This window comes from Meles meles, chromosome 3 (genome assembly GCF_922984935.1).
Source record: "Meles meles chromosome 3, mMelMel3.1 paternal haplotype, whole genome shotgun sequence".
NCBI lineage: Eukaryota > Metazoa > Chordata > Mammalia > Carnivora > Mustelidae > Meles > Meles meles.
The window spans coordinates 105,561,216-105,705,394 of NC_060068.1; the positions used below are offsets into that span (position 1 = coordinate 105,561,216).

The 144,179-nt window shown below is 43.6% G+C and overlaps 2 protein-coding genes, 2 long non-coding RNA genes and 1 pseudogene across 4 annotated transcripts in view; 2 read left to right on the plus strand and 3 right to left on the minus strand.

Annotated features, from left to right (window-relative positions):
• Positions 1-2,099: 2,099 nt before the first annotated feature.
• On the plus strand, positions 2,100-70,739 carry PFDN1 (prefoldin subunit 1). The gene is made up of 4 exons (XM_045999382.1): positions 2,100-2,209; positions 4,915-5,081; positions 35,879-35,963; positions 70,317-70,739. The coding sequence occupies exons 1-4, from the start codon at positions 2,177-2,179 to the stop codon at positions 70,398-70,400; spliced, it is 369 nt and encodes a 122-aa protein (XP_045855338.1). The 5' UTR covers positions 2,100-2,176; the 3' UTR covers positions 70,401-70,739.
• LOC123938219 (meiotic nuclear division protein 1 homolog) lies at positions 29,788-30,575 on the minus strand. Its single transcript, XM_045999381.1, has one exon. It carries the CDS (start codon positions 30,533-30,535, stop codon positions 29,918-29,920), a length of 618 nt encoding a protein of 205 aa, XP_045855337.1. The 5' UTR covers positions 30,536-30,575; the 3' UTR covers positions 29,788-29,917.
• Positions 70,740-71,962: 1,223 nt separating the features above from the next.
• Positions 71,963-84,070, minus strand: LOC123938222. The gene is made up of 2 exons (XR_006817693.1): positions 83,012-84,070; positions 71,963-72,445 (listed from the first exon to the last, which is right to left on the minus strand). It is a non-coding gene; the product is annotated as an uncharacterized LOC123938222 (long non-coding RNA).
• Positions 84,071-87,044: 2,974 nt separating this feature from the next.
• Positions 87,045-88,600, plus strand: LOC123938220 (annotated as a pseudogene).
• A 44,633-nt stretch (positions 88,601-133,233) lies between these two features.
• Positions 133,234-144,179, minus strand: part of LOC123937862 — a 26,651-nt gene continuing 15,705 nt past the window's right edge. Inside the window, exons 4-5 of the long non-coding RNA XR_006817632.1 lie at positions 139,582-139,653; positions 133,234-134,265 (exon numbers count right to left, since the gene is read on the minus strand). This is a non-coding gene — a long non-coding RNA (uncharacterized LOC123937862). The remainder of the gene's footprint in view (positions 134,266-139,581; positions 139,654-144,179) is intronic.

A 144,179-nucleotide genomic window follows, 5' to 3' on the forward strand; every position in this document is an offset into this window, starting at 1 on the left:
TAACTATAATGAAGTTCTAAGAAGATCCCCGAGGAGAATTAGGCCTTTCTTTTCTTTGCCAAATTAGAGAGAAATGATTAGTTTTCTTCTGAAGAATTCATTCTTACTGAGTGTTTATTTTGTATTTATTCCCTGTGAGGTACTGTGATTGGTACTCTGGGTATAAGAGGAAGAACTATTATTCCATATTTCCAGAAACTTAGAGTTAATAAGAATTTTCTGTGTGTGTGTGGGGTACACCTGGGTGGCTCAGTTGGTTAAGCGTCTGCTTTCAGTTTAGGTTATGATCCCAGGGTCCTGAGACAGAGTCCTACATCAGGCTCCTTCCTCAGCAAGGAGGCTGCTTCTCTCTTTGCCTGCCAATCCCCCTGCTTGTGCTCTCCCTCTCCCTGACAAATAAGTACGTAAAATATTAAAAAAAGAACTTGAAAAGAATTCTTTTTTAAAGATAGGAAGTATCATGTACCTGAGAAAGGAACAGATGTAGTTCTGAAGAGAGTTTAGAGGAAAGATTATTTTTGGTATGTGTGATGAATGATACAAGAAACAAAAAAGATGGGGTGCCTGGGTGGCTCAGTGGGTTAAAGCCTCTGCCTTTGGCTCAGGTCACGATCCCAGAGTCCTGGGATCGAGCCCCACGTTGGGCCCTCTGCTCGGCAGGGAGCCTGCTTCCTCCTCTCTCTCTGCCTGCCTCTCTGCCTACTTGTGATCGCTGTCTGTCAAATAAATAAATAAAATCTTAAAAAAAAAAAAAGAAACAAAAAAGATAATGGGAGAGGTGGCCTGCTTCCTAGACCTTGAAAGACAAACATAATGCTAAGCACATCACCTTAACTATAACTACTGAGTACCTACTGTGAGCATGATGCTCTGTTTGGAGCTTTTCCTGGTTTATTTATTCCCTAAAATAACCCTGTGAGGTCAATGTTGTTACTCTCAAAATAAATGAGGATGCAAACTCTACTGTCATACAGCTACTGAAGTAGAACCAGACAAGCAAGAGCGAACTTTGAATCCGGATCTGGTTGGCTTCAAATTCCCTGTCCTTTCCGCTCTCTACCAAGTTTTTAGAGTAGGTAAAACATCGATTTCTTCCTTTTCTTAAAGTCTAATTACCATTCATCTTCTGGTTTAAATGCCAGGTCTTTTATGGCAGATTCTGAAAATGTGGTCTGCAGGTGGACTTGTATCATGTCATAAAGGAAGTTGGGAAGACACAAACTTCTGGGCCCCAATTTCAGAGATTTCTCCGTACTTAAGTCTGGGATGAGGACCAGAAATTCTATATTATTATTCTATTTCTTCAAAATATTATTTGAGAGAGAAAGCATGAGGCGGGAGAGGGACAGAGGCAGAGTCCAAAGCAGACTCCCTGATGAGTCGGGAACCCAACCCGGGGCTCAATCCCAAGACCCCTGAGATCACCACCCAAGCAGAAACCAAGAGTCACGACCTTTAAGCAACTGCCATCCGGGCACCCCAGAGATTCTGCATTGGTTTAGTAAATTTGGCCTCTTGAGAACCACTGTGTCTAGAAGGTCTTCCAAGAGATTTCGGTAGAAATAAATTCTTTGGAAGAACACTTCCACTAAAACTGCTGGATTTCTCTGTACTGGCATGCCTGAAGCTGAGGCTTGTTCTTCCCCGAGAGCACAGGGACCAGCTGAAGTTACGAACACCTGAAGAGGTTTGGGCCCGATGCACATTCAACTCTATTCACCGGGCACTAACGAAGCTATTTGTCAAAGCGTTTAAAACCACGCTGAGAGGGGCGCCTGGGTGGCTCAGTGGGTTAAAGCCTCTGCCTTTGGCTCAGGTCATGATCCTAGGGTTCTGGGATTGAGCCCCGCACCGGGCTCTCTGCTTGGCAGGGAGCCTGCTTCCTCGTCTCTCTCTCTGCCTGCCTCTCTGCCTACTTGTAATTTCTGTCTTTCAAATAAATAAATAAAAAATCTAAAAAAAAAAAACCACACACACCACGCTGAGAATCTGCGTGCCAAGCCTGATAGATCATGCGAGGAAGACGTAATCTGTATCCGTAATACTTCCAGAAGCCCAGCCAGCCCGACTCGTGCGCTGGCGCAGAGGAAGGGGGACAGTCGAACTGCCAAGGCGCGCCCCTCCTCCACCTCTTTCTGGTTTTATCCTACTGCGCAGGCGCACCGAGTGAACCAAGATGGCGGCTCCCGTGGATCTGGAGTTAAAGAAGGTAAAAGAGGGTCCTGAGCCGCCACAGGCTTCTCTTTGGGAAGCTAAGGGGATTGTGGATAAGAATATCGAATGAGACTGAAGTCCTGAGGAAGGCAAGAGGCCCCAGGGAACTGGGGAGTAATTTCCCAGAGTCCTGAGGCGGGACCAGGTCTCCTTAGGTTGGCGTGGGGGGCGAGCAACACTTTCTGGGTAAGAGCCGGTTGGGCTGGTCTGGTTAAGTCTGGCGGGTCAATACTGCCCTGTCTTCTCGTTCCGAGCTCCAGAGCCGTTTCGTTGTGTGGAGGCTTCGTTTCATAGTAAGGCCTGAAGTAAGCGTTTCATATTCGAGCCCCTGCGGACCGCTTGCCTGAGCTGAGGCGTCTGTAATTCTAAATCCTCCTTTGCTTTAAAAATTCCCAAGTCCACTCTGTGATTTTACGCCACTTTCTCGATCCCATGCTTTGAAAGGTCGCAGTATCTACATGAAGTTCAAAGTGAGTTTCATAGCAATGTTAGTATCAGGGCTTTAACTCCTAGCCCTAGGCCCCCCACCCCCTTCCCCTTTTCTTGAAGGACTTGTCAAAAAAACCCCAAACAGGTCCGTAAAATTTTCCAAATAAAATCGGTATCAGAAGGAATTGGGCTTCTCTCTTCAAACAGTTGCTTACAAATGTGCTGTTAGTCAAAAACGTATTCGCCATCTAAGTTTTGTCAGGGTAAGGATCCTGGACTTAGTCTACTTTAAACCTGTACTTTTTCTAGAAAAGGAAACTGAGTTCCAGAGAAGATTTAGTCAAAAGTTGGAGCTAGAAACCACTATTCTCTACTTTCTCCGCCCCTTTTGATTATTAGTTTACGTTCTTCAGAAGAGCAAGTTTTATGCCTTAATACTTCTGGTCAAGCTTTGCATATGAAATAGGACAGCTGAGCGAGTTGTTGCTCCTAATAAATGAAGCTATTTGTTATTGCCCTGAGGATATATGTATGTTTAATTGCTCTTTGTCTTCTTTTGAAACTTGTAAATTTAGTCTTTAAGGTGATGTTTTCTAATGCTGCAATATTTCAGCTTGAACACTGTACCAGCTTCCTTAGCAAAGTGTGTACAGGTCAGGTAATTTTACATGCAAAACAATTCATTTTAAGAATTCTTAACCAATTCTAAAAATTTACCTTTTTTTTCTGTTAAGAGTTGAGATGTAAGTCAGGGTTTAGTAAAAGAGCTAACAATAAAGTACAACTGTGAATGGTCCTATCTCCCAGTATTTGAATTTGTTATTAAGAAACCCCTGGACAATTGGGGAGGGTATGCGCTATCGTGAGTGCTGTGAAGTGTGTAAACCTGGCGATTCATGGACCTGTACACCTGGGATAAAAAATATATGTTTACTAAAAAATAAGAAATAAAGAAACCCCTGGACAATGAATGCAAACTAAGAAAATGACTGGAAACTTAAATTGGGTAGTTTTGACAGCTAGTTAAATTAACTAAAAAAGAAACTTCTTGTTTAAAGGTTTTATCTTCTAGTATTTTTTTTTTTTTTAAAGATTTTATTTATTTATTGAGCAGAGATCACAAGTAGGAAGAGAAGCAGGCAGTTCTCCCTGTTGAGCAGAGAGCCCGATGTGGGGCTCGATCCCAGGACCCTGGGATCATGACCCGAGCAGAAGGCAGAGGCTTTAACCCGCTGAGCCACCCAGGCGCCTCCTCTTCTAGTATCTTTATAAGGTCTTTTGTTGTTGTTCTTGTTGTTGTTGGAGACTAATAGGAAATTTCAGGCACCTGCCTCCCCAAATCAGTTTCGGAAACCTACTAGTAGGGGAGAACAAAGTCGGAAAAATGTTTAGTAGCCTTTGCCATGTATTGCTGTCACAAATATTATTATTAAGGCATAAATTTGACAGCATCTGAAAATCATTCCAGGCACTTAAACAAGAGTATCCAAAAACTGTTTATCTTTGAGTTAAGTGCACACGAGGGTCAAATTTGGCTTGGTATGTGTATATGAAGATCATGATACAGTTCTTCTCCTGATGCTTTGAAATTTTTTTGTTTTTTTTAAATCTTTTTCTCAAAAAATATTTGTAGTCTGAATTTACGGTAGGCAGTAGAATAGAAACATCCTGAACCAGGGGTCAGAAGAAATGGATATAAGTACCACCTAATAGTTGTTCAGCCCTGTGCAAGTCACTTTTATCTGTTTAACAAATTTAGTTACTTTAACTTGTAAAGAGTTGAAACTTCCATCCCTAACTCATAGGATTATTGAGAAGAGTAAATGAGATATTATTGTATTCCTTAATGTTCTCATATTAGTATTCCCTTGTTAGTATTTCAAATAAATGTGGGAAAGTGTTTTGAAACCTAGTCGTGTAACACAAATGAAGTGAGTTACATTTGTGGTTCTTGTTTTGAATTTCTGGGTTTCATACTCTGACTCTCCCATTTATTGTTTTTTATTACTCCTTGGATACCTGCTTTTTCATATATTATTTAATATGCATTTGTTATGCTTCAAGTAGACTGCATCTTTTGAGAACAGGTTAGGTTCATTATTTAGTATGGTGTCTTGATTATTTAGAATTATATTGACTTTTACTGATGTTTGTGTCGGTAAATTTAACAACTTTGTCTCTGGTTAGCATGCTTTATTTTCATGTGTTTGAATTTGACTTGTGTTTCCTGTACATGTTTCACCCTTTAAATCAAGGACTTGTTTTTATTAGGCCTTCACAGAGCTTCAAGCCAAAGTAATTGACACTCAACAGAAGGTGAAGCTTGCAGACATACAGATCGAACAGCTAAACAGAACGAAAAAGCATGCACATCTTACAGATACAGAGATTATGACTTTGGTAGATGAGACTAACATGTATGAAGGTGTAGGAAGAATGTAAGTAAAATATATCCTTAAGGGGCTTATTGTGGGAGGGTTTTTGTCTAGAATTGTTCATTTCAAAACTTGGGTTAAAGTATCATAGTAGTTGTAAGGATCATCTAGTCAATACCTCTTAAAAAATGCTAGCTGAACTCCAGGTAGATGTGTTTAATTTTAGACTTTGAAGTACGTTTCTTAAATATTTTCCTGTTCTTCTCTCTATGATCAGGTAGGGACTTAAGTGTGTAACTTCAATGACAAAAATATGATTTGTCATGAAAAGATGTTTATAGTAATTTTGTGTGTTCAGATTTATTTAAGTAGTTGTAGTTTTAACTTCCCTATCCTATCTGATTTATTAGGAGTCATACAAATCCTTCATCTTTTACATGTTTGACTGTTGTAAAATAAACTCATCCTAAAAAAAATAAACTCATCCTATCATACATGAGAAATCAAGTAAACCAATTTACCTTTTGCTTGTTCTAGTTGTTATTATCATTAGCCACCCACACTGCACTTTTTTTAAGAAATATAGTACCCTTGTGAGGGAGAATAGGCTTCGCCTTCTCTAGGCAGCAAATAAGGAATGGAAAAGCCCCTAACTACAGGTCACATTCCATTACAATGAGCTAAAAGGGGAAGACTGATTTTTTTGTTTGTTTGTTTTAAGTGGGGGAGGTACAAGAGGGTTTTTCTGGAATTTGGTCTTTGAATATTATTTAGTAAGTGGACCGTTACTTCAAGTTTGGAGATCTTTTAGTTGAATGGAATTTGACCTCAGTCTTAGGATGACTTGTTTTGTGATTGATTTGAAGGAAGCATAACATGTGTAACATTTAGTAATGGCTTTGGAATGACATCATGAGAAGTGGGCCCTGCTCATGACTAGCTACTCCATTTCTTTCTGGAAAAGAGATAGATTATGATAAACTTAATGTGACTTGTTTTCTCAGGATAAACAATATATCACAAATAAATTTTATCTCTATAGTTCATATTTTTCATTTTAGCTTATTTTTAGAGGAAGAGAGTCCCACTTTGAGGGTTTGCTTACTGGGACATGAAAGAGCTGGAATAGTAACAAAGTAGAACCCTTAACTATCTATGTAGTATGAGGTGCATTGTTGGCATTCACTACAGGGTAATTTTATCCTTAATGTGAATACCTTTAGGTGTTACAACAGTTATGCTAGCTTTTCCAGCATGCTTGTTAACATGTTGCACCTGGATTTCATGTCACAGCATTAGCCTTTGCAACAGTTAAAGAATCTCTTTCCAAAAATAGAAAAACTTTTTGATTGTCTTTGGCCTTTTGAGCTATAATGAAGTTAGTTTTAATCAAAATAATTTACTAAACATTGTGCAGAAGTGCTAGTGTAGTTGCTTTTTTTGCATACTGCCCTAAGTGCTACAAATAGGTTGTATTCCATGCGAAGAAGTCTAGAATTAAAAGACTAGGATATGATTCCTTAACAGTACAACAGCAGTAGTATTTCTGGAAGATTTATTTCATGTAAAAGAAATACATAGTTTTAAATGTTTGGATAAAGTGGAACCTACATAGTTGCAAACTTTGGCTTTCAATTTGATTTTTATGCTTTTTGCATCCCACTGGGGTACAAATTAGACTCTGCATTTAAGGGGCATTTAAGGTGAATAGTGTTTGTTGTTTGGCTAGAGTATTAGTGCCCTCCGGAAGAAAAGACTTGCTGAGTATTAGTCTGAGTATTAGTCTGGTCATGAAGATGGATGTTCTTCTTGATGCTAAACCTGAAATAACTGAATTTATAGTCTTGAGTAATCTTGAGTATCATTGTGATTCACTTCTTTAGTTCCAGTCTTTATCTTAATTTTAATTTGTCCCTTCCTTTTTGAGTATTATTTGGGAATTGTAATTAGAATACTAATTTTTCTCAAGCTTTTGTTTTAAAACCATGAATTATAAAAGCCCAAACACTCCATTTTTGTTTTAGAATCTGCAGTAGATTTGTGCCATCACTGAAATTCAGGCCTCATCATATCTTGCCTGGATTATTGCAATAGTATCTTAATTGTTCTTTCTGTCTTTATTCTGTCTGTCCAGATACAGTGTTCATACTTCTGCCAGAATTGATCACATCTGTATTTTTCATAAAATTCTTTGATCGTTGTCCACAGGATAAAATCTGTACTTATCTTAGCATTCATGTTCATTGATAATCTGTCCTTAATGTATCCCCCTATCCTCAAGTCCTGCCACCTTCTGTTCCCACGCTCAGAATAGCACATAAATTTCACGTCATGGACTTAACTTCTTGCATTGATTTTGGGTTATCTGTTGAGAAGGAGTTTGAGTTTCATGTGGGCTTTAAACATGTTATAGTTGATTAGTAATGGCTATCATGGGTGAAGGTAGAAGAGTAGTAAGTAGCACACGTTCCAGAAATGGTTGTCCATTTTGTCACAGGGCTTTGTCACACACGTTTTTGTGCTTTCTTGCGTTTGCTCATTCTGTCCTTGGCCTAAAGTATTCCCTTTCTCTTGTGGAATTCTTATCCTTCGAGACATAGCTTATCTTCTCTGAGTTTTTCTGTCCTCCGTGGCAGACTTATTCACACTTTTCTGGGTGATATGAGAGCTTTTGTTCCTGTGACTAGTACAGCAGAGACAGAGAGAGATGATTGATTTCAAAGTGGGTCATTTTCCTCAACTAGATTGTCAGCTCTGTGAGACCATATACAGATTTATGTTTGTTTCCTCAGTTCTCACCATAATGTCTGGCACAAAATAGGTGTTAAATGTGTTTTGATTTGAAATGAATAGGATTCTTTCTCTTGCCTAAAATAACTGCATTTTCTTTTATTTCTTTAGAAAGAAAATATGTTTGGAAAGTTGGACAGTTAAGAATTAGATTTTCTTCTGTTTTAAAATATTCCAGCAGAGGTGAAATTGTAAAAGTAATGTATTTTGATTAAGGTCAGAGGAGTTGTTTTTGACCAAGATTATGTTCTCTGATTGGACAGGATTAATTCTTTATTAAATCTACTGAGAGGGGCACCTGGGTGGCTCAGTGGGTTAAAGCCTCTGCTTTCGGCTCAGGTCATGATCCCAGGGTTCTGGGATCGAGCCCCGCATTGGGCTCTCTGCTCCGCGGAGAGCCTGCTTCCTCCTCTCTCTCTGACTGTCTCCCTGCCTACTTGTGATTTCTGTCTGTCAGATAAATAAATAAAATCTTTTAAAAAAAAAATCTACTGAGAAAGTTGACTAATTCTAAATGCCAACCATTTGCAGAGATGTTCATTCAGAATTGACAGAATAGAGGAACCTAAGCCTTTAGAATTATGCAGAGGGCAGTATAATCCTTAAAGTATAAAGGCTATTCTATGCAGAATAATATCAATATAATAGTATTTCTTTTATCTTTCTCATTTTCATATAGGATAGAAATCAGATTTTCCTTTACAGGGTATGGATTTAGTTTAACAAATCTTGCCAACCCAGATGTCTTTCAAATCACAAGTATGGAGAAATTTTGGTAGCGTTAAATACCTCTAAAGCTATAGTCCATCCAGTCACTTGGCGTGTTTCCAGCACATTTTAGTTCTCTTACTTCATATTCTTTGGAGAGGCTGTTATGTAGCCTGATACTACTACCACCAATTTCTAGTTTGGCTACTTAAGCTGTTTGTGAGCTGACCTCACCATACTGCTTTGAGAACTATGATGAAAGTTACAACTGTGGAATGATCTGTCTGAATAGTTGCAAGTGTTTGTCTTTGCATCTTTCTAGCATGCAAGGAGGGAATAGACATAGTCCTCAAATACTACATGAATGTTTCTTGTATCTTTTTTTTTTTTCCTGAATAAGAACCAGTTTATAATGGTTTATGGGGGTTTTCTTCCCTTTTACTTTGCACACTAGAAAATAAGAGTGTTTTTTAAAAATAAGAATTACATTTGAAAGTGCATGTAAAGGACATTTAACCATGCTGGTATTTGAAAGGACCATAATTAGAATAAATGTCAGACTTACTTTTATTAACAGTAGGTATGATCCTGACCCTGATGTCAGGTTTATTATTCTGTAATTTTAATGTCCTTTTACTGGAGCATTACATAAACTTTTTTTCCAAAAGGGAAAAATTAAGCTTTTAATTTTTTTAATATGGAAGGAACTTGAGTAGATTAGCCTTTGAGAAGAATGATTAGTGCCTTTTTAAAACTTGAACCTAACTAAAAATAACTTTGTACCATATTTAAACCAATTTAGGGGTATGCCACCATTCTGTGGGTATTTTTTACATTTAAGGAACTAAGAATGAACAATGGTATAAATCTACCAACTAGATAAGTGTCTAGCAATGCAGAAATTGCTGTTTGGGAGCAGTGTTGCTATTTCTACTTGTTGAAGTAATCTGATGGTTGATCTCCAATGGTTGAAAGATCCAGAAATGTAAAACCTAAGATAAATGTGGCACAGGTAGAAAGTAAAAACAGTAGATATATTCCTGATAGGTATCAAATTAACATCAGCAACAAAAATCTAAACGGTTGAGCAATTTTTCAACTATTTAGGATGTAGTAATCTGAAGTCTCCATGACAACTTGTTTGAAATGCCCTTTGTTTAGAATACTGTGTTGCTTTTGTTGTGATTTTAATTGTTAGTTTGGATATTGACCTGTAATCTGAAGCCAAGTTGAAATATTTGCTTTTTCTGTGTTTTGTTATGTTAAATATTAATAGAAAGGGACATAGTCATGGTGCCTCAAGTTTTGCAACAATTTTATGATTTCGTGTAGCTGTAGAGTTAGTATTCCAGTCAATTTGGGGTAATTTTAAAGTTGACAAAATAGTTGTACTAGATTAGGAAATAAACCACAAATCTTGGTGCAGTAAATATTGTTGATGTTATAGTAAAAATTTTTAGGTATTGTTCTTATTGGAATCGAGTTTGGATATTTTATTTAGTGCTTGCTGTAAGAAAAAAATGCACATTACTTTTGTGGTGAGAGCACACTGCAGATACAAAATTATCAGCGCCTTGTATACTCTCTTTAAAGGTAGTAATATGTATTTTAGAAAAAAATGAAGCAAAGATAACTAAAGAGTTCTAATTACCTTTGAAAATTATTTTGTTTTTTTAGATTTCATTTTAAAGGAGGAGGAGTTCTTAATATTGAACTGTTTTACTAATAGAATGTGACCCACCCTTTTTGTGTTTTTATATGGAGCCATTTAAAGTCCTGACTTACATTGCTCAGAGTTCTAAAGGGAAAAAAACCAACTTTTCTGTTGTGCAGGGAAAAATGACTTCAGTCTTGTTGATGCTGAGTATGTATATGACCCCAGATGGGCACACTCTCCTCTTTCACAGATGTGGTACTCTAGGGAGAGGAGATTTTTGAGTAATATTCTTAATTTCCTTAAGTTGTCAGTGATTTAAAAACTCAAGTGTTGATAATAACTGCTGTATGGCTATGTAGAATGACATCACTGTTTTTGTGCCAGGGGAAGTTAAACATTTGCGTAGGAATTACATAGCTATATTTTTTTCTTTTTAGAGGAATATTTTAAATAATTCTTTCCCTTCTTCCCCTCCCAAGTCCTCCAGAATCCAGGCTGTCTCACTGAAACACAGGAAATTAGTTTTAAAAATTGTTGTGCTAATTAGGAGTTTATTGTAAAAAAGGAAAAGAAGTCTGTTATACTTACCTTGGGATGTAGAAACATGCTAAAATAAAATTTTTATTTAATGTGTCCTTGTAGGGTTACTTATTTTAGGCTGGAACTTGATTTAAAAATGTAAATGTAATTGATTCATTTGGTTACTTGGAGGACTTGGCTTTTGCATTTCCTGACATCAAAAGGCCTGACCTTTTTTTTTTTTTTTTTTTTTAACTGGCAAAGGATTAAACAAGACCTGCTTTTGTTGCATGAAAGTAGCAATTACTCAGCAACACTAGAGGATACTATAGTGTATTCCAGCTGGTGATGAGGATTGATTTAGTAAACTGAGGGAAGGGTGAAAAGTACCATTACCTTGTTGTTCCTATGTAAATAAAAATTAAGGTAGCATTAACCTTGAACTATGTTACTTTGTCATTGGGGAATTGTTTGCTGCAACTGACTTCAGCTGAATTTCTCTGAAATGAAAGACAATCAATCAGTTTTAAGCTGTACCAAGAATTTTCTGATTTTAGCTGCCACTTATCTCATAATGGCAAATTTAGGAACAACTTGCTATCTAATCTTTTTGAGAGAGGACTGAAATGGTTGTGTCAAGGAACATAATCTGCTTACTGAAACATCCAAAAGGAGCTCAGAAAAAATAATGACCTAGAAGAGGAAAGTCAGTCTGTGTATGTGAACATACACTTGATAGTAACTTCTTAGTATTCTTTCTTATTCCTTGTATCAAGAATTGCTGTGAGCTACAAATACCCTTTGCCCAGAAGGAATGATTAGGATTGCAGTTTGTTGCATGCACCATTAGTGCATGTGGTTTTGTGAAGAATGTGTGCTCAATTTATTTTTAGCATTTAAGTTCAAATAGACATGTCTGAGGGAATGTTCACTTATTGTACCGGCCAGGAACTCTCATTACTATCTCTTGTTTTGAGGAAGGTCAGCTACCTTGAAATGGACCAGATTATTTGGAAGACACTGTTCCCCTGGCTTTGAAGAGGACTTGAAATGTTCTAATATCAAAATTTGCACAGCAGCAAGAGCCCAGTATTAAAAATATATCTTTAAATAAGAGCATGACTGCCCTAAACTGAGCCTTTTACATTGTTTGGCTCAGGGTAAAAAGATCTGAATCACAATATACATCCTGTATGTGTGTTTGACGGAGTCTTGCATTTGTGCCAAAATATATTTATATTCCTCTGACTTTCTGCTTTTGTACCAGGAGTCTTCTGTTCTGTTTATGTCCTTCAGTACTCACTGGTTAGTAATTTTTAATATCCAGTGGTTATATTTTGGTGTTACATTTTAACCTTCTAGTAAAATAAAGATCACATCTTGGAAAAAGTTGTAGCAAATCTTGATGATTATATGTGGATATGTTTGGGGTTTGAGGCTAGAATAAAAGTGGTAAACATCAGAGGTGATTATTTACCAGAATACTTAGAATACCAAATAGTGACCAAAAATAAACATCATGTTTAAAATAGATTAACATACTACTGCTTCCATTTTAGGAGTGATAGTTTGATTTAAAAATACACAGTGATTTCTAATTAGTACAAATTGAACCTAGCAGTGTGTGAGTTACTCATCTAGAAGAGATATTTATGTGGACCTGGGTTCCTGAAGGGACATTGTTCCTCTAATTTAATTCCAGTGAATTCTCAGTCCTCATTTAATTTGACCTATCAGTAGCGTTTATTCCCGATGGTCTTGCTTCCCTTGTTGAAGCCTTTTCTTCCTTTGGCTTCTAGGATATCACCTCTTGGTTTTCCTTTTATTTTACCGGCCATTCCTTCTCATTCTCCTTTACTGTTTCTTTTTCTTTCCCATTTCCAAATTTTTTTTTTTTTTAAGATTTTATTTATTTATTTTGACAGAGAGAGAGAGAGAGAGAGAGAGCAGGAACAGAAGCAGGGGGAGTGGAAGAGGGAGAAGCAGGCTTCCTGCTGAGCAGGGAGCCTCATGCTGGGCTTGATGCTGGGCTCTATCCCAGGACCCTGGGAAGATGACCTGAGCTGAAGACAGACTTAAGGACTGAGTCACCCAGGCACCTCCCATCCCCCCATTTCCAAATTTTAAAGATTTTTATTTTATTTATTTGACAGAGAGAGAGATCACAAGTAGGCAGAGAGGTAGGCAGAGAGAGAGAGAGAGAGAGAGAGAGAGGGGAGGAAGCAGGCTCCCTGCGGAGCAGAGAGCCCGACGTGGGGCTCGATCCCAGGACCCTGAGATCATGACCTGAGCCGAAGGCAGCAGCTTAATCCACTGAGCCACCTAGGCGCCCCCCATTTCCAAATTTTAGATTGCACTTAGGCTCAGCTTTTTAAAGATTTTATTTATTTATTTGACAGACAGAGATCTCAAGTAGGCAGAGAGGCAGGCAGAGAGAGAGGAGGAAGCAGGCTCCCTGCGGAGCAGAGAGCCGGATGCGGGGCTTGATCTCAGGACTCTGGGATCATGACCAGAGCCGAAGGCAGAGGCTTTAACCCACTGTGCCACCCAGGTGCCCCAGGCTCAGCTTTTTAAATTTCTTTTCTCTTGTCTATACTCAGTCTCTTAGTAATCTCATCTAGGCTTATCTCTTTAAGTGCCTTTTTATATGCTGGCAACTCCCAGATTTTTATCTTTAGCTTAGACCCCTTCCCTGAACTCCAAACTTGTATATCCACCTGCCTCCTTTATTCTCCATTTGATGGTCTAATAAGCATCTTGAAATTAACTTGACCAAAATAAAATTCTCGTTCACGAGTAAACCAGTTCCTCCCTACAGTCTTCTTCATTTCAGTAGATGGCTTTCGGTCCTTGCACATCTTATAGTCATCCTTGACTCCTCTCTTTCAGTCTGACACTCAGTCCATTAGCAAAGACTATCTTTAATTTTGGTCTAGAACCTGACATTTCTATTTACTACTACCCTGATCTCAGCTACCATCATATTGCAGAGCTTCCTATCTGGACTCCCTGCTTTCATCCTTACCAAGTTTTCTCAACTGAGTGCCCAGAGTGATCCTTTCAAAACATGTTTGATCACTGTAGTCAGAACCTTCAGTTGATTATTACTGAAAAAGAAGGGCTCTACAGTTGCTGATCTCTCTGTCTGGAGTTGCCTTCTTCAATATGTCTCCTGTACACCTTTCTCTTCCTTGAGGCCTTTATTAAAAAGGCCTATATAACCATCCTATTTAAAATTGTGCACTTACTTTGACCCCCAGTCTCTTGCCTCTTGTACTCTCCTTTGTTGTCTATTTTTCTCTATAGCATGCATAACCATCTGGCATACCATAGTACTAATTATCCATTTTTCTTAAGTAAACTTTATTGAAATATAACATATACAGTAAGATACACTCATTTTTAAGAATATAGTTAGATGAATTTTGACAACTGTAACTATCACTCCAGTCATAATAGAACATTTTTGTCAAAAATTCCTTCTTCTCCCAAGTCATTTCTTCCCTCCCCCAAGTTCTCTAGCCAGTTGATAACCTGATTTATATCAATGTAGATTAATTTTGCATATTTTAGAACTTCATATGGAATGTATGTGTGTTTGTGTGTATAATCATTATAGAATGTACTCCTTTGCATCGTTTCTTTCATTAAGGCCAGTGCTTCTGAGATTTATCAGTGTTGTGTGTTATCAGGCTTCCAATGCTGAGCTGCATTTTTACTTCTTTACTCTTGCCTCTGCCCTCTTTGTGCTTGCCAGCTTTATATTCCAGGTTGGCTGTAGGAGTTCCAAATACCTCATTCAGATGTAACAACATCTGGAGGTAGAAAGTACCATGTTTTCTATGTCACATTTGTAGGAGCAAAGAAATCTTTCCCAGAAATCTTCAGAAGGGCCACCTCTCACATTTCATGACAAGAACTGAACCACGTGCTTGGGCTTAAATTTTGGGGGATGGGACTGCCATGATTGGGTAAGACCAATCAAGATTCACTCCAGGATTCACTTCCCTGAGTCACTTGGGGCAGTTGAGGGTCTCTGAACAAAATTTGGGTTCTATCAGCAAAGAAGAAGAATGGATATTGGGTAGCCAACCAGTAGTTTCTACTAAAATCATCAACAAGTGTCTTTACAGTGACCAACAGTGGAGGGCTAGCTATATGAAAACTGTTGGTAATATATGTAGGATGAATTAGGGAGAGTTTAATCAGGGAATACAGAAGGAAGCTATTGATATAATTCAGGAGTGTAATGATAAGGGCATAAGTTAAGGTGGCAGAAGTGGATGGAGAGGAAAAGAATCAGTATGAAAGAAAATGATGAGTCAGTGATATATTGGGAATATAGAAGGTACAAGGAAGATACATATTTGCAGGTTTGAGACTTAGGTGAGTGGACAAGTGGTGGTGATAGCCAGAGTTGAAATGGGGAAACTGCTTTTAGGGAATATTGGTATGGGTAGGTAAAAGGAGTTTAATTTGGGACATGTTGAGCTTGAGATGTGGAACATACAATTAGAAATGACAGATGATGCAGAGTGATGGGAGTGATTTTATTTTGCAGGCCATTAGCCAAGTTGAAGCCTTGAAAATAAATGAGTTCTTGGAGGGACTTTGGGTAGAGATTGCTTAGTAGATAGCCTTCCATAATGCTTAAATACTGGTCCTGGAAGAGAAAAGGAAAGGGGTGTGTGTGTATTTAGGAATATAGCAGTTGATGAGGGGAACACAGTATAGTACTAAGATGTAGCAGCATCTCTCAGAGTTAGATTTGAGCATACTGTATTCTGCAGATGCTTTTGTCTAAGGTATGGCAGGTCTGGGTGCTCTATTTCTGGATTATAATCTGAAACTATGTTATTTTGTTGCTCAAATAGTTCCACTTTGACATTGGTTCTTTTAGGTTGTCTCCAACTTGTCCCCAACCTTTTATTTGTTTCTTTTAGAGGGAGAGAGTGAGCGAGCACGTGCACACACAAATGCTTGGTAGGGGGAAGGGCAGAGGAAGAGGGAAAGAATCTTAAGCAAACTCCACACCTGATGGGATCTCATGACCCATGAAATCATGACCTGAGCTGAAATCAAGGGTCAGATCCTTAACCAACTGAGATATGCAAGGATTTAAGGATGAATAATACTGTCTATATATACCACATTTTCATTATCCATCCATTAATGGACACAGGTTGCTTCCATGTCCTGGCTAATGTAAATAGTGGTACAGTGAGCATGGATTGGATATCTTTTCAAATTAGTGTTTTCATTTTCTTTGGACAAATACCCAGAGCTAGAATTGTTGGATCATATGGTAGTTCTATTTTTACTTTTTGAGGAACCTCCATAATATTTTTTATAGTGTTTACAGCAATTTATATTTCCATCTGTAGTGCCCAAGGCTTCCCTTTTCTCCTTGTCTTTGCCAACACTTGCTATTTTGTGTGTTTTGGTAATAGCCATTCTCATAGATTTGTGGTGATACCTCATTGTGGTTTGATTTACATTTCTCTAATGATTAGTGATGTTGAGTACCTTTTCATATACATGTTGGCCATCTCTCTGTCTTTGGAAAAATGTATATCTAGATCCTCTGCCCATTGTTAAATGAGGGTTATTTTCTTTTTTTGTTATGTTGTGAGAGTTCTTTTTTATCTATTTTGGGTATTAACACCCTATCATATATTTGATTTGCAAGTATTTTCTCCCACTTGAAAGTTGCCTTTTCATTTATTTTCTTGGCCGCATAGAAGCTTTCTGGTTTGACGTAGTCCCCCTTACATATTTTTGCATTTGTTGCCCAAGTTTTCTTCTGGGAGTTTTATGGTTCAGATCTTAAGTTCAAGTCTTTAATCCATTTTGAATTGATTTTTTGTGCATACTGTAAGATAGTGTTACAGTTTAATTCTTTTCATATGGCTGTCCAGTTTTCCCAACACCATTTATTGAAAAGACTGTCATTTCCTCATTGTATATTCTTGGTTCCCTTGTTGTAAATCAATTGAGCGTGTATATGTAGGTTTATTTCTGAGGTTTCTATTTTGTTTTGTTGATCTGTATCTGCTTTTAGGCTAGTACTGTATTTGATTGCTATAGGTTTGTAATATAGTTTAAAATTAGGAAGCATGACACCTCCCCCTTTGTTAGATTGCTTTGGATATTTGGGATCTTTGATGGTTGTAGACAACTTTTAGGATTGTTTGTTGCAGTTCTGTGAAAAATGCCATCAGAATTTTGATGGGGAATGCATTAAATCTGTAGATTGCTTTGGGTAGGGTGGACATTTTAACAATATTTGTTCTTCTGGTTCATGAGCATGGACTATATTTCCATTTGTATTGTCTTCAGTTTCTTTTTTTTTTTTTTTTTTAAGATTTTATTTATTTATTTGACAGAGAGAGATCACAAGTAGACAGAGAGGCAGGCAGAGAGAGAGAGAGGGAAGCAGGCTCCCTGCTGAGCAGAGAACCCGATGCGGGACTCGATCCCAGGACCCTGAGATCATGACCTGAGTCGAAGGCAGCGGCTTAACCCACTGAGCCACCCAGGCGCCCTGTCTTCAGTTTCTTTGATCAGTGTTTTATAGTTTTCAGAGTACAGGTTTTTCATCTCCTTGGTTAAGTTTATTCCTAGGTATTTTATTATTTTTGGGGCAATTATTAATGGGATTGTGTCTTAACATCTCTTTCTGCTACTTCATTATTAGTGTATAGATAAGCAACAGATTTCTGTACACTGATTTTGGAGTTATTTATTTTTGTTTTTTCTTTTTTTATGTTGGTTTTGTGACCTGTAGCCTTACAGAAGTCATTTGTTCTAATAGTTGTTTGGTAGAGTCTTTAGGGTTTTCTGTTTATAGTATTACATCATTTACAAATAGTGAAAGTTTTACTTTTTCCTTACTGATTTGGATGCCTTTTATTTCTTTCTTTTGTCTGATTGCTGTGGCTAGAACTTCCAGTACTCTGTTAAATAAAAGTGGTGAGAGTGGACATTCTTGTCTTGTTTATTTAAGGGAAATCTCTCCATTTTTCACCACTGAGTATGATGTTAGCTGTGGGTTTTTGATATATCGCCTTTATTTTGTTGAGGTATGTTCCCTCTAAGCCTACTTTGTTTCAAGGTTTGCATCATGGATGTGTGTATGTGTGTGTGTGTGTTTTAAGATTTTAATTTATTTGAGAGAGAGAGAGAGAGAGCGAGAACAAGCAGGGGGAGTGGGAGAGGAAGAAGCAGGCCTCTCGCTGAGCAGTGGGGCTCAGTCTCAGGAGATCATGACCAGAGCTGAAGGCAGATGCTTAATGACTGAGCCACCCAGGTGCCCTGTGACTGTATTTTACCCTTCGTCAGATGCTTTTTCTACATATATTGAATGATCATATGGTTCTTATCCTTTCTTTTATTGTTAATGTGATGTATCACAGTGATTTGCAAATATTGAACCACTCTTGCATCCTGGGATAAATCTGACTTGATCATGGTGACTGATTTTTAAAAAAATTAATGTTGGATTTGATTTGCTAATATTTTATTGAGGATTTTTGCATTGATGTTCATGAGAGATGGTGGCCTATAATTCCCTTTTTTTGTAGTTTCTTTATCTAGTTTTGGTATGGGGGTAATGCTGATCCCAGAATGAATTTGGAAGTTTCCCTTCCTTTTATGTTTTTTGGAATAGATTCTTCTTTAACTGTTGGGAAGAATTCACCTATGAAGTTGTCCGGTCATGGACTTGTTTGTTGGGATTTTTTTGATTTTTGATTCAATTTCATTGCTGGTAATTGGTCTGTTCAAATTTTCTGTTTCTTCCTAATACAGTTTTGGGAGGTTATATGTTTTTAGATGTTTATCCTTTTCTTTTAGGTTGTCCCATTTGTTGGCTTATAATTTCTCATATCATTCTCTTATAATCCTTTGTCTTTCTGTAGAGTTGGTTGTTATTTCTCCTTTTCCATTTCTGATTTTATTTGAGTCTTTTCTCTCTCTCTTATTTATTTATTTACCTTTTTTTTAATGAGTCTGGCTAAAGGGTTTTTTTTTCCCTTAAGATTTTTATTTATTTGAGAGAGATAAATTCCTTTAACTTTTGTGTGTCCAGGAAACTCCTCCTTATCTTTCCTTCTATTCTGGGAAATTCTTTATCTCTCTTCTTGGGATAGAGAAAAACCTGGTTGCAGGTTTTTTTCTTTCAGCGTTTTGAATATATCGTTCCACTCCCTTCTGGCCTGCCAAGTTTCTGCTGAAAAGTCAGTTAATAGTCTTACAGGTTTTTCCTTGTTTGTAACTGTTTTGTCTTGATGATTTTAAAATTTTCTCTTTATCACTACTTTTTGCCATTTTATTATTTTTTTTATTATTTACTTATTTATTTATTTTTACTTTTTGCCATTTTAATTACTTGTGTCTTTGTGCAGACCTCCTTGGGTTGCTTTTGTTGGGGGCTCTCTGTGCCTTCTGGATCTGGATTTCTGTTTTCTTCCCCAGACTGGGGAAGCTTTCAACTATTTCTTCAAATAAATTTTCTGCCCCCTTTTCTCTCTCTCCTTCTGGGATCCTTATAATGTCAATGTTATTATATTTGATGGTGTCACTGGGTTCCCAAAGTCTTAATTTATTATTGTTATTTTTTTCTTCCCTGTTCAGCTTGATTGCTTTCCATTACTCTGCTTCCAGATCGCTGATTCCTTCTTCTGTTTCCTCTAGTCTACTATTTATTCTGTCTGGTTTGTTTTTAATTTCAGTTATTGAATTCTTCATCTCTGGTTAATTTTACATTTTCTTTCTCTTTGTTGAGGGTGTCTCCACTCTTTTCTCCATGGAGTGTCTTTCTAACCATTACTTTAAGTTCTCCATCAGACATATTACTTACCTCCATTTCATTTAGCTCTCTTGCTGTGATGCTGTCCTGTTCTTTGATTTGGGACATACTCCCTTGTCTCCTCACTTTGTCTAACTCTTCTATGTCTGTTTCTGTATGTTAGGAAAGTCAGCTATTTCTCCTGTTCTTGAAAGTAGTGACCTGATGAAGAATAGGTCCTGTAGTGTCCTGCAGTGCAGTGTTCCCTTTTCAGCAGTCCTGGCCCTTAGGGGTGTCTCCTATGTGTGTTGTGTGTGCCCTACTGTTGTGTCCGATCTGTGTTTGCCTTCAGTCTAGTCATCTTTAATAGTTCTCTTTGCCCCTTGTGGGCAGGGTTTGGCCCCTGTGTTGTTAATGGGCTGGTTTGGGTCCACTTTGTGCTTGAGTTGAGTCAGACCAGGTTTTTGCCAGAGATGCGGTAGCACTGAACTTCAGGGTACTCTCCCTGTGTTGTCCCCTGAGAAACTTTTGTTGCTGGAAAGGACCTGCAGTTAGACCCAGTGTCTGCCCCCCGTTGGGGCTGTAGTTGTAGTGGTGTGTGGGGTTATCTTCCCTTCTCCCTGGGAAAGGAGTCGTTTTGAAGTGGTGCTGGCCCCTCTTGGGACTGCTTGCAAACTACCAGGTTTCTGACACTGCTTTAGAGGGCTCTGAACAAGGGCATATGGGAGGGAGCATGTTAGCAGCAGAACATGGAGTGGGGTTCACGGTGCCAGCATGGTCTGTGCTGTGTCCCTGCAGCCTCCTGGGAAAACTCTTGCTGAGACCTGCTAGGTTGGAGGGGGCAGAACTGCAGAGGTACCTGTGGATTGGGACACTGTTAGCAAGCAAGATGGGGAGTATAGGTGCTGTGCTGGTTCCCATAGGTGTATCTGTGCTGTAGGGTGGAGAAGATAAGTGGTATCTGCCGGGTCTTTAGTTCCCAAAGATCCCAGCCCTTCCTGTACAGACTCTGAGATTAGTCAGTAAATCTTCCCATATACCCCAGGTGTTTTTCAAACTGCTGCTTCTGTGCTCTATCTCAGCAGGAATGTTTCTTGTTCTCTTTCTCTCTTTTTTAAAGGTTTATTTATTTGAGAGAGAGTGTGTGTACACATGTATTTCGGGGGAGGGTGAGGGGCAGAGGGAGAAAATCTTCAAGCAGACTCCCCACTGAGTGTGAAGCCTGATGCGGGACTTGATCCCACAACCCAGGAGCTCATGACCTGAGCCTAAATCAAGATGATGCTAAATCGCTTGAGCCACCTAGGCATCCCTGTTGTGTTGTCTCTTTAAGGACAGGGCCTGTACCCTCCCCACTCTCCTAGAGCAGAGCTTCCTAATTATGAATATTCCAGGTGTTAATCCCTACTGATTGTTAGGCTCCTCTGGTTTCCTAAGCCAAATGTTATGGGGGATCTGTCTTCCCCATGTGGGTCCCTTGTGCCTGGGTTAGCTGGTTTGGGGATCTGGTCATCTCTCCTCTCTGCATATGCCAGTCCCTCCCTCCCACAGTCAGTCTTTGGGATCCCTTTGGCTTTCCACTCTTCCTATATTCTTTGATGTGGCGCCTTCTCTACATTTAGATGTGGAGAGTCTTTTCTGCCAGTCTTCAGGTTATTTTCTGGGTCATTTATGCTGATATGGGTGTTATCTAGTTGTTCTCTGGGATGAAGTGAGTTTAGGATTCTCCTATTCCATCATCTTTCCTGGAAATCTCCCCAGTCCCCCCCTTGTAATGTATGTTGAATTTGGTTTGCTAAGATTTTGTTGGGCATTTTTGTTTCTATGTTCATCAGTATATCGGCCTGTAATTTTCTTTTCTTTTGGTGTCTTTATCTGGTTTTGGTATTAGGGTAATGCTAGCCCCCTAAACTGAATGTGAGAGTGTTTCCTCCTATTTTTTTTGGAAGAGTTGAGTTGAGAAGGGTTGATATTAATTCTTATTTGAATGTTTGGTGGAATTTATCAGTGAAGTCATCTGGTTCTGGACTTTAACCCTTTGGGAGATTTTTGATGACTCCGTCTCTGTAGTAATTGGTCTGTTCAGATTTTGTATATATTTATGATTCAGTCTTGGTAGATTGTATGTTTTTAGGAATTTATCCATTTCCTCTAGGTTAACCAGTTTGTTGCCGTAAAATTGTTCAGTCTTTTATGACCTTCTGTATGTGTGGTATCATTTTTTTTTTTAAAGATTTTATTTATTTATTTGACAGACAGAGATCACAAGTAGGCAGAGAGACAGGGAGAGAGAGAAGAGGAAGCAGGCTTGATGCTGAGCAGAGAGCCCGATGCAGGGCTCGATCCCTGGACCCTGGGATCATGACCTGAGCCGAAGGCAGAGGCTTTAATCCACTGAGCCACCCAGGCACCCCTGTGTGGTATCATTTTTTAAAAATACTTTACTTATTTTAGAGTGAGCATGAGTGCATGAGGGAGGGTGGAGAGAGGTAGAGGGAGAGAGAGAAGCAGACTCCCCACTGAGCAGGGAGCCCAATGTGGTACTGGATCCCAGGACCCCATGAGTTTCTGTGCTATCAATTGTAACATTTCTTTCATTTCTGATGTTGCGTCATCTCCTTTTTTTTTTGTCTTAGTGACTCTAGCTGCGGGATTGTCTATTTTGTTTATCTTTTCAAAGAACCAGCTCTTAATTTCATTGATCTTTCTATTGTCTTTTTACTCTCATGCTCTCTCCTCTAACATTGTTATTTCCTCCTTTTGCCTAACTGAGCCTTGTTTTGTCTTTTTTTTTTTAACCCTAGTTCCTTGAGGTATAAAGTTAGGTTGTTTATTTGAGATTTTTCTTCCTGTAAATTTTGCTATTTTGCCTTTCCAGTTTCATTTATCTCAAAGTATTTTTTTAATTTCTCTTTTGATTTCTTCATTGTTGCATTGCTTGCTTAGTGACATGTTGCTTAGTCTCTACATATTTGTGAATTTTCCAGTTTTTTTAACATGTAATTAATTTCTAGTTTCATGAAAATATGCTTATATGATTTCAGTTCTCAAATTTATTAAAATTTGTTTGTAGCCCAACCTATGATCTACTTGGGAAATGTTTCATACGCACTTGAGAAGAGTGTGTATTCTGTTGATTTGGGATGGAATGTTCTGTAAATATCTGTTAAGTCTGTTTGGTGTTAAATGTGTCACAAAGGCTGATGTTTCCTTAGTGATTCTCTGTCCGTTGATGGAAGTGGGGGCATTAAAGTGCCCTGCTATTACTGTATTGCTGCCTGTTTCTCCCTTTGGATTTGTTAATATTTGCTTTAATTATTTATTTTTAAAGATTAAAAAATTTTTTTTAAGTTAACTCTATATCCAACGTGAGATCTAGAGTTGCATGCTCTTCTGACTGAGTCAGCCAGGTGCCCTGCCTTGCTTTATATTTAGGTGCTCCTGTGGTTGGCATGTAAATATTTACAAATGTTGTATCATCTTTATTGGATTGGATTAACTCCTTTATCAGTATGTAGTGCCCTATTTTGTCTGTTATTACAGTCTTTGTTTTAAAGTCTATTTTGTTGGATACAGGTATTCCTGCTCCAGCTTTCTTGTGGTTTCTATTTGCATTGAATCTCTTTTTCTATCCTTTCACTTAAAGTTTGTGTATGTCTTCACATCTAAAGGGAGTATCTTGTAGGCAGTAGGTGGATGAGTCATGTGTGTGATTTATTATTTCATGCTGTCTTTTGACTTGAGAATTTAGCCCACTAACATTTAAAGTAATTGTTGATAGATTTGTGCTTATAACCATTTTTTAAATTGTTTTCTGGATGTTTTTGTGGTTCTTATTAGTTCCTTGCTTCTCTTGATCTTTTCCTTTCTGGTTTGATGAGTTTTTTTAGTGGTATGCTTATATTTCTTTCTCTTTATTTTTTGTGAATTTACAAGAGATTTTTTCTTTGTGGTTACTGTGAGGCTTACATACAATGACTTGTCTAAAATGATGTCTTTTAAGTTGATAACAACTTAAGTTTGACCCCATTGTAAAGCTTAACATTGTTAATCCTGTCCCATCACGTTTTATGTTTGACTTCACATTTTACATCTTTTTTTTAAAATGTAGGAATATTTGTTTATTTTTAGATTGTAATTCCAGTATAGTTAAGATACAGTGTTATAGTAGTGTCATGTATACAAAATAGTGGTTCAACAATTCTGTACATTATCATGCAGTGCTCATCATGACAAGTGTCTCCTTAATCCCCATCATCTGTTTGAGCCATCCTCCTCACACCCCCTCCACCACGCCCCAACCATCACCTTGTTCTCTATAGTTAAGTTTCTTGATTTGTCTCTTTTTTTCATTTGCTCATTTATTGTGTTTCTTAAATTCCACGTATGAGTGAAATCATATGGTAATATTTTACATCTTTTAAAAAATTTTATTTAAATTCAACTAATTAACTGTATTAGTTTCAGAGGTAGAGTTCAGTGATTCATCAGTTGTCTGTAAAGTTGGTGCTCATTATATCATGTGTCCTCCTTAATGCCCATCACCCAGTTAACCCAGTCTGCCCCACCACTCTCCTCCTCTCCAGCATCCCTCAGTTTATTTCCTATAGTTAAGAGTTTCTTATGGTTTATCTCCCTCTCTGATTTCATCTTATTTTATTTCTCCCCTCCGTTCCCCTATGAGCCTCTGTTTTTTTTTCTTAAATTCCACATATGCTCAAAATCATATAATTGTCTTTCTCTGATTGACTTATTTTGCTTAACATAATACCCTCTAGTTCCATCCACATCCATTTTCCATCTTTTGATCTTGTGTATCCCTTAACTAATTATTGTACTTGTAATTATTTTTTTAGTTCTTTTTAAAAAAGATTTTCTTTATTTGAAAGAGAGCGAGAAAGTACTAGTGGTGGGAGGGGCAAAGGGAGAGGGAGAAGCAGATTTCCCTGCTGAGCAGGGTGCTCAACACGGGGCTTAATCCCAGGACCGTGAAATCATCATCTGAGCTGAAAGCAGCTGCTTAATTAACTGAGCCACCCAGGCACCCCTAGTTCTTTAACTTTCACAATTTGTTCTTTTTGTTCAGTTATTCTTGATAAGTATCTGATTTTATTTCATAATTTAAAAAAATGGATGTTCTTTAGTTACTTTTAAACTCTTAAGTGTACGTATGTTAATGTCATTCTAGGGTTAACCTATTTCCATTTTGTTACAAATAAAACCATTTCCTGACTTTTTTTTTCTTTTTAAAAAAGATTTATTTATTTATTTTTGGGGGGGCAATGTGGAGGGGCAGAGGAAGAGAGAAACTCAAGCAAACTCTGCACTGAGCACAGAGCCTGACACATGTCTAGATCCCACAACTCTTGAGATCATGATCTGAGCTGAAACCAAGAGTCAATTCTTTTTTTTTTTTTTTTTTAATATTTTATTTATTTATTTGACAGATAGAGATCACAAGTAGGGAGAGAGGCAGGCATAGAGAGAGAGAGAGGAGGAAGCAGGCTCCCTGCCAAGCAGAGAGCCCGATGCGGGGCTCGATCCCAGGACCCCGGGACCATGACCTGAGCCGAAGGCAGAGGCTTCAACCCACTGAGCCACCCAGGCGCCCCCCAAGAGTCAATTCTTAATCACCTGAACCATCTAGGTCCCCCAGACTTCCCCTTTTTCATCATACAGTTCTCGATCTTTTGACAAACATACATGGTTGTGTAATTATTATTATTATTATTATTTTTTTAAAGATTTTATTCATTTATTTGACAGAGAGAGATCACAAGTAGACAGAGAGGCAGGCAGAGAGAGAGAGAGAGGGAAGCAGGCTCCCTGCTGAGCAGAGAGCCCGATGCGGGACTCGATCCCAGGACCCTGAGATCATGACCCGAGCCGAAGGCAGCGGCTTAACCCACTGAGCCACCCAGGCGCCCCATGGTTGTGTAATTAACACCACAGTCTGGTTTTAAATATTTATATCTCCTCAAAACATTTCTTAGTCATTCTTCTCTTTTTACTCTTACCTCCCTATTAACTATTGGTTTATTTTTTTCACTTATTTTCCCTTTTTAGAATGTCATGTAAATGGAAGCATACTGTATATAACTGTTTGTGTCTGTTGCCTTTGACTTGGTGTAATTTTGAGATCTTGATGTTTTTAGGTGTGTATCAATAGTTCTTTTTATTGCTGAATAGCATTTCGTTGTATGGCTGCACCACATTTTCTTTGTTCACTAGTCGATGGACATCCAGTTTTGGGCAGTTATGAATACAGTAGTCCTAAATATTTGTGTACAGTTTTGTTGTGTTTTTGCAGACTATGTTTTTATTTTTCTCATATAAATTTAGGAATGGGATTGCTGGGTTCAACGGTGACTGATTGCTTAAGTTTATAAGAAACCTGCCAACTCTCTTCCAAAGTGGCTGTACCATTTTATAATATATACATATATATGTATAATATGATTGTGTTTGCCTTCTCAGCATTATATTATTTGTCTTATTTTATTTTAAGTATTCCTTATTTCATCTTGATCACCCAGTGTGGGGCTTGAACTCATGAACCTGAAATCAAGAGTCACATGCTCTTCTGACTGAGCCAGCCAGGTACCCCTCAGCGTTATGTTTTAAGGTTAATCCATGTTGTAGTATGTATCAGTCAGTACTTTATTCCTTTTCATTGCTGAGTAATATACCATTGTAGGACATTACCACTTTGTATTTATCCATTCATTGGTTGATGGACAGTTCAGTTGTTCCCACTTTTTGACTATCATGAATAATCTGCTTTGAATATTTGTGTGTGTGTGTTCATTTCTCTTGGCTGTATTCCTAGAAGTTAAATAGCTGTGTCATAATCAACTCTATGTTTAACATTTTGAGGAACTGCCCGAATGTTTTCCATAGCAGCTATGCTATTTTACATATCCACCAGTAATGTATGAGGGTTCCGTTTTCTCTATATCCTATCCAACATTTGTTATTTTCTTCATTATTTACATCCCAGTGGATGTGATCATGCTTTTACTTTTAACCTATATATGTGTTTTTATTTTAGGTAGATTTATTGGTGATTGTGTAGTTAGGTCATGATACTTAATCCAGTCTGATAATTTGTGCCTTCTAATTAGGGTGTTCAGATCATTTATTTTTTAAGTAATTGTTGTTGTGGTTGGATTGAAATCTACCACTCTGCTACTTGTTTTCTTTTTGTTTCATTTGTTCTTTATTCCTTTTCATTTTTTTCTGCCTTTTACGTTATATATATATTTTATATGTATATATTTATATACTTTATAAATATATATTTTAAATGTATATATAAATGTATCCTATTTTTTGTTTTTTAATAGTTTTTTCTTTCTCTTTGATTAGTTTTTATTTATATATATATTTAAGATTTACTTATCTCAGAGAGGGAACATGTGTGGCAGGGAGGAGCAGAGGGAGAAGGAGAAAGAGAAACTCAAGCAGATTCTGCACTGAGCAGAAAGCACAAAGCCCAACATGGGGCTCAATTTCATGACCCTGAGATCATAACCTGAGCTGAAACAAGAGTTAGACGCTTAACAAACTGTGCCACCTAGGCACTCTGCTTTTAGATAATTTCTTTATGGTCCTATTTTATCTTCATTTTTGGCTTATGAGTCTTTAGTTTTAAAAAAAAAAACAGTGATTTTCCTGTTTTTACAACATTTTTTTTTACAATCTACCTTTAAGTACTATTATATTGCTTCATCTTTAATATTATATTTCAAATCCCTTCCCTCATTCCTTTTTTTTTTCTTTTTACTGTTACACCTTTTACGTGTTATAGTTTGTTTGTTTTTTTTTTAAAGATTTTACTTATTTCTTAGAGAAAGCGAGAGTATGCACAAGCAGGAGAGCAGCAGGCAGAGGGAGAAGCAGACTCCCCACTGAGCAAGGAGCCCAATGCGGGACTTGATCCCAGGACCTTGGGATCATGACCTGAGCCAAAGGCAGACACTTAACCAAATGAGCTACCCAGGTTCCCCTATAGATTGCTTTAGATCAGGAGTTGGCAAGCTTGTTTTGTAATGGGCCAGACACTAAATATTTTTGACTTTGTTGGCCATATGATATCTATCACAACAGTCTCTTCTTAACTCTGCCTTTGTTGTGAGAATATCCATAGACATTATAAAAGCAAATGTGCCTGGATTGGACTGCTAGCCATAGTTTGCCAATCTCTGCATTAGACTGTCACCTGTCTTTTAAAATTATTAACAATAGGGGAGCCTGGGTGGCTCAGTTGGTTGAGCATCTGACTCTTGTTTTAGGTTCAGGTCGTGATCTCAGAATCATGGAATCAAACCCCACACTGGGCTCATGCTCAGCATGGAATCTGTTTGGCCCTCTTCCTCTGCTCTCTCCCTGCTTGTGCTCTCTCTCCCTCTTTCTCTCTCAAGTAAATAAATAAAATCTTTTTAAAGTGACAATAAAAAAAAGTCTCTTATATTCATTTTAATTTATACTGTCTCCAGTGCTTTTCATTTCTTTGTAAGTTGCATTGTTATCCTCCTTCTGCTAAAGAACTAATTTTAACACTTTTTACGGTCTATATTTGTCAAAATAAATTGCCTCAGCTTTTTTTTTTTCCTTCATTTTTTTAAAGTATTTTAAAAAATTATTTCTGATAGAGTGTGCATGAGTGGGGAGAGGGATAGAGGGTGCTAAAGAATCCTCAAGCAGACTCCCCACTGAGCGTGGAGACTGACGTAGGGTTTGATCCCAGTACCCTGGGATCATGACCTGAGCCAGAATCTAGAGTCACATACTTAACTGACCTGAGCTGAAGGCAGAGGCTTTAACCCACTGAGCCACCCAGGCGCCCCTCCTTCATTTTTGAAAGATATTTTCACTTTGTATGTACTTCTGGGGCAATAACCTTTTCCTTTCAGTACTTTGAAAATGTCAGTCCATTGTCTACTGCCATATATAATTTGTGATGAGAAGTTTGTTGTGCCTCTTTGTTTTTCTGAACATAATCTGTCATTTCTCTGGCTGCCTGTAAGATTTTCTGTTTATCTTTGAGTTTCAGTAGTTTGATTATGCTACCTGTTTACATCTTTTGTTTTGTTTTGTTTTGCTTGGGTTTCTCCAGGTGTCTTGGAACTGTGATTTGGTGGGGTTTTTTTTTTTTTTTTTTTAATTTGTTTTAGGAAATTCTTGTTCATTATTTCTTAAGGTGTTTCTTCTGCTTCACTCTTTCCTTTGTATCTCTAATTACACATTTGTTAGACTGCTCAATATTGTTTCTTAGGTCTTGCATGCTGTTTCCTTTTTTGTTGTTGTTTATTTTTTTAATAGTTTTTTCCCTTAGTTTGATTAATTTTTATTAACCCATCATCAAGTTTACTTGAACTTTGTCATCCACCTAATTAGGAACACTGTAAATAAAAGCCTGTGCTGGAGATTTTCTAAACCATACAGTAGGCCGAATTTGGACCATAACCCATGAGAAGGCCAGTTATGATTACACATTCTTTGATTCTTTTTTTAAGTTAAGATTTTTAAAAAAATATTTTTAGGAAATGTAGGATTACTTTTAGTGAGACTTCAGCAGCTCATAGCACTGCTCAACAAAGCTTTATAAGTTGTTAATTATTTAATGTTATGTCTTCTTACTTTTAGAAATAGTTCGCAATCTGCCTGATTTGCTTTTTGTTATCTACTTACAAAAATAAAAATAGCAGAGCCCTTATATTCCAGTAAGAACTGATACCTGAAACTAATATAATGTTACATGTTGGCTGTATCTCACTTAAAAAAAGATACCCAAGTTTTTGGGTGTTTTTGTTTTTGTTTTTTTTTGTGTTTTTTTTTTGAGTAAAAATGAAAATTTTTTTAATGTCATGCTTAACTATTTTTAAAAAAAATTGAACTCCTAGCTTTTGTCTTGAAAAGTTATTTACAAAAAAAAAAAAAAAAGAAGGGGCGCCTGGGTGGCTCAGTGGGTTAAGCCGCTGCCTTCGGCTCAGGTCATGATCTCAGGGTCCTGGGATCGAGTCCCGCATCGGGCTCTCTGCTCAGCGGGGAGCCTGCTTCCCTCTCTCTCTCTCTCTGCCTGCCTCTCTGCCTTGTTGTGATTTCTCTCTGTCAAATAAATAAATAAAATCTTAAAAAAAAAAAAAAGAAAAGTTATTTACATTCTGAGAATTAAAATGTGAAGATTACACTCTTCCTACATAACTGGTATATCTTTAGTCAAATTTTAAAAAAATTCCATTTCACTGTATATTTCATTTTTTTCTTGTGTTGAATTTTAAAAATACTTTTATTTTTTTTTCCACTTTGTACTTTATTTAAAATTAATTAAATGATAAACACAATTATAGGTAAATGGCAACTCGGTACATTTGAATAACATTTTAAAAATTACATATTCACAAGTACACAGATCCTTTACCAACGTCGAATATTTTAGTCTATGTAGTCAAAATCTTCTGGAATTCCAAAGTTTTTATCAATTTTATTTTCTTCGAAACCAAATTTTCTTTTGGCCCAAGATTTTGTTGCAAATATATTATCAGTCCATCTGTTAGCAGCTTCTTTGGCTATCTTATTTGCTTGACGTATTTCTTCCACAACTTGCGGGTCACATTCCTTGTATTTTTCTACTTCTGCCTTTAGCTGTTCCCTTTGGTCTCGAAGTGAAGAAAGCTCTTTTGCTAGCATGGTTCGCTCTTCTGTTTCATGTCGGCCAATTTTAGCTTTCTCAATGCTTTTCTGTAGATTTGTGTGCTTCTGGTTTCCCTCAGATACCTGAGATTCCAGAATCTCCAACTTGCGTTTCCTTGCATGAAGAGCTTTACTTGGAAAAGCCCAGTAATAATTAGACGTTCCAATCCTCTCACAGTCAACCATACCATCATCAACCAAGCTTTGAAGGACTTCTTTCACTGACATAGCAGTAATGCCTTTCTCTTTGGGAGCAATCTTCTCCATGTCTTTTAATTGAAATACATCTTTCGTCTCAAAAAATATTTCCATCATGCGGGTTCTCTTCTCCTCTGCACTTAGTCCTTTTTTCTTTGACATGGCGCGGGCGGCGGGTCTTCCCAATACTTTTATTTTTTAATTGAATTGTGATCACCAGTGGGATGAGGCAAAGAAGCAAGATAGACTCACTCATTTTGTTTTTATTAAAGATTTTATTTATTTATTTGACAGAGACATAGCACAGGCAGGCAGAGCAGCAGGTAGAGGGTGAGGGAGAAGTAGGCTCTCCACCAAGCAGGGAGCCCAATGTAGGGCTTGATCACAGGATTCTGGGATCATGACCAAGCTGAAGGCAGCTGCTTAACTGACTGAGCCACCTGGTGCCTCTGTTTTAAGTAGGCTCCACACTCAGCATGGAGCCCAACATGGGGCTTGAACTTAAAACCCTGAGATCAAGACCTGAGCTTGAGATCAAGAGTCAGATGCTTAAACCAAATGAGCCACCCAGGTGTCCCAAGATAGACTCATTCTTATATATATATTTTTTAAGATTTTATTTATTTATTTGACAGAGAGCACAAGTAAGCAGAGCAGCAGGCAGAGGGAGAGAGAGAAGCAGGCTCTCTGCTGAGCAGGGAGCCGGATGTGGGGCTCCATCCCAGAACCCTGGAATCACCACCTGAGCCAAAGGCAGCCGCTTAACCAAGTGAGCCACCCAGGCACCCCTTTTCATTCTTTACTGTGCCACTTAATTTGTGAATGCCCTAAATACCATATGTTTTCCGATATCCTCCAAAAGTTTCTCACCCAGGGGCGCCTGGGTGAATCAGTCGTTGGATGTCTGCCTTCGGCTCAGGTCATGATCCCAGGGTCCTGGGATTGAGCCCTCATTGGGCTCCCTGCTCAGTGGGGAGCCTGGTTCTCCCTCTCCTACTCCCCATGCTTGTATTCCCTCTCTCACTGTCTCTCTCTCTTTGTCAAATAAATAAATAATAAATAAAAAGTAAATAAAAGTTTCTCACCCATATAAACTACATTATCATAAGCATATTATTATTGTGTCTAAATACTCTGTGTCCAGGTGAGCATACCCAAAAGACAACACTGTCACTCATCTTGGCTTGTATTTTGGGTAGGCAAACAACATTCTTAATTCATGCTGAGTTGTAAGAAAGTGGAAGTCACGGGCACCTGGGTGGCTTAGTTGGTTAAGCGACTGCCTTCAGCTTAGGTCATGATCCTGGAGTCCCGGGATTGAGTCCCGCATCAGGCTCCCAGCTCCATGGGGAGTTTGCTTCTCCCTCTGACCTTCTCTCCTCTCATGCTCTCTCTCACTCTCTCTCAAATAAATCTTAAAAAAAAAAAAAAGAAGAAGAAGAAGTCATATACCAACCTACTGGACAGCTCAGAACATAACCTCTGACATTTCTCAGGAAGCAAACAGAAAAGCAGTCGTAAAAATTATGTATTTTTAAAAAATGTGTATTTCAGGTGGCTTTATTCTAAATAAATTAGGAATTAAATAGGAGGCTACTTCGGTTTGGAAGTTGACAGTGCAGGGCCACATAGCATTGGTTTCCAGTGTAAAGGCCTTTTATAAAGCAGTGACTCTAGTCTAGAATAAATCCTGAATATTGTAAGCACATTCTTTGCATGTTATTTGTCATATAAAAATAACTTTCCTCTTCACAGTTTATTTTTCCTTTGTGGCACATTTTGAACTGCAGAATCCTTTATCTACCATTTGGCTTTCCATAAGCTATCAGGCAGGATCTCTGTGAGAGTCTCTACTTTGAGAAACTATGTGCCTAATATTTATTTATGATATGTGACTCATTATTACATTATTATGTGTTTTCAGAATAGTGTCTGATAATTCAGTGCCTTTTAACAATAGACAAAATGTTTCTAAAGACTTTTTCCAGAAATTCAGATGTTTCTTGGGGTGCTTCCCAATCTTCATTGGATTTATGGTTGGTGTTTTTTCAAAAATAAAGGACTAAACTAAAATTTCCATAAGTTTTTTTTTTTGTTTGTTTGAATTTTACAGTGTAACTAGTCATTGAGGTAAACATTTGTGTCTACTCAATACTCATCCTTGTTTAAAATTTTTGTGACTGAGATGTCTTTAGGTTTATAGTAAATTGGCTAGCTTCAGTGACATCTCTCTGGCCTTTGAAGTTGGCAGAGTCCATTATAGCTACCTAAGGGTTGTGTGGCTATGGAAAAACATGTTTTTGTTGTTGAGTGTTCTTGCTTTCTAGTAATTTTATTTTCTGCTCAAGGGATTTAATATCTGTTCAGATACTTTATTTTTAAAGACCGCATAAGTAATGACTTGATCTCTAATCTTAGCTTTGAAAATTTCCCAGACACTAATAAAGGTAATGTCTGATGACCTATTACATGAAAATACTACTCACTGGCCAGCAATCAGTGCTATTTAAAAATGTGTATTTTATTCTGAAAATTATTTCTATGGCTAAAAGGCCTTGTTAGTAGAATTGTGCATCTAATAACATAATTTGGTGACTTTGGGCCTAGATTTATAGTAACTTTTTACATGGTATCACTGAGACTTAGTATAGTTTGCTCTTCAAAAACTACTTAATTCTTTTTTTTCTTTTTTTAAGATTTTATTTATTTATTTGAGAGAGAGAGAGAGCGAGCATGAGCAGTGTGAGAGGCAGAGGGAGAGGAGAAGCAGACTCCCCACTTAGTGAGGAGTCCAGCATGGGGTTTGATCCCAGGACCTGGAGATCATGACCTGAGCTGAAGGCAGCTGCTTAACTGACTGAGCCACTCAGGCTCCCCTGTACTAAATAGTTCTGAGAAAAATATTCAATAAATCATAGTCTTACCAGAAACAGCACCTGTCTCTTGGACTAATAAGAATTTTTGGTCACAAAATGTTCTATAGTAATCCTTATTTTGCACGAATATGCACTATCTTGGCAGTGGCTATATGAGTAAGATTTTAACGAAGGATCAACTTACTGCTGAAGACCAGGGTTATCAGTTAAATCTTGTGGACTGTCCACATAAGGACTTTAACAAGGTTGATTATTAGTGGAGTGAAGAGAACTTTACTGGGTTGTATTATATATGACAGGGTATATTCATAAAGAAGAGGAACAGTTTTCTCCCACTGGTCTGGACAAAGCTGGAGTGCCATTTGTGGTCTGTCTTTACTTGTTTTATATCTATAATAACAGATACTCTTGGTAAAAACCCATCCTAGGCACAGTGATGGTTTTTTGTTTGTTTGGCTTTGTGTTGTTTTTGTTTTTTTTTTTTTGTTTGTGTTTTTGTGTTGTTTTTGTGTTGTTTGTGTTTGGTAGAGAAAACTGCATATTGCTACCTTGATATGTTTTCTTATTTGGCATTCTGTTAAAGGGAGATATACAGGTCAGTGAAACAGAATAGAGAGCCCAGAAGTAAACCCATGCATATATAGTCAATTTATGACAAAGGAGACAAGGATGTACAGTAGGGAAAGGGTAGTCTCTTCAGTAAATGGTGCTGGGAAACTGGACCACAATCTTACTTCATATTCAAAAATTAACTTAAAGTGCCTTAAAAACTTGAATGTAAGACTTTAAGCCTAAAACTCCTATAAGAAAATATAGGTGGTAAGCTCCTTGTGTTAGTCTTAGTGAGGTTTTTTGTTTTGTTTTTGTTTTTGTTGATTGCATCTAACTACCAAAGCAGGGGTAATAAAAGCAAAAATAAATGAGTGGGACTACATCAAACTAAAAAGCTTCTGTACAGCAAAGGAAACTGTCAACATAATGAAGAGGTAAACTGCTAAATGGGACAAGATATTTGCAAATCATATGTCTGATAGGGGTTACTGTCTAAAATATTACAAAAAACTCATACACCTCAACAACAATAACAAAAAACAATCCAGTTAAAAATTTGGCAGAGGATATGAATAGATGTTTTTCCAAAGAAGACATACAGATGGCCAACACAACGATAAAACACATACCTGCCCCCTTCACATGCGCATAGGAATAGTACTCAGCCATAAAAATTAATTAAATATTGGCATTTATGACAAAATAGATGTAGCTAGAAGGTATCAGTCTAAGTGAAAGAAGTCAGAGAAAGACAAATACCAAGTGATTTCTCTATCAGTGGAGTCTAAAAAAACAGAACAAAGAAAACAAAACCCAGACTCATAGATGCAGAGTTTAGGGCTGGGGAGCGGTTGGGGTGCAAAAATTGGTCAAGGGGATTAAAAGGTTCAAATTTCCAGTTACAAAATAACTTCAGTCTTGGGGATATAATGTACGGCATGGGGAATTCAGTCAATAATATTATATTAACTTTATATGGTTAGAGATGATAACTAGACTTACTGTGGTAATCAGTTTGTAGTATATACAAATATTGAATCACTGTGTTGTACACGTGAGACTAATAGAATATTATTTGTCAACTGTACTTCAATAAAATCAACAACAAAAAGAAATGAAGTTTAGTTCTTTGTTGCTAAACTCTAAGTTATAAAAGTGAAGAAACTATCTGCCTAATTAATTTCAGCCTTTAATGGAAATGTGTTATAGCCTAGTTGGACACTTGATTCCAGTACAAGGGAAATAACTTCACTGACTTTTTTGAGGATAGAAAATAGTTTATTCTTCCTTTCTCTACAGCAAAAATCATGAACGTACGCTCACAAAATGTATTCAGTGTTAATTTTTAAAGTTTCTGCATATTTCCACTCTCATCAGTTGTAAATAATGTATCTGACTATAAAATGGAAAAAGTTGAAATTTTCCACTTGTGCATTTTGAGCTTCTCAGAGGTATTATAAACTCTGGAAATAATAATAAAAGATACTAGGCTTTATACAGTGCTTTTTGTTTGAGGAACTCCTATAAACACTAATGCATTGATCCTAACACAGTACTTGATTGTGACTTTAAAAGGTCATGAGTTAGTGCTGTTACAAAAAAAAGTTTAAAAAGATTGGAGGGGGAGCTCTAACTTATAAATATTATTTAAAAAATATCTAGATAAAAGTTGATCTAGACAATAGAAAAAATAAAAATTAAGGGAGATTTTTATTTAACTTTTTTCTTAGTCTGTGATAGATTTTTATCCCTTGAATTTTTTTCATTTATTTATGAATCTTAAAGTCTGATTCCTTCTTAGAGTAGTAAGCAGAATTGTCTTTTAAACTTTTAGTTCTTCTCAGCCAAGGCTTAAACCTGTGATGGTTTTCTGAGTTTGTCACATTAACATAGCAATGCATTTTATTGGTCCTGAATTAGGAGATCATTGTTTTAATTTTCTTAGTTTAATATGTAATTAATTAATATTTAATTAATTAATTAATATTAAATTAATATTTAATATGGTATGTAGCTGTTGATTTTGATGATTATGGTGGTCATGTGGCTTAATACTCAACTTTTTTGTGTTTTGTAGGTTTATTCTTCAGTCCAAGGAGGTAATTCACAGTCAACTGTTAGAGAAACAGAAAATCGCAGAGGAAAAAATTAAAGAATTAGAGGTAAGTTTTAAGTGAATATTGACAGTAAATTTTAAGAAAAAGCTAATTATCTCACTATGTGATGTTAAGTGAAAACGTATGCCTGCCAAAGTCATGTAACATTGTTTTCATTTTTTCAAATTGTGTTAGAATAATAAATCAATCATATTCATGGCAGTGTGTAAGATTCCACCCCTCTCCTTGCAAAGGAAAGGAAAAAGGAGGGAAGGAAGGAAGAAAACAGAATAGTCTCTTGGAAATTTAGAGAGTTTTGAAGATGGGATGCTATTAATCTGAATGTATTTTCTTGATTGCCTTCAAAAGAAAATGTCTGTTTTTATAAAAACAAAGCAGGGGTGCCTGGGCATCTCAGTAAGTTGGGTGTCCAACTCTTGGTTTTGGCTTGGGTTGTGGTCTCAGGATTGTGAGATTGAGCCCCTCATTGCGCTCCCTCCTCAGCACACAGTGTGCTTAGGTTTCTGTCTCCTTTTGCCCCTCCCATTTGTTCTCTCTCACTCCTGCTCTCTCAGTAAAAATAGAAAAATCTTAAAAAAAAAAAAAAGTGGGAGGGCACCTGGGTGGCTCAGTCGTTAAGTGTCTGCCTTCGGCTCAGGTCATGATCCCAGGATCCTGGGATTGAGCCCCGCAATGGACTCCGTGCTCCGTGGGAGGCCTGCTTCTTCCTCTCACACTCCCTCTGCTTGTGTTCCCTCTCTTGCTGTCTTTCTGTCAAATAAATAAAATCTTAAAAAAAGGAAAAAGGAAAACACACAATATATGTTTAAACACCACATATTGTGGTGTGTTGGCAAGAGAGTGGGTAATGATAATAGTATTTAAAGGGTCTTGATGTTTGTCTCTTACGTACTGTAATTCGTTTAACGTAGATAGGTATAACTATCTGAAGGATGGTGCTGCAATGAGGAAAACAGTTTCTCTCTCTCTCTTTTTTTTTTTTTTTTTTGCTAGGGAAAAAGGTGATGACAGAGTAACTTAGTAAATTCTTGGATAATTGGAATTTATTACATTTTCCGTATACATTAAGACCTTTGATGAGATACTCTTCTTGGGCTTGAGTAGAAGGTCCATCCTATAGATAGTAAAAGTTGGCCTGGGCAAAAGACTGGTTGTTATTTCTTTGGGGCCAAGATTTCCTGAAATGGGGGTGGTTGCAATGACTTCATAGGTCACTTTATCTAATTTGTGTGAGTACTGTTTGAGGCAGTAGTTCAGAATCTGACTCAGCCCTCTACGGAATTGGTGAGACACCCCCTGTATCCTCCCGGGGATTTCTTAGGGGCACCAACTTGGCATGGCCTGACTGTGTAGTGTCTTAGGTTACTTAGGTTTATTTTTATTTGACTACTGACCATAATTTAAACAAATTTGATAATAGATTTGTAGCTTAGAAAGGTGTATGTAAAAACAAAACAAGCATACAAACAAAAAACAAAAAAAGAAAAACTTAACTTTTAGTGACCAGGTTGTTATTGTGTCCTATTTTATCATTCTTGTTAGCCAAACTGTTCTAGATTGAATTTTATATCTTCTACTGTTCTCAAACAAAGTAACTTTTTTTTTTAAAAAGATTTTATTTGTTTATTTGACAGAGATCACAAGTAGGCAGAGAGGCAGGCAGAGAGAGAGAAGGAAGCAGGCTCCCTGCTGAGCAGAGAGCCCATTGTGGGTCTTGATCCCAGGACCCTGGGATCATGACCTGAGCTGAAGGCAGAGGCTTTAACCCATTGAGCCACTCAGGCACCCTCAAACAAAGTAACTTAAAAAAACTCGAGGGGCACCTGGGTGGCTCAGTGGTTTAGGCCTCTGCCTTCAGTTCAGGTCATGATCTCAGGGTCCTGGGATCGAACCCCGCATTGGGCTCTCTGCTCAGCGGGGAGCCTGCTTCCTCCTCTCTCTCTGCCTGCCTACTTGTGATCTCTGTCTGTCAAATAAATAAATAAAAATCTTTAAAAAAAAAACAACTCGAAATAAAACTATTTCATGTAGATAAATGAAAACCTGTTTTTGCAGCTGTAGGTAAATACATCTGAAAATTATCCTGATGAATAAGTAATGAGATGTAAAGTACTGTGTATATGATTCTGTTTTTATGAAAACACAGAAAGTAAGAGCTCTATATAAACATTCAAAATGATATGTCAGGGGGGCGCCTGAATGGCTCAGTCTGTTAAGCATCTGCCTTCAGCTCAGGTCATGATCCCAGTTCTGGAATCGAGGCCCTCGTTGGGCTCCTGAGGAGGGAGCCTGCTTTTCCCTCTCCCTCTGGTGTTCCCCCTGCTTGTGCTTTCTCTCTCTCTCTGTCAAATAAATAAAATCTTTAAAAAAAAAAAAAGATATTACATTAACCCTGGTTACCCTAGGGAAATTAGGTGGGATATGGGCATTAAATTATTTTTTTTTCTTATAATCTTTGCATTGGATAAATTATAGCAAGCACGTGTTAACTTTTATAATTGAAAAGAATATTACGGTAAAATTGCCACAGATGATGATTTTAGCATACTGTTCAGTTTTGATGAATATTAGGATTTTTTTTTTTTAAAGTAAGCTTGAAGTCACGATCCTGACATCAAGACCTGAGCTGAGATCAAGTGTTGGACGATTAACCAACTGAGCCTCTCAGACACTCCAGGAAATTTTTTTCCCAAGTTACCTTTATTTTTGGAGTTTCTCAAATATTGGTAGAATATCCTGAATCTGCCAGATAATAGAAATAGATTAGCTGGCTTGTTGGTACTATTTGAAATGCTAATTGCAGCTACAAAAACCTTGCACAGTTAAACTTCATCTCCTTTCCTAGAACATCTCATTGTGTTTTTTTCTTTTTAATCTTTTATTTTACATGTTTTTTAATATGACAAAAGCATTATAGTGGGTACTGTTAAAAAAAAGAAAAATAGCCAATAAATATAGCATGATTAAATGAAGAGAGTGTTTTCCCCTCTTCTCTGCACATCCCCAGATGTCAGCTCTACAGTTTGGTGTATATCATTCCAAACTATTTTATAAACACATTCATACACATGTATATACTTTTTTTTTTAAAGATTTTATTTATTTATTTGACAGACAGAGATCACAAGTAGGCAGAGAGGCAGGCAGAGAGAGAGGGAGCAGGGTAGAAGCAGGCTCCCCGCTGAGCAGAGAGCCCGATATGGGACTCGATCCCAGGATCCTGGGATCATGACCTGAGCCGAAGGCAGTGGCTTAACCCACTGAGCCACCCAGGCGCCCGTATATACTTTTTTAAAAAGAACTTTATTGTTTAAAAATATTTTTATTTGTTAGAGGGAGAGAGGGAGAGAGAGGCAGGCAGAGGGAGAAGCAGGCTCCCCACTGAGCCAAGGAGCCCAGTGCAGGACTCCATCCCTGGGATCATGACCTGAGCCAAAGGCAGACACTTAACCAACTGAGACACCCAGGTGTCCCTATACTTTTTTTTCTTTTTAAGATTTTATTTATTTATTTGACAGACAGAGATCACAAGTAGGCAGAGAGGCAGGCAGCGGGAGAGGGGGAAGCAAGCTCCCTACTGAGCAGAGAGCCCGATGTGGGGCTCGCATGACCTGAGCTGAAGGCAGAGGCTTTAACCCACTGAGCCACCCAGGCTCCCTGCTATACTTTTTTTTAAATAAAGAGGAATTATGCTGTATACACTGGTTTTCATCATTTGACAGTTTATCTTTCCACTTCTAGTTTATATTTTGCACTTTCTTGTTTTCTACTTCTCTTATCGTTGTAGGTTACTCAGTATTTAATCAATTGCATGATCCCTATCTCTGCATTTAGTATACTTTTCAATACTGCCCTAATATGTATTTTTAGTAGTATCTCCCACTACACCCTCTCTTCTCTCTCCTTCAGTAATCTTGTACTTTCCACTGCCATACTCTTATAGTTTTGTTACCTCAGCCTGAAATGTATGCATGTACACTAGCCCACATGTGCACTGATGCACACATACATTGTTAATTGTAGTATTCAGATTCTCTGTGTTTCTTACTGATTTTTTTTCTGATTATTCAGTTAATTAATGAGAGATATGTCAAATCTCCATTGTGATACATACCAGTTTCTCCATCTTTTAGCTTAGTGGGCACTGGTGTTTAGAGATCACTCTCTGTGTAGTTAAGTGCTCATTAAAATAATAATGTTTGGAGGATAGGGTTCATTTTGCTTTATATATTTGGGAGTTTCTCAGGTCTTTTAAAGATAATATTCCACTGACTTCTGGCTTCTGTTGTTGCTGTTGAGAAGTCATCTGTCAACTTAATTGTTATTCCTTTGTCTTTTTTCTCTGGTTACTGTTATGTATTTATTTAAAAGATTTATTTATTTCAGAGAGCCTGCACACGAGTTGGGGCGTGGAGTAGAGGAAGAGGAAGAGAGAGAATCCTCAGACACCCCGTTGAGCGAGGAGCCAGACATGGGGCTAGATCCCAGGACCCCGAGATAGTGACCTGAGCCAAAACCAAGAGTTAGCTGCCCAACTGGCTGATCGACACAGGCACCCCTCTGGTTACTTTCTTTCTTTCTTTTCTTTTTTTTTTTTTCCTAATATTTTATTTCTTTATTTGAGAGAGAGAGAGATAGTGAGAGAGAATATGAACGGGGGTAGGGAGAGGGAGAAGCAGGCTTCTTGCTGAGCAGGGACTCTGATGTGGTGTTTGATTTCAGGACCCTGGGACCATGACCTAAGCCAAAGGCAGATGCCTAACTGACAGAGCCATCCAGGTGCTCCCACTCTGATTGTTGTTAATATTCTCTTTGTCTTTCATGCTTTGTGGTTCCTTTGGGATATGTTTAGGTGTGGAGTTAGTCTTTTTATTATTTTCTTTTCTTTTTTTTTTTTTTAAGATTTTTATTTATTTATCTGACAGAGTGAGAGAGCACTAGCAGGGAGGACAATAGGGAGAGAGAGGGAGAAGCAGACTCCCTGCCTAAGCAGGGAGCCAGATGCGGGTTTCGATCCCAGGACCATGGGATCATGATCTGAGCCAAAGGCAGATGCCTAACCATCTGAACCACCCAGGCGCCCCATACTCATATTTTCTTAATCCTACTTGGTTTAAGTTGGGTTTCCTGAATCTGAGGATTAAGATCTTCCATCAGCTCTGGAAAATTCTTTTTTTTTTTTCTTTTTAAAGATTGTATTTTGTTTCTTAGAGACAGAGCAGGAACTGGGGGAAGGAGCTGAGGGGGAGGGAGAAGCAGACTCCTCACCGAGTAGGGAGCCCAGTGTTGGGCTCCATGCCAGGACATTGGGATCATGACCTTATCTGAAGGTAGAAACTTAACCGACTGAGCCACCCGACCTCTCAGTTCTGGAAAATTCTTTTATTTCTGAATATTACTTCTTCCCTATTTTCTCTATTAAGTGGTATTTCCTTCTGGAATTCCCCCTCCCCCCACCTTTAAAGTAGCTGTTTCTACCATCGGCAGTCACATCTTTTTGTTATTGTTGTTAAAGATTTTATTTTTTTATTTGACAGAGAAAGAGCACAAGCAGGGGGAGCAGCAGGCAGAGGGAGAGGGAGAAGCAGGCTTCCCACTGAGCAGGGGGGCTGACATGGAGCTCAATCCCAGGACCTGGGATCATGACCTGACATGTAGGCAGCCTCTTAACGGACTGAGCCACCCAGGCACCCCTGCAATAGCATCTTAACTGGCTGTTTTTGTTTTTTCTTTTTCACATCTCTGGTTTCCCCCCCAATCAGTTCTTTTAATGTATTTAAGCTAGAATATCCTTTGTTACATATTAGAAAATCTGGTCCTATTATGCCTCTGTGTAAAACCCATCATTTTTCTTGGGTAAAGTTCAGACTTGTTAACATACCTTCAAGGCTTTTTGTGAAATGACTCCTGTCTATTTCTCTCATCTCCCTTATTTCCTTTGCCTTCTTTTCTTTATTTTTTAAAGATTTTATTTGTTTGAGAGAAACTGAAACAGATAGTGAGAGAGCATGAGTGGGGAGGAGAGAGAGGAGCAGCCTCCCGACGAGTGGGGAGCACAAGGTGGGGCTCGATCCCAAGATCCTCAGATCATGACCTGAGCTGAGGGCAAATGCTTAACGAGCTAAGCCACCCAGGCACCCCTCTTTGCTGCCTTTTACCTTTTATACTCCAGCTTTCAGAAATAATTCTGTTTTTAGAACTTGCCGTGCTTTCTTTTTTTCTATTAGATCTTTGGAAAAAATAATTTCCTCCCCTGGGGAACTTTCTCCTCCTGCAGTTATTAGTGGTTCCATATATTAATACTCAAGATCTTGGTTTAGGGCTACTTCTAGGAAGCATTCTCTGATTCCTCAGTCTTAAATCAGGTCCTTTTTCCTTGTTCTCTCTAATGATTTTATCAGTTTCATACCACAGTGTGGTAATTTGACCATATATACTATCACCACTTGAGGTAATTACAAATAGGGTTTCCTCGGGGCATCTGGGTGACTCAGTTGGTGAAGTGGCTGCTTTGGGCGCAGGTGGTGATCTCAAGGTCCTGGGATCGAGTCCTGTGTTGGTCTCCCTACTGAGTGAGGAGTCTGCTTCTCCCTTTGCCCCTCCCCATTGCTTGCTCTCTCTCTCTCTCCTCTGTCTCTTTCTCTTTCAGGTACTAATACCCTGCCTTCATGTTCCCTTGATATAGGGAATATATTACTTACTGCAAGGGTAAAGGCAATTACTAGCTAATTGGGAAGGTAGTCTTACTGTCTTTTCTGTCTTTTTCTTCTTAACACTCCTGGGTTTACAAAATACTACCCAAATGTTGGGTTATTCTTTGGACTGTAGTCATTTTACTGGGATTGATGAGAAAATATTTTCATTAACAGATTCACAGTACAATAGTGTTGTTTAGATTTTTATCTGTCCTTTATAAAGATGGTAAATCAGATTCTTGGAGGAACGAACACCATTTCATCCTAATGGTAGTTAGTATAGACCAATGATGCTGATCCTGTTTAAGAGAAAATATAAAATGGGGTGCCTGAGTGGCTCAGTGGGTTAAGCTTCTACCTTCCGCTCAGGTCGTGGTCTCGGGGTCCTGGGATCTCGCCCCGCATTGGGCGCTCTGCTCAGCAGGGAGCCTGCTTCCCGCTCTGCCTCTGCCTGCCTCTGCCTACTTGTGATCTCTCTCTCTGTCAAATAAATAAATAAAATCTTAAAAAGAGAGAGAAAATATAAAATGATGGCTTTAGTATGATAGAGTAACCATGTTATTTATGTCTGTTTTTTAACAATTGTGATAATTTTTGGAGGGGACCTGAGTGGCTCATTCGGTTAAGCATCTGCCTTTGGCTCAGGTCATGATCCTGGAGTCCTGGAATTGAGCCCCGCACTGGGCTCCCCGCTCAGCGGGAAGTCAGCTTCTCCCTCTTTGCTTGTGTTCCCTCTTTCACTATCTCTCTCTCTCTGTCAAATAAATAAATAAAATCTTAAAAAAAATTCTGGTAATTTTTAAATAAAATAGCTGAGAGAGTGTTATATGATACATAATACAGTATATGTTGTTTGAAAAGTACAAAAGCTTAATTTCTTAAATGACATGAGTATAATTGGGATTTGGAATCATGACTATGAGGTGTTTTTTTTTTTAATATTTTATTTATTTATTTGACAGAGCAAGATCACAAGTAGAGAGGCAGGCAGAGAGAGAGGGGGAAGCAGGCTCCCTGCCAAGCAGAGAGCCCGATGCAGGGCTTGATCCCAGGACCCTGAGACCATGACCCGAGCTGAAGGCAGAGAGGCTTAACCCACTGAGCCACCCAGGTGCCCCCATGACTATGAGTCTTACCTGCTTTTTTTTTTTTAAGATTTTAAAATTACTTTTAAGTAATCTTTACACCCATGCAGGGCTTGAACTTACAACCCTAAGATCAAGAGTTGCACACTCCACCGACTGAGTCAGCCAGGCACCTCTCATTTGTCTTTGTAAAAATAATTTTATTTTTGAAATGTACAACATTGCTACAGTGGGAATATAGGAATTGTTTTTTGTTATTTTTGTTTTGAGAAAATTCAATTTTAGTTAAAGTTGAGTTATAACATTATTGATTGAGGAAATGTGTTCTAAAGAGTGAAAAAAAATACTTGCTATATATTTTGCTCAATTTTTTTTGAAGTAAGAAGGGTATAATTTATGGAGTTTTTTTTGCTTTTAAAAAAAAATTGGATTCAGCTTTCAGATGAGCCTAGAGCTCAATTTCTGACTCTCTTGCCTTATGAATCTCAACGTTTTGGAATCCTTGAAATAACTGTAAGCTTTTAGTGATGTGTTTGAACACATTTTGAACACCCAAGTTCGTGCTTAGGTTCGCTCCCTTGTTCCAGGTGAGGGGCAGTTATTGTTTGAGCCGATCTGCATTTAGTCTAAAGTCCCCATTAGCTTTTAGACACCCATGTACTGGTTGACCACTTCCTCTCCTTTATCTTTGATGTGGTCACCACACCTTCCACTACCCTGGTTAACTTAGCAGTGACATAATAAAAATAAGAGTAAGGAAACCCAGGACATTCTGGCCTGCATAATGCTGCTTCTGACGCAAAATATTATAATCTCAGGGTTGTGAAATAGCTTTGCAGCCCATGTTGTAAATAAAATCTAAGAAATGTAAAAGTCCCAACTCTTGCACAAAAAATGACAATTTTGGTCAGATAGTGGTTCCTGAAACAAGAAGGAAGAATAGTGGCAAGGGAACTGGTAAGAGGTGCTTGTGACATTCTGCAGTTGGCTGAGTTTTGAGACTGATGAGAAAATGTTTTGGAGGAGTTCCCATGATTGAGGAAGTTTTACTCTGCCTATTGAAGATCATTTTTTCCAAAGCATGGGTGGTAACTGGTAGGCACTTGGCTGGATGTCCATGTTTTGCCCTGAGTACTTCATTTTTGAGGTGGCACCATTGTGGAAATTATGGGAACCCCTCTTTGGAGGTGATGTCAGGTGGACACTATTACATGATAGATAGTGATTCTGTTATATGTTTCAAGAGAAGGGCAGGTGAGAGAAGAGCCAGTGATGCGATTTTTAAAAATACATTAAACAAGAATTATACTCAGTGCTGGCATAGCTCAAAATTTAAGAAATTAGTCATTTATTTTGTAGTGAAATTCAGCATTTAAAATAGAAAAAGGGGTGCCTGGGTGGCTCAGTGGGTTAAAGCCTCTGCTTTCTGCCCAGGTCATGATCCCAGGGTCCTGGGATCAGGCTCTCTGCTCAGCGGGGAAACCTGCTTTCCCCCTCTCTCTCTGCGTGCCTCTCTGCCTACTTGTGATCTCTGTCTGTCGAATAAATAAATAAAATCTTAAAAAAAAAAACACCTTAAAATACATAGAGCTTAATACAGTTGACATGCATCAGGCTCTCCCACTCTTTTCTTCCCTTAATCATAGTGACATTCCTGCCCCTTCCCATAGCTACAATCCTAATTTTTGTGATAGGTATTAACTTTTTCCTTTAAGTTTTCATTTAAATTCCATTTAGTTAACATATAGTGTACTGGTGCAGCTGCTTGGCCCAGTCGGTTAAGCGTCTGCCTTTGGCTCAGGTCATGATACCAGGGTCCTGGGATCGAGCCGCACGTTGAGCCCCATGTTGTACTCCCTGCTCAGTGGGGAGTTTGCTTTGTCCCTCTCCCTGCTCATGCTTTCTCTCTCTTTCTCAAATAAATGAAATCCTCAAACCGCATCCCCCCAAACCCAAACAAATCATACAGTATACCCTTAGTTTCAGATGTGCCATATTGTGATTCAGCACTTCCATACATGACAGGTGCTCATCACAGGTGTACTCCCTAATCCCCATCACGGCTTAACGCATCCCTTCACCCACCTCCCTCCTGGTAACAATCAGTTTGTTTTTTGTTTTTTTTTTTTTTAAGATTTTATTTATTTATTTGACAGAGAGAGATCACAAGTAGGCAGAGAGGCAGGCAGAGAGAGAGGAGGAAGCAGGCTCCCCACGGAGCAGAGAGCCTGATGCGGGGCTCGATCCCAGGACCCTGAGATCATGACCTGAGCCGAAGGCAGCGGCTTAATCCACTGAGCCACCCAGGCGCCCCAATCAGTTTGTTCTTTATAAATAAGAGTCTGCTTCTTGGTTTGCCTTTTTCTTTCTTTTCCTTTTGGCTATTTGTTTTTTTCCTTAAATTCCACATGTGAGTGAAATCATATGGTATTGTTTTTCTCTGACCGACTTATTTTGCCAGCATAATAGTGTCTAGCTCCATTCATGTCATTGGAAATGGCAACATTTCATTTTTTTTAAATGGCTGAATAATATATACCATATCTTTATCCATTCATCAGTTGGTGGACATTTGGGCTGTTTCCATAGCTTGGCTTTTGTAGGTAATGCTGCTGTAAGTATCAGGGCGCATGTATCCCTTTGAATTAGTATTGTTTTTGTTCTTTGGGTAAATACTTAGTTGAGTGATTGCTGAATTGTAGTTTTATTTTTAACTTTCTGAGGCATCTCTATATTGTTTTCCAGCGTAACTGCACCAGTTTGCATTCCCGCTATCATTGCATGAGGGTTCTTATTTCTTTGCATCCTTGCCAACACCTGTTGTTTCTTGTATTTTTGATTTTAGTCATTTTGACAGGTGTGAGGTGATCTCTCATTGTATTTGATTTGCATTTCCCTGATGAGCGATGTTGAGCCCTTTTTAGTATGTCTGTTAGATGTCTGTATGTCTTTTTTGGAAATATGTCTATTTATGTCTTCTGCCTGTTTTTTAATTGGATTGTTCATTTTTGGGGTGTTGAGTTTAACAAGTTCTTGATATATTTTATTTTATTTTAGAGAGGGGGAGAGAGTATGTGCCTGAGCAGAGCCTGGGGCAGAGAGAGAGAATCCCAAGCAGACTCCCTGCTAAGCATGGAGTACAGTGCTGGACTCAGTCTCAGGACCCCAAGATCATGACCTGAGCTGAAATCAAGAGTCAGGTGCTTAAGTGGGTGAGCCACGCAGGTGCCCTGGCTGCCTTTTACTTCTGTTGATAGATTCCTTCTCTGTGGAGAAGCTTTTTATTTTGATGTAGTCCCAATAGTTTATTTTTGCTTTTTCCCCCTTGCCTCAGGAGTTATAATCTAGAAAGAAGTTGCTATGTCTGATGTCAAACAAGTTACTGCCTTTGTTCTCGTCTAGGACTTTTATGGTTTCAGGTCTCACCTTTTGGTGTTTAGTTCATTTTGAATTTATTTTTGTATATAGTATAAGAAAGTGGTCTAGTTTGTCTTTTGCTTGTAGCTATCTAGTTTTCCCAGCACCATTTTTTGAATAGAAAGTCTCTTCCCATTACGTATTCTTTCCTGCTTGTTGGAGATTAATTGGCCATATAATTAAGGGTTCATTTCTCAGTTTTCTGTTGTGTTCCATTGATGTGTGTGCCTGTTTTTGTGTTAGTACCATATTGTCTTGATGACTACAGCTATGTAGTATAACATGAAGTCTGGAGTTGTGATGCCTCCAGCTTTGCTTTTCTTTTCTTTCATTTTTTTTTTTTAAAGATTTTATTTATTTATTTGACAGAGATGACAAGCACACAGAGAGGCAGGCAGAGTGGGGGGGGAGCAGGCTCCCCACTGAGCAGAGAGCCCAACGTGGGGCTCGATCCCAGGACCCTGAGATCATGACCTGAGCCAAAGGCAGAGGCTTAACCCACTAGGCCACCCAGGCACCCTTGCTTTTCTTTTTTAAGATTGCTTTGGCTATTTGGGGTCTTTTGTGGTTCCATACAAATTTTAGGATTGTTTGTTCTAGCCCTGTGAAAAATGTTGTTAGTGTTTTGATAGGGATTGTATGAATGTGTAGATTGCTTTGAGTAGTATGGACATTTTAACAATATTCTTGCATCCATGAGCATGGAATGTCTTTCCGTTTCTTGTGTCATCTTTAATTTCTTTCATCAGTGTTAAGATTTCAGAGTACAGGTCTTGTACCTCTTTGGTTAGGTTTATTCCTAGGTATCTTACTGCTTTTTGGTGCAATTGTATTCTTTTCCTTTTTCCTTTTTTAAAATTTTACCACCTATTTATACCTCCTCCCCAAACAGTGTATTTTACTTTCGTTTGTTCTTGCACTTTATATGAACAAAATCACTGTATATGTATTTTTTGCCTCCTTTTGATCACCGTTGTGTTTGTGAGGTATGTCTGTGTTACTCGAGATTGTGATTTGTTCATTTTCATTGCTGTATGGTATTCCGTTATGTAGAGTTACCACAATTTATCTTCATAGACAGTCCATTTTTATTCTTAACAAGTCAAGATGTTTAATAGAATGTACAATATATCTTTAGTCATTTGCTGAAGGGAGCTCTTTTTCAGAGACCTCTGCTGCTCTGACCCATGACTTTGAGTACTAAAGTATAAAATGTCTGTACTCTAAAAATGAGCTTGATGGTGTCCCACCTCCAGCTAGGTCACTAGACCCTCTTGAGTGGCATTTTGTTGTTAAAAAAAAAAAAATTGCAAGTTAGTAAATTCATTTCTGTTCCATGTTTTGATTTGGAGAGTCCTGAGTGATGTTTCTCTTCAAAGTCCCTTACTTTGGGATTTCAGATATGAATACTTATCTCTTTATAGAATTCATTTGCATTCTCAACATTTATAAAAATGGATGTTTGTTTTAAAATAGTTCTTAGTTATTTAAGACTTAAATCTAAAAGAGCCTGATGGTTGGAAGCCCTAAAGTTTGTAGTGAACTATATATATTTTCTCTGTTCTGGTGTCTTAAGGCTTAATGTATCTGCATAATCTTCCTCTTTGGCTTTTGGAGAAAGACGAGTCTGAAAAAGCCCAATATGCTCTTTTTCTGGTTGAGTATTCTTTGTTGGTTATTATCAATATTTTCAGTGCCTCTGTCAGTGTATATGTTTTGTTATGATCCAAGTTCTAATATTTACCCAATGTAAACTGTGATGTATTTCACTTCCTTATTAGAAATATTTCAGTTCAGGGATGCCTGGCTGTCTCAGTCAGTATAACATGTGACTCTTTATTTTGGGGTTGTCAGTTTGAGTCCTACATTGGGGATAGAGTTTACTTAACAAATGATATTTCAGCTCTGGTGAGAACTCAGGCGGATCCTTTTCAAATAGATTTGCCCTGTTAACTAGACAGTCTTCCTTATTTGTAAAATATATATTACAAATATTTTACACATAATACCCCTCTGATTTCATCTGTTGACTGATATGTGTCTTCATTTTATAGTTAAGGTGAAAGAAGGATTTGCATTCCAGTTAGACTTGAGTTAAGCTTTCTGCATCTTCAGTCTATTAATTCTTTATTCTAGAATGCATTCCCAGGGTTCCTTGATTTCCTTCTTAGAATATTTGTCTATATCCACACCAGACTATCCCTTTAAGTGCTTCAGAGGGTTGTTGACTGACCTCAAGTTTCACTGCTTTGTATTTTTTGTCATCTGACTTTTCTTTGTGCCTAACTATGATTATTTGTTTTTATCCTCCTCCCTCCCATGCATGAGAGTTCTTGCAGTCACTTTCAGCCTGTCTAGAGAATGATTTCTTTTATGAGGTAGACTTTGAATTTCCTTTCATGTTACTGCATGCCTCCCTGCTCTTGTATCTAGATGGTAATGGGAAGTTAATCAGTATATTTTCTTTACTCTAGATTCTGACTGTGGTCAGTCCTTACAAGCACAGGTCTTCCCTAACCCGAAGTAATAGATACTGGCCAGAGGAAGTGAGTTGCTCGAAACTCAGTGTGTGGACAGGCCACACCTGTATTAATGAGCACACTCTGCATGTCAGCTCAAAAGAACAAGATCCATACTGATATTTGAACCATAAATAGAGATCTCCAAGTCTACTAGATTTACAACAGAGCATTCATTACCCTAGATTCCTAATTTAAATACCTTCTACTGAGTTAGGAGTTCTGAATTCTACCCCTTGCTGTACTCTAAGCTTCTGTGTCCTCATCTGTAAAATGAGAGGTTGGATTAGAAGATATCTATGGGCAGTTCTGTTAAATTTATTTTTATAAAATTGGTATTCTTCTGAATTGACATTTGAGGAGCAAAAATGCCCTCTTAAAAGAAAGATGGAAGGAGGCAAAACAAAACAAAAACCAGTTTCCTTTCATGTCCAGATTTAGTTTAAAAAGTTAACAGGAATCCTTTTCTTTGAAAGTAAAATAAAAGTAGTTTTCTGCTCATAGCTTTGCCATTTAAAATGTAGTAAAAGGTAACAACATTTCTTTTGATATCTTTTTAGTAGTTGCTTAAATTACTGAAATCATAGTAATTGCTTGTGATAGCTTAAGGTATATATTGGGCATTACCTGTTTTAGAGATACTTTTGGATGGAGCTGTATTATTAATCCCACATATGTAAGTTAAATAACAGACCCAGGAAGACATCATTTTATTCATTTGTAGAGCTTTATTCTATACTGTCTTATAAAATACATCATACTTAGAATAGTGGCAAAAAATGTTCAGAAAGTGTTCATAAATCATAAATTCCTGAACATACATGGACATTTTATCTTACTAAACAATAAAAAAAGTATTTTTATGAATTTTAATCTGCTGATGCAGATAGTTCTACTACATTATCCCTTTTGTTTTTTCATTTTTTTCTGAGAATTTTTAGTACATTATTTCGTTTATAAATAGAGTGGCTGTGGGCGGTGCTTTCTTCCTAATTTTGATTAATTAGAGGAGTTTCTCCTACCTCACTTAAGCTTATTTCAATTCTTTCACCTGTCACCAGCGTAATAAAAATATTTGAATTCCATCACTATTCATGAAGCCATTCTTTTGGGTACATAATTATCTTGTGAGGGAATTCTTCCAAAATGGACACAGATGCTTTTTACTCCTAACTTTTATGTAAAACAACTTAGTTCATTTTATTCTGCTTTTGTTTTTAAGAAAACACATGTGAGAGTGGAACAGTCCTCCAGATCAGGAAGCATTATCGGTTTCCACTGATGTTTTATATGGACTCTGTTTTTATGTGAGACTCTAAAAGCTCAAACTCTGCATGATGCTATAAAGACATGGAAAATGATTCTTTCTTAGGGTTGGAGGAAGTGATGACTAGTGTTTTTTTGCTGGTAGTATCTGATAATCCCCCCTCCCTTTAGCTATTCTAGGCATGTTTAGTTGTCAGGCGTTGTCGGACTAAATTGCTAAAAATAATAAATAAGGGGGAGGCTGTTCTAAGGCCAGCTCTTGCTGCTGTCTGTAATCTGTTTAATTTAGTTCTTAGGGAGAAAGGGCAAAAGGAACATGGTGCCATTCTCACTGAATGGATTTTTTGTTTGAAGTGCTGACAAGAACATTGTTTGAGCTCTCCTTTTTCCTAAGCCCCAGTGGACTCACGCACCCACATCCACTTGCAGAGTAGAGCCAGTGCTGGGGAACTCAGAGCATGCTCCAGTCAGTAGTTATGCGAGAGGTTAATAACCAGGTGATTGTGGTTTTTTGCTAGTCTTTTAATGTGGCTTTTGGCAGTGGAAATGCACAGTTTGTGTATGAGAGAGGGTGAGAAGGAGAGAATGGTGATTACAGATGGGGGAATGAGTGTGAGAATAAAGAAATCTTTCTGTTCAGTCCTGTTCCCTAACTCATTGTTCAGAGAGTCAGGTTGTTTGATGAAATTACCACATGGTTGAGCCCGGTATACCTGTGTAATTTTAACCCACAATGCTAGCATGAAGTTCTACTTGGATTTGGCTCTTGACCTCTCTTTGCTTTCAGTTTTTTCTAATAATAGAAATACCTTTCCATAAGGTAGACATAGCAATGTACTTGTTTGTAAAGCTGTTGATCACAAAGGAATGATTTATTTACATGCCTTTCCTGTCCCTTGCTATGTATTTGCCAGTGGTGGACCAAAGTTTCAGTTATATTGTGGTACTCTGCAGTTTATGTGGACCCACCTGAGGGATTATTGATTTGTATATTCTTGGGTTGCTTACTGATCTCTGTATCTGAAGTTGTATCCAAAATCCCTTCCTTTGTATAATTTTTTGTTTTTTGGGGGGTGGGGGAAGGTGGTCTGAACCTGACCACTTTTTAAGCACCAAAGAAAGAAATGGATTGGTTTTATTATTTGGGGGGAAATGTCTTGGGGAAGCCTCTATTAATGTTGAGCTTTAGGTGTTTACCTAAAGCTTTGGGATCTGAGCACTTGGACACTGCAGGCTTTGGGAATGCTTTCTTTTGGACATTTCTTAAGTCACCAACCTGCCCTACTTTCTAACTTAATGAAATCATGATTTTAACTGAACTAAAGGTTCTCAAATACATAATTTAGAACACAGTCTTCAGGATTATCTGGGATCTGTATATATGATAAAGTCTTGTGATTCATGTAGAATGACATATCTGGCAGTGCTTTAAATATTTTAAAGTGGTTCAAAATAGATAAAATTTGTGGTTGAGTTTAATCAGCTCCAGAAATTTATAAGGAAAAACTTCACTTTTTGTTCAGAACCTGGGCTTTCTTTGGAGTTCAAATTCAGAGCCTTCATTAATGCATACTCTCTGTTTTCTTTAGGTAAATGGTAAAGAAAAATAAAAGAGAAAGAAGGAGCTTCTAATTGAAGCCTTAAACTGGATCCCAGTTTCAAACTCAACTATAAAATACCGATTGCCATAAACTTTTAAACTTAGATACTTTTAATATCAGAGGCTGAACTTTTTCACTTAAAACTGATTCCTTTGGGAGGACTAAACAATTCCTAGATTTATAACATAAGACTTTGGCCAGTAACAGTTGTTAGACCAGAAGACGTATACGTGTATTTTTAAAAAGGCATTATTAAATGTTTGCTGTGTGTCTGAATTACACACAGTACTTTGGGATATGTCTGTGGAGGCTTTTTGTTCTTTCTTTCATACATTAAGAAACATATAGTCTGTTGTATTTGCTATATGCCAAGTGGTGGTATATGCGATGAAGGCAGAATTAGCAAAGACCCTGATGGGCATGGAGCTTATATTCTGATGAATGGGGGGGGGGGGGCAAGAGATAGTAATATAATTTATAAATGCTAAAAAGAAAAATAACTTGGAGTAAGGAGACAGAGAATGATGGGAATGTTTTATATAGTGTTGACAGGGGAGGTTTTTCTTATAAGGTGATGTTGAGCAGTACTTGGAACAAGCTGCATGTACATCTGGGAGAAGAGGACTCCAAGCAGAGGGGCTAGGAAATATAAAAACCTGAAGGTGAAAGTGTAATTGACCAGTTGGAAGAACAGCAAGGAGGCCAGTTCAGCTAGAGTACTGAGTGAGGTAGAGAATACTAGGTGAAGAAATCAGGGAAGGGTCTAGGAGTAGATTATTTTATAGGGCTTGCAGGCCATATTAAGGATTTTGGATTATGCTCTGGAATTGGGAATTTGGGAATGGTTTTGAACAGATGAACTAGATGATCTGATTTCTTTTTTTTTTTTTTTAAGATTTTATTTATTTATTTGACAGAGAGAGATCACAAGTAGATAGAGAGGCAGGCAGAGAGAGAGAGAGGGAAGCAAGCAGGCTCCCTGCTGAGCAGAGAGCCGGATGCGGAACTCGATCCCAGGACCCTGAGATCATGACCAGACTGGGTACTATATTGTAGATTAGGTTAGGGGTGGCTGGGTAGCTCAGTCAGTTAAGTGTCCACCTCATGATTTAGGCTTAGGTCATGATCTCATGGCCCTGGAATTGAGACCTATGTCAGGCTCTCTTCTCAGTGGGGAATCTGATTGAGATTCTCTCTCTCCCTCTGCCTGCCCCCCCCCCCCAATAAAGAAATAAATATTCTTTAAAAAAGGTAATGGATTATAGGGGACAAGGATGTAAGCATGGAGATCTGTTAGGAGGCTGTTGCATTATCCAAGTGAGAGACTGATGGTGGCTTGGACTAGGGCAGTGCCAGTGGAGGTGGTCAGACTCTGGAAGTATTTGAAGGTACAGCCAAAGACAGTTGGGTGTAGGGATGAAAGAAAGGCCAAAATTTTGGCCCCTCCTTCCTCCCATGTGTATCATTCATTCTCCTCTTGGAGAGATCTGGAAGGGGTTCATGGGAGAGGGGTCATTTCATGTGGACCTTGACAGTCAAAATTTTGCTTGCTTAGGGCCGGGGCAGGGGAGAGAACATTTCAGATCAAAGAAATAGTGGCGATAGATGTCTGGAAGTGGAGTGGTAAAGGAGGTTGGGGTGAGAAATGAAGCTAGAGAGATCTGAGAGAAAAGAGTTAAGGCTAAAATGAATGAAACCCGCATCATTTCCACTCGCTTTGTAGAAGTATTACTTGTTTTGCGCAAGTTATTATTCCCAGTACCGATGCTATTTATTTCGTTTGTTTCCAGACAGCATTCCATGTATACTAGGCTCCACAGAGATTCCACATGTTTAAGGGAACACATGTGCTGTTGGTAATTCATTGGTCAGTTTCTCCTAGTTGATCTTCAAGTTTCAAAAGTAATTTTAAAAGCAAATTGAAAGTTTGGTTTGTGATACCCAAGTGGAGATATTGAATAGACAGTTGGATACATGAATCTGGCCCTCCAGGCTAGTGAAATACAGTTGAGAATTATATATAAATTGTCAGTTTATAGGTGTCATTTAAAGTTAATAGAACTGGATTAGGTCCACTAAGGAGAAAAAGGTAGCTAGAGAAATAATGAACGAGAGTCATGCAGCAGGATGTATAAAGCTCTTTCCAGAGATGTGGACAGTGTGTAGTGTGAGTCCAGAGACCTAAGTGAATGTCTATATGGGCAAGTCTGTGCTAAGGGGCTACTCCCTTCTTGGTGAGGAGGCTGTTCATGCCCTTGGTTTTGTGGTAGCAGCTGGAGCTGTCAACTTAATTAGACTTGAGTTGCAAATGCTAGTACTAACCCTGGAGCTAGGCATGCCTGATCTGCTGAGGGAAACAGGTTTGTTCCCTCGGGGAGGGGTTGCCGAAGGTAGAGGCTGACATCAGGTGAGGCTCAGAACTGAGCCCTCTGTCCGTGGGACTGTACTTAAGGGAGTGGTTGAACACAGTTCATTTAGAGCACAGGAGATAAGTAGCCCTGCTATGCATCTGTGGTATCCTGAGTCATAGTTGAGGGAGGTGGATTTACTTACATGGGTACTTACATGGGTGAAAGCAAACATGCCTACTAGTTTTGAACTAGTTTTGGAGGTTAAAAGTTTCCTAAGGGGATTTTACAATAAATCGTACTTTCCCCGTACACGCTGTCACATATGCACACACTTAAATATGTGCACTTTCCTAACCTCTTTCAGTATGTACTAAGAAAAGCTTTAACCATTATTTTTTTAGTTCATCTTGAAGATTTTTAGCGAGTAGTAGGTATTGCTTTTCTTTGCTCGGATATGGTAGCATAATGCCTTGGCATAATAATTAAGAATATGAACTCCGAAATAATGAATATGAATAAGAACTCCAGCCCTGCTGCTTACTACACATTGGGTAAATTACTTAGTGTCTATAAGCCTAAATCCACTCTTCTATAAAATGGCAACAACAATAGTGTTGATGGAGAAGGACAATAAATAATCTCTTTATTATCTGCCTAAGTATGGAACCAACTGAAAAGCAGATTGAGATAAAAAATTTTATATATTTTCCCTTTATTAGTTAAAAATGGCTTGAAGAATGTGGCTTCAGTGTGCAGCGATAACAGTGGTTTCTGAAACTGACCCAGAATTAGGCATATTGATGAGCCTAATTTACCCAGCACATCTCTCCAAGTGTAGGACAACCACATGTCTCTTTCTGCAGAGGCACACTGATACTGTCAGACGAAGAAAATGTGTACCTTTTGCAAGCAGGCACATCCTGGCAAGTCAGGAGCTGAGCAATATTGTTTTTTCCCAAACATACCAATCAGAAAAACCACTAGTCTTCCTGAGAGTAGATTGAGGTCAGGCCTATAGCTGATGAATACTGGAAGTGAGGAGGATAAGCATTTCTCCCTTAAAGAATACTACCTTTTTAAAATTTTTTTTAAAAATTTTTGTAACTTCTGTACCCATTGTGGGGCTTGAACTCATGACCCTGAGATCAAGAGTCTCATGTTCTACGAACAGAGCCAGCCAGATGCTCCCCCCACCAGATACCTACCTTTTAACATAATACATGTAAATCACTTGAATTGTGCCTGTAAATAATAAAGATTTGTTGTTTGCATGTGGTGGATGCTTAGGAGCTACTTAATGATTAAGATCATTGCCACCACCGGGGCGCCTGGGTGGCTCAGTGGTTTAAGCCGCTGCCTTCGGCTCAGGTCATGATCTCAGGGTCCTGGGATCGAGCCCCACATCGGGCTCTCTGCTCCGCAGGGAGCCTGCTTCCTCCTCTCTCTCTGCCTGCCTCTCTGCCTACTTGTGATCTCTCTCTCTGTCAAATAAATAAATAAAAAAAAAAAAAAAAAAAAAGATCATTGCCACCAAATGTTTATAAGATAAAGGTTTTTTTTTAATTTTGAAAAAAAAAATTGAAGTTACACAAATACACAAGGTTAACTTAACAAGCACCTGTGTACTCAGTAATCAGAATTAACAAATGTTAGCATTTTGTAATATTTACTTTTTCATTATTTTATAAAAATAAAACAGTACTAATGAAATTGAAATCTCCTTTGTAACTTCCCTTCCAAGCCTACCTCAATTTTATTCCCAATCACTAGAAGCAACTACTATCAGGTTTTTGGTGTGTAATCTTTCCATTCCATGTTTTATGGCATCTTATATTTAACAAGTGACATCATATTGTTTGTATCTGTCAGTAACTTTTTTTTTTTTTTTTTTTTTTTTGAGCTCTACCCACACGTAGTTCACTCATTTAAACTGCTCTAGGGTATTCCATAAGAACATAAAACTTTCTGTATTTTATGCAGAGGACCTATTATCTATACCTTCAGTTTATACCATGTGCGTGTGTCAAAAGAGCCCAGTGATTTCTTCCATGTGTAGCATAAATATAGTCATTGGCAGGGCTAGTTGATGGGCTCAAGGATGCAAGTTCCAGTAGGTTAGTGATGTTTGCTGCTCTTACTTCGTAACAGCCATGGATTCTGTGGTGAAGCCATCTCATAAATTTCATGGCCTCTGCCCATTCTTAAAAATTAAAAAAAAAAATTTAAAGCTTTTATTCATTTTCATGACAGCGAGAGAGGGAACATAAGCATGGGGAGTGGGAGAGGGAGGAGACCCCCTGCTAAGCAAGGAGCTCCACATGGGGCCCGATGCCAGGACCCTAGGACCATGACCTGAGTTAAAGACAGACATCTAACGACTGGGCCACCCAGGCAACCCGTCTGCATGTGTTTTAAAAATGGAGATCAAGTATCCTTTTTAGAGCCAGAACCAGAATCGGTCAGGGAAAGAGAGGAAGCTGAGTGGGAACCCAGGTTTCTAGATTCCAACCGTGATACTCACCTTTACTCTGAAAGAAATGGGGGTTCCCGTACTACAGTTGGATATTCCTAGTAGCTGGGCCTTCTAAAAAGTTAGTGGTCCTTTACTTAGGAAATCTTAAACCCGCTCAACACCATTTCTTTGAGTTAAAAGATTTTAAGTGGTTTCTAAGTGACCTAGCATCTGGAAATTGAAGAAAGGGCAAAGTGAATACCACCCCTTGAATCATGTTTGCAAAGAGAAGTGTGCCAAGTGCTCTTTTACTGTTCCAGTGTCATTATAAATTTAATTGGGGTTATGTCACCTACTTAGATCAGAGCTAATAGCATATTAAACTCCATTCTGTTTGTATGAGTTCCATGGTAACTTGGGTGTGTGTAGAGTTGGGACAAGTGGCAGCTGTGACGTCTGGTCTGTAGAGTCATTTCATCATGGTATGAGCTTCTGGATCACCCCGGATGGAGAAGTGTCACTGGGTGATGTGAGCTGACCTGCTGGTGCCCTTCAGAACACGGTGAGCAATGTGAGCAAAGAGCCTAGTTTGCTTGACTGACCTAGAGGTTTAGCTTGGAGTTTGAGAACAGTAGTAATTCCTCCTTTTGTTTTCCTTAATGAAAGGAAAGCCAGTTTTTGGGAAAAGCTTTATAAATAACTCTTTGATACTGGAGTGTATTTGTAGTTCTCCAGTTCTGCCCTCTGCTGACCTAGACAAATCAGCAGAGGAGGTGCCCATGAGTCATGAATCTGTGCTTGTGGTGGCTTTTAGCTCTTGTTTTCACTGTCTCCCGTTCCTTTCACGGGTTTCCGGTTGCCGTATCTCTATTTTTTTAGTTGTATAAATATGTTCCTCGATTGGAAAGTAGTAATGTGATCACATAGAAATTTCCTTACCCTTGTTTGTTCATTGGCTCTCAGAGTACCTAATTAACTCATTAATCTAAATGTGTAGTGCTTACACTGATAACATTAAAGTTAGTTTTCAGAAATTAATACGCCACTTTATTTTACCTTGGTCAGTTTGTGTGTAATTTTCTGAGTTTTTGAGTGGAGCAAAGACTGATTTGCTTTGAAAATAATTCATTTGGAACTTGCCTGGCCATGCCTGTTTTTAACATTTAGTTATTTTATTTTTAAAGATTTTATTTACTTATTGACAGATCACAATTAGAGAGGCAGGCAGAGAGAGAGGAAAGGAAGCAGGCTCCCTGCTGAGCAGAGAGCCTGATGCAGGGCTCTATCCGAGGACCCTGGGATCATGACCTGAGCGGAAGGCAGAGGCTTTAACCCACTGAGCCACCCAGGCACCCCAAATTTAGTTATTTTAGAGAGAGAGAGGGCATGAGCAGGAGGGGCAGAGGGAGAGGGAGAAAGAATCTCAGGCAGACTCTGTGCTGAGTGCAGAGCCCAACACTGGGCTCTATACGGGGCTGGATCTCACGACCTGAGCTGAAACCAAAAGTAGATGCTTAACTGACTGTGCCACTCAGGTGCCCCACCAAGCCTGTTTTTAAACACAGGGCTTTCGTGTTCTGTCTTTTCTCCTTGGGGTGCAGCATTTTGAGAAGACTAGGAATTCTTTTTTATTTGTAATTGAGGTGAAGTTTATGTAACATAAAATTCGTAGTGTTGTGTAGCCATCTCCACTGTCTGATTCTAGAACACTTTCATCCCCCCCCCCAAAAGAAACCCTTATACATTAAGTAGTCACTGGCCATTTCCCCTCTCTCCCAGCACCAGGTGGTCTTTACTTTGTTGTCTGTTTGTATAGTTTTGCCTGTTCTGATGTTCATATAAATGGATCATACAGCGTGTGGATTTTAGTATCTGGCTTCTCTCACTTAGCTCCATCTTCTCAAGGTTCATTCATGTTGTAGCATGCATCAGAACTCCATTCATTTTTATGGCTGAACAGTATTCCCTTGAATGGTAGATCACATTTTCTCAATTGATGGATATTTGGGTTGTTTGCAGTTTTTAGCTATTATGAATAATGCTGTTACGAACATATAGTTCAAAACCAAAAGTGTTTGGACACCTGTTTTGATTTCTCTTGAGTATATACACAGGAGTGGAATTGCTGGGTCATGTGGCAGTTTTATCTTTTAACTTCTTAAGTAACTGCCAGACTTTTCCACAGCAGCTGCATCATTTTACATTCCCACCAGCAATATATGAGTTCTTTTTTTTTCTTTTGTTAAGATTTTATTTATTTATTTGACAGAGAGACAGCTGGAGAGGGAACAAAAGCAGAGGGAGTGGAAGAGGGAGAAGCAGGCTTCCTGCTGAGCAGGGAGCCCGTTGTGGGGCTCCATCCCAGGACCCCGGGATCATGACCTGAGCTGAAGGCAGATGCTTAACGACTGAGCCACCCAGGCGCCCCAGTATATGGGAGTTCTAATATCTCCACGTCTTTGCGGACACTTATTTTCTGGTTTTGATAATATATAATCATCCTGGTGGGTAGAAAGTGTTATCTCATTGTGCTTTAAAAAAACTGCCGGGGGTGGGTATTTATTTGAGAGAGAACTCATGTGCAAGCGAGGGTGGAGTGGGGTGGAGTAGAGGGTAAGGGGGCCGGGGAAAGAATCTCTGGCAGACTCTGGCACTTGTCCTGTGTGCTGAGCTCATGAGGGGATGATCTCAAGAGCCAGGATCATGACCTGAGACCAAGAGTTGGACACTCAACCAATCCAGCCACCCAGGCGCCCCTCGTGGTGGTTTTTATTTGCATTTCACTAAGGACTAAAATTGTTGAACATCTTTTTGTGTGCTTATTGGACATCCCATATCTTTTTTGGAGAAATGTCTATTCAAGTCCTTTTCCCATCTTTTTTAATCGTATTCTTCATCTTTTGTTATTGAGTTCTAAGGAAATTGAAATTCTTGATTTGCCTGGATCAAGAGTAGTATTTAAGTGACTTCAGGTGCTTGCCTCATGTACCTCCCTCCTAGTCCTGTGCTCACAGTTGAGTCAGGCGCACCTCCACTTCCAAGAATGTGAGGTGTTGCCTTACCTCCTCTTTGAGAAGGCACACCCTTTTCCACCTAGCCCTTTATCATGCCTGCGGGCCAAACTCCACAGTACACACTATTGATTGGATTCTCTAGCTCTTATAAGACTAGAACAAACCAAAGACACATAGTAAAACTTTATTTGCTCAGTTGGAAGACTTGTAGAGACAGTATTTGGCCAAGAGAGTCATAGAGGTATAAGAAGATTGTAACAGATTTCTCTGCTTTATAAGTGTCTGCCTTTGGCTCAGTTTATGATCCTGGAGTCCTAGGATCAGCCCCTTGTCCAGCTCCAGGCAGGGAGCCTGCTTCTCCCTCTGCCCCACCCTTCCCATACCCCCACCTTTGTGCTCTCTCTCTCACGCATGCTGTCTCTCAAATAAATAAAATCTTTTAAAAAATAAGCAAAATAGTAATTGGAGATTGGAGACATCTGGGGTGCAAATGAGAGGTAAGGAGTGGAGAGGGAGCTACTAAAAACAATTGGTTTAAGAAATCATGCTAAGAAGGGAAGGAGAGAAGGGGGAGTACCTGCAGGGAATGTGAGGACATGAAAGTTTTTTGGTCTTTTTTTTTTTTAAGATTTTATTTATTTATTTGACAGACCGAGATCACAAGTAGGCAGAGAGGCAGGCAGAGAGAGAGGAGGAAGGAGGCTCCCCGCTGAGCAGAGAGGCCGATGCAGGGCTGGATCCCAGAACCTTGGAATCACGACCTGAGCTGAAGGCAGAGGCTTTAACTCACTGAGCCACCCAGGTGCCCCACGAAAGGGATTTTTAAATGATTTGCCTCAACAAGAAAGATTTTATAGAGAAAGAGAAATTGAAAATTAGAAAAAAAGACAAAGGCTGACTGCAACAGTGAAAGTTTGAGAGGGTGAGTGGAGATGGAATCAGTGCCCAAGTTGAAGGGCTGTGTTTTGACAGAAGCAGAGACACTATCCATTTTAACACTAGAGAGAAAAGAGTATCTGCATAGGTGTGGGTCAGGTAATGGATGTGGTAGTGGGTAGAAGAGGCAGTTCTCATGAGATTGCTTGTATTTTCTCAGTGACCTGAGGAGAGGGGAGGAGAGAGTATAGGAGATTTGAGACCAGATAAAATATGAAATAGTTATTTTGGAGAACACACAAGTGAACTTATTAAAGAAGTTTAATAGAATACTAGGGCAATGTTGAGTGCCGGTTTGAGATCTATGGTCCTGAATTTAAAGTGAAACCATTCCATACATTTAAGTGTTCTTCTCTAACAACATTTAGGTACAGACATGGAGTAGGCAGGTGGTTGGGTTTAACTTGGGTTGGCATTTTTGCTAGCCAAGTGCAACAGAGGGAGAATAGGGCAAAGAAGAAAAGGATATTTTTAAGGGATTAATACATAAAGGATGGACTGTGGAAGCCCAGCCAGGTAGGATGGATAGGAGGGGAAGGCCATGGAAGCAAGCATAATGTATAATGAACAACGTGTCATTAAGGGGCACCTGAGTGGCTCAGTCAGCTAAGCGTCTGCCTTCGGCTCAGGTCATGGTCTCTGTGTCCTGGGATTGAGTCCCATGTTGGCCTCCTTTCTCAGTGGAGGTCTGCTTATCTCTCTCTCTCTCTCTTTCTCTCTCTCCTCCCCCGCCCTGTCTGTGCTCTCTTTCTCTCTCTAGCTCTCATTCTATCTCAAATGAATGAATAACAAAATCTTAAAAAAAAAAAAAAAAGAAACTCTGTCATCGAGATGAGGTTGAAGAAGTGCTAGAGTTGAGAGTTGTCAGGTAAAGCAACCTGAAAAATATGCAGTGGTGGTGACCCTGGGATTTCAGAGGTGGCGCATTTGGTGGTATTGACATGGTGCCTCAGGTGTGACTGTGGGTGCGTGGCTGAAGTGGGGTGAAATAAAAATGGTGAGGGGAGGGAACATCATGGTATTGAAAGGATCATCTACATTCTTTTTTTTTTTTTTTTTTAACACTTCATTTATTTATTTGACAGAGAGATCACAAGCAGGCAGAGAGGCAGGCAGAGAGAGAGGGAGAAACAGGCTCCCCAGTGGGCAGAGAGCCCGATGCGGGGCCCGATCCCAGGACCCTGAGATCATGACCTGAGCCGAAGGCAGAGGCTTAAACCACTGAGCCACCCAGGTGCACCAGGATCATCTACATTCTTGTTGGAGTCACCTTGAGCGGTGCAGCTGTGGTGGAGAGAGGACAGTGAGCTATCAGTGAATGAGGGACAGGACTCGGGATATTGTAGATTGTGGCAGCAGGAGGAGGAGAGCTGCTAAGGCATGATGCCACAAACTTCAAGGACCAGAGTTTTGGAGGGAAAGAGAGAAAATGGTTTGGCACTGGGCTGAATGAACGAATGGAAGAAGGATGGGTGGAAATTTGGGCTTTTATTAGGCAGCTTTCATTAAAAGTTAAAAATTTCTGAAATCTCTGCCTGCTAGAATCGGTTCTTTCAAGACTCTCCTTTTTTTTAAGAACAGAGGTGGACAGACTATGTATCCTGCTGGCTAGACCCACCTTGCTGCTTGTTTTCGTGTCGACATAGCTATCCCTGTTCATTTACACCTCCATTAGTTTACACATTGTCTGCGGCAGCTTTTATGCTATCATGGCAAGCTTGAGTAGTTGACAGAGACATCCCCACAAAGCCTAAGATATTGACTGGCCCTTTATAGAAAAAAATCCAGTTTGCCAATTCTCACTTTTGAACATTGGTTCTCAAAAAGTGTGCCTCAGAATCACCTCGAGGGCTGTGAAAACACAGATTGCTAGGCCCCATCCCTAGAATTTCTGATTCAGTGGGTCTGAGTTGAGGCCTGAGATTATGCTTTTCTCACAAGTTCCCAGGAATTGCTGATACTGAAAAAAATTCCAGGAGCCACGTTTTAAGAGCCATTGCTTTAGATATTTAAGGCAGTGGTCAAGTTCTTTCTCCTCGTAATCTTTTCTGAGCCACATATTTCTACCCACTTCAGCTGCTTATCACTTGACATGATTTACTGGCTGGTCTCATCCTTTTTAAGCCTGGTGGCCCAAAATGTAATGATGTAGCCTACTCAGTGCCATTTGCCTTGGAACACCTGTCCCTTCTGCTGGCTCTGCACTTACCTGGAGTTTTCTACTTACTTTCCTGGATTGTCTGACGGGCTGGGCTTTTTCTGGGACTTAAATGGAGCTCACGTGTTAGGGAGGGTGACACTGGTATTGGTCACCCAAACCCTAGGGGGACTAAGCAGAGGAAGTAGGAATCCTTCTCTCCCCACCCCCTCCCCCAGTGTATTTCTGCCACAAGGTGTTGAGTCGTGTCGAGGTTTTTCTTGGGCAGACTGAGCATGCTGTCACAGGTGGGTTTTGGGAGTCTGATCCTACTTGGTAGTGGTGTCAGAGTCTGTTTGCAGGTAAGAGAACACCTAGGAGAAAAATAAGGTCAGTGTCCAGTGAAACCAAAACCACATCTTTTAGCAGAGGAATTTTTGAAAGCAGTTTCTTAAAGTTGCAGAGACAGTAACTCCTTATATTTCTCTTAGATTCTCCTGTTCCATGCCTAAAACTACTTTCTCATTCTTTGAGCTTATCTCCCAGCCTTGTGTTATAGTTCACAAGTTCCTTTATTGCCTAGTTGTATCTTTTTTTTTTTTTTTAAAGATTTTTATTTATTTGACAGAGAGAGAGAGCACAAGCAGGGGGAGCCATCAAGGGAGAGGGAGAAGCAGGCTCCCTGCTGAGCTGGGAGCCTCACTCTAGGCTTGATCCCAGAACCCCAGGACCACGACCTGAGCTAAAGGCAGATGCTTAACCATTTGAGCTACCCAGGTGCCCCGCCTAGTTGTATCCTTTTTTTTTTTTTTTTAAGATTTTATTTATTTATTTGACAGAGAGAAATCACAAGAGAGTCAGGCAGAGAGAGAGGAAAGGAAGCAGGCTCTCTGCTGAGAGAGAGCCCGATGTGGGACTCGATCCCAGGACCCTGAGATCATGACCTGAGCTGAAGGCAGTGGCTCAACCCACTGAGCCACCCAGGTGCCCCCCTAGTTGTATCCTTAATGGTGAAGTCGATGCCCCCTGATGAGTTCCCAAGTAGCCGTGTGTCTGTGGATCAGTCTCTTAGCTTTCGGTTCCCGGTCAGGCGTGGCCTGTCTTTCCTGCCCCTGGTGAGTGCCTCATCCTTCTACTTGCACTTTCAGAGCTCTGCACTGCTTCTGCTTGCTACGGTTCTGCCATCTTGGTCTTATTTCCCTTCCTCAGTTCTCTGATTGTGACCCCTCGTTGCCTTTCTTACTTTCTCTTCCTCCTTTTTCTCTGTGCCTTCATCACATTTTACCCCCATCTGCTAAGACATGCCTTCTCCGCCTTCAGTGAATTCTTGGCCTCTTGCTAAACTTCCCCAGTGTGGGCATCTGGCATCCTCTGGCCATTTTTGAGTTCTGCAAACTGAGAGAGCATGAGAATCAGTGTGGCTCTGGGTTTTTAATTTGGGAGCCAAGGCAGCGACAGTGAGAAGGTGGCCTTTACTTCACATGTTCTGATTAATAGTAGAGCTTGAAGTTGGCAGTGGTCAGCAGAAGTTAGCAGCCATGGATTCAGCATAAGGGAGAAGTGTGTGGCCAGGATAGGTCAAAGTTGGGATCTGAAACATGGGACTCAGCAGAAGGTCTCTGAGCATAGATCTCACAGAACATCAAGGGCAGAAAGGAATCAAGATGCCCATTTCTGCTACCCCTGTAGCCTGGATTGGAGGCATGGGACAAGCCAGAAATTCTTCTTCTTTTTTTTTTTTTTTTTAATTTTTTTTTTTTTTAAGCATTTTACCTATTTATTTGACAGAGGGAGAAAGATCACAAGTAGGCAGAGAGGCAGACAGAGAGAGAGGGGGAAGCAGGCTCCCTGCCGAGCAGAGAGCCCGATGCGGGGCTCGATCCCAGAACTCTGGGACCATGACCTGAGCCAAAGGCAGAGGCTTAACCCACTGAGCCACCCAGGCGCCCCCAGAAATTCTTCTTTTATCCACTGGGTCTCCTCATCCCTTCCCCCAGCTCTGTTTTACCTGTCTTACTTGTGTTTGAGACAAGAGTTCATTTGAAGAAAAAGCTCTGTGTCTAAAGAATAATAATGGGAGAGTGAGGATACTGGTATTGTCCAAATCCTCATTTTACTAATGGGGAAATAGAGGATGAGAGAGGAAAACTATTTTCTATACTCTAAGAAACGGCAAACAGGAAAAATAAGCGAGAAAGAGAAGGAAACAAAGGCCCTAAGGAAAAAAGTCTATACAGATATCATCACAAGATGAATTACCTCAGCGGTCTGTTTGAGAGATTATGTCATGTCAGAAAAGTTCTAGAGGCTTGAGCCTCTTTCCTTCATGGGAGGTCGTAAAGGGAACACTGGCCCCTCAGCCTGACTCCCAGAGAGAACCTCAGGCTGATGAGCAATAACTACAGCAATGCCCTTTCGCTGGCCGTGCTGAGCCCCACAGGAAATCTCAGCATTTCACTCCAGAACAAGGCCCACAGGAATGTCGCTGCACCCAGAGCTCTGTGGTTTGATTTCACTGGAGAATTTCCTAGGGGAAAGCTTCCTGAAGGACATTGTTCAGCAAGACAGAAAAATGCTGCAGTGAGGCCAGCAAATGCGTTCCTGGGACTCCTGCTGGAAGGTGTTGGTTTGACAGTCCTGGAGTTTACACAGCAGTCATAATCCCCTTGTAGCTCACAGCAGTCAGTCCTGGCCAATCTCTGAGCATTTTCTCAAGGATTTCCCACTCCAGGACGTGGGAAATTGGGATAGTTTGTTTTACAGTTTTATAAGTTGATCTAATAAAGGGCTTGACCCTTAGGGCCTGTTCTGTTTGTGGAAGCAAGCCTCTGATTTTCTGAGGGACATCACATCAGTAAGGATTGAGTTTTAGACCCATGTTTACCTGGAGCAGAGGTTAGGAGGCATTGCCCCAAACTGCAAATCATCTTGAAGGAGATGGTCATTTTTTGTCTTTGCGTGCTCTGTTGGTGTTATTCATTCATGTTGTGAGGGGAACTAAAAGCAGTGTGGATACAAGTACAGCAGTTAAGTCATTTCCCATCACAAAAGCACTTTATTGAACAGGTATTGAGTTCCTCTCCTGTCCAGCTATTTTTCTAGACACGGGGGTATTAGCAAACAGAACAGAGTCTTGTCCTTGAGGACTTTTCTTTTTTGTAAGGGAAGAAGGCCTGATGTTGCTGCTCTCAGTGCTGGCCGATGTGGTGCAGGCACACTGTGGGGAGAAGAGGGAGCACAGAGCTTCTGGGTATTAAAGGCTTTTCCCAGTGAGGTGGCATTTGAGAAAGGTCTGAAGGAAGTAAGGGAGCTAGTACTGTGGATATGTGAAGGAGAGAGTTCCTAACAGAGCCAAAGGGCAGAACCCAGGCAGGAGCCTGGCTGCTGGGTTGGTGGGGTGGGGAGGTGTGGGGGAGGAGCAGTGCAGAGTTGGAGGTGCAGGCCAGTGTGGCCAGAGCTGAGTGGTTGAGAGGGAGTTGAGGTCAGAGTCTGCTGAGAATGAGACTAAACATGGCTTTGCAAAAAGACTTTTTGCCTTTCATTTTGAAACTGGAAGCCACTGGAGGGTTTTAAGTGTTCACAGAGAACCCTGAGCACTGCTTGGAGAAGAAATTAATGGGGATCAAAGGGCAGAAGATAGACCACTTAGGAGGCTGTACATTAAGGGCAGATTCTGGATACCTTTTGAGGTAGTGCTCATAGGATTTGTTGGTTGATTGGATGTCAGATATGAAAGAAGAAAGATTCAAAGATGACACCAAAGGTTTTGAGCATTTGCAAGAATGGAGTTGTCATTTACAGAAATGGGGAAGACGGGTCTACAGAATTTCTGATTTGACTAGTAGTTCTAGGAAGAAAGTGTGGAAATAGAAGAAAAAAATTTGATTTAATCATTGGTTCCTTAATTTTCTACATCTTGACAATCTTGTTTGTATTTGGATCACTTCTAGCACAGTTTTCTTGGGAAAAGTACAGGTTCCAGTGTACTAACTTAATAGGGATCCTTAGCCAGACCTCTATGATTCAGTGTGGTCAGAAGCTGTGGCTACAGAAGAAATTTGGGGTAGATTGTGTCTCTGGGACATCCCTCATTTCATGGCTTCCTAGGCCTGCATAACAAATTACTATAAACTGGTTGGTTTTAAACAACAGAAAATTATCCTCTCAAGCTGTGGATGCTAGAAGTCCAAAATCAAGGTGTCATGGGGCCACGCTACCTCTGAAGCCTCTGGGGCAAAAAATCCTTCCGTTTCCTCTTCCTGGCTTCTGATGGTTGCTGACCATTCTTGGCTTTCATTTGCTTGTAGATGCATCGTTCCCTTTCTGCCTCCCATCAAGGCATGGCATTCTGTCTCTGTCCCTTTTGTCTTCATGTGGCCTTATGAGGACATTAATCATTAGATTTAAGGCCCTCCCTAACTCAGCATGACCTCATTTTAACTTGGTTACCTCTGCAAAGACCCTATTTCCAAATAAGGCCACATTCACAGGTAGGAGGGGGTTAGAACAATATATCTTTTTGTGAGACAGTTCAACACACATCACGAATATTGATTCAGGTTTGATTATGAAGATCTTTTTGACTTAGGTATGTTTGAGGATGAAGATAGGAACAACTAGAAAAGTTAGAAAACAGGTTCCTCTGTGCTAGGGATGACCCAGCTGTTACGATGAAACGAAAATTTGTGCAATAAATTTACGTTAGGTAATTAAAGATTTAAAGATAGGTTTATTTTGCATTATTTTTTCAAACTTGAAGACTCTAGGTTATGCAGTGTAAAAATCATGAAAAAAAAAAAAAAAAACAACCCCCATAAAACTGAAACTGGAAGATAGAAGAGATAGAGAATGACGAATTTTAAAATAAGAATTATAACCTGAATTTGACTGTCCAGAGGCATGTGCAGTAGGTAGAAAAGCTCCAGCTGATGCTCCAAGTTTGCAGATTTGACAACTGGGACAGCAAGTTGGCAGAGATGGAATGCAAAGGACCTGGGTCCTGAGCACCCGCTGACCCTGTGGGAGCACAGCCGCACTTGCCCCACTGGCCTTTTCCTCCCATTCCCAGGGGCTGGGAAGGTGCTCAGACGGTACATGTCACTTGTTTAGCTGCTGCTCCCCTCCTGTGCAACACCCAGTATATGGACATTCTTCAGTGCTGTGTCAGGAGTTACTAGTATTTCCCTCTTTAAGTTACCACATGTAAAGTCTGGGGGTTGTTTATCAAAGGAAGTTTAAATTACGATTCTGATAGCACAATGATAGGCCTGTATCAGGTGTAGCAATGTAATAAATTCCTTAGCAACAGTATATATTTGCAGCCACTGTCAGTTTTTATGGGTTTTATGGGTTTTACAGGTTGGACGGGAATTGTGTGCAAGTTGGACAGATGGGAGATGAGTAAAGAGGTATCAGGAAATTTGAAGTTAGGAGACAACCAACAGGAATCAGAGGTGCACACAAGAACTGATAAAGATGGCACAGCATTGGTGCCAACAGGAAAACGTCTCTAAATGTATCATTTAATATCTGGGAACGCCTGGGTGGCTTAGAGGGCTAAAACGTCTGCCTTAAGCTTGGGTCATAAACTCGGGCTCCCTGCTCAGCAGGGAGTCTGCATTTCCATCTCCCCTCGGTTCATATTCTCTCTCTCACTCTCTCTGTGTCAGACAAAATCTTGAAGGAAAAAAAAAATCTGGGCAGAGAGTGGGAGAAGTTAGCCACAGGGATCTGTAGAACACCAGAGACCTTCAGGCCTTCATTTCAATATTCCCGCCTCAGTGGTTTGATTGGGCATCAGTTCCCAAGGAGAGCATGTCAGGCCAGACTGCTCACCTGTTCTCTGGCCCAGTATTGCCCTGGTTCTCCCAGATCATCTGGGCACTTTTGTGGTCACAGTGAATCCACAGCTGCTAGGTCGGGGTGAGTGAGAAGGACACTGGTTCCTCCTGGGTTGCCCAGCGCTCCAGGCTTTGCGTGGCTGCCTGGCTACAGTGTGGCCCAGCCACATGGACCCTTAGAAAGGGGACTATTGAGTATTCCCCAAAATGGGAGCCTCATTTCATGTCTCTTAAGTGGGAATGCAGCCACAACTCTGTCCTCAGGGCAGGGACTAGTGGTGAAGCCACCATACTTTTTGGGTGACCACAGGGCAAATACAGACATCATTTCCTTTGACTAATCTTTTGTAATCCTGGCCCAGATGTGGCTCCTGAAAGTAGTTAAAGTTCTTTGTCTAAGTTGAGATTTTTAATTTAGGACCCAGATGGGGTAGGAGGTAAACTTCCAAAAGGTCTGTTTTACTCAGTGTGTCACTGTCCTGGATTCCTGGCAGGCAGCGGTTTCATTAGAAAAGCAGATTTCAGCCTGACTCATCTGCCTCGGTGAGACATGTTACAACTTCTTAGCACTCATGCAGCCTGTCCTCTCACTGGACAGAGCAGAACCCTCTGGTACCCTGTCCATTCCGCAGCAGTGGCGGCTACAGGCGCCTGGCCCAGGCCATGGAAAACCTTGAGAGACTGTCTGTTAGGGGGCCAGAGCTTTGTCCTGGAATTTCCTGGCCTTTGTCTGTCTGGTATAACTTCATGTACTGAGACGCCTGTTTTAAGTCCACTTCCTCCTGGGGGAAGAGCACAGCTGCCTTCCACAGAGCATTTCTGCTTCCTGCACCGAATAACCTCTTCCTCCCCACTCAGGCCTGTGGGTGGGATGAGAGCACTCTGGGCAGGTGTGTGTACCTGGCCCCCGAGAGACAATAAGCTATTGGAAGTCACTAAACCAGCAGCACCTCCATGTCTGTCTAACCCTTTGGCCAGTGTCAGAGAGGTGGACACTAAGGAGAAACCATTACCCTTGACTGTAAATGCTGCATTTGCCAAACTGGCCCATACCTCCTGACTCTGATTTCTTTCTCATACTGCAGCAGAAGAAATCCTACCTGGAGCGGAGTGTGAAGGAAGCTGAGGACAACATCCGGGAGATGCTGATGGCACGAAGGGCACAGTAGGAAATCTCTAGCAGAAGCTTCCTGCCCCCTCCCATTCCTGGCAAGGGCAGAGGGGTCCTTGTGGGGAAACAGCCTCTCTTCTACTCTGACGGACTTTTTATTTGGATGATCTGGTAACCCTATATTTTCTACTTCACCCTGATCCCCTTTCAGATCCCAACTCTGTATTTTTTATCCTGGCTCTGTCTGCCACCCCTACCCAGAACACTCTTCTCCCCTAGGGGTGAATCACCAACTCCCAGGAGAGGGAAGATGGGAGCCAGGACAGACAGGGGAGCTTTGCCCAAGCCTATTACTTGTTACGCTGCTTAGACCAATAAAAGGCATCTGTTCCCCCAGCGACTCTAGTAAGTCTGCCTTTCTCAAGCTGAAGGATGAAAACCAAGGACCCGAGAAGCAGAAGCTTGCAACCTCAGCTCCTTCCTGTCCTGTCTTCTTCCAGAGCTTTGGCTCTGTTCCTTCTTTTTTGGAGCCTTTCCTGTTCTTTTTCCCCTTTCTGTTCCTTTGAGTAAATAAATCCCTCACCTTCTGAGCCTCCATGCAGATTAGGAAGGAAGGAGACCAGGGCATAGCTGAATTTAAGTAACTTTGGTGGCAGTGTGCCTAAAGATTCCCTCCTGCTTCCTCACAAATGTTCCTGAAGAAAATGCAGTAATAAACCAGCAGCATCTCTGTGGCTGTCTAACTCTTTGGCCAGTGTCAGAGAGGTGGACACTGCAATCCTAAGGCTCCTAGAGGCTTAGGGGCAGTGGTGTGCAGGAGCCAGCTTGTACTGGCTGGTGAGAGCCAATTATTAAAACAAGTGTTAGAATTTTGTTTTAAGCCAGTTGTGAAACACAACTGTCATTAAAAATTAAGTTAGGTGAATATACAATTATATTTAAAATAAGAATAATTAAATATGCAGAACTTATCCCTTCCTAATTACTAAATCTGGCCATTATTTATGTTTTTGATGTTGACAGTCTATTGTATCTGGATGGAAATACTACATAATGGTGCACTCCTGCGCTTTTCTTCCCAACTCTGCGTTCAGGACATCATGTTGTTAGCTTGAAATCAGCTCTTGTGGGACCATTTACTCCACAGAATCAGGTGATGGATAAAATAAGGTTTTGTTTTAAAGAAAACTGGTAGTGAACTGCTGAGCACATCAGCACTTCAGAGTGAAAGTGGGCAGGCAGAGAGCTGTCCGCTGCAGCCTCTCAGGCTGGGAGAAATCGGACTCTCTGTTACGGTGGCTCAGCGCCCCCCTGTGGGCAGAGTTGAGATGGGCGGCCTGGCTGGCTGGCTTGTACTGTGACAGCTTTTCTCTCTCCCGTGTGTGTGGATGAAGGCTGGGGGCGGGGAGGGCAGGCAGCAGAAAAGCAGGCCTAGCTCTGGGTAGCTTGGTGAGCCTGTCCCTGAGTAGGATGAGAGAGAATTCTAGTCTGGTGAGGGCCCTGTGGAACCTGCCTTCCTCACAGCACCCACCTGCAGTGGAATGAAAGCGTAAATAGACCCCCTCGTCATAGTGGACAGTGGCTCCAGGGCTTCTGTTCTCTCTGGAATTATTCAGGCAGTTGAGGTTTAGACAAATTTATTGAAACAAACAGGGTGTGAGCAGAGAAATCATTCAGTGGTATTACATCATGTCACTACCTTGAATGTATAATTTTAAAATTATAAATATATATAACTAAGCCTTTGGCCAAAAAAATAAGTCATTTAGCACATTTGTGAAAGGCCAATAAGAAATGGATTTTAAACATTAAAAAGATAAAGTCACTGAATTAAACAGCAGTGCAACCCCTGCTAATCTAGAATCCCACTGTGTTGAAGGTAGAAGTGTCGGTGCAGAGCTAGTCATTTTCATTTATTTCAGCAATCAGAAGAGATGGGGCAGGCACACCTGTTGAAGGTGGTGGCAGAACTGGCAGGACAGGAAGGCCGGGCTGGTCAAGTGAGCATGTCCCAGAGACAGCAGCAACAGAGTGCAGTCCAGCAGGCTGTGAGGCAGGTGGATGGGCCCAGGTCATCCCTTCTTTGGTCTTCCACCACATACACTGGAGAGAGGAGGAGAGAGAGGGTGAGAATGAACTGGCACAAAGCCCAGGCCCTATAGAGCCAGTGCTTCCCAGACCACGGGTGGGCTGTAGCAGTGACAGCTATTGGGTGCAGCCTTTCACTGCACTTGGAGGAAGGTGGCTTAGCTCCTCAACTACTTTCTCTCCTCCTCCTCCTAAGGACTTTTACCCCCACAGGGACAGGTAACTAGGGAACCAACAAAATGGCCTCACACTAAGGCTGCCAAAGAGAAAGTGACGGATACTTCTTGCCTGCCAGAGTTGGTGAGCCCTGCTTGCTTTAGAAACGAGGCAGCACTTTACTGGTATTTCCTCAGATACAGTTAGGCCAGCTTACCCCTCACACCAACCCTCCAAAGCTGCCTAAAAAGGAACTACAGGCCCTAAGAGAATAACCAAGAATTCTAGTTTGTCAAACTTGAGCAATGCACACTATCACAGTGTCCCCAACCTCTTAACTTCCGCACACACGTGGCAGGTCACTGGTCAAGTGAGGGGGATGGCCAGAGCCTGGCCCCCTGGCTTTTTCTCAGAATGGAGGTGGAAATCTAAGCCCTGTCAGGGCTAAGTGCTCTATTAAGGAATTTGAGTGCTACACAAATCCACAGGTCAAGAAGGACCCCAACCTCCTTTCGCTAGTCAGCTGACTTGTGGCCGACATCAGCCTTCCTTTCCGTAAGCACATACTTAAAATGGCGGATGGTCAACCTCTGTCTCAGAGGATCTGTGGCCCCTTTTAAGAAAATCTGAAAGCCACCACCACTGCTAAACTCATTTATAAGCAGTAAGGATTTTAAAGTTTTTCAAAGTTAATGAATACATGAATCTTATAAATTAAATTGGTCCTATGGCAGTCTTCTTTGAGTTCTATTTTTGTGTATCTATTTTTATATCTCCTCTCTTGGCAACTTCTCTCTCTAAGCTTGGTATAGTAGCTAGAATACTCTGGGTTAGTAGTGAGCTTTTCCAAGTTGTCCCACTGTGTCAGCCACCCTCCACAGACCTCCCCTCCCTTTTCTTGTGGCACAGCTTTCAACTTGGCCTGCTTTCATTTGGCCCCACTCAGCAACACAAGCAAAATTGTTCTGAGGTCTGGGAGAGAAGACCCAGTCCCAGGGAATCCTAGTGACAGAGAACACATTTATTCTGAAGCCTGATAAGGTTGCCTGATTTAGTCCTAACAGCAGCACCTGAACATAGATACTACCATCATACTCATTTCCCAGGTAAGAAATGTAAAGCTTCAAGAGGTTAAGTCTCTTGTTCAAGCATATATAACCAGCCAGAGGCAGGCTTAGGGTCTGAACCCAGGCCTTTGGCAAGCCAGACTTGCCCAGGGCCAACTGGGATAAAAGAGGCATTGGGAAGACCACAGAACTGAAAGTGCCAGGCAGAACTCACCCCACCCATTAAAGGCATGCACAGTCCAAAGCCCTGGGCCCACCTCAGCAGGAAAGCCCTAGTTAAGGGCTTTTCAGCTGCTCTCTGCCAAAACACCTACCCAAGCCCCTAGCCTCCCTTCATCCTGCAGTGGGCAGCTTCAGACAGTGAGAGGAAGAACACAACAGAATGCACACACCCAAGAATCATTCCTTACCGAATTCTACTTGCCAGAAGGCCAGCGCTGCTGCCCTGGGACAGAAGGGCCCTTGCCCCTGCCCACTCTGTAGAAACTGCCTGCCTCATCTAGGTCTGAGACCCTACCTGGTTGCTATGCGAAAGGTCCCACAGCCTCTCTTAAGCTACCATTTGTTGAGATCACAAATGTGCTGGAACCTGTGCCAAAAGCCTTCTATACGTAATACCACTCAGTTTTCACAACCGTGTGGTACAGGCATCAGGACACCCATACCACACTGCTTCTCCTCCCTGTGCCTCCCTCCCATTTTACCATGGAACCATGGGCAGCTTCATCAGGAGAACTTCCTCTAACACCTTTCTCCTTCAGTTTAGTCACGCCTGTCCTTGCTAAAACTTATTTCATATGACAGCCTCTGAAACCTGGGGCAGTGGGGACTCGGAGCTCATTGCTCTCAGTGCTTATGGAGGTGGGGGTGGGAGGATTAGAAACAGTCCATCTGGCTACAGGATGGGAGACTTCAAATCAAAAGGCTGTGTCAAACTCATGTCTCTTCATACCTTAGAAACCCTGTCACTTAGTTCCTGCAGTACCAAATCTTTCCGTTAGGTGACAACAGAACCTCTACCCCCAGACTACTGAAAAAGTAGGGGATGGAAGAGAGGGTGTGGGTAGATCAGATCTGGAAGTAGGAGTGATGTATGTTTTACTTGCTTTTGTATCATCCCAAGCAGAGGTGACTGGCCCAGGAGAATGCTCTTGAGGAAGGCCTCATAGGCCCACCAGGGGGTTGTGGAATGGCATACAACTTTATGTTCCTAGATGCCTGCCTACCGGTAGGATCTGAGGTCCCACACCTCCAGAGGGTACCTGCTGCACTGAGCAACACGGCCTCCTCTTACCCAACACACCCATCACTGGGGTCCTCACTGCTCCTCACCTACTCCCACCCACTAGGTCATTCTGTCCACGAGCTCCTACACGCTCCTGGATGACTGGCCAGCTGGAAGGCAGCGCACTCTGCCTGAGGCTGGGGGATTCATGTGCCCGGAAGCAGTCCCAGCAGTACTGCCTTCCCAGCAGGAGTCCCACTGTGGCAAAGAGGACTCCAGCACACGTGTTCATACCCAGGCCTTCCTGGCAAGTGACCTCCACCAGCAAGCAGGGCATAAAGGGGGACAAGCACCACTGTTACGCAAGATGTTAAACGTTAGGGAGAGTGAGATGAACAGTATAGAGAAATTAGTATCTCTTCTGTGAGTCTAAAAATTATTTCAAAATAAAAGACTTTAAAAAGGGGTGGGGAATATTAGTCTGTAATTCTCCAGCAAAGGAAATAGTCAACAAAACCAAAAGACAACTGACAGAATGGGCGAAGATGTTTGCAAATGACGTATCAGATAAAGGGCTAGTGTCCAAAATCTATAAAGAACTCATCAAACTCAACACCCAAAGAACAAATAATCCAGTCAAGAAATGGGCAAAAGACATGAACAAACATTTCTGCAAAGAAGACATCCAGATGGCCAACAGACACATGAAAAAGTGCTACATATAATAATACATTATATATTAATTTTAAAAGGGGGGTGGGTGGGGAGGGGACTAGAAGAACATTGGGGGTGGGAGAGGCACTGCCCTTCCAGGTAGGTCAGCAATCTGCCGAGGAGGGGAGGCAGGTTCTGGTACCTTCAGGTGCTGCTCTGATGGAGCTCCTTCTTACAGATCAAATGCCCCACTGTGGCCAGCTTGGGCTCCAGCTCCCACTGGACACAGATAGGGCCTTAGGGATGGGCTCAGAGCCACCTCAGCCAAAAGGCCTGCCCTCCCAGTTCATGTCTGGTGTCTCAGTGCCAATACCACCAAACTCAAACCTCTGCTCTACCACATGCAAGGAGGGACTCTGGTCCCAGAAAACTACAGGTGAGTGGTGGCTCAGCTCCAAGGGTCCCCTCACCAGCAGGTCTTGCCTATTCCTAGATAGCCCTTTGACAATGACCCTCAGTGAGGGGCCGGTACTCAGAGCTTTGCCATGTGCATGCAAGTGCAAAAGAGTGTGTGTATGTGTGGTGTGAGAGAGAAGGGAGCTGGGGGAATGTGCAGGGAGGGGTGTCTGTGCATCCAGGTATGACCCAAAAACCTAGAATAGGTCAGAAAGACTTAGGTTAGTCTTGGGTGCTGGGCAGCTCTGAAAGGAGCTGAGCAGCTCCTGGGAGAAGTTCCCATCAACCTGTCTTGCCTCTGTGCCGGAAGCAGAGACAACAGATTGTTAGGTAACTAGAGGCATGCGGCCCCCTGTGCCCAACTACCTGCCTACCAAGCCCTGGGGTCTTCTCCATAGTTATCAGCCCACTGCAACCCAGACGGCCAGACTCCCTAGCCGGCAGTCCCACGTTCTGGGGCTACTGTGTTGTACAGCCTGACATTGCTGTTTACAGGCGCTACTTGGAAGCCTGCTTCTGGGCAGCAGTGGGCATGTGGGCACCAGGCAGCAGAAGGGCCAGGGCAGAGATGACCTGCAGAAATGTGAGCAGAGGGCTTCTCAGCTGCAGGCTCCAATACCTCAGTCAGCCCTACCCTGGAACCTGAAACCTTCGCTTGAACAGCTCAGACATTTTAAATGATTCATCAAGTGCTATGAAGTGGCACTACAGCCTTACTACTCAGCCCTTCCTGTTTGTGTGTGCACTTGTACACAGTCCCAACCCAGGAGAGCTAATAAGAAGACTGGGGCCTCCTGGAGTTCTGATGTCTGGGGCTTTTATGCTCCAGTAACTAGAAGGCTGCCCCTTGGCTTCTCACGGCCCACACCACTGGTGGGCACCCAGAACTGCTCAACGGCTAAGACCGCCACAGCCAAAGGAGCCCCCAGGAAGTAAGAGCAAGAAGCAAGAGGTGATGGCTTTGCCAGAGGGAGGAGCCGACTAGTCTGTGCTCAGCTGCCCTTGCCCAGTCTTGAGAATCTAAGACCAACAGAAGAAACCAGTCTTCCAGGAGGTACCAGAGGATGCCTGAACAGCCCTCCTCCTGCTCAGACAGGAGGTAGGGAGCAGCAGATCTTTAAGCATTTTAGCAAAAAGCAAAATCTCAAGACAGCCATAGGGTTGGATCCTGTTCCTTCCATGCACATGTTAGGAGAGCACATGACTTGCGGAAGACTCCCTTCAGCTTTCCTTGGTGTGCATGTGCAGTGGGGTCATTTATTACTCAGCACAAGGGGCTACGATGACGAGGAAAGACATTCTAAAGGCAGTACCACTGTGCCACCTGCTCTCGCAGCCTGTGAGTACCAGGTACGTATGCTGAGGGGGTGAGATGGATGACGGGTGGCCAGAAATGGTGGGGGCAAACGAGGGGGCGTAGTTTCACTGGAGTGTGAAGGGTAAAAGCAGGACAGGATGGGAAGCCTTCCACATTCCTATTCCTCCACACACAGGTGGATTTGGAGCGGGCAGCACTGGCACAATGCTAGTCTGGCCTGGCCTTTCTACCAGCAGCTGCCTTTGCTGGACTGAGCTCAATACCTTCCCCAGGCCTCCTGGCCCACTTTGCACACTGCTCCTTATGCTTCCTGCTCCCACGGCTTTACCTCTGGCCTCACTGTGAGAAACTGAGTCAGATGAGGCCATGTCTCCCAAGCCCCTGTCCCTCTCTCTTGCTTCAGTGTTCCAAGATACCCACTGCAGGGTGCAAGAGTCTGGGAGCTGGCCAGCCAGTTCACCCCTCAACTCATGCAGCTACTGACTGCCACCCAAGTGAGTAAGAAGCCCACCATCATTCTTTAGGCATCAGGTGCCAGGTGTTTATGTGGTTCGGTCTGGAAAAGGTGAGAAGGTGCCGACCTGCATGTGGGGGGTGTTCTGAGATCTCCGTGAATGCAGCTGCCACCGTCAGGGGACAGCTGCTAGACAAAACTGACGGAGCCTTCGGAGAGAGACGACAAGGGTCTAAAGCCCCAGTCTCCCTGGCCCCCAAACCTCTTGTGGATCAGCCAGTTTGTGTGCTAGCCCTGCCCACCCCAGTCAGTCCTATGAACAGTAGACATGATAAGATTTTTTTCATAAACAACAAAAACAAGCATATTTTGGCGCACTGTGCCATTCTGACAAGTAGGACTACACAGCCACCACCTCCTGTGGCCCCATCCTTGGGCTAGACCTGTTAGGGCAACTGAGACAGAGTTGGTGGTAGGCACTGGGACAGCTGAGAACATCCTGGATGCCAGAATTGCACATGAAACTGCCTTGGGGATCAGGCTGACCAAATCAGACAGTAGCCTGGCTGCTCGTGACTTGAAATGTGGCTGTGTATAGAGGGGTGAAAGGCCTCCCTTCTCTCGAGGCCTGTTCTCCCTTGAAATCGAAGGTCTGGGTTGGAGGGCAGGATCTAGTCCTTGTCCTGTTTCAGTGTGTGTCCCTAAAACAGTTTAGGGTCTACTACTTCAGAGTGACCTGGTTTAGCAGCTAATTGGGAGGCAGAGTGAATTTCAGGGTCCTTCTCAGTATTTACTTGGCAGTCCTCAGGCAGGCAGGTGGGTATGCTCGCCCAGAACAAGGTACCTCCTGCGGGTGGAGGGAAGAGGGGTAACTTTGTTCTCTAAGGCTAGTAGCTATGTACATGGGCTCCATAGGGGCAGTATCCCAAGTTTCAATCCTGATGCTGCCACTGGCTGGCTTTGTGACCCTGGACAAGTCAGAGCTTCCCTGTGTCCCAGTCTTCTCACTGCAAAATGGAGGGAGGTGGGTAGGATCTAAGAGCCTAGATTTACTGACAAAATATAAGCAAATAATGTGCTTGGCCCAGGCCCTTGCATAAAGTGAAGCAGGGAAGAGGACTTCCATAGAAGCCACAATGTGATGACGTCTTACAGCAGAAATGTGTTTTCTTATTCTGGGTGTGTGTCATGGATGGGCTCCTTCAGTCAATCTACATTCAGACTGGTGTTTGTGTGTGTGGTCCCAAACTGTCACAGGATAACAAAAGCAGGGACACCAGCAGTCCATGCAAAGCAAAAGCTGCTCAAGGAAAAGGAGAGACAACCCAGAGAAGCAGCAAGAGGCCAGGGAGGCAGCATATACACAGGGCTTTAGCTGGTAAGACCCCTTAGAAACTAGAAAGGGGGAATTATTTACAAACATTTTATTTCCTTAGATAAACAGAGTAAGAAAACACTCCTAGGTGTAGGGGTGAGTCTCTGGCTGTCATTAAGACAGTGCAGACACACAGGTCCACAGAAGAACATGATATGAAACAATATGGGAGGAAGGAATGTACACATTTCAAGGATTAAGTACTGAAGAGTAAGGTGTTTCTCCTTATGCCTTAAAGGGGGAAAAAAAAGCCAATCAAATGTGATGAGCTCACAACTGAAGCTTAAAAATTCCAGCAGGTCCAGTAGCCATGTTCACTGAAACTCAGGAAAGGGACTGAATTCTCTAGGGTCAAGTGTGTCTTTACAGAGGCAGCTCCCTCCAGTCTAGGAAAAGTAAAAAAAGTAAAAAAGTGCAGGAAGGGAGCTGACAGCATTTTTTGTCCATGGTCATAGAATATTCAAGTGAAAAGACCATCTTCCTCCTTCCACCTCCCAAACAGATATGCTGCAGAAACGAACAAGGTTGCCAAGGAGGCTGAACAGGGCAGAAGTTCATGCCACTTTCCTCACGTGGAACTCAGTGCAGTGCTAGAAGCTGACGGTTGAGGTACAGGTAGCTGGAGATCACCAGACGTGCTTGGTACTGTCCAGTAAAGACCATGCTGCATAACAGGAGTAAAGACCCACTCCACTTAAGTAACAGAGAAAATAAAGGCTTCTCCCACACACACCATGGCCAACAATAGAACAGGGCAAAACCAGGGCGCATATCCCTGCTACCAACACGGGAGTCAGGCACACCTGAGCTGAGATGCTGGCTCTGTTCTTCCACAGCCAGATGACATGACATGAGAAAGTATGATAAGGACAAAGATGAGTATTAGGACATGACGAAAAATACCTCAATTTACTAACAGGTATGTTTCATCATGAGGCTTCCTAAATAAAGTGATCCTATGGTACATTTCAAACATTTTCATATTTGATAGACATTCTGGAGTTTATGGTCAAAGAAATAGAGAACAGAGGTGCCAGGTGTTGCGATGCAACATCTGCATTCCTGTTTGCTGGTCCAGGAGCACGGCCCACAGGGCCAGAGCAGTGCAGGAACCTGCACATCCCCGGAATGCCCCAAGCTGCTGAGACGACTGACAGCTCTAGTTGTGTGGGGACTCAGCAAGTTGAGTTTACAAAACTGAAGAGTTAAGATCTTTTTCTCTGAGGAGATAATCAAGAACTTCTCATGCTGGTGAGAAGAAAAGAAGTCACCGAAAGAGAATTTCAAACGTTTACTAAGGTGACAGTCCCAGTTCTGTTGCACCAGACTTTTTAGTGAGTAATCTCGTGTACCGTGAGGGGGAAAGACATCTTAGAATAACCTTTGTTTCTCCTTTAGTTTGGGGAGTAAAAAGCAATCTTTCTTTTATTCTGAAGACTGTCAAGAGCACAGGGAGGGGACTGAACATCACTAATGGGAAGGAGTAAACAGGATGAGAATACAAGCAACAACTGATTCCTTGGCACCCCACCACTTCAGAAGTCTTGTCCGTACCACTGTCTCAGACCAGAAGATTCATGGTCATGAATCCAGACCACAGACCACCAGTTCATGGGCATGAACGGAGATGTCGTCGTTGTAAGGGTCCAAGGGCAGAGGGGTCAACAAGTACGAGAAGCTCCCACGATGACACCAAGCAAAGGGGAGGAAGCTGTTTTATCATGACAGATCGTGTGTGTATTTCTGATGCAGTTTCTGGAGAAAGAAATGTGAGGCTGCTATGCCAAGGAGAAGTAGTTAAGGAAAATCTAGAGAAACAATCTGACCATGCCCACTACACAACAGTTGTATGACCCTGAGCAGGCTGGCTAATGGCACACGATCTCGCTTATGACCCGCTCAGAAGGGAGATACGGAGACCAAAGTTGGGAATGATGGTGGCTGATCTGCCTGATGAGCCCCTCAACATTCTGGTTGTCTTTTCCCAGCCACTTCTACCTGTTTTGATGTATAATCACACCAAATCCTTTCCTGCCAGACTTCAAAAGACACCACTGTAATGAATCATAATCTGGGGCTTTAACTGAAATAATCACAACACGGCAAGTGAAGAGCAGGCTGTCTTATGTCATTAAAGCTTAAACAGCACGTAAAAGTGAGCAAGCAGGCGCGCCTGGGTGGCGCGGTTGGTTGAGCATCTGACTCCTGGTTCCAGCTCAGGTTGTGATCTAGGGGTCGTGAGATCGAGTCCTGTGTTGGGCTCCTTGCTCTGCATTGAGGCTGGTTGAGATTCTTTCCCTCTCCCTCTGCCCCCGCACCAGGGGTTGTTCACTCTCTCAAACAGATCTCTAAAAAAATAATTTAAAAAAAGAATGAGCAAGCAATCCCACTTAAATACTCATCAGGCCCTGTAATGATCTATAGATTGAATGCAATTCTAATAAAAATTCCATCACTTTTTTAAAAACTCACTGTAAAATTTATAGAAATGCAAAAAGGTGCAAGAATAACTAATAAAACAATTTCCCCCTTCCCTTTCCCACTTCCCTTCTTCCCTTCCCTTCATACATAAATGTACTCCTATGGAGTGCTACTTGGTGTTATCAAGCACCCACCAGAGCGTCACAGAACACTCCAGCAGTGACATACAGATGATTCTATCTGCAGGGCAATGTTGCAGGCATTCCAGGGCAAAACCCATCCAAACCAAATGTCCCTTTGCCAAATGTGCTGGAAAATCCAGAAAGACCAAAGGCTTTGTATTGTCCTCAGGTCCCTGGGCTTCTTAAAAAGGCAGGGGATGGTCCCTTCCTGCCTGTCAAAAGCAATTCCATATACTGTTTTCCATACTGGAGTTACATTTAAAGATTTTATTTATTTATTTGACAAGATATCACAAGCAGGAGGCGGGCGGGGGAGTGGGGGAAGCAGGCTCCCTGCTGAGCAGAGAGCCCGATGTGGGGCTCCATCCCAGGACCCTGGTATCATGACCTGAGCCAAAGGCAGAGGCCCAACCCACTGAGTCACCCAGGCGCCCCTGGAGTTACATTTAAAGTTTCCTTTGAAAAGACTGATAATAGAAAAATATGAAAATGATGACCAAGAGTGAAAATGTAGCCTGAAGGGTCTATACTGTTGCTCCTGCTCAGAAAGGCCTCCCTGGAGCATGGATGATCACATGCTTGGTTATCTGTGCTGGACCCTCCAAAAGACACCCCAGAGGACACAGTTTGCTTGAGGAGCAATGTCTCCTCTGTTCCGGCTCCAAGCTGAGAGACAGCAGCCTGACTTCCTTACCTGGTGCCTGGCCTTTCTGGAACCTGCTGTCTGACTGCATGCAGCTTTACTGGCTCCAGTGTGGCAGGGCTTCCCAGCCTTCATGCTCCAGCTGGTTCTCTGCACCTCTGAGCTCATGTCTTCCCTGTACACAAACGTCTGCCTCCCTCCAGGCCTGAGGAGCCCTGTTCTCTAGTCCTAGCAGTCTTGTCTTTCCCTCTGTTGGTGTCCTTCACAGAATAGGAACTGGAGACCATCCTCAGTGACAAGAGCATGACTTAAGTACAATGGACATTTGTGAATTCTGATCTGACCTAGCAGCAACATCTGATGCTACTGGCCATTCCCTTTCTCTAAATACAAATTCTTGTACCTTCAGGACACCCCATTCTCCTGGTTTTCCATATCTGACTCCTTTGCAGGTTTTGTCACCTATAATCCAACTTAGTTTTCCTTCAAGCTCAGCCCTCCACTGCCACCTCTTCTTTTCCCTACCCAACTTGATCTCATTCCCCCCCCCCCCCCATTTCTGACTACCACGAATATGCCAACGCCTTTCCACAGCTCTATCTCCAGCCCAGTACATCTACAAGTGCTTACCCGAAATCTTCACTTGAATGTCTCATTGTCGTCTTGACCCCTCCATCTAATCCAACATGATTTTTTTCTTCCTCCCAACTAATCAGTTCCAACCTCCACAAACACAAGAGGCATCCAGCTCCTGTCGGAAGTCCAGGAATCATCTCAGAGTTTGCCTTTCTCTTTCAATCCCCATATTCAGTCCATCACCAAGTACTCTTGATTTTACTTTCAAGTATCTCTAATGCATTCATGTCTCCCCATCATCGTGTGAACGTATGCCCCCTCCAAATCATTCTCTATGTAGAAGCCAAGGGGATCTCCTAAAAATGCCAATTTGGTCATGTCATCCCTTTGCTTAAATTAATCCTTCAGTGGCTTCCCACTGCTCACAGATCAAAAACCGGAATCTGTAATTGGGATTATGAGTTCCTTATCTTGCTCCTGTTTCTCATCTGTTCCCAATGCCCCACTGCTCTTGCCATGCTAATTTCCTCTTCTAGTTTCTCAAATGAGGCATGTTCTCTTCTGCCATTGGGCCTTGGCACCTGCTCTTCCTACAGTGGTTCTGCCTATGAACACCTACTCATCTTTCAGATCTCCCCCAGACTGTTCAAGATGGTTCTCTTTTCTATGTTTTCATATATCTCTTTCCTTCAAAGGAAAGAGGAAGGCTAATTATTACCTGTGGGATTAATCAATGTCTGGTTCCTTCCCTAGAGTGCAAAAAAGCTCCATGAAGGCAGGGAGGGGTATCTATTCTGTGTGGTCCATTACCTAACACTGGACATGTTCAGCATATACTCAATGAATGTTGGTCCTTGTAGACTGACCGTGGTTCCCCAGGAGTATGCATGGTGTAGACTGAACAACTACTCCCAGTTTAAAGTGCCCCACATTGTGGGTGCCTGGTTGGCTCAATCAGTAGAGCACGTGACTCTTGATCTCAGGGTTGTGGGTTTGAGCCCCACCTTGGGCACAGAGATCACTTAAGTAAATAAATAAAATAAAAATAAAGTGCCCCAAGAAAATGCTGTGGTAACACTTGTTTAGAATCTTCTAACCTGTGACTCCACTAGAGTGAAGAGATATTTCTACCAAAAGTGTAACTTTTTTTTTTTTTTAAAGATTTTATTTATTTATTTGACAGAGAGAGATCACAAGTAGACAGAGAGGCAGGCAGAGAGAGAGAGAGGGAAGCAGGCTCCCTGCCGAGCAGAGAGCCCGATGCGGGACTCGATCCCAGGACCCTGAGATCATGACCTGAGCCGAAGGCAGCGGCTTAACCCGCTGAGCCACCCAGGCGCCCCCCAAAGTGTAACTTTTTAAAAAGATTTTATTTATTTGAGAGAGAGAGCATGAGAGGGGCGAGGGGCAAAGGGAGAAGCCGACTCCCTGCTGAGCAGAGGGCCCTATGTGGGACTTGATCCTGGGAGTCCAGGATCATGACCTAAGCCAAAGGCAGTTGCTTAATCAACTGAGCCACCCAGGTGCCCCAAAATGTAATATTTTTAAAAAAGAATCCATTCTGGGGCAACTGGGTAGCTCAGTCAGTTAAGAGGCTGCCTTCAGGGAGTCTGAGTGACTCAATTGGTTAAGCAACTGCCTTCGGCTCAGGTCATGATCCTGGAGTCCTGGGAACGAGGCCAGCATCGGGCTCCCTGCTTGGTGGGAAGTCTCTTTCTCCCTCTACCCACCCCCCTCTCATGCTCTCTGTCTCTCTCATTCTCTCTCAAATAAAAAATAAAATCTTAAAAAAAAAAAAAAGCGGCTTCCTTCAGCTCAGATCACGATCCCAGGGTCCTGGGATCAAGCCCTGCACTGGGCCCCTTGCTTGGTGGGGAGAGTGCTTTTCCCTCTCCCTGTTGCTCCCCCCGCTTGTGCTCACTTTTTTTCTCTGTCAAATTAAGAAAAAAAAATCTAAAGAAGAAATAAAATTTTAAATAAAAAAATTAAAAATTAAAAACATTTAAAAATCCATTCACAATAGCATTAAAACTAACAGACCTCAGGGGCACCTAGATGGCTCAGTTGGTTAAGTGTCTGACTCTTGATTTTGGCTCAGGTCATGATCTCAGGGTTGTGAGATCGAGCCCCGCATTGAGCTCCCTGCTCAGCACAGAGTCTGCTTCTCCATTTGGCCTTCCACCTCCCTACCACTCATGTTCTCTCTCTCAAATTAATTTAAAAAAATTTTTTTTAAAATATAAAAGCCAAAAAAAAAAAAAAGGATGTGTAAAAGCTGTGTGATAAAAACTGTATGATTTTACTTAACGAAATAAAGATGACCAAAATAGAGACCATGTTTCTGATAGGAAGACAGTACCATAAATACATGAACTCTTTCCCCAGTTATTCTGTAAATTACATACTGTTCCAGTTAAAGCCAAACATGGTACTTTTTTATAGAGAAGGAAACATTTATCCTAAAATCCAGATTAAAGATGAAAAGCCCGAGAACAGACAAGCAAGTTCTGAAGAGGAAAAGGGTATGTACGAACGTATGTATGGAGGTAGGTATGTGTGTATGTGCTGGGGGTAGGGCAGAAACTTATCACACCAGACTTCTGATTCTAGCCTGTTCCTATAGGGTAACGTAGTATATGACAAATCCCATTTCAGATCAATCAAGAAAGAATGACCTAATGTTGGAAATTTTAAAAAACAACAAACCAGAACTCTAACCTATACCATTATCAAAACTAAAATTAAAAAAAAAAAAAAAAACTAAAATTAGGTCAACTGAAAACTATGTGAAAAAAATTTCCAAGAAAATACAGGCTTATCTTTAGGATACTGGAATAGAAAAGGATTTTTCAAAGACTAAAAACACACAAAACATAAGGGAAAGATTGATAAACATGATATTTAAAAACTTTCCTATTGGGGTGCCTGGGCGGCACAGTCAGGCGTTGACTCTTGGTTTCAGCTTAGATCATGATCTCAGGGTCGTGGGTTGAGCCCCATGCTGGGCTCCCTTAGTGTGGCATCTGCTCGGTTTTCTCTCCCTCTCCTTCTGCTCCCACCCCCACACGTATGCTCTCAATCTGAAAAAATTTTCATATTAGAAAATACACTATAAAAAAGATTAAGAGAGAGATAGGAGATATTTGCAAGTCTATCAAAGTGACAAATACTAGTTTGTGGAATATTTAGAGATTCCCTATAAATCAGTAAGACAAACCAAAGAAAGAGAAAAACCATGAGATTTTTATTTATTTATTTTATTTATTTATTTTTTAAAAAGATTTATTTGCCATAGAGAGAAGAGAGGGAGAACATAAGCAGGCAGAGCAACAGGCAGAGGCAGAGAGAGAAGCAGGCGCCCACTGAGCAAGGAGCCCATGTGGGACTTGATCCCAGGACCCTGGGATCATGACCTGAGCTGAAGGCAGCGGCTTAACCCACTGAGCCACCCAGGCGTCCCACCACAAGGTTTTTAAAAGCAGATCGTCGGGGCGCCTGGGTGGCTCAGTGGATTAAGCCGCTGCCTTCGGCTCAGGTCGTGATCTCGGGGTCCTGGGATCGAGCCCCGCATCGGGCTCTCTGCTCCACGGGGAGCCTGCTTCCTCCTCTCTCTCTGCCTGCCTCTCTGCCTACTTGTGATCTCTCTCTCTGTCAAATAAATAAATAAAATCTTTAAAAGCAGATCGCCAAGGGGCACCTGGGTGGCTCAGTGGGTTGAAGCCTCTGCCTTCGGCTCAGGTCATGATCCCAGTGTCCTGGGATCGAGCCCCGCATCGGGCTCTCTGCTCAGCGGGGAGCCTGCTTCCTCCTCTGTCTCTGCCTGTCTCTCTGCCTACTTGTGATCTCTATCTGTCGAATAAATAAATAAAATCTTAAAAAAAAAAAATTGGAGACAACACAAATAGAAAGATTCCATAGGGACCCACGTTGGTCCACACCCAGTGGAGAGTCTGCTTAAGACTCTCTCTCCAGCCCCTCCCCCGACCTGCATGCTCTCTCCCTAAATAAAATCTTAAAAAAAGATATTCCATGCTTATGGATTAGAAAAATTAATGTTATTAAAATGTCCAAATAAATGTCCATACTATGTAGAAGCACCTGGCTGGCTCTGTAGGTGGAATGTGTGACTCTTGATCTCAGGTTGTTGGTTCAAACCCCATGTTGGGCGTAGAGATTACTAAAAATAAAATCCTGCCTCTAAGCGTCCTGAGGTGACCTCTGAAAATGGTTTGCTATTCGCTTGACCCAGAAAACCCTACGAAATCATGCAAATCAAGAGGTTCAAGTCTTCTGTGTTCACTTTAACAATACATGTGAAACTGCCCAGGCCATCAAGGGTATGCATTTCCGAAAAGCCACCAAGTATCTGAAAGCTGTCATGTTGCAGAAGCAGTGTGTGCCACTCTGTCACTATAGTGGTGGAGCTAGTAGGTGTCCCCAGGCCAAACAGTGGGGCTGGACACAGGGTTGACGGCCCAAGAAGAGTGCTGTGTTTTTACTGCACTGCTTAAAAGTGCAGAGAGTCATGCTGAACTTAAGGTTTTAGATGCCCATTCTCTGGTCATGGAGCACATCCGGGCGAACAAAGCTCCCAAGATGCAGTGGAGAACTTACAGGGCTCATGGTTGGCTTAATCCACACATGAGGTCTCCCTGCCACATCAAGATGATCCTTCCGAAAAAGAGCTGACTGTTCCTAAACCAGAAGAGGAGGTTGCACAGAAGAAAAAGATATCCCTGAAGAAACAACTTACGGCCTGGGAGTAAATTCTGCACAGAATAAATGCAAATAAAAACAAAAAGAGAATATTGGTTGTCTTTTATTATTAAACATATTTCAAGTATCCTCAAAAATAAAATAGAATCTTTTTTAAAAAATGCCATACTGTCCAAAGGAACCTACAGATCCAGTCCTGTCCCTATCAAAATACCAACATTTTTCACAGAACTAGAATAAAGCTAAAATTTGTATGGGACCAGAGAAGAACTTGAACAGCCAAAGCAGTCTTGAGCAAGAAGAACAAAGCTGGACATATAATCCTAGATTTCAAGACCTACAACACAAAGCTGCAGTAATGTAACAGTACGGTACTAGCATAAAAATAGACAAAAAGATGAATGGAACAGAAGAAAGAGCTCAGATACATACAAACCCACACATATATGGTCAATTTATAACAAAGGAAGCAAAAATATAATGAAGAAAAAGACTTCTTCAATATCTTATCTTCAATAAACGATGCCAAGAAAACTGGACAGCTGCACGCAGAAGAATGAAACCAACCACTTCCTTACACCAGACACAAAAATAAACTCAAAATGAATTAAAGACCCAAATATGAGACCTGAAACCATAAAACTCCTCTAAGAAAACACAGGTAGTAATCTGACGTCAGCCTTGACAACACTTTACTAGCTTTGTCTCCTGAGGCTACAGAAACAAACGCAAAATTGAACTAATAGGACCACACTAAAATAAAATGCTTTTGCACAGCGAATAAAACCATCAACAAGGTGACAAAGCAACCGACCGAATGGGAGAAGATACTAGCAAATGACATATCCCCAAAGGGGTTAACACCAAAAATATACAAAGAACCCATATAACTTAGCCAAAGCAAAAAATAATTCGATTAAAAATGGGCAGATGACCTAAATACTAGTTTTTCTTCTTTATTGTTTTTTAGAGAGAGAGAGAGCATGAGGGAGGATGCATGTCAGAGTGGGGTGAAGGGGCAGTAGGAGGGAGGAAGAAAGCAAAAACCACTGGGTATGGAGCCCGACACGGGGGGCTCAATTTCATGACCCCAAGATCATGACTGGAAATGAGATCAAGAGCTGGACGCTTATGGGGCGTATGGGTGGCTCAGTCAGTTAAGCTCAGGTCATGATCCCAGGGTACTGGCATTGAGCCCACATTGGGCTCCCTGCTTCTCCCTCTCCCTCTGCCCTTCCCCTTGCTTGTGTTCTCCCTAGTGCATGCTCTCTCTCATGAATAAAATCTTTCAAAAAAAAAAAAAAGAGTTGGACACTTAACCAACTGAGCCACCCACGCACCCTCTGAAGAGACATTTTCCCAAAGATGTACAGATGGGAGTGCCTGGGTGGCTCAGTCAGTTAAGCCTCTGCCTTCTACTCAGGTCATGATCTCAGGGCCCTGGATTGAGCCAACATCAGGCTCCTTGCTCAGCCAGGAGCCTGCTTCCTTCTCTCCCTCTGTTGCTCCCCTGCTTGTGCTTTCTCTCACCCACTTGCTTGCTCTTTCTCTCGAAATCTTAAAAAAAAAAAAAAAAAAAAAAAAAAAGATGTACAGACGGCCAGTGAACACATAAAATGATTCTCAACATCACTATCAGGGAAATACTAACGAAAACCACAATATTACCTTATACCTGTTGGAATGGCTACTATCCCAAAAGACAAGAAATAGTAAGTGTTGGCGAGGATGTGCAGCAAGTGGAATCCTTGTGCACTGCTGGTGGGAATGCAAACTGGTGCAGCCACTCCGGAAACAGCAGAAGTCCTCAAAAAATCAACAACAGAGTTTTCACACAATCCAGCAATTCTACCACTGGGTATTTACCCAAAGAAACAAAAACAGTACTTTGTGTTTATTGCAGCCTTATTTATAATAGCCAAGATATGGGAGCAACCCAAGGGTCCCTCCACAGATGAACGGATAAAGATGTGGCACATGTAAGAACAGCCCCCAGACACACACCACACACACACACACACACACACACACACACACACACACACACACACACACAGTGGAGCATTACTCAGCCTTAAAAAAGAATGAGTGAGGACCTCATTTGGGAGAACATGGATGATGCTGAGTGAAATAAAAAAACAGTCTGAAATAGACAACCACTGGTGGCCAGACGGCAAGTGGGTGGGAGGATGGCTGAAAGAAAGGGGTGAAGCGGTACAAACTTCCAGTTGTAAGTTAGTGGCAGAGATGAGAAGTACAGCACGGGGAATAACGATGTAATAATGCTGTATGGTGACAGACGGTGACCATACTTATTGTGGTGAGCAATGCCCCATGTACAGAATTGCTGAGTCAATGCATTAAAAGGATAGTGAGATACCACTTCACACCTATCATAGGTGCTAAAATGTAAACATCTGTAGATGCAAACTTTTTCAAACAAAGAAAAAAATGGAATGGTCCAGCACTAACTGTTTATTGCAGTAACAGAAGGCAGCGGGCCCGGAGGGAGCACTTGGGGCCCGGCCGCTCAGTCCAAGGTGTCCAGGAGGCAGCAGCAGCAGAGGGCGGCCCAGCATGCGGCCAGGGCTGCCTGACACCCGGTGTCCATCTTCCTTTCCCGTTCCATCACGTACACTGAGGGGCGGGGCGGGGCAGGGGAGAGAGAGACCTGATCAGAGGGGACTCTGCGAGCAGCAGCATCCTATGTAGGTGGCATGCAGCACCGGCCACAGAGACCCCGGAGGGTGGGCTCCATGAGTGGGGGAGCCACGCCTGGCTGCTTCGCGGCTCCATCTCCACTCCGATGTCTGGCACACATCAGGAACTCATGAAATGTTACTTAGATGTGCGAATGCAGAGGACATCTGCTCAGCAGCTATCAGACCACGGTTTCCTGCCACCTCCCCTTCCCCAAGCTAGAGCGAAACCCACCCCAGCACCTCATCTGGTGCTTGTCCAAAGTGATCGGGTCTAGTGAGCCCTGCCATGCAGCCTGGTGGCGCAGGTGCCGGCTCAAAGCTTTCCACATTCTCTCATTGAATCCTCACAACAGCTCCATGTTGCCCTCATCATTTGTAACTCTGAAACACTATCACAAGTGTGAACTGGCAGAACCCCTTTGAAAGAGAGCAAGGGGGGGCGCATACAATTTTTGACCCACAAAATCCACGGCTAGGATTTTTCCTACAGAAGCAATGGTCTCAGCATTCAGATGTGTGTGACTGCTCTGATATCAGAGTGACCCCGAACCACCACCTCAGTGTCCAATGGAGAGACAAGCTAAATCAATGCATACTGGAAGACAGAAAGGAAACTGCCATTAAAAAGAACTAGATGGCTCTTCCACGTTGCCAACAAATTAACCAAGGTACATGCGCACGCTCTGTTTGATCTGGAAAGAAGAGAATACACACACATGCACAAACAAGTCTCGGAAAGAATACAAGAAACATGAAGGTCAAGGTATGGCAAGGGGTGGAGGATTTTACTTTGCATTTTACATTTTCCTCAATCCAGGCTTGTCTGATTCCAAAGCCACACACTTCTGGACTGTCACTGCCGGCTCCTGTCACCCCCAGCAGGAGGGAGGGCCCGTCCAGTTTCAGCACACCTCTCACCCCTTCTAGCCTCTGCCCCAACTGCTAGCTCCTGGGTCTTTGGGGGCAGCTGTCACTGACCGACCTGGTCTCCTCTGGCTTCCTCAGCAGAATCCCTCTATTCGCCACGCCCCCGCCTGCCTGTCACCTCAGCAGTGTTGTCAGGAACTTCAGTGCCTACTCAGTGGACCCTGAAATAGTGCCCACCGCATCCCTTGGCCCTCTCGACACCGGCAAGGTCACTGGGCCCGTCCTCTCCATCTTGCAAATATCCCCTCCATACTTCTGCTCTCGTTCTCCTTTGGGGCCCTCTGACACCAGCCTGGATTGCAGCGACATGGGATGGATGTCACTTCAGCCAAGGCACCTGCCCAACTCTTGGACTCCGCCCTACCATCCCTGTCTTTGTCTCTGGACTGAGGTCTGTACACAAGCAAAAAACCCACTGTGGTCCCACGTTATGGAGGAGGCAACTGCTCAAGAGAAGTCTACATGGTCTGTCCAAGATCAGCTAGAAGGTAGCACTCCCATGTGTTTCCTGACTTCTCACGTAGCACACGCCCACTGCTCTGCACTTAAATGCCCATCAAGTCACTCCTTTGCTCAAAACACCCAGGCCTGGTGATGCCTTTGGACGCCTGGGGCTCAGTCGGTTAAGCTCCGAATCTTGATTTCTGCTCAGGTCATGATCTCAGGGTTGTGAGATCCAGCTCTGCACTGGGTTCCATGTTGGGCATGGAGCCTGCTTTAGAGTCTCTCTCTCTTCCTCTCCCTCTGCCCCTCTCCTGCCTCGAAAACAAAACAAAGCGGACGGGTTCCTCCTCCTGACACACTTCCCCCGAGGCTCCGGGACTGCTCGTTCAGCCTGCAAAGATCCCAGGGGTCTGCATCCACCCGTGTGCGGCGGCCCTGCTACCCACCCTGGCTGAAGGCCTCCAGTACCTTCAGCACTTCTGCAAGACCCAGATCAGACCTGTCTGCCCCCACAGCCAAGGCTGCTCGTCAGACTCGCCCTGCGCTGACTCAGTCAGCCTCCTACATCACAGTCCCTTTCTAGAGACCTTGGGGTGCTGTGTGGGAGGCGGGCCCGTCCTTCCTCTTTGTGAGGCAGGGAACCCCATTCCAGGCACATATAAGTGTTAGTGGCTGATAATCCAAAGAAAAGTGTTCATTCTCTGGGTTGAGTTTCCTTTGGGTTTCAGACACCAGGCATATATGTGGGGGCTACAGAACTCTGGTCTCTGGAAAGCTGGGTAAGGACAGGTTTGCATGAGGAGGCGGGCACCCACTGAGGGCTGTGTTTGTAGGGCCAAGGGGCAGCTGCCCGGAACCCAACACCTGTCCCCCCCCCCCCACCTCCCCTGCTGAGGACAAGTGTACCTCTGCCCCACTGTGCAGGAGGTCCAGGGGACACTAGCTCCCCAGCCTCCTCCTCACAGCTGGCCCCAGCTGTTCTAGCATCTCTTCCCAGGAAACAGGTTCAGCAGGAAGACAGAGAGTGAGTGTGTGAGAGCCTCTGCCTGTGTGTGTGGATGGGGGGGTAGTAGGGTTATAACCAGATTCTGGAGATGGGAAGTTCAGAGAGAAGCCCAGAAGGAACCCTCCCTCCTGACACTGTTACTCCAATCCAGGTCACAATTCCCAAAGACACCCTGTTCCAGTTTAGTGGGAGGCACCACAATTAGGATTTAAGAACGGAGATTTTAAATAAAACATTATCAAATTGGATTTAAATATAGGCTCATCTACGTACTGGCCATATAACCTTGGGCAGGTGATAGCCTCTCTAGCCTCAGTTTCCACTGCTGTAATACAGGATGAACACTGGTAGTCTACACCCCACAGGTTGCTGGGAAAATCTGGAGATCAGGCACATAAAATGCTTATTAGCACAGGCGCCTAGTAAACTATGAGGCTTTCAATCAATGTTCCGTGATGTTATCACTATTATTCAAATGACCATGGCCCGGCAGGCAGACCCCTCCCCAGACTGAGCGGGCCTCTGGCAGATAGCTCCACACAGGAAGAGAGGAGGGGGCTCTCACTGACTCTGGGCAAAAGCCTTAGAAAAAACAAGAGGCTGGGAGGCAGAATCACAGGCTCACCTGGGAGCAAAGGGTCCTAAGATAAGCTGGCTCTTCACCATCAGGTCCAAGAGAGGAGCATGGCCCAAATCCACTCCAAGGGCAGGGGGTGAATGAACAGAACCACTCCCCATTTCTAGCAGGCCCATGCTGGAGCGGGATCTGCCAGCAGCTCAAGGCCCTGCCCTCACCCCAGCCCACACACATACACAGTCCCCATCACTCCTCCTCTAGCCTCAACCAAGCACATGGCAGCAGAGCCCAGAGTCAGGGTCACATCTTTGGGATCACATCCCAAGATCACATCTTTGGGAAGGAGGACTCTGAGAAACTCAGGAGGGCCCAGGACAGAGCAGCTTCCGGGGGCAGGGAGCTGGTAGGCTGAGTCTGGGACGGAAGGATGACGTGGCTAGCATGGGGACAAATGGGAAAGCAGCATGGGGGCTATAATCCAAGGGCCAGAGCCCCTGTATCCTGACTGGCAGGCCCAGGCCTAGTGACAGCCCATCCCACCGAATGAAAGGCCCAGGCACCCCGGGCTCTGTGGCCGCCCATTGCAGCAGGAAACCCCACTTCGTGTTTTTAGGCACCTGCCAGCTATCAGCCCTCCCAGACAGACAGACCGCCTCCGGGATCTGTGTGTGCACTTCATGAACCACCTCTTTCTTCTCTCCCTGACCCAGGAATGGCTCACCTGCCCCAGGACAGAAGAGTGTCCCCTCTCCTTCTCATGTCAGCTCCAGGAATAGCTGCCTGATTCATCAGCGGGGCTCCTCCCAACGTTTAGGCCAAAGACCAAGCTTGAGGTTGGGTTACTATGTGAATGGCTCTTCCTCCATACCCCACCCCTCTCTTTCCGACTCTGAGAAGCATCTATCTGATCTGCTTTCTGGCAAACCTGGCCCTTCATCCGCCAGCATCTAAAACAAACCCAAATAAGGCGACCATCAGAGGACTAAATAGCCACCATCCTTGGAAATACTGTTGCCTTTTCTCAACTCAGCTAACCTAGACTCATGTACTCTCCCTCCTTCCTTCTTGGTTTGGGCCCCAGGGTGGCTTGCCCCGCTGACTCAGCCCTCCCCTTGCCTCTTGGAACCTCAGTGTCCTCACCTGCAAAAAACCAGGATTCACAGTGGTATCTGTAATGAGGCCCCAAAGAGATGAAAATGCATTAGCAATAAGTTTCAGCTTGATCGTCTCCCCTTCTGGGAGCATGTACCAGAACAGCAGGAGAAGCTAACAGTCAGCCCTGAGAAGAGGAGGAGACAAAAGGAGCAGACCATGCATCACCAAGGTGCGTGGTCCCCACTCCCTGGGGTTCTGAGGGATGTTCCTGACCCAGCCCAGCAAGGATCTCTCTCACTGTCATTACAGTCATCCGGAAACAGCCTTGGAAATATCAAGCAGTGCTTAAGAAGACGGCAGTACTGAGACAGAGATAGACCCCAGGCGAGTGTTTGGATGAAAAGGGAAGGCTCCCCAACAGTCCGTGCTGATGAGTGCCCAGAACAGCTTGGGGAAAGAACAGGAGACTTTCCCACAGTATGTCAACCATCTTTCCATTTTCCCTTGTGCCAGTGAAACAGAACAAGAACACAGGAATTTCTCAGAAATGGCTGCTTTATCGTCAGGGTTTCTGAATGCCCTACCTAGACTGAGTTTTCTTCACCAGTTCCTCAAGTTCCTCCACTTCACAAGTTCCTCGAGTTCCTCAAGTGCAGGGAATGAGCCTTCCCGACGCGGTGTCCCCCGAAGGGCCCACCGCACAGGAAGGCCACGCAGGGCGAGGGATGGGAACGAGGAACATGCAGTTTCCCTTAACATGCAGCACCGAGAACCTTCCAGCCAAGGACAGGAGGCTCACGCGGGCAGAGGCAGGGTCCTTGCCTCATTTCACAAGATCTGGCTGCACAGCCCACACTCTCATCGGGTCATGGGCTCAGAGCCCTCCCGGGCACTGGTTAATTCATAGTGTTCTTGACCATGCAGAAGAGCTGTAAGCTGGCTCATCTGTGGATCTGGGGAATTTCTAATAAGAAATTAATTAAGAGAATAACCATATAGGCATCCAGAAAAGAATTTCACACCCAGCCATCTCTACGCCCTAACTGAACAGGTCTGGCAAATGCAGAGGCACACTGGCCTAAGGAAGTCTCCGCTAAAAGGAGAGAGACCCATGACAGGACAACTGAATTCAGCAAAGCCCATCACCCTCCAGGTGTGTGCACCTCACCTGCTGCCGAGGCCCCCAGGACAAGGTCTAAACTGGTGTAGGGGAAGACCAGTCCTTGTGGCAATGCCAAATGCCAAGGTATTTCAGAAAAATATTGCACTTCCGGAGGAAAAAACTTACATATAATTTTAATAATGCTAAATGCTGTACAAGAACTGGATGAAATTAGACACCTGGGTGGCTCAGTCCATTAAGCATCTGCCTTCGGCTCAAGTCATGATCCCAGGGTCCTAGGATCGAGTCCTACACCAGGCTCCCTGCTTATCAGGGAGCCTGCTTCTCCCTCTGCCTGTCGCTCCTCTGCTTGTGCTCTCTCTGACAAATAAAATATTAAAAGAAGAAGAAGAAGAAGAACAACAACAACAACAGGATGAAATGGAAACAAAAGATGAGAACCAGCAAACGGGGGGGAGAATACTATGCCTCACAAAGCTGCCATGGGGGAAGACAGGAGGTCTCAACAGCCTCAGTTGTCATCAGTGGGTTCAGGGTTTTAGGTCCCAAGATGGAGCCAGATCTAGGGACAAGGTCAAAAGACCAGCACAACTTGGGTCAGTGGGGGGGTGGGGTACGGTGGGGGGGACTCAGAAAGAGTTGGCATGCCAGGAGCAAGCCAGCTAGAATAAGATGCACTGCCTAGCCCTGGTGCCCACCAGCAAGTGACAAGGTGCCTCCACAATCACAAAGCAGTGGCCGACTAAGTGTAGATGATGAGGTAATACGCAAGGCTGGAATCGTAATACGCTGCAAAAGCCTAACAAATATCAAATGAAGCATGATGTTACAAGTGACCAGTGGTGCTTAAGTTGGAGTCTAAAATTAGATGGTGAGTAAAGCTCGCTTTTGGTCTGCAAGCCTCACCCTCAGGGCAATTTATCAGAAACTGACCTTCAAAGACATCTGGCTCCTTGCGCTTTATAAGAACTGAAAGCCTGAACACGAACAGGTATCTGTGCATCCCTGCTTTTAGCAGCATATTCACAACAGCCAAAGAGTAGAAGCACCCCAGTGTCCCTCGCTGGAGGAATGGATCAACAACACCTGGGAGGCTCAGTCGGCTAAGCATCCGACTCTAGGTTTGAGCTCAGGCCATGATCTTATGGGTTGTGGGAGGGAGCCCTGAGTCCCTGCGGCAAGCTCCCCGCTTGGCAGGGAGTCTGCTTGAAAGATTCTCTCCCTCTGCCGCTCCTCCCTTCCCCAAGGAGGGGATGGTAGGGAAAGTGGTTCATGCCTGATCTGTTATTTCATCCCCTGCTGAGCAGAAGGAAAGATGCTTGGAACCAGGGAATCACAGAAACAAAGCAAGGGGAGAGAGAGAGAGAGATCAGAGACCACAAACTCCTAATGCCCCTGGCTCTTGAATATAAAACAATGTCATCATGATTTTGGAAGCTAAACAGAAATCAGAAAAATTATTATTTTCCTGATTTTCAGGCACTGGGTTACAGAAAAAAATGGAGAGGTAGGATACTCTGAGGGGAGCTGGCTCTTTGGAACTTGCCCAAAGGGGCAGAGATCGTCAAGGAGGTGGCTGTTGGGTCCCACCAGTTAAAGCCAAGGCACAGACAGGCACAGGCTGTCCTGTTATCGGCCAGGCCGCTCTGACTCACACTGAGAGGCGGCCTCAGGAGTCTCATTCAAATAGGACCGGCTGCATTTTGTAACACGGTAAACACTGCCATATCGTTTTTACTGAACACAAAGTGCGTTTTTATCTTAGGTATACAGACCATAACTGGCTTCTACATGTACGAGATTTCTATGTTACTCATTAACAGTCCTAGCCGATCTATTTATACAAAGCACCCTCTGCTGTTTCCTCCTTCCACAGTGAGGCTTAATTGGGCAAAAGTAAAAGAGCTATGTTTTCCCCTGACTGCACCTCAGGTTAGAGCCCTGGTGAGGACAAGGTGAGGTCTGAGGTCAGGGATGGAACAGATGACCATCCTCAATGAATGTGCGGAGTTAATTCAAGGCAGACCTCACTGGTAAGGACTGTCCACTCTTCCTAGTTCCCCTGCCCACCAGCTCAGAGAAACCATGGCCATGCTTACAGATCTGGAAAGAAGTGTGACTTAGTCATCTGTGACCATCCCCTCTGCTCTGTAACCCTGCCACATGCCATCACTGAACCTCCTTGAGGGTAAGGGGTCCTCACCCACTGATATGTGCCAGTTAGTGAATGTGAGGCCAGAGATTTCCCCAGTGGAGAAAGGGAGATGGAGGGGTGGCCTGGTCTGTAGGGCTGTGACTACGACTCTGTCGGCCTGGAGTCTAGGAAACCAGCTTCCTTCTGTGATCAACGGGTGAGTTCTAGCTAGCTTGCTACTGAAGCCCAATCAAAAAAAGTCTCTAACATGACCAACCACCTTTCCATTGCCAGAAAATTTCCATTTCCATTTCCAGAAAAGGCAGCTAATTCTTGCAATGAAAACCCTGAAGTGGGAAACTAAGTGGGCTTTTTAGCCTTGGAAATGGAGTGGCCACGTGGGGAGCCACCAACGTGTGGGGAATGACAGAAGGCTTCTGCTCCCCATCTCATGTGTTTAGTCATCGCACCACCAAGTGTGGGGAATGGGAGCATCTCAGCTCCCTCGGAAAGCCCAGCACTCTCAACCCTCTTGTAGCTTCGCCACCATCATGGACAGGAGCCCCTTCCCCAGATCAAAGCAGAAGCAGCACCAAGAGACTGCTCCTGGGCCTAGTAGCTGGCCAAGGGACCCGGGAGAGAGGAGGAGAGGGGGCTCTAGACTTGGATATCCTGGGGTCCACTCTGGGTGCCACCGAGAGGGTGTGGCCACCTCTCCCAGGCTCAGGCTCCTCACCTACAAAATAGGGATCCTAACAGCACCCATGCCCTCATCAGGTTCTTCAGGGACTTAATGAGTTAATCCACACAGGCCGCAGCCTGGTATACAGCAAGTACTCAGTATATGTTAGTTGCTGTTAGTCCTCTCAAGACAAGAGATCAGAAGGTCAGAAGGCAGGACTCCCTACCTGAGCCCCGGAAGCAACACAGGCCTAATATAAAGCTGGTAGGGAGGTCCTGAGGGCAGTTTTCACTTGGTACGAGAGTCTGTCTGAAGAATAAACAAGGGACTCAGAAATGGGCTAAAGAGGCATCTACCTCTCCTTGGCATGCCCCACGCGAGCTGCAGGTAAAGAGTTAGCTGCCTGTTCTCTGAAGCAACAGCGGAGCATTACTAAGAAAAAATATGAAGGCCCTATCAGTTTTAAGCTCTTAAGGAAGGGAGTCACTCCTCCTCCTGTCAGCTCAAACCCTTCACGAACCCTTGCTTAGCCTCAACTTTCCTGCAGTGGCTGCTAACACTCCTTGTTATGGGAACTGGGCACTTTACCCCAAAGGGGATCAGGCTGACCAGGAGGAGACCTGGGGAGTCAAGGGAGGAGAGGGAGCTCAGGGTCCAGAAACTGGCTAACCCAGGGAGAGTGGACCCCACAGAAGACAGCTTCTCCAGACAGGCCTCTTGGGAGCCTTTCCTTTAGATCTATAGGCACAGGGCATCTTGCCCACAGCCCTGATCAGTCCGTGGTTACCCGTGGCTGCCCAGGGAAACTAGATGAGTTTTGTGGGGGGTGAGGGTGGGGGGACGGACACTGATCCTTCGTAAAACTACCCGTGACACACAGCCCACCCAAAGGCAAAAATCCCTTTTCCCCATTAAGAACTGAAATACCATCTCGTACTGTCTCTAAAATCCATCAGGCTACAAGAATCGCAGGCTACCAAAGGGAGTCATTTCAAGGGTAAATGGAAAAGCTCAGAGGGAACCAAAACACTGCAAAAAAAGTCTAATGGCAATTTTTCCCTAAGGAAAGTGAAATCTTTCCCAGGCTACTCCTAATTTATGGCCTTTAATCAGGTGTGTCCCTGGGAAAAGGGTCAGATGCTTGGGACCCCAAGGAGGAAGCTCTCTGTGCCACACACACACCCGGGGACATCCCTAGAAGGACGGTGGGTGCTCTAGCGCAGACGGGCAGGGCGGGGGTCTGGTGGGCAGAGGGCTCTGTTTCCTTCTTCAGCTCCAGAAAGCCTTTACATTCCAAGGGCATCTCTAGAAAGGGTGCCGCCTTTCCAATCAGGATCTCAGTCTGGACATACAAGTCACCTTTGAGCAAATGATGAAAAAGTCACTGAGTTCAGCAGTGGGAAGACGCGGGGAGCCGTACCAGCCTCTCAAAACCGGAAGAGCTGCAGCCTGACAGCAAGCAGCCATGAGCTTCCTGCCGCAAGCTGGGAAGGCTTCCCGTAGGAGTCGACAGGAAAGTCTGGCACAGAAGACCCAGGCAGGCCACACATATTGCCAGGGTCCACTCACTGGTCTGCCTCTGCGTGTCCCTCGGCCCCCAGGAAACTGCAGGCCCAGCTCACAGGGCAGGAGCAGGGCCCTCCACTCCTGTGCTCCGCAAGGCCCAGCTCCTCTGAACACAGGTGCACCACGTCACAGGGTGAAGCCTGCTGCATCAGGCACTGTCCATCTAAGGAAGAGGTAACTCCCTTAACCTCTCTGGGGCTCCGTTTCCTCACCTCAACACTGCAGACAATAAAATAACCCACCGCTTGGGACTGTTAGGAAGATTATATGATGACCTCCTTGAGAACAGTGCTGTAAACAGGCAAAAGGCTATAGCTACTATCGTTGCTGCTATTCTGTGAACTAAATAAAAGGCAAAAAGGAAAAGCAACCTATATTCTAGAGCTTAACACTGTACTGAGGTCTCTCAAAACAATAAAACTTTGTGTGGGGGTGGGGGTAGAATCAGACACTCTTGCATGAAGTCCGCGGTGAGGGACTGACATCTAAAATGGAGCCCTCAGAGGCCTGGGTGGCTCAGGCAGTTGAGTGTCTGACTCTTGATTTTGGCTCCTGGTCGTGATCTCAGGGTCCTTGGATTGAGTCCCACAATGAGCTCCCTGATCAGTGGGGAGCCTGCTTCTTCCTCTGCTTACCGCTCCCCCTGCTTGTGCTGACAAATAAATACATAAAATCTTAAACACACACACACACACACACACACACATTAGCTACCCAACAACACTTTTATGCGGCGTTAAGGTAGCTGCTAATGTATTCCCTGAACAGAGACTAACACACTAGCTGCATTTCAGCAAGGCCTGCCTCATACAAAAAAACTGAACACAGGGCAAAAGATTCATACCAGTTAACTACTATCTCTGGGGAGCAAAACTGCAGGTATTATCTACTTTCTATAAGGAAGAACTATCTCTATAATTTAAGAAGTTATTTTAAAACCAAGGCCACGTTTCTCTGTGAGAAAACCGGGGTGTGGCTGAGAAGCAGCAGCCTGGGGTGTGGCGAGGTGCCCTAAGTCATGGTGTGGGAAGAGCCATTCTCCTGGCCCCCGGTGGTGCTGGATGGGGTCACCGGCCCGGTGTAGCAGCTGCTGGGATAAGCCCTCAACCGCAGATGTGGACACCAAGCCTCATCTTCACGGTGAGCATGTTTAAATCACCCCATGTCATGTCCTGCCTTTTAGGACAACCCTGGGGAATCACACTATAAGAAGAATATAGATTCATCCCCCCTGTGGCTAACCACGCTGACCACTGGGAAGCAGGCACCAGGTAGCCGCAGGCCCTGAGCCACCTCAGCGGAGGCGGGGGCGGTGGTATGGTCAGAGCTGTGGAGCCGGCCCCTTCAGTGCAGCAAATGCCTTGTTCCTACCTGGAAGGGTATATTCTATGGAAAGACCCTTGTCACTCTAGGTGACCCCACTCTCACTGGAGGTCCCAACACCACGGTCTTGGCTCCAGTCCTAGACACTGACCTACACAGTCCCACCTGAACCTTCTAATTTCCCTACATGCCTTTTACCCTAAGCAGTTTTCCTCTTATGCCCACCAAACCAATTTCCTTATTGTTTATGTTAATATAACTTTAAAAAGCTTCTGCGAGAGGTGATGCGAATGTACAGGTCATGTTTCAAGACCAGGTAAAAGGAGTCTTGGAGCAGAAAACCCAGACCACACTGGGGCAGAAGGGGGTAAGAAAAACAAAGCCAACTAGTCTGGGAGTTAGTGAGACTTCCAACACTTTCCGTTCCCCTGGGCCAGCCAGGTCTAGCCAAGCCACCCGCTCCCAGTCAGCAGACACTGAGCACACCCCACCAGCAGGCTCAGTCAACTGAATCTGTAAAGAGCAGCTGCCTTTTTATACTCCATTACCCCTGAGTGCTGGGCAGGCCAAGGCTGCTGAAAAGTCAAACACAGTGTTTTGCATAAAGTATTTGACCAAACCAGAATGCATCTCTATATCCAAGAAAATGGAAAAATTCGAGGCTATCTTTGGGAGCCTATGGTCCCCCAGTGTCTGTGAGCAGAATGTTTTCACACGGGGCGCCTGGGTGCCTCAGTTGTTAAGTGTCTGCCTTCGGCTCAGGTCATGATCCCAGGGTCCTGGGATCGAGCTCCGAGTCAGGCTCCCTGCTTGGCAGGAAGCCTGCTTCTCCCTCTCCCACTCCCCCTGCTTGTGTTCCCTCTCTCGCAGTGTCCATCACATAAATAAACAAAATCATAAAAAAAAAAAAAAGGTTTTCACACGATGCCCAGGTCCATGACACCTACAGCAGTTGCTAGAGGGACTTCATCAAAGCACCGGGCACTGCTGAGTAGATCTGTCAAGTTAAAGACTAAAGTCACAAGTGTGTGGAATGAGCATCAAAGCTGGTACCAAGACTCCAGTATATTCACTCAAGGCCAATCAGACAGACCTGGGTTCAGTTTATGGCTCAGTGAGTTACTTTCTGACTTTAGGCACGTTGCTTCCCTTCTCTGAATCTCAGTCTCATCTGAGAAACCACCCAGACTGCTGTATGGATTAAATTAGACAGTGTAGACGAAGCATCTGAAGAACAAGATCTAATTAGAAATGGTAACATTTACTTAGTGCCTGACAGGAGGGAAACAGGAAGATGAAGGTAGAAAGACGTTTTTTTACTCATTCGTGGGAGGTCACATGACAGAGGGAAGCATGTCCAGCCCCGGGCCAGATGCCTGGGGCAAGACATCATAACTTCTCTAAGTCCCTGTTTCACATCTGTAAAATCTAGGAAAGTACCACTTAGCTTGAAGGACAACCGCAAGGACTGAAGGCTTGTCCAGAAAGCTCAGCCCCGCGTCAGGCAGCTCGCGCAGTGTCCAGTAAATGGGAGGCACTGAGGGGCTTCCGGGTTGGATCTGTTTTGAATCCCAGCTCTGCCCATTCCTAGCTAGGTGACCACGAAGAAAAGTTAGCCTTTTCTGTGCTTCAGAGGATTTATCTGTATGATGGGGATAATAAAAGACCTACCTCAGAGGGCTGTTCCTAAATGAGTGAATGACTAAATGAGTTAATGTATTAAAATGCCTGACACACAGTAACCACTTACGTATTAGCTCTATTATTTAGCTAGTTTTTATTATTTAGTAATAACAGTTAATATTAAATATTTTATTTTACTTTTCAAGATTCTATTTATTTATTTATTTGAGAGAGAGACAGACAGACAGACAGACAGAGAGGGAACACACAAGCAGGAGTAGGACAGGGAAGAAGCGGACTTCCTGTTGAGCTGGGAGCCAGATGCAGGGCTCAATTTCAGGACCCTGGGATCAGGACCTGAGGCGAAGGCAGACGCTTAATGACTGAGCCACCCAGGCATCCCAATATTAAATATTTTAAAACTTGGACCACTGGACTCAAAACTCTTCTTGTTTTTTCTCTTTTTAAAAAAATTATATTCTTAAGTAATCTCTACACCCAAAGTGGGCCTCAAACCTACAACCCTGCTCCCTGTCTGAGCCAGCCAGGTGGCCTTCTGCTGGTTCTCATATAGGGATGGCTATCAAATACCCAGGTTCTCCAGCCCCAGACTGAAAAGAAGCTCAGAAACAAAGGCTGTCCAGTCAGAGACTGAGAGCGAGTTCTACGTAGTTCCAAGTTTCCAGAGCCGCCTTCTTGGGCAGGCCACCAGAAAAAGTCATGTATTTTTCAGCTGCTGCTGAAGCAGACGAGGAAGTCCATTTCCGCCACTGCACTCAAAAGCAACAGGCAACTTAATTTTCCATTATGCAGACTCCATCTCAGTGGCTCTCAAAGGCAGGTGATTTGTGCCCTGAGGAAATCTGGTAATGTCTGGAACCATTCTGGTTGCCATACTGAGCAGATGCGACCGGCATTTAGTGGCTAAAGCTGAGGGAGACTGCTAAGCCTCCCACAAGGCATGAGACCGCCCCACCACCCCTCACAATAAAATTAATCATCCGGGGTGGCGTGGTGTGGTGCTGGCTGGCTCGGTGGGTGGAGCATGTGACACTTGATCTCAAGGTTCTGAGATTACTTAAAAAACAAAATCTTTAAAGGGCACCTGGGTGGCTGTCAGTTAAGTGTCCAACTCTTGATTTGGCAAGGATCATGTGCTTGGGTTGTGAGATCAAGCCTTGCATCGGGCTCTGCACTGCGTGTGGAGCCTGCTTAAGAATCTCTCTCCGCCTCCATGCCTCCCCACCCTTTCTGTCTCTTTCACACTCTCTAAAAAATAAAAAAAATAAAATCTTAAAAAAAAACTATCCAAGGAAACCATGCCCTAGAGGCAAGCTGCTTCTTGACAATATGAGGGAGAGAGGACATAATACAACACCACGACTCTACGCTATGATGGCAGCTGGGTACAAATGACATGTGCATGTTAGCAAGAACTGCCTAGCAAATAAAAACGCAGAAGACGGTGTATGTGGACTACGCGCAGTATTAAAAAAAAAAAATTCTGTGTGAGTCGTTACTATGTTTAGGGGCCAGAGAAGAAGTGAGGGCCAGCACTAGGTGGAGGCAGGAATGACTCAAAGCTCCATCTCTCAGGTCTGACCATTCGCACCACTGACGGCCAGCCAGGAGCTCCAAGCCCCTGTGACACAGGGAATACTCTGCTCTGAACCCAGGCAGATGAAGACAGCAAGGGAGGGAAAAGTAGTGCAAATGGTCTCTTCTGCAAATCCAAGCCCAGAGTGGAACAGCTTTAAAAAACTTATTCCAGAATCTCACCTGTCCTCTCTCCAAAACTCTTCTTCATCTCTAATTAGCAGCTACAGTGCTGGGTCTGGGGACCATACTGCCTCCACCTCCTACCCCTTCCTTATTCATCTTTCTCCTCCTCCCTCTCTAGAGCCCTCCATCCTTCTAGCCACTGGATCTGCCCCCTCCTCAGAGCAAAGAGTATACAGGACTAAACCCACTTACTGTGTCAGAAACCACAAGCTTCTCAATTCTGACAGGCCTGGCTGAAGTCTTCAAGATGCTGGCCCAGTCCCATGTTGAAACCTAGGGGCATTGCACAGAATTCTACGTAAACGCCATCTGGGTATCAGAAGATTCAAATGAATGACCAGGGATATGGGCTAAGAGATGCAAGAGGAAGGACAAAGGTTAAAAAGACTGAACAAAGAGAAACTGAGGCCAAGACAAGAAAGGAGTATTCTGCAGACCCCTGAAGATGCAGGAGACCAGGATAAAGCAGGAGGCCAAGAAGGAAGAAGAACCAAAGAGGCATCAAGTATGCCAAGGGTGGACCTCAGCCAGGTTCGAAGGCAGCAAGGGAGCAGAGGCCACGGCCACTGGCCACCTGTCCTGGAGGGGGCCCAGTGAAGCGGAGAGAGGCTCTCAAGTTGGAGCCAGGATTAGAGCACCTGCTCCAGCACTTACTAGCTCAGACCTGGGGAAACTCTCTCCTTTAACAGGACCCACCTCACAGAGCTGCCATGCCAACGAAGTGGTGGAGGAGATACCGTGTCTAGCACCAGGCCTGGCGCCCCGCAGAAATTCAGGCAGCAGCACCTCCTAGGGCCACTCCCAGGATTCCGTGTAGAGGAGGAATGAGAACCTGAGGTGAAGCCTGAAGCAGAATGACTCACGAGACACCTGTGCAGGGAGACCAGATCATGGGGGAAGGGGCCGCTCGACCATTCGACAAACAGTAGGAACTGAGTAGTGAACCTAACATACACAGGCTCCCGCCATCAAGGAGCTTCTATCCTGGCAGGAGGAGAAAGGCAGCCAGGGAACACAAAAGAGTATGACGTGGGAAGGGAGATGAGAAGGGCAGGGACAGAGAGGGCCCAGCTGGGATGCCACATTTAAGCAGAGGGCGAGGGGAAGCGGCTGGAAGGCCTCTCTGACGAGGTGATTGCTAAGTATGGACCAAAAGAGGCCACAAGGTGTGTAGATTTCTGAGAAAGAGAAAAGGCCCTGGAGGGCAGCCCGAGAGAGGGGTCAGAGCGTGCAGAACGGCGCGGGCTCTGAGTGGGCCTTGCTAGTCCCTGGAAGGACTCTGGCTTTTACTGTCAGTGACCTGGGAAGCTCTCACGGGGTCTGGGCAGAAAACAGATAGCAGGGGCAGGAGTAGGAGGAGGGAGACCAGGTCTGTGGTCTTGACCGCAGAGGACTTAGGAGCTGTCCCAGTTGCCTCAGGCTTGTGGGCAGACGGGGCAGGACACTCAGCAACTGGCTTCCCCACCTGGCCCCTGAGGACTTCCTGTCTTCACGGGCCCTATCCACCCACAAGCAAAAATTCTGAAATTTATGTGGGCTGAAGGAGAGTACCAACTTCCTCATGTAACATTAACTGTATAAGGACAATTACTTTATTCTTCATCACAGCCCCATAATCTCTATTTTACAGAGAAGGGAATGGAAGCCCAGGAAAGCAGAGAAACTCCACCCAGATTCCTAAGCAGTGTAGCTTTTTGTGGCACCAAGCAGCGTCCTTGCTGGGACACTGTCATCTGATACCTGGCAAGAAAGGTTCTGAGCTGGACTTTATCTCTGCTGGAAAGGCTTCCCAGGGCAATGAAAGGGCCCGATAGGAGTTTCTGATGAAAAAGCATAAAAGGCTCAAACAAGCCATGCTGTAATTCCACACCCCAAGCCAATCAGAGATGCCAGACCGTTAAATTCCTTCCTCTTCCGTCCTCATGACGACTGATGACAGCAGTGGCAGACACCAAGAAGAGCATCCAGAAAGAGAAATACTGCCATTCTATCACCACCCTGCCCCCAGCTGCTGACCTTGGACTAAAGGAGAGGCGACGCTGAGTGTCTGGTTGGTTGGCCAGGGACCCAGTAGGGCACTCCGGGAACAGACACTCCCCTCTGCATCTTCAAGTTACAAAGAACCATAATAAGGTCACTCTTCGTTCCTGATTGACAGGCCTAGAAACCCGGTTCAAAGGCCAATTGGGCTTTTGAACTCCATGGGGACATCCCAAGGACTCTGCTGAAATAGAATATATTCATTTTTTAAAAAAGATTCTATTTACCTGAGAAAGAGAGAGCAAAAGAGAGCATGAGTGGAGGGGAGGGGCAGAGGGAAAAGCAGACTCTGTGCAGAGCAGGGAGCTTGATGCAGGACTCGATTCCAGGACCTTGGGGTCATGACCTGAGCCTGAGGCAAAAGCCTAACTGACTAAGCCACCTAGGTCTCCAAATTTAATTCATTTTTAAATCAATACCTTGCCAGATATGACAGTCCTAACCCAGAAGAACATGTACAAAGCCCTGACATCTGGACTTCCAAGGTGAATAGCATGGGAAGGGGCTCCAAGGTCAAGGGACCTGGACAACTCACACAAGTTCACAACCACCTTTCAAAACGGTGGTATTTCCACACATCCACCACACATTTCCTGAGCACATACGATGTGGCAGCATGGCTCTGGGTGAGGCAAAGATGCAAGAGACAAAGACAGCCACTGTGAGGTTTCCAAGGGGAGGCAGGCATGCAAAGATCAGGGAAGTTAGGTAACCTGCCCAGGTCCTGGTGTTAATAAGGGATTTGAATCCAGATTAATCATATTCCACTTTGCCTCTGCTACTAGGAAGCGGATATCCTGCTCTGAGCTAGTGTTGTGTTTGTTTTGTGGCAGTTGGGGGGGTGGTGGCTGCGGGGAGATGGGAATGGGCTGCGAAGAAGGTACTGCCCTGAGGTGGTGTTTGAGAGGGGCTGTGGAGCCTGCTGGACCACAGCACTAGGACAAAATAAAGAAAAACATTTAGCTTGGAATCGGGACTCACATCCAAGGTCAAACTCACTGACCCAGGGCCAGTCACTAAACCTCTCTGTGCTTCAGTTTGAGTGTCTCTAAAAAGAGGGGGTGAGCCTTGCAAGGGATGGCAAATGCCTTCATCTCATCCAGCAACTCAAGCCTATTCACAGGGGCTGCCCAGGGCGCTGGGGGTAAAGAGGATTCTGAGGCCACATCTGGGCTAAGCAGAAAGGGCCAGCAAGGGAGGTTAATCTGGGTGATCCTCTGAGGACTTCCGCTGCTGCTGCGGTGAGGTAGCTGAGGGGCTGTCATTTTAATTTTGGTGACTGAATATTTAAAACTCTCTTTCACTACTTTCTAACCAACTCACAGAACCTTTCTTCAATAAGCAGATTTCCCAATATAAGACTGGAGATACTGCTGTGTTTAATTTTTCCCTTTAAACCACTCTGTAACTGTGGCATAGTCAGGAGAACCTAGAAGCAGCTGTGGCAGTGAGACTGCCTCACCGGACAGGAGTCCACCCATCACCACGGGGACCGAAGATTCGCCCCCCACCCCCAACACGCCATGCTGTAGTGTGGCTCTGCCTCTACCCGACCAAGCAGGGAAATCTCCCTCCCCTTGAATCCTGACTACACAGCCCCGTGGCTGCATAGCCCAACTGGGTGTGAAGTGCTATTCTGAGCCTTCCGGGGCTGGGTGAGGAAAAGGCCTAGCAGATCATTACAGGGTAGTGATGTGAGGTTCAGGGCAATCTGGGTGAGAGGTACACAGGATCATCTGTACTATTTCTGCAAGGCTGTTCTAAGTCTGCAATGGCTTCAAAATTAGAAGTTAAAGGAATTTTGTTTCTTTTTCCTTTCTTTCTTTTAAAGGAAGGCCTGGCGGGGGGGGAAGCACCTGGCAGCTTCCACCCTTGCCCATGGACACTGAAGGATGAAGGAGCCCAGCTACCTGGGGCTGCTGTACAGGGAGAATGACCGGCCCAGCCCCACTGAGATGCAATGTGGAGGAGAAGGGGGAAAGTAAGACATCAGATGTGGGGTTCTGTGGGTCTTTTGGATCTGAAAGAACAATTATTCATTATAATGAACCGGAAGTGCAAGATTTTGCTGAAACAGAAACAGCTGACAGAATATGGTTGGACTTAAACCTTCAAGGGAAATAAGAGGGGGAAACAAAGCCAGTCAGAGTGGAGCTGGAACACATGTAACGACAGTAGCATCTAGTGATGAGCCCTGGGTATTGTAAGTGATGAATCACTGAATTTTATCCCAGAAATCAGTGTTTTTTTTATTTTTAAAGATATTTTATTTATTCATTTGAGAGAGAGAGAGAGTGCGCACAAGCAGGGGGAGAGGCAGAGGGAGAGAGAGAGAAGCAGACTCCCTACTGAGCAGGGAGCCTGATGCAGGACTCAATCCCAGGTCACTGGGATCATGACCTGAGCCAAAGGCAGATGCTTAACTGTCTGAGCCACCCAGGTGTCCCCAGAATTCAGTATTGCACTGGATGTTAACTAAAATTTACAGTAGAAAAAATAAAAAGATGGCAGCATCTAAGTGTGGGTATCTTCTGACCCTCCGCCCCCCACAGTCAGGCTGCCACTGGGCTCCCATCCCATCCCCCTCTCCCTTCTGAAGCTTCTGCTAAACTGCACGCCTTCTCCGTACTGCATACACAAGCCAATCCGACCACTGGAGGAGAGTTTATAAATCTTGTTCACAGCTAGAATGTACACACAGTCAACCCAGCACCCCAGTTATCATCTATTTCCAGCCCCCAGAGATGCCCTGGGGAGGAGAGACAGATCTTTCAAGCCAAGCCCTGCCCCAATTACAGAATCTCTAACTTAGGATGGTTTGTTACAAAGCAGTGTGTTGACCTTCTACCTGTGGCAAAACGCCTTCCGTGCTAGCTGGGTAAGATCTGACTATGTGAATGGATCTTTTGGACTTAATTCCTTGGGCTGAGGTTGGTTTCACGTTCTTCTTGGCTAAATGCTTTTGTTACCTGAGTTCCTTTTCATACAGCATCCCTAGACTTACTTCATTAGGATCAACCTTCCCACATAGTTAAGCGATTAGAGGTATCTTCCCCTTTTTTTCTAGCAGGGTTGTGCTCCTTGCATTGTCTCTGTCTCCTCAGAGTCCCTTTTTGTCTGTTTTGGTCACCATCCATCATTTTGGAGCCTTCACTCTGGTCTCGGACGACCCTCTACTGTTGGTTAATACTTAGGGCTGAGACTTCAGCCTATCACTCACAGCCTGGAGTCTTGACGAGCCACCAGTGGTCAGAGTCTACACTAGGACAGCACCAGGGAGGCTGGCCGAATTCAGACACAGACGAGACAGAACATAAAAATGAGCTGAGTTCGGGGGGTGGGGCATGCTCGGAAAGCAGCCTGTCCAGGGGTGCGGCTGGAGCACAGGGCACTGGCAACACCTACCAGCGGTGAGACACACAGGGCAAGCTTCACAGGAGTGACATTCCGTGTCACCTCGCGGTATGCAGGTTGGGCCAAGTGGGAATGAGGGGTGCGGAGGGAAGGAAGTGGCATGGCAGACCCTACGTGCGTCTAGATGCCGATGATGACATCCTGGGCTTGAAAGTGGATGTGGTGACTGAGGAGACAGTTGGGGGTCTCGGAAGGGGGTGGACAGAGCTGGTCCAGGGGGAGGCCTGGGGATGGCATGAACTGTCGGCAGCAGAGTGCCATGTTGTGAAGCATCTGCCGAGATGGTGGCTGACAACGGCTCCGGCTCCGCGCCCCCACGCCTCTCCTCCGGACACGGAGTCTACTTTGCCTTGTCACAGCCACCACTTCCTAGTCCTAACAGCCAAGCACGGTGTCCGCCAACTAATGAATGGATAAAGAAAACGTGGTGTATCCTGAAAATGGAATATTATCTGGCGACACAAAGAAATGGAGGACTGACAGATGCTTACAACACAGATGAACCGTGAACACGTTATACTAAGTGGAAGAAGCTCGTCCTAAAAGGCCCACATAAGGGCCGTGGCATCTAGTGACGAGCACTGGATGCTGTAGGATTCCATTTATAAGAAATGTCCAGAACAAGCAGATCTACAGAGATAAAACAGATTAATGGAGGGGGAGGGTTAAGGAAATGGGAACTACTGCTAAAGGAGATGGGTATCTTTTGGGGTGATGAAATGTTGTGGAATTACAGTGATGATGCTTGTTACTAAAAAAGGTGGGGGGTGTCAATGACATCTAGTTCCCCTCCTATTGAATCCAGCTGCCCTTATGACTTGCTTTGAATGAGAGAATATGGGTAAGCGATGCTGGGCCAGTTCTGGGTCCACCCAGGAAACGACTGGCAAACTTCTTGACGAGCCACCAGTGGTCAGAGTCTACACTAGGTCAGCACCAGGGAGGCTGGCCGAATTCAGACACAGACGAGACAGAACATAAAAATGAATTTCCTCTTGGAAATGAGCTGCCATGTAAATACACCAGGCTAGATCACAAACAACAGGCTGAGAGGCCGCATGGAGGTAAACCAGGACCCCACTCATGTGAACAAGGACATCTTGGGACCTGCCAGCCCCAGCCAAGCTGAATTAAGCCAAGCCGTATTAAGTGACCCCAGGAGAGATCCCATAAAACCAACTCAGAGGCTCAGGAGAATAAATCATTGTTGTTTTAAGCCACGGAGTTTTGGGGTGCTATGCTATAGGATGGATAACTAACACACCACCTTTCCAAGCCCCGGGTTCCACCTCAATGACATGGGATTAAATCTACAGGGCTCTTGGGAAGGTCACATGAGGCTAACAGCAGGCACCAGCCTCAAGAAATACTAGTTGCTATAGTTATTATTAGTAACTATCATCCCAGGAGTCCCTTGACATACTGCAAGTATACTCCCGCGGAGGCCCCACTGCCATAAGCACCTGGTACCTCCAATCACAGGGTTTCCAAAAAACCGGTTTCCCAAGAAAAACAAAGCAATTTTTTCCCTACAATTTCTGTAGTACAAAAAAATTAACTTGGAACCATAAACAGCCTAGGGTTCTGCTCAGATCAGCCATCCGCCCAGCTACCTATCCATTCAACACACCTTTATTAAGTCCTTACTGATTACCAGACACTGATGAACAGCAGCTCAGAAGACTTTCCCGTCCCTGAAACAGCAACAGTTACCATGTAGGGGGCTGCTAACAGAATGGACTACACACTTGCACTTCAGCTAGAGATGGACCTGAAGTCATAGATAAAATCTAAACTCACCCGGAGAAAAAGGTTATAGGTACACATTCCGAACCAAACCCTTGGGATTCCCATCAGGAAGTTGCCCCTTTTAGCAGGGTGATCTGGAGCGTATCATTAGTCCCCTCTATGACTTCATGACTTCCCATAAAATGGGAATAACCTCACAGGACTGTTGCAAGGATTAAATGTTAATGTAAATAAAGCTCTCGGGAGTCCACTCGGCACACAACAAGCACTCCGGAAGAATTAGCATTTTTTAAAACCTGAAGGCACAGTAACACAGCAATTACTCTGCAAACCAAAAGGTCATAGAATGGTCCTAGAAGTCACCCAGACACCTAGCACAGTGCTTCTCAAGATGTTTCCTTTCTACTGATACTTTTTGCAAAATGCCAATCACCTGCCCTAAGGTCACAGCCACGTCCAATTGCTCTCGAAGTTCTTCACTGGTTATTTGCACTCTCTACTTCTCACAGCCATCCCCAGACTGGCACTTGTCTGCACAGGCAACTTTGAGTAGCACTGTTCTAGGACACAGGGACAACTCACAGGCCTGCTGAAAACTCAGCTCACAGGTTCAAGAGAATTAAAAAAACACGGAAGTAAAGAATATCAACCCAACAGCTGGGGCAAGAGGATGACTTGCGGGTCAACAACCTGAGAGAGAAAATAATCTCGACCAGTCAAATCTTAAAAAAACAAAACCGGCTGCCAGAGTAAGGACCCACCTGGTACCTTCCCCACCAGTACTCCAGAAGGTCCCCTGGGGAAACACGTCGACCAGGGAGTCATCAGCCCCAGAGCGATAAGACACATAGAGAAAGTAGGCAGAACTGACTCAGGCCTCCCAAGAAAGAAGTCCTCAAGAATTAGAAACCACCCTAAGCAGTCACCAAGCTTTGAGAACATCAACCATGGCACACAAAGGCCTGAGTTCCTTCTCTACAAAGAAAACATGCAAACATTTCCTTTGGTGACATGGGACTGTGCCCCATGCACACCCACATATACACGCCCCGTTCCCAGTACCTGTGGTTTTAGGAGGCTCCTGAGGTCCGCCTTGCCAGCCATACTGTGGGTATCCTTGATAGGGGTACCCCTGAGGAGGTGGGTAGGGTCCCCCCATAGGTCCTGGAGGGCAGCCCCCTGGTCCCATTGGTTGTGGTGGATAAGGTGGGTACGGGGCCGTCGGACCAGGGCCCGGATACGGTGGAGGGTTCCCTGGGTTCATCAGGGACCTGCAGAGTGTATCTAGGAGACAAATAACCAGAAATTATTTTCATCTAATCCATGGAAATCATTAGTAAAAAAATTTCAACTCAAGAGACCATTTATAAAACACCTTAAAGGTTACAAACCTCTTGTAAACCTTCAGTTATGCCCATTGTTTCTTTCTCACCATTCCCACAATTGACAAATATCTTCTGTATCTATTTACCTGCCTTCTGCCTGCCTTTCTCACTAGACTGCAGGCCTTGAGAGCAAGGACCAATCACCTGTGGGTCATCGCCATGATACTGGAGCTTAGCATACTGCCCCGTACAAAAACAGCATTTCTTTGTAATTCTCTGAAGTGTCCAGAAATGTGACTGCATAGCTCTAGGAAGAAGACACCAAGTGTAATAGCCCTAATTAGGAGTCAGATCAGTGGGGGCTAACCCAGCTCGAGAAATTCTCCAAAAAAACAGCGCTGGGCTACACTGGGATCTTCTAACAAACAACACTACTGCCATGACCAACAAAGACCCACAGCTCTAAGCAGCTGAGCTGTGTGCTTAGTCCTCACTGGACAGAGGGCACTCAGATCATCCAAGGTCCCAGGACTCTGGAGAGCTCAGCAGGAACCCTCACATTTGTGTTTAATGACGCCTATTCTTGGTGGTTTGCATCTGTGAGGGAGGCCATTGCTTCCCAGCCCCTAAAGTCTTGTTAACCATTCTTGACTGGCCTTGAAGGTGCGGAGCCAGTGTCTTTCTCTCCATCGTCTCTGCAACGCCCACAGTGCCTGACATGGCAAGGACTTGATTAAGAACATTACTGAGGAATGCAAAGTCCATACTCTGGGTGAACGTGGCATCAGTACTCTTGCTACGTTATACTGTTACCCATCTGGAGCACTAATATTTAACTATCTATTCAAGGATTTTCTATCCCCAACCAAACCCTAAGTTAACAGAAGCAAGACTCTCATAGTCAAATTTAATAATGTCACTATTAATTCTTCTTTATAACAGTAATCAATACATTTGTAAGTGACTGTGTCTGTATATGAAGACAAAAATAACCATAAAATAAGGTTCCCTAGAAAAACCAGATTAAAGTATAGTGGACTTTGCAGTCTGCCCACACAACAACCACATCCCCTTCAAAGTAGGGGTCAGGTATCCATCCATTCTTCCTTCCGTAACAGCTCCAGGATGAGCCCAGGGTAACCTAAGCCAACCCAGGCCACTCTTTCCCCATTCGCATCAAGACTGGTAGAAGGAATCCAGGACTAAATCAATCACAAATGGCCAATAGGACTGTTCTGACGTTGTCTGGTAATTAAAAGCTAACACACTCACGACCTTCCCTTCCCCTTAACTTGAGTACACACACAGTCCAGTGAGGACGCAGCCTGGAGCACTGCTGACAGCCCGTGCGCAGCCCTGAGGCAGCCAGCCCAAAGATCAAGAGGTGCTCCAGAAAAACAGAGCTGAAAAGGAAAGTATTCCAGGTGACTTTGTAATGGTTCATAAATCAGGCAGAAACCTAAGCCTAACCTCAACTACTTCTACAGAATTTCCAGTTCTAGGAACCAGTGGTAAGCTAATGAGCCCCTCTGAGTGACATTCCAGCAAGCACACTGTTACACAGTGCTGACCGTGCCTGGCGCTGTGCTAGGTAATGGGGGTAGAGATAAATAGGGCTCAAGTGCATCCCTTGGGCACCTGGTTAAAAAAAGGCAAACATAAGGACAGTGAATTTTAGAAAAGGTGGTAAACAGACAGCTGGGCAGGAATAGGGGCTTACACTCAGTAGGAGGTGAGAGGGTCACTTGAAGGAGGTGATTATAAATTGAAACTTTATAATACGGATTCAGAATGGCTTGAAGGTCTCTATTTTGACCACATCTGCATTCTGTCCCTCATGTTAGAGACTTACTTTTCCAGGGGCGTAACAGGGACTCAGAAAAAATTCGAGTTCTTTCCCTTCTCTCCTCTAGGCCAACAGGGCATCACACTCTGACCTGAGAAAAGCCTTTCCCCTTATCCTAACACGAAGGCTCATGGTGACTAACACTGCAATAATCACATGGTTCTGGGGATATGTACATAACCCCAAACCACTTCTGCATTTCCTCTCTTCTACCAAGAAGGCTGTGGAAAACCTAGTGAACATGGTTTAAAACAGAAATCAAGGGGTGCCTGGGTGGCTCAGTGGGTTAAAACCTCTGCCTTCGGCTCAGGTCATGATTCCAGGGTCCTGGGATCGAGCCCCAAGTTGGGCTCTCTGCTCAGCAGGGAGCCTGCTCCCCCCTGCCCCGCCTGCCTCTCTGCCAACTTGTAATCTCTACCTGTCAAATAAATAAAATCTTTAAAAAATATTAAAAAAAAAAAGAAATCAATCTCATTGACCCTCCCAGTCCCCCAAATGGCCATTTCATTATTCACTTTTTAGGTCACAAAAGTAGAACACAACCATCGTAAGTACTCTTTCCAGTAATTTCGTATATGGGGGGGGGGGGCGGCTCCTCTGAACTGAACTAATTCCATCAAAACTGTATTTTGTCTTGATTACTCCAAAAATTGATTACTCCCTGTAGTCACGATCATTCTCACTCTAGCAAAGTCTGGACCAAACTCTGTAGACATTGTCCTTAAGAACAGCGACCCACGAAAAGAAAAAAGAACAAAGTACATAGCACTATTACAACAACAGACCGCAATATTTCATGACTCTTCTGGGTCCATTTACTAGAGCTATTTCCCATTATCCTGTACTGTTCTCTCTCTGAAACCCTCAAAACTCTTCCAAATGTATGTGCCCTCTCTCCTTCTCCCTCAATATGTTTCCCCTCAATTTTCGTATGTACCTCTCTCCCTCTTCCTGGGGAATCACTTCATGTCTAGGGAGAAAAAAAAAATCCCAGGTGCTACTCACAGAGGCACTTATAAAGAACATAAGCCAGTCAGGGCTCCAGCTGCCACACCTCCTGCCCTACTGTGTCCCTATGTTCCCAAGACACTCCGTCATCTTAAAGGGATAAAAATTTGGACCTATCTTTGTTTCCCTCTAAATAGAAAAAAAAAATCTCAGTAGGAGAAGAGGGAAAGTCACAGAAACAGCATCTGTGCTGAGATCAAAGAATATGGAGCTGACATTTGCAAAGCACAACTTCACCTAGTGGGAATCAGTCGGGAATCCCAAGTGTGTACAAAAGCCAACCCAAGTGAAAAAGATTACCTAACACTGACTCAAACCATTTAATGTCATCAAAACACAAATGAGCGTTAAATTCAAGGTATGATACTAAACTCTGCACCATGAACATTTTCCCTTATAAATCTGCTCAGGTGAAATGCAAGCCCTGCTCTACCCGAGTGTGTTACACAGAGAGTCAAATGTAAACTGGAAATTGTGCTATTAAAGACAAATCAGAGCTCCAAATGGGAAAGCTCAAATTAAGCAGCAGCCAAGATCCCGTAACAGACAGCAACGAACAATGCTAATCAATGATGCCCATCAGGATGGGCTCAAAGTCCCAGCACCAGCGGCCATTCATCATACAGTGAGAAGAGCAGGAACTATGCTTTCAGAAAGTGCTCCTCCGACATGAGACCACTAGAAAGGACCTCAAAAAAAGCAGAGACACAGGAAAGACCAGTATTTTTCAAAGTTGTCATTGTTTTTTAAATTACAAATGACAAGATACCTGGCAGCCTGGCATTTCCCCTGAAGGGAGAACAGTGAAAAATTTTCCTCTGGAAAAACTAAAAAGTCCCCATGGAAGAAGTATTCCTGTTATCAGTATTTGAGGAGATACCAAGAAATGACTCACCCAGTTGTCCCACAGCAAAGCCCGTGCACACAGAACTTCTGACTTTTTATTGCCTAATACATGAATGAATGGACAGAAATGATCAGACATTTGAGTAAAGTTTGCAACAGAAAACAGCATATCAGAATAGGAAGAAAAAAATTAAATATCCAAAAGAAAAATAAATTATGGCACAGCTATATAGTAGTTCTTTTGAATTTTTAACTGTTTTTGAAGCATGATGTAGTATTAAGTAAAAAAAAATTCTTTGGGGGGCACCTGGGTGGCTCAGTTCACTGTCCAACTCCTGATCAGGCCTCAATCTCACAGTCACGTGTTCAAGCCCCTCGGTAGGCTCCACGCTGGACATGGACCTTACTGAAAAAATTTTTTCTAAAGCTATATATATATTCAGCATGATGCCATTTTCTTCTTTTTTTCCCAAAGATTTTATTTACTTATTTGAGAGAGAAGCACAAGTGGTGGGGAGGGTGGAGGGAGAGGGAGAAAGGGTCTCAATCTCAGAACCCTGAGATCATGACCTAAGCCGCTCAACCTGAGCCACCTGGAGCCTCAATCCCATTTTCTTTAGATATTCATAATTAGATTAATGTACAGAATGAAAAGGCCTACAAAAGACTCATATAGTAGCCACCTAATTGTATAGGAAGGCACCACTACAATTCATAAAGTAAAAATTAGGGGTGCCTGGGTGGCTCATTGGTTGGGCGTCTGCCTTCGGCTCAGGTCCCGCATCGAGCTCCCCGCTCAGTGGGAAGCCTGCTTCTCCCTCTCCCACTCCCCCTGCTTGTATTCCCTCTCTGGTTGCCTCTCTGTGTCAAATGAATGGATAAGTCTTGAAAGAAAAAATGAAGGAAGGAAGGAAAAATTAGTCTTTCCAAAAAACAGTGCTGGATATTCTTGCAAAGGGGGAAAAATGAACCCTGATCGCCAACCTTATAAATAAAAAATAATTCACACTACAGCATGGGCCTATATATAAACACTACAACAACCAAGCTTTCACAAGTATATAATATATTCATGACTTTGGCACTATTTACCTTATGACCCAGCAACTCTGCTCTCAGATGTACAGCGAAGTGAAACGAATGCATAAGAACATTCAAAGCCATTTTATTTATAATAGCCCCAAAGTGGAAACTGTCCAAATGTTTGTCCATAGCAAAACACACAGCTTATGGGCTATACAAGAGAAAACTGTCCACCAGTAAATAAAAACAGAACAATTACTACACGCAACAGCGTGGATGAATCTCACAGACGATGATGAGTAGAAGGAGCCAGATTCAACAGACTTCACACTGTACGATTCCATTTATATGAGGCTTGAGAACAGCCAAAAGGAATCTACAGATATTGACTGGAAGAGGCACAAAGGGAGCCTTCTGGGATGATGGAAATGTTCTACATCTTGAGCTGAGTCATGTTTACATGAATACTACAAACTCATTGAGTTGTACATTAAGATTTTCACACTTTAAGCTGCACAGCAACAGCAGACAGACAGAATGTGGCTAGGAGGAAAAAACAACATTTATAGTGGTTTTCCCTGGGTGCTGCAATTATGGGCAATTGTTATTTACTTACATTCTTCTGTATTTCCTAAAATTTCAAGAAGGGAACCTATACAGTAAAAAAAAAAAAAAATGTGGTTCTCTTAGTGCTTCTGGATATTTTCATGCTACTCACTTTTTTCTTAGCCGCTATCATGCCTCTGCACACATCCTATCTACCCATTTGCAGCACTCTGATATCCCTTCCCACTGCTCATCTAACCCTTGTCGGTAACCTATTTTATATCTGATCTGCTCTTCCCTGCTTTTTACAATAATTTCTGCAATTATGATTATTTTCTCACAAAATATTTGGCTACTTAAGTTCTTTCAGTGTTTTTTGTTTTTTTGTTTTTTTCTGCTTCAAACTAAGGTGTCACTTGACTGAGTACCAGACATGGGGTTAAAAAAAAGGAAAGAAAAGAAAATTCTCATGAATGCATGAAGACTTCCTCCACCTTGAAACTGTTCGTGTCATCAAAGCCAGAAGTCATGCTTATCCTTCCATCTTTATGTATATTCCTTCAGAATTTATAAAATTATCTTTAAAGTTTAAAAGCATGAGAGCAGATATTACTCCAAAAACCTCCCTCTGTGTCTTTTTTTTTTTTTTAACTCCCTCATTAGCTGGCCTTTTAACACTATCTTTGTGAAAAGATTTATATTCTAGGTCCCTCACTTTTCCTTGATTCTCATACCCATAATTTTGGGTATGGTTTGCTGGGCTAAAAAAAGCTTTAGAATTACTGGTTTTGTGTTGCTCTGTCCTCTGAGGTTTACAGTTTTCATTAAATTTTAGCACTGACGTGTTGGTTTATTCCGTTCACACAGTCTTTTGTTCACTCCACAAATACTCCCAGAAGCACCCACTAGGAGCCAGCGCCAGTGGTTCAAGGCACTATGGAGATAAAGGTAAACAAGAGACAGCTTCTACTGGGACTCATGAGAGAGGCAGACATTAACACCAGCAATTATGAAACCAAGCTGAGAGAGAGGAAGCACTCAGTACAGCGGACCTCAAGGTAGAGACAACAGATCAGGAAAGTCAAACAGAGCTTCTGGGAGGAAGTGACTATCACACTGAGAGTTGAGCATAAACAGAAATCCAACTACTCATCCTTCACTCTCTGGTCAGATACAAAAATCTGTGAGAAAAACCTGAGCACACCGGAGTTGAAAGGGTTCAAAATGGCCTAAGCAGACAGAATGAGACCAGGCCAGGGGTCAGTTCACAAAAGTCCCTGCTAAGAATAGACTTTCAGGATCACTGCAGCTTCCTTTTGTGTGTGCACGTGTTTAAAGATTTTATTTATTCATCTGTCAGAAAGAGAGAGATCATGAGTAGGGGGGGAGTGGCAGACAGAGAGAGAAGCAGGCTGAGCCAGGAGAATCCAACTAGGGACTCCATCCCAAGATCCTGGGATCATGACCAGAGCCAAAGGGAGACGTTTAACCAATGGAGCCGTCCAGGTGCCCCTGCAGCTTCCTTTTCTATACTTGTTACCTCTTGTAAAAGGATTCATGTAACCTTACTTACATTTGCCTCTCTGATGCTATTGGCAAACCTCATCATTTGTTTATTCCACAATAAACAACATTCAACGATATAAAGGACAAGAGAGCCTGGTCCATGGATATGAAAGAACAAACCCTCGTTGGCTTGCTCTTGCCCTTCAGTACTGCTAATCATAAAAATAAAATGGTCATTTCCACTTGTCTGTTATTGCATCAGATGGAAAATGCTGGAAGTTCTCCAAGTTTCTAGGGTATAGTGAGGATAGCTTGGCTCTTCAGACTATACAAAATTCACTTTGGGCGGTCACCTGAATGAGTTCTGCAATTCTACCAGAACAGGCACAAGAAGCCTGCCTGAACCGCCCCGCTAGTCCGGGAAGTCGTGCCACACACATGCGCAACGAGCAGAGAGGAGAAGTAGCGGCCTCGACTCTGAGCCCCAAAGCCCCAGCCACAAGAATGAGCATTCGAGAACCATGGGCCCACACCTTGGAGGAACCTACTCCTGACTTGGCCTACATGACACAGGAGACCTGGGGAATAGTAATCGCAGGGATTTGCCTTTTAAACACAGTAGTGACGTGCCCAACCACAGAGCAACAGCAGGAAACCTCCGAGAGTGAACAATTATCACAACATGGGCAAGATCTTTGATTTTTGTAGCTTGCTCACCATTTCTAACACATTTTGCTGTGTTACCATTTCCTAAGCCGCTTTTCGTTGCGGGGCAAGCTCTAAGGATATAACCTGCAATGTTACTTCTGCATTGTCGAAATACTGATTCTGGTATTGATCTCCCAAATATTACCAGTCATCCCCTACCTCGTTCAGGACCTTCTGCTTGACAGAGTTCTACTAGGTACTGTGCTGTCCTCACAAAGTCAATGAGTGCATATTAGAGCATGTCTTTGGTATCAGTATTCTGGCTTGTGGCCTCTTTGTGGAGGACACAATGACACAAAGCCCAAAAATGGCACCTTTCACTGAACAAGGGCATCAAAATGCATGTGAAAGGAAAAAAAAAATAGTGTATCATCTGTCTCCGGAGGCCCTGGCCCAGAGTAATGAAGACCTTCATTCCTGACATACAAACTGCAAAGGGACCTAAAATCCTACCAACTATTTATTAATATGCTTTGCTAATGCCATTCAGGTAATTGCTTCAGGCCACCATCCCTAACATTAAGCTAACACAAAGATGTAAGCCCACTCAACCTGTCCTGATGCATTAGGAGTAGTAAAGTCTGAAAAGTCATCCCACATTAATTATCCACAGTACTTCAACATTATTTGAAAATATGATTATAGTTGGGGTACCTGGATGGCTCAGTCAGTTAAGTGGCCAACTCTTGGTTTCACCACAGGTCATGATCTCAGGGTCATGAGATTGAGCCCCAAGTAGGGCTCTGTGCTCAGTGTGCAGTCAGCTTGAGATTCTCTCTCCCTGTACCCTTGCTCCTCCCCTCCCCATCTCAGTCTCAGAAAAATAAAATCTTAAGAAAAAAAAAAAAAGATGACTATAGCCAATCAATCTTGCCTCCTTCCAACATTAAACTCAGTGTGCAGATTTTAGCGTTCTTCCAGCCTTGGAGACTTTGAGGGAATCCCAAGAAGTTCTCTTCAAGAGAGAGTAACATATCCACTGAAAGTGTTTGTGTAGCTGTCTATAAAGAACCTCTTGCTGGATTCAAAGTTGTTGCTCTATAAAATCTAACATCTACAACATTTATTAAATGGTCCTTAAAAAAAAATAATTGCTACATCAAAAGGTCTCTCAACAATTGAAATATCCTACCTCAGCTGCCCAGGCATTGGTATCGCATTCCTCCCTAATGTTTGGAGGAAGCATCCCCCCCCTTTTTTTTAAAGATTTATTTATTGAAAGAATGAGAGAGAGAGAGACAGAGACAGAGACAGAGAGACAGAGAGAGAACGCACACATGAGCAGAGGGAGGGCCAGAAGGAAAAGCAGACTCCCAGCTAAGCAGGGAGCCCGATGTGGGGCTCAATCCAAGGACCCTGGGATCATGACCTGAGCCGAAGGCAGACACTTAACCGACTGAGCCACCCAGGCGCCCCGAAACAGCCTTTCTTTTTACTTAGGGACCATCCTGTTTTCATACATACTCTTCAAGAAAAGCATGTTTTTAAGTGAAACATTAAATAAATAAAAGCACCCTATTCTTTGAACCAGCAATTCCACCTTTAGAATTTTTATCTTACAGAAAAAAAATTTTTTTTTAAAGATTTTATTTATTTATTTGACAGAGAGAAATCACGAGAGAGGCAGGCAGAGAGAGAATAGGAAGCAGGCTCCCCGCTGAGCAGAGAGCCCGATGTGGGACTCGATCCCAGGACCCTGAGACCATGACCTGAGCTGAAGGCAGCGGCTTAACCCACTGAGCCACCCAGGCGCCCCGGGAAAAAATTTTTTTATACACACAATTTTAAACCCTCTCCACAGATATTACAGCATTTATCACAGCTATATAATACATCACACACACAGGTGCACACAAACACACACACACAAAATGTATAAAATCCCAAGAGGCCACCATACGGGAATGGTTAAATAAACCATAGAACTTACAAGCCATGGCATTACAATTTGGCCCATAAGAATGAGACAGAATTACGTGTGCTGGTATGGACAGGTGCCAACATCCTGAAAAAAGCAAATTGCAACAAAACACATTCTACTGCCCCATTTGAGTTTAAAAATAAAGTTCTGGGGCACCTGGGTGGCCCAGTGGGTTAAAGCCTCTGCCTTTGGCTCAGGTCATGATCCCAGCGTCCTGGGATCAAGCCCCACATCGGGCTCCCTGCTTGGCGGGGAGCCTGCTTCCCCCCCTCTCACTCTGCCTGCCTCTCTGCCTACTTGTGATCTCTGTCAAAAAAAATAAAATCTTAAAAAAAAACCTGGAAAACACTGGTTTATGATATGAACTACAAAGATATTTCAAAAAAAAATAAAGTTCTTTGTCTAAACCTGAATACATTACAGTTATATTAATGAATATAATTATTCATTTAACTATATTTTACACACACACACACTTCCACATATATTTAACAATGGAAGTTAAAACCCCTGCTGATCATCTTTGGGTAAAGTCTACCACATGGATTCAGGGAGAAAATAATCCGTTTCATAATAATTAGAAAGCCATGTTTCCAACAACTATCCAGTGACCACTGAGAAAACATTCTGTTCTTGTCACCACCTGGAAAACCCCAGCTCCAGATCAGGATCAAGAGTCATGAACAGTCTCATGGGTTCCAGGACCACCTCAGCAAGGACCTTTTTCCAGCCTTCATTAGTCACATATGGTCCTTTGCAGAAACCACAGGCCTACCGGGATGTGGGACTTACTTCTGCCTTTAGCTTCTGGAAGGACTCCCTAATGGTGGACCTCAGCTTGTCTGACAGATCCCTATAATGCCAGCAAATCCCGACCACCACTGCCCTCCCCACACCACTGGGATCTCTATTTGGGGGAAAGACACCTCCAGCCTCATCCAACCACTCAGCTCAGGGACTCTGGTCAGTAACCCAGCTACAATGTTATCTGAGAGCCAGTGGGGAAGTGAAGGTTGGCTCCTCCTCAGAAAAAAAAGGTTGGGGACCTCTGAATTACATCTAGTCACTGGGACATATGGGACAGCATTATAACTCCGGAACTTCAAACAGCCAGCCCTCAAAGTGACAATGGAGAGAAAATGAGGCCCAGCAAGAGGCAGCAGGGAAAAAGAAAGCAGCAGTGAACAGAAGGGACAGAAAAAGGGAAGAAGGCTATTAACACAGAAAGTGAGTTGGGGACATGAAAGGAGAGGTTAGAGCACAGAGAGGAGGAGAAGGACCCAACTCTGCCCCCTGCCAAGTTGAGAGGATGCACTATAAAGGGAGAGGTCCATCGCTCCCAACAAGCCTGACAAGGCCACTTCCCAGGCCAGGTCCCCCACCAGCACAGCCCCTGCAAGACTGGCTCCCCTGCCCCCTCCCAGAGCATTAGATTAGGCTTCGTGGGAAATTTGAAATCCCGATGGCTTAGAAAGAGGCCCCTGCAGCTTAATGTGGTGGCAATTTAAGTAAGTATTGCTGGTTCCTGCCAGCTCCCGGGCCAGCTAGGGCTCTGCTCTGCCATTAGCCCGCTCTCCTCGGAGCAAAGGAGCAGCCCCGTCAGCGCTGTGGGGACACCTCTTAATGGGCCAGAGGAAATATCATGTCACACCAGCCAGAGCCACTGCTGCCTACCATGTGCCCGTGTGGGCCACCCTAAGAGACCAGACCAGCCCCAAGCAGCAAGGTCTCTCCTCCTTTCTTCATCTTCACTGGACTTTTAGAGTGAAAGGCAATAAGGCCCAACCCAGGTTCAAAAAAAACAAATGCTAGGTAATTGCAGATTTCTGTCAGTAACATCCACAAAGAGCTATGATGTATGAGGAAGACAAGGGGCTCAAAGTAGTGGCGGGCATTGATGAGCTTAAAACGAAAACAAAAACAAAATACTGCAATCCACCCAGAAATAAACCCACACTTATATGGTCAATTAATCTACAACAAAGGAGGCGAGAATATACAATGAGGAAAAGACAGTCTCTTCAACAAATGGCGCTGGGAAAACTGTCAGCCACATCCAAAAGCATGAAACTGGACCACTTTCTCAGCATACACAAAAATACTCAAAATGGATTCAAGATTTAAATGTGAGACCTGAAACCACAAAACTCCTAAAACAAAAACCATAGGTAGTGAATTGACACTGGTCATAAAAACATTTTTCTACATATGTCTCCTCAGGCAAGCCAAACAAAAGCAAAATTAAAGTGTTGATACTAAAGCAAAATAAGAAGCTTTTGCCGGTGAAAGAAACCATCAATAAAAACTACTCAAAAGGAAAAGATATTTGCAAATGATTGATCTGATAAGGGGTTAATATTCAAAACCCATAAAGAATTTTAAAAAAAAATACACACTCACACACGCATATATGATCTTATACAACTCAACATCAGAAAAACAAATCCAATTAAAAAATGAGCAGAGGACCTAGAGACATTTTTCCAAAGAAGACATACATATGACCAACAAACATTTGAAGAGATGCTCAATGTCCCTCATTATCAGGAAAATGCAAATCATACCCACACCCATCAGAATGGCTAGAGTCGAAGACAAGAAATAACAAAAAACAAGCAGCAAAAACCAAAGACAAGAAATACCAAGTGTTGGTGAGGATGTGGAAAGGAGCCCTCATGCATTGCTGGTGGGAATTCAAACTGGTGCACCACTCTGAAAACCAGTATGGAGGTTCCTCAAAAAGTTAAAAATAGAATTATCATATGATCCAGTAATTTCACCACTGGGTATTTGCCCAAGGGAAACAAAACAACTAATTAAAAAAGACCTATGTACCCTATGCTTATTGCAGCATTATTTACAATAAGCAAGATATGGCTAGAGCCCCTTGTTGGCTTAGTCTGTGGAACACATGACTCTTAATCTTGGGGTTTTGAGTTGATACATGTTCCCCAAATGATCCTGCCCAAGTCCCAATACCAAAAGCTGACCGCTGAAGCACTGTGGACAGCATTAAAAATTTAATGTGTCGGGGCGCCTGGGTGGCTCAGTGGTTTAAGCCGCTGCCTTCAGCTCAGGTCATGATCTCAGGGTCCTGGGATCGAGTCCCACATCGGGCTCTCTGCTCGGCGGGGAGCCTGCTTCCCTCTCACTCTCTCTGCCTACTTGTGATCTCTCTCTGTCAAATAAATGAATAAAATCTTTAAAAAAAAAATTAATGTGTCATGGGTGCCTGGGTGGTTCTGTTGGTTAAGTGTCTGACTCTTGATTTCAGCTCAGGTCTTGATCTCAGGGTTTTGAGGTCAAGCCCCACATTGAGCTCCATGCTGGGTATGGAGCCTACTTTAAAAAAATAAAATAAGGGGCGCCTGGGTGGCTCAGTGGGTTAAAGCCTCTGCCTTCAGCTCAGCATCTGGCTCTCTGTTCAGCGGGGAGCCTGCTTCCCCCTCTCTCCCTGCCTGCCTCTCTGCCTACCTGTGATCTCTCTCTGTCAAATAAATAAATAAAATCTTTTTAAAAAGTAAATAAAAATAAAATAAAATAAAAATTAATGTGGCAAAAGTCTAGCACCTCTTCCCAGGTCATCTTCTTCCCAAGTAACTTTGTTGTTAATTGTTCCCCATCCCTATCTTTCTTTGAACAACGAGACCATGTGGTGTGATAGTTTTCAGTAATGATATATTTTCTGGGCCAACTCTCTAGGAATGACTAATGATTCTTTAGCATAAATCGGAGAACTAATGATAGGCATAGTGAATACAGCATTACTCCTCCATGAGTAAATTGAGGTAGATCAAACTCTCCTCCCATCATGAGTACCAACACTGCCTTAAACCATTTAACTGAAAGGCTTCACAAAAATATAAGTCATCCCTTGTTTTTGGCAGTCATACTACAGAATTGCTGTCCATAGAGACTGAATTCAAACGACTTGTCTCCCCTGCTTTAGAAGTGAGGGCCCATCAAGTTTCCTAACTCAGGTTCTGAGGCCTAAGTCAATACTAATATTCTACCCATGTCTCTTAAAAACCACACAAGAAATCATTCCAAGTTCATTTCCTTTTGAAGAGTCCTTTGTAACTAGTGCACAAAGTGGTGTGAACCTTTTTGGCTGGAGAGTCAACTCATGCCCAATCCCCTTGCTTCTGTAGTGCTGTTTAATTGCTGACTCCCACTTTATAGCCAAGCCAATTAGTAGCCTTGGCCAAGTGCTGGGAGCTTGGAGGCCTTGTAACTCCGTGCTGCCTGAGAAAAACAAGAAGCCTCCCATCAGAATTTTCCTCATGTGAAAACCATGCCTAGCCTACAAATGCCGGAAGTCTAAGAGATGGAGACTGTAGTTCTGTCCAGTTCCTGGGCACACCACTAAGCATGTGAGTATCTTTGTAGCAGGACCAGCGGACTGACACAGGATATGGGAATTCTAAGAGAGGACTATTTCATTCCTCATTAATTTATGAAGCATTATTACCCACTTTTACTTCTGATGAGAATAACTAACTCCTTTAGAGCTGATAGGATATTGAGTAGAAAGCTCCAGAAAGCTCCACACCCGACTAAGTTACTGGCTTACTCTAGGCACTCTAAGAGAACCAAAAAAGAGTGGGGAACCATTGAACTGATTTCCTTATGAAACATAAACCTACGTTTACCCTCAGGCCTCCAGGTGTTGAATATAGGCTTATCGATAACCAAATACCGCAGAAAAAGCCAACAAAACACCTTAGAGTCTGAATAAGGATTTCAAAAAAATTTAGAATGTTCACCTCTTTTTTATTTCATTACATCTCAAAATACACCATTCATCCAAGAATTAAAAGATTCAGCTGTGGCGGTATCATAGCCAATGAGGTTTATCTGAAGCACGATTATTGCTAATTGAAAAGATTCAGCTTTGGAAGAACTCAAATTTCATACACGCCTCTCATTAATTCTCCTTGGTACCTCTGCGAAGGGAGTTCTAACTATTATCCCGTTTCAAGGTCGAGGAATGTTTCTCTCCCAAGAAAGGACAGCCTGCCCGGAGGGCCTTGGGTGACAAAGGGCAAGGCTAAGACTTCTCCTAGCTCAGTCTCTGGCCTGTACCCCCGCTTTGCCTCTTGCCTTGGCTCCTAGCCCCTTATGGGACAGCATTTCGATTCCTCAACACACAGAGCAGCCAGCCCTGGTGTGTATCATACTTAGGTTTAGGGAAACACATGAAAATATTTTTCCTGACCTCATATTCTCTACCAGTGGGAAAACTTGTGTGGGTGGCATGGGTGAATGAAAACAGAAAATTTCCCAAAACTTGGCCTACTTAATGGCCCTGACAACACACAGTTATAGTGTTTGGGGGGTGGGGTTGGGCTGTTTCTTTTCAAAGGAAGCATGATTAGTCAGCTGGTTCAAATACGTCCAAAGAGATTCAGAAAATGGTTAACAATCCTTTTTAAATGTGGCCGAGAAATCTAACCTTCAGAAATTCTAAATATTACAGGACTCCTGCAAAGACCCTTAAAAATCATTATCACAAAAGCCCTACCACCTGTAGGAAAAACTTCAGCGTGTACTGCGCGGTAAATGCCCATTGCTCAGGTGACCTATCATAAAACTTATTTCACAGAGAATGGCCTCACTGATCTGAAGGGAGGGTCATTTTCCCTAAGTGCCACTCCCCTGGATTTGCCCTCCCTTGAGTACTGTGCTGGTTTGGGCTGCACAAACCAGTTGCCGCGACCTTCCCAAGTTCTCTGCCGTTCCCTAAACTACCTTCTACTGTACAGGATCCCTAGAGGTCCAATTCTATTTTCTGCAGCAAACATAACACAAACTGGTGGGAAGGTTCAGCCATTTCACATTCTCCCAGAAAACAAATTGCTAAGGTTCAGTATAAAATGGAAAGCAGCGACTTTTCTTTTTTAAGGTCACAGAATCAGCAAATTTCAGAGCTGGAAAAAAAGCATAAATCAGCAAATCGTTACTTTTAAATAATCAAAATTTCTTGTTTCTTGGGAGGCCTGGGTGGCTCAGTCGGTTAAACCCCTGGCTCTTGATTTCCTCAGGTCATGATTTCAGGGTTGCAGGAACAAGCCCCCGCATGGAACTCTGCCTGGAGCCTGCTTGAGAGTTTCTCTCTCTTCCTCTCACTCTCTGCCCCTCCCCGCCACTCACATGCCAGCATTCTCTCTTAAAAACAAAAACAAAAAAAACTTGAGGGTCCCTGGGTGGCACCCTCAGTTAAGCATCTGCCTTATGCTCAGGTCATGCCAGGTTCAGGGATTTAGACCTACGAGGACTCCTTGCTGGGTGGGGAGCCTGCTTCTCCCCTCCCTCTGCCTGCTGCTCCCCCTGCTTGTGCTCCCCCTTCTTGTGCTCTCTCACACATGCTCTCTCTGTGTCAAATTAATTAATTCATTAAATTTTTAAGAAAACTTGTTTCTCAGGAAAGTAAGACAAACGGCCAATTAATACTTAAACAGCCTTAAGTTGAGAAGCCCACAAGAGGACAGGGGCATATATGAAAGAGCACCTCTTAGTTCTGCAATTAACGAAAAACATGAGACTCCTTTCAGTTTCTCCAATGTTCCATTTCATGTTTTGGGCATGGATTATCCTTTAATAACTTTCCCCCATTAACTCTCCTACCAATCACTTGGCATTTGGGTTTCACTTTGGGGATAATGAGTGTTTTTAAGACTCTGAAACCTCTGAAGGCCAAGTGCTATGGACAATACAACCCCCGTGCTTAACGAGGGGGACAAGCTCACAGGTAGTCATTAAATCCGGTCAAAAGAGACAAGAGGAGCCCAAGACTAGCTCAGTCAGTTAGAGGGGCAACTCTTGATCTGGGAGTTTTAAGTTCGAGCCCCACCCTTGGTACAGAAATTACTTTTAGGGCGCCTGGGTGGCTCAGTGGGTTAAGCCTCTGCCTTCGGCTCAGGCCATGATCTCAGGGTCCCGGGATCGAGTCCCGCATCGGGCTCTCTGCTCAGCAGGGAGCCTGCTTCCCTCTCTCTCTCTCTCTCTGCCTGCCTCTCTATCTACTTGTGATCTCTCTGTCAAATAAATAAAATCTTAAAAAAAAAAGAAATTACTTTTAAAGGGGGGGCAATAAGAAAATGAGGTGCAGTTGGGTGCTTCCTTTTCCTGACAAGGATTTTTTAAATTTAACACTGGCTGGAGTGGAGGCACCTGGCTGTCGGCGTCCTCCTTATATTTCATAAGCAGGGGTCGCAGAATCCCAACAGACCAGAGTTCTAGGCATTGTCACCTCTTTCCCAGGCTGTCCCAGCAGCTTCCTCAGCATCTCCCCATCTCAGTGTTCCCCTTACCCCAATCCAGCCCACGATTCAATGGCTCCCCATGGCACACAAACCCTCAGCCGGGCACTGAAGAGTTTTTCCTAACCAGTCCTAACCTAATTCTCCAAAGTTTTTGTTGTTGTTTGCTTGTTTGTTATTTTCCCCAAAACAGCCCTAGCCCTTGGCCTAGTCAGTCACCCAACAGTCTCGTCTTTCCTTCACCTCCTGCGCAAGGCTCACGGTCTCCTTCCGCGGAGGTCCTCCTTCCCTCTCTCTACTCTTCCATCCCCCAACCGCTGCGGGGAGATTAATCCTCAACCCTCAGGACTCCACTCAGATTTCACCTACACCAACAGGTCCACTGAGATCCCAATTACCCACCTCTCAAGAATCAGGATTCCTTGACCTCCCCGAACACCTTCTCTGAACACCCCGGCCTCTGCTCCCACCAGGGGGGCTCCCGAGCGGCCTCCCGGCCCCCGGCAGCGCCTCAGAAATCGCAGCCCAAGGCGAAGAGCTGCAGAAGCCTCCCGTACAAATCCCCCGGGACGGGGTGTGGCGGTCCCCGCTCGGAGCACGCCAAATCCCGGCATGGCGAGACCCGCTGAAATACGGAGCCCCTTCAGACCACAGCCCAGTGGCTGGCCGACCGGGCGGCGCAGGATCTCCGCCCTCTCAGCCTCCAACAGCGGCGCGGCGACCCAGAATCGGACGAACAGCCGCCGGGCTTCTGGGTGGGCTTTGCGCCGGCTCCCGGCCTCTCCCCAGGGGCCGCGCACACCCCATCCTAAGTCGGTCCGTCCCGTCCCGGTGCCTGCCGCGCTAGGGGTGCTCTTTGGGGGGTTCGCGGGCGCGCCAAACCTCCGAAGGGCCCTGCCCGCGCCTTACCCGCTCCCCGGTTCCAGCTCTGCTGGGCCTGCGTCCGCCCCGACTCACCTCTCCTCTTCTCGAATCCGTAGGGCACTGGTTTGGTAGAGACCTGACCCGACCAGATGAGACCGCACCAGATGCACCGCACCTGCCACCGAGCGAGAGAAGAGCCGCGGCGAGCCTGACGTCACGGCTGCCCCGAGGGCCGCGAGGCCCGAGTCACCTGATCACCCCGGCAACGCGCGCGGGGCGGGGCGAGGCGGGGGGCGGCGTCACAGCACGAGCCCCACCCCCCAGCCGGCCGGCCTCTGGGCGCCTGCGGGAGCGCTCCGGGTCGCTTGGCTTGGTGAGAACCGGAGGCGGCATCCGGGCTTTCCTGCTCCTGCCTCTGAGCTGGGGTGGACCTGAGACTCCTAACAGGCACTCGTTTCAGGTTGGATCAGTCGCGAAGACTCCAGATGATTACCCCTCTCCGCAAGCGCAAGTGCCTGGCTGCCCCCCGTTGTAACACGCTCAGGCTGGGTTCACTGTAGGCCTCTCCTCCTGGTGTCTTCTTGGTCTACACCCGCATAGTCCTGGATTCGTTCCTGAGCTGTACCTGAGAGGAGTGGGGCTATGGCTAACTGGATTGCTCTCTGGCAACTTTTCCTCATAAACGTCACAGCAAGTAGTGCAGCCTTTGCTAGAGAATGTAATAAGACCTAATTCTTTCAGGGGCAGGCCCAAGACTTCCTGTCCTAAAGGTCTTCTTCTTCTGTTCCAAAAGGGAGAGAAATGACCGAAACACTCCCAGAGCAAAGTCGAGGAAAAACCTGCAAGTCCTACTTGCAAAGATTTTTTTTTTTTTTTAAGATTTTATTTATTTACTTGACAGACGGAGATCACAAATAAGAGAGGCAGGCAGAGAGGCAGGGGATAGCAGGCTCCCCGCTGAGCAGAGAGCCTGATGTGGGGCTCAATCCCAGGACCCTGAGATCATGACCTGAGCCAAAGGCAGAGGCTTTAACCCACTGAGCCACCCAGGTGTCCCTGCAAAGATTTTTTTGTTACTCATTTTAGAAATTGATTTTTCTCTAATGTACTCCCCTTGCTTGCTATAGCCATAGGCATACACCTCTCTGACTGGTGTAGACCATCAGCTTCAAGGTGAGAATTTAACATCCCATGGAGGTCCCAGTTTGAGAACCACTTTTTATCTCCTCCCTTGGCTTCTTGCTGATTGAATTTCATTTCAGTTTTACTCTCTTATTTCCTGCGCTGCTGTGGAGGCTTCATATATATTGTCCTTCCCTCTCAAACCATAGGATTTTAGACCTGTCAAAGAGAAAAACCATGGGCCCCAAAAGGTGTCACTTTGGCCAAGTCACCAAACCCAGGCTTTTAAAATTTTTTTTAAGATTTTTAAAAATTTATTTATGATAGAGTGAGAGAACACAGCACAGGGGAGGTGGAGATGGAGAAGCAGGCTCCCGGCTGAGCAGGGAGCCTGATATGGGGCTTGATCCCAAGATGCTGGCTGGGATCATGTCCTGAGCTGAAGGCAGACGCTTAAGGACTGAGCCACCCAAACCCAGGCTTAATAACACAACGTAATTGCAGTTTCAACCTTTGCCAGAAATGTGGTCAGGAATTTCCTGATAAGCACCAATGAGGCAATCTGTCATGTGGTGCTCTCCATCCCAAAAGGAAGGTGGAGTAATCTGCATTATAGGAATCCTGCTACTCTACCCCTAACGGAATATCCTTTCTCTTCTTTTGTTAATAACTTCCTTGCTCCAACCTCACTCCTAGTAAAAAAAACCTCTTCCATTTTGTACAAATCCCCTCTACTAGGTATATGGGATGCTGTCTGATTTAGGAATCATTTATTAAAGCCAATTAGACCTAAAAGATAAAAAAGATTAAAAATTTATTTTACAATCAGTTTCTAGTGAGCACCTTTTGGCATTGCCCAGCTAATTGGCAATGCCCAGCTGACTGAGACATTGTCTTTGAAGATCAGGAGTTGATGAATAGTATCTCATATCAAAGTACCACCTGTACTGTTTACTATTTACTTAATAGTTTAAAGTGATATTTTTTCTTTTATACATTTATTTTTTTAAATATTTTTTATTTATTTGACAGAGAGAAATCACAACTAGGCAGAGAGGCAGGCAGAGAGAGAGGAGGAAGCAGGTTCCCTGCAGAGCAGAGAGCCCGATGCGGGGCTCGATCCCAGGACTCTGGGATCATGACCTGAGCCGAAGGCAGAGGCTTTAACCCACTGAGCCACCCAGGCGCCCCCTTTTATACATTTATTTTTAAAAGAAATGCATATAAATGGGAAAAAAGACAGTTGTGAGGGGCGCCTGGGTGGATCAGTCAGTTGATCGAATGCCTTCTGTTTGGGTCATGATCCCACGGTCCTGGGATGGTGGAAACCCAAGTTGGGCTCCCTGCTCAGCAGGGAGTCTGCTTCTCCCTCTCCCTCTGCTGCTCCCTCTGCTTCTGCTCTCGCTGGCACGCTCTCTCTCAAATAAATAAATAAAATCTTTAAAGGGAAAAAAAAAGATAGTTATGAAAGGTAGAGAAGAATCATGGTTGAGAAAGATTATCAGCTGTACTAGCAGAAGAGACTGAAAACATGAGCCCAGGGTCCCAAGGGGCAGAGCTGAGTGGGCAGGAAGATGCTGGGAGCAGGGCAGGGAGACCTGGGTTATATGGCAGATCTGAAGAGGGGAACTCCACGTGGAGGTCGGGGGTGGAGGGAGAATTGAGCCGGAATGAGGTTTGAGGGATATGGTGGAGGGGAAACATGCTGAGAACCGAGACAGAGAAGGGATTGGAGAGAAAGGAGAAGCACCAGGGATTTGGGGACAGAGGCCTATTAGCCTCTGAGGAATGAAGGTCACTCACACAACACCCCAAAACCACATTTGGACCATCAGGAGCAAGATCCACCCTTTATATTAACTGGTACAGAGGAACTGATGCAGAGCTCATCTGTCCATAAGTATACTCTGACAGCAAGACTTTTTGGCTAGAAAATTTTCCAGGCCTTTGGGGGCATGCATATGCCGCTGAGGTTCTAATGAGGGCAGGGCAAGGTGAGGAAGGGGGTATAAGGCAGGGATAAGCGCCTTTAAAGGGAGGAAAGCTTCTCAGGCTAGTTGGGACAAATGGAGGCTGTGCTGGGGAAAAAGAGATGATGAGATACATTTTCAGTAAGGTCCCTGGCCACACCCCTTCTACTGAGTCAGTCGGGATTGGGAGGGCTTAACTATCAAAAGAAAAACAGAACATTTCCCACCCTCACATCCACCTCCCATCCATAGTAAAGGAGAGTTCTCATGTGAGTACAAACCCAGAGAATGCTGCCGGCAGCAGCCAAGAACCCAAGAAACATGGCCAGGTTACACATCCCATGTGGTTCTTTTCTAGAATTTGACCAAGGCCCAGAACTCAGCAGCCAGCCAATGGTAGAAGTTGCTGGAGTTTCACCAGGATTCTTCACACAACAGCAGTGAGTTGCCTTCCATTCCTGGAAATAAACAAAAATGTCTGTATAAAAGGCCCTGACAAAGCATATTTTCTGTAAAAGTTCATTAGCCACAGAAGCTGCAATGGATTTTCCACATACGTGACTTCTGGAGAACCAGCTAAGGACTGCAGGGGCAGCACGGTGCAGGGGTCGGGGAGCCTGGGGTTCATCCATTTCAAGAACGTGGCCAACTTACCCACTTTCTCTGAGCCTCAATCTTACCTATAAAATGGGGATAATAACACCTGCCTCTTTTACTTTTTTTTTTTTTTAAACACCTATCTCTTAAACTTTACAGGAAGTCTCAATGAAAGGAAGAATCCAGATTCATGATTTTTCACAAGGCCATTTTATCTCAGATTTTTTTTTTTTAAGTAGGCTCTATGCCCAACATGGGGCTTAAACTCACAAACCTGAGATCAAGCTTCACATGCTCTGCCCGCTGAGCCAGCCAGGAGCCCCTTCACCAGGCCATTTTAAAAACCATTATATTCTTAGGGGCGCCTGGGTGGCTCAGTCAGTTAGGTGGCTCTGGTCGTGACCTCAGACTCCTGGGATGGAGCCCCATGTTGGGCTCCCTGATCAGCAGGGAGTCTGCTTCTCCCTCTCCTGTGCTCTCTCCCTCTCTCTCTTTCAAATAAATAAAATATTAAAAAAAAAAAACATCGTATTTTCACTGAATCCCATTTGTTCACTCAACAACAATCCAATGAAAGAATGTTTCTTGGATGGCTAGTGTGCACTCAAAGCTGTGATGGCCACGAAAGGAGAGGTGCTCCTTTAACTCCTCCTTCCGGGCAACTGCCTCCTGGTAGGAAAGCCAGGGAGCATGAGACCTGGTAAGGCCCCTATGAAAATGAATGCTCAACTATGTTGTCACGCTCTTTTGTGTTCCCGGCATTCATGAAAGGGAGGCCACTCCAGCTGCACAGGCTAAGGTGGGATGCCTGAAAGGAAGGGTGTGGAGTGGAGCCTGGAAAGGCAGGATTTGGATAAGTAGGAGAAAAGAGAGCATTCTCAGTATATATGTGCTGAGTGAGTAAATGAACGAATGACTAAACAAATAAGCAAAGATGGGGCACCTGGGTGGCTCAGTGGGTTAAGCCTCTGCCTTCGGCTCAGGTCATGATCTCAGGGTCCTGGGATCGAACCCCCCCTCGGGCTCTCTGCTCAATGGGAGCCTGCTTCTCCCTCCCTCTCTGCCTGCCTCTCTGCCTACTTGTGATCTCTCTTTCTCTGTCAAAATAAAGAAATAAAATCTTTAAAAAACAAAAAAGGAAAAGGAAAAAACCAAATAAGCAAAGCCAATAAAATCAGAGAATAGTAGGCATAACGTAAGACCTGCCTGAGTGGACTGCGGGAATTGTAGAGCTGTGAGGAACAAAGTAAGAGACAGCACAGGTTGTGGAAGAGCTCTGGAGATAGCAGAATCTTCTGGTAGGGGCATGGGGTCTAGAACTGGAATGACAGGGCTGCATTTAGACTCCATCACTTATTGGACATGGGACTTGAGCAAGTTACTTGACTTTTCTGTGCCTTAGTTTCCTCATCTAAAAAAAAAAATAGGGATAGCATTAATATCTACTTTAGAGCATCATTTTGAGGACTGAGATAATGCATGTGAAAGCATAGTGCTAGCACCCCGTAAATGCTCCAAACTGTGAGCTTTTAGTCTTAGCATTTGTTTTATTAAATGGTAAGAAGAGAGGCACCTGGGTGGCTTAGCCGTTAGGCATCTGCCATCGGTTTGGGTCATGATCCCAGCGTCCTGGGATCGACCCCCAAATCGGGCTTCCTGCTCAGGGGGGAGCCTGCTTTTCCCTCTCCAGCTCCCCCACGCTTGTGTTCCCTCTCTCACTATCTCTGTCATAAATAAATAAAATCTTTTTTAAAAAAGGCTAAGAAGAGTATAGATTCAATATGAAACCTACAGTGAAGCAGTGAAGCTCCTGGGAATGGAAATGGGAAAGGGAGGCAGTCTTTTTTTTTTTTTAAACATATAATGTATTATTTGCCCCAGGGGTACAGGTCTGTGAATCATTAGGCTTACACACTTCACAGCACTCACCATAGCACATGCCCTCCCCAATGTCCATAATCCAGCCACCCTCTCCCTACCTCACCACCCCCCACCAACAACCCTCAGTTTGTTTCCTGAGATTAAGAGTCTCTTATGGTTTGTGTCCCTCCCTGGTCTCATCTTGTTTCATTTTTTCCCTCCCTGCCACCCACAATCCCCCACCCTGCCTCTAAAATTCCTCATATCAGAGAGATCATATGATAATTATCTTTCTCTGATTGACCTATTTCGCTTAGCATGATACCCTCTAGTTCCATCCACGTCATTGCAAATGGCAAGATTTCATTTTTTGATGGCTGCATAGTATTCCATTGTGTATATATACCACCTCTTCTTTATCCATTCATCTGTTGATGCTCATCTAGGTTCTTTCCACAGTTTGGCTATTGTGGACATTGCTGCTGTAAACATTTGGGTTACTACATTTGTATCTTTAGGGTAAATATCCAGTAGTGCAATTGCTGGGTCGTAGCGTAGCTCTATTTTCAACTTTCTGAGGAACCCCCATGCTGTTTTCCAGAGTGGCTGCACCAGCTTGCATTCCCACCAACAGTGGAGGAGGGTTCCCCTTTCTCTGCATGGGAGGCAGTCTTTTGATAAGAATCATTGGGCAGCAGAGTTCAGGCTGGTCAGAAGGGAAAGGGGGGTCATGGCAAAGGTGCAGCCCCAAAGGGTCAAGAAGGGCTGACAAAGGACTGGAACTAAGCCTTCCTCAAAAAGAGAAAGCCTGCTACCACTTCCTCAGAGCTGTGTGGAATTGGAGCCTGGCACACCGAAGCACCCAGTAACTGTATTAAATAGCCTCCTCTAGATGCTGTGCAAGTTGAACATCTTTATGGAGCTCCCTGGCTCAGTGGCAAACACTAGTGGAACTCTTCTAGGTCAAGTCCAAAAAGTTTTATTTTACTTTATTTTTACAATATTTTATTTCTTTGTTTGACACAGAGAGAAAGAGCACACAAGCAGGGGGAGCAGCAGACAGAGGGAGAGGGAGAAACAGGCTCCCCGCTGAGCAGGGAGCCCAATGCATGGCTCGATCCCAGGACCCTGAGAGTATGACCTGAGCCGAAGGCAGATGTTCAACCTACTGAGCCACCCAGGAGCCCCACCCAGGAGCCTCAAGTGGAGAATCCACTAAGACCTGGCCTCTGGCTTATTTCAGTGTCTTCTACTTACGGAAGCAGACAAATGAACACATGTGAAAACAAAGCCAATGAATGTGGCCAACACAAGCACTGACTTCAGCAGAGAATGACCGGATTCTTATTTTGTGTCAGGGGATTAAAGAAATGAAACAAACACTTATGCTTCTTCTTCTCTTTCTTAGTTCACTGCTCTTCCAGAGTCTAATGGAAATTGAGGTCCAGGTCAAGGAAGAAGAGGGAAACTCATCAGTTTGCTTCTGGCCATGGTTCAAGGTTTGGTTTTCATCTGAGCAATGAGTCTCACAGTTTGTGCCTCTTTTTCTGATCTACATTTTCAGATTCTACTTTACTAGTCAGGAACGCCTTCAATGTAATTGACTAAAATGTTATTCAAATTGATTTAAGAAAGAAGGAAAGAGACTTTATGTATTGGCTCATGAAACCAAAAATTCAAAGGTAAGTTTCAGGCATAGCTGGATCCAGTCACTCAAACACTGTTACCAGGAATCTCCTCTCCTGTTTTCTCTGGTTCAGCTCTTTTCTCTGCATTCTCAAGTAGCGCCTCTGACAGTTTCAGAATTACACTCTCACAGTAAAAAGTCCCAGCAAACAAAAGGCATTCTCTTTCCCAATAGTCTTTCTTTTTTTTTTTTTTTTTTAAGATTTTATTTATTTATTTGACAGAGAGATCAGTAGACAGAGAGGCAGGCAGAGAGAAGCAGGCTCCTTGCTTGTGGAGCAGAGAGCCCAATGCGGGGCTCGATCCTAGGACCCTGAGATCATGACCTGAGCCAAAGGCAGAGGCTTAACCCACTGAGCCACCCAGGCACCCCTTTCCCAACAGTCTTAAGAAGAGTTCCAGGTTTAGTGTTTACATTGGCTTTGGGTAACTTGCTTTTTTCAGAATGGGGGGCTGGAGCCAAGATATGTGACACCGTGACCCAGCTCCAGAGGAGAGCTGGGGGTGAGGTTAGGCACCACCAAATCCTACAGTTGGAAGTGTGCAAGGAATGGCTTCCCTAGGAAACCTGAAGTTTAGTTACCATAACTAGGAAGCGGATGCTAAGCAAACAAAAAACACAGCTGACCCCTACATGCCACCAAAACCCAAACCATAAGCTTTTGGTACAAGAGAAACCACAGTCCAACAGGCTAACATTGAATCAGTTTGGGAGAAATCCTATCTTCACCTATATTTTCAGGAAAGTTGCATCCAACGGGGAGCAAATTTCAGCACTCAGAGGTTGAGCCTTCTTGAGATCGTGGCATAAAACCAGCCACTGGTTTTACCTAAATGCACTCTCCTTTCTGGAAGTGTTATTTCTGAGGAAAGTGCTTCAGGGAGCACTTAGTGCTTTAAATGTTTGTTCAGTGCCTTGAGCTCTCAAGAAGCATCACATAAATGTGTGCGCTTTTAATTGTGACTTTTTGAAGCACTGATTCCTCAAGTGGCCTGGTATTCGGATAATGATCTTAGGACCCCAGTCCTGGAGAAAAACACATTTTGCTCTTAGGCAATGACGCAGGGGAGTATGGCCATAAAATTCCCATCAATAACGTCGAAGAATAGCCCTGAAATACTCAACCGTTACGTCCATTTGCATTTATATTTAAAAAATGGTTCGATAATAATAATGAAGCACACGACATATGAAGCAAAAGAACATTAAATCCATGTATTCATTCAGTACACTTGCTATGTGCCTACCATGTGCAAGGGACTATCCTAAGCTTTGGGGGTGTAGAAATAAAAAAAAAAATGGATTTAGAAAATCCTTGTTTACGGGTGCTTGGGTGGCTCAGTCATTAAGAGTCTGTCTTCAGCTCAGGTCATGATCCCAGGGTCCTGGGATCAATTCCCACATGGGGCTCTCTGCTCAGTGGGAGGACTGCTTCTCCCTCTCCCACTCCCCCTGTTTATATTCCCTCTCTGGCTTGTCTCTTGCTGTCAAATAAATAAACTCCTTAAAAAAGAAAGAAAGAAAGAAAATCCTTGCTTGTAAGAACCTTACATTTGCAATAGTGTGTCCATTTGTATACATCTTCCAGCTGCCTCTGTTATTGACAGGAAATATACAGCAATAAACAAACCTGGCAAAGTCTTAGTGAATGCCATTCTCCTCTTCATAAGATTAAAAGCAGGCTTCTGAGAGATGCAGACACCTGTTCAAGGGGACACAGAAAATAAGTGGTAGAGTCAGGAGTGAAATTTGTATCTCCTTATCTGCCTTTAAACTATTCCTCTCTCTTAGGGTGTGGATGGAGGGTGATGGAGAGTGGCGGGGACTTTGGCAAACCAGAGACCAAGCTCTGTGCAAAGGGAGCCACTATTATTCAGCTCCCACCATGTATCACAGGGAAATGTGTCCCACGGCAGCTAGGTTTTCTGAGTTTCCAAGAGGAGCCTGCAAACAGGATTTTGATGTGAAAACTGATTTTTAAAACACCGTGGAAGCCAAAAATAATCTGTCTGGGCATAATTCAGGCCCTGGGTCTGCCCCTCTATTAGAGGTCACAGTGTGTCCAGGAGCGTCCCTGGGGAGGTAAGACTCCAGATAGCAGCTCCAAAACGCAGTGTGGAGAGCAAGCTGCAAAATCAGCTGTGGTCCTTGCACAGTCTGTCACAGGTTGATTTGATATGGCTAAGGTAGAAAACCGGTGGTTTGTTTACTAAAAAAAGCAAAGTCCTTAATGAACAGTAAGTCTGAGGAAGCAGCTGGAACATTCCACCACCCCCATGCCCTAGCGTGGAGGAGGCTGGCATGGAACCATCCTATGGTGGGTTGACAGGCCACGCTTATCTGAGAGGGAAAATTTAACTTCTGGGCGGTCTTCGTGTTACATCTGAGGTCCTAATAACGATTATTATGCTGTCAGCACACAAGACATGGTTCAAAATAATTCTCCTCCTAAAAGTCACATTCTACTCGCTTCCTGGCCCTCCTTCGCCCCCTCTACCCCTCAGCCTCCCACACTCAGCAAGACTTTCCTCTTCCCCACCCCATTTGCCAAGGGGTGACAGCCATGGGGCATATGGAGGTCTCCTCCCTGGGGTGGCCAGAGTTGGTGGCCTCGGCTCCTCCTGTCCTAGCTTTTGGGGGAAGGGAGGGAACCCAGAAGAGCTTCCACCTTTAAAAAACATTTGCACCATCAATAGAATGAAACTCTGCAAGACAATAGTTCTACTTACAAAATGTAAAGGAATTCCCATCCTCCAGATCTTAAGATCAGAAAACCTCTGTTTACTACAAGAATTGTTTCAGAGAGGGAGTGAAATCTGGCACCCGGAAAATCCCATTCCTGTCCGCTCTCAACATAGTAGCTTTGCAGCCATATGCCGTTGAGTATGACGGCATCACAGCCAAACAGGACTGACTACGCTGTGGCACTGGGGACAGATTTGCCGCCTCAACCACCTCCTTCTGCTGCTGGAGGCAGGTGGCAGGGCTGTGAGATCCGTAGATCAGGCAAGGGCTCCCGGCTGGGACCTGACAACTCCGTTTGTGCTATGAGGCCCTGGGAGCCTTTTCTTCGGAAAGCACAGGAAGTAAGGACTTAGATTCTTTCTTTTCTTTCCTTTCTTTCTTTCTTCCAAAGATTTTATTATGAGAGACAGCAAGCGAGCAAGAGAGTGAGCAAGATCATGAGTAGGGGGGAGGGGTAGTGGGAGAAGCAGATTCCCTGCCAAGCCAGAAGCCCAACCCCAGGCTTGGGCTCCATCCCAGGACCCCAGGACAATGACCATAAGCATGAGCCACCCAGGTGCCCCAGGACATACAAACTTTCTGAACAGGACGAGATGGAGAAAACTTGTACTGTGCCCCGCTCCCTTGCTTGGAAGATGATTTAAGATGAAGAGAGAAAGTGACCTCTCCCACTTGTGGGGACAGGGCAATGCTAGGATTCGAAAGGTCCAGAGGCCAGTGTTCCAGCCTGGGTTCCCCTGCATCCTGGCTTTGGGACCCAGAACAATTTCTTAAACCTCTAGAGGCCTCATTTCCCTCATCTGTAAAATGGAAATAATGGGACCGAGCCCGCAGAGCTGTAGTGAAGGTCGGGTGGTGCACAGAGTAGAAGCTGCTTTCTCTTCGCAGAACTTACACAGAGCTCCCCACGGCCTTCCTGAATCCCCACCATGCACCCCCCCATCTACACCCTAGGAGAGGGTGCATATGCAGAACAGTAGTTCAGCCTTGGCCCCAGTCCTAGCTTCTGCAGCTCCCTGGACACGTCATCGGGAGTTTCATGTGACGACCAGGGCCTCCCTCTTGCAATTCTTTAGCTGCCACAGTGGAGACACAAGCTACCTTTGCTCCCACTCCACCCCGAGTCTTATTTTGGACGCCACCTTTGCCTGAATTGCTGGACTGCTTTGGCCACATTCCAGCCGGGAACGCACCTGCCCCACCTCCTGCTCCAGGCCCCTGGACGGCCCAGATGGCAACCCTGTAGGTATGGCGTCTACCAGCGCCAGAGTGGGAATGGCCCTCTGCACTCTGTCCGTCCGCAGTTTCTCCGGCTCCAGTGTAAACCTGTTGCTTCTGACTCCCTGGGACCAGGGCCTAGGGATCTTCAAGTAACAAGCCCAGTGAGGGAGCAGGTGCACATTAAAGTTAGCACCCATGGCCCCCTGGGGCCTCCAAGCATGAATCTCTTCCTCAACCTGTTTCTTGTCATTTGTTCTATTTAACTCATTATTCCCCAGGGGAGTCAGGCCTCCAAGCCAGAAGCCAGGTGGTCCCCCAGCTTCAGGACAGGCTCAATCACCTCTTAACAGAGTTTAGCCCTTCTCCCTGCCCTGCCTGCTCCTGCTCAGGCCTTCCCTGTGGTCTCACTCCAGAACCAGTGGTCTTACTCATCACCTGACCATTCTGGAAGACTTGATCTGAAACGTTAACTTAGGGACGCCTGCGGGGCTCAGTCAGTTAAGCCTCTGCCATCATCTCAGGTCATGATCCCCGGGTGCTGGGATCGAGTTCCACATCAGGCCGCTTGCTCAGCCATGAACCTGCTACTCTCTCTGCCTGCTGCTCCCTCTGCTTGTACTCTCTCTCTCCCCTTGACAAATAAATAATAAAATCTTTTTTTAAAGTAATAAAATCTTAAAAAAACATAAAACGTAAATTTGTCCCTAATATTCTCATATATAAAATTCTTTAGGGTTTTTCCCTTCTCTGCAGGATTCAAAAGCCTGTCCCTACAGCCTCAGATCTCCTGCCATTTCCAGGTCTACAGGGAAAACTCCAACTAGACTGACAATATGCTCAAGTCTTTGAATGTTCCATGGGGCTGCACGTCTTTGGGCTTCTGTAGACACAGCACCCTCCACCAGAGGAGCCCCTCTCCTCCGCTACTCTTCCTTCAGTCTCACCTGAAATGTCACCTCCTCCGGGAAGCCTTCCCAGTAGTGCTGAGTAATCCCTCCTTTATCTCCATACACTCCCCAAATATATCTATACCCATGATCCTATTTTGCCTTTATTTGCTTCTGTGTTTCTGCCCTACTAGATCCATACAGGGCTGTGCATTTTATTCATTTTAAATTCCAAACCTTTATCAGGGCTGATTAAGGTCCTTCAAGATCTGGCTCCCACCCGCCTCTCCACTCTGTCTCCTACCACTCTCTGCCCCACCCACTTCACCCAGTCACACTGGCCTTTGGACTGTTGCCCAGGGCACCAAACTCCTTCCTGCTTCTGGCTCTTTGTTCCTGCAGTGACCTTTTCCTCAAATGCCCTCCCTGGATCTTTCCATGGCTGGCTCCATCTTGACATTCCCATCTCTGCTCTAGCATCACCTCCTCACGAGTCCTTCCTTGCCCAAACCATCAGAAGTAGTCTTCCTTCTCCATTTTTCTCTCTTATAATACCATGCTTTCTTCCTTCGGGGGCACTTATCACAAGCTATAGCTATTTCTCATTCAAAATCAGCCTTATTGGGGCACCTGGGTGGCTCAGTTGGTTAAGAGTCTGCCTTCGGGGGGCACCTGGGTGGCTCAGTGGGTTAAAGCCTCTGCCTTCGGCTCAGGTCATGATCTCAGGGTCCTGGGATCGAGCCCCACATCGGGCTCTCCGCTCCGCGGGGAGCCTGCTTCCTCCTCTCTCTCTGCCTGCCTCTCTGCCTAGTTGTGATTTCTCTCTGTCAAATAAATAAAATATTAAAAAAAAAAAAAAAAGAGTCTGCCTTCGGCTCAGGTCATGATCCCAGGGGCCTGGAATCAAGTCCTGCATCAGGCTCCCTGCTCAGTGGGGAGTCTGCTTCTCTCTCTCTCCCTCTGGCCCTCCATGCTCTCTCTCTCTCTCAAATAAGTAAATAAAAGCTTTAAAAAATAAAACAAAAAAAAATCAGCCTTATAGGGGTATAATTTGCATAAATAAAAGGTGTACAGTTAGATGAGTTTTGACAAATACCCATATACCCACCATTCAACTCAAGATACAGAGTATTTCCACAACATATTGAATTTTCCTGATCCCTCTTTCCAGTCAGTATCCACCCCCCACTACCAGTCCACAGCCAGCCCCAACCAACCACTGCCCTACTTCCTGTTCCCATGGCTTCCTTTTGCTTGTTCTAGAACTTTATTTAAATGTAATCATATGGTATGTGTTCTATCTGGCTTCTTTCACTCAGCCTAACGTTTTGGAGGTTTCTTTGTGTTGTGGTGCTTAGCTTACCCATATTTGTTT

Coding starts and splice junctions, on each gene's coding strand:
- PFDN1 (XM_045999382.1), top strand. CDS start 2,177: ATGGCGGCTCCCGTGGATCTGGAGTTAAAGAAG. Junction 2,210..4,914: donor TGGATCTGGAGTTAAAGAAG/GTAAAAGAGGGT, acceptor TGTTTTTATTAG/GCCTTCACAGAGCTTCAAGC. Junction 5,082..35,878: donor TATGAAGGTGTAGGAAGAAT/GTAAGTAAAATA, acceptor TGTGTTTTGTAG/GTTTATTCTTCAGTCCAAGG.
- LOC123938219 (XM_045999381.1), bottom strand. CDS start 30,535: ATGTCAAAGAAAAAAGGACTAAGTGCAGAGGAGAAGAGAACCCGCATG.